This window comes from Pelophylax lessonae (genome assembly GCF_965119305.1).
Source record: "Pelophylax lessonae genome assembly, chromosome: 10".
In the NCBI taxonomy this organism is placed as follows: Eukaryota; Metazoa; Chordata; class Amphibia; order Anura; family Ranidae; genus Pelophylax; species Pelophylax lessonae.
Genome location: NC_138777.1, coordinates 98,604,725 through 98,748,903, shown reverse-complemented (window position 1 = coordinate 98,748,903; position 144,179 = coordinate 98,604,725). Strand labels below are relative to the sequence as shown.

The 144,179-nt window shown below is 44.3% G+C and overlaps 1 protein-coding gene across 2 annotated transcripts; it reads right to left on the bottom strand.

Annotated features, from left to right (window-relative positions):
- Positions 1-31,441: 31,441 nt before the first annotated feature.
- On the bottom strand, positions 31,442-138,650 carry LGALS12 (galectin 12). Of its 2 annotated transcripts, XM_082269577.1 has the most exons (9): positions 138,581-138,650; positions 115,454-115,542; positions 73,534-73,747; positions 73,152-73,271; positions 70,485-70,523; positions 60,869-60,895; positions 53,553-53,644; positions 48,872-49,034; positions 31,442-31,627 (listed from the first exon to the last, which is right to left on the bottom strand). In XM_082269577.1, the coding sequence occupies exons 1-9, from the start codon at positions 138,623-138,625 to the stop codon at positions 31,481-31,483; spliced, it is 936 nt and encodes a 311-aa protein (XP_082125703.1). In that variant the 5' UTR covers positions 138,626-138,650; the 3' UTR covers positions 31,442-31,480. The 2 variants fall into 2 exon arrangements, with proteins under 2 accessions (XP_082125703.1, XP_082125704.1); XM_082269578.1 differs by lacking the exon at positions 70,485-70,523.
- Between the last annotated feature and the right edge of the window lie 5,529 nt (positions 138,651-144,179).

Here is a 144,179-nt window from a genome sequence, read left to right as displayed (position 1 = left end):
GCGCTACACAGGTTACATATCGCCACACACGCCAGTGAAAGCAATAATTCTAGCACCAGACCTCCTTCGTAACACTAAACTGATGACCTATAGAGGGCTTTTAAAGAATCACACTTTTTCTTAGGGATGTGTTCACATGCTTTGCGGCTGTGGCAGGAAATATACCCTTGCTGCTTTTGGTGGGCATAGCACCTGCCAAGTGTGACCCATTCAAGCATTCACGGAGTTTAAAGGGTTAATGCAGGCAGTTAGATGGCGATACAATGATACAACGCCTCCTCACCAGCTGTCAAATGCTCTCTGAACAGCGATCTGAATGTGGATTGCTTTTCAGAGACCTAAGCTTATGTTAATGAACCCTAAAGATTTCTTTTTATTAAATTTTGTGTTTAATGACACCTTATCAAATGAGAAGGTGGCTACGTTTCTACATACAGTGGGACCATGGAGAATGAACGTACCCGCCCTCAGGAAGTCGGATGATGACAGCAGAAAAAAGACCTTTGGAGGAGGCTGAGAGCAATAGAAGGGACGTTTTTGAGTTAAGAATACATACTGGAATAGAACTGTTCTTTAAACCAGAGTTTGGTGACAGATCACATAAGGAATGCTAAATTGTGCTTACATAGACTCTGCCACATTGCACAATTAGAGAAAAGTGACCCTGTCTACTGACAGCCCACCTGTTCTGCCAGTAGGGGGCGTGGGGAGAGTTCACCACTGGAAGTGTGTTACTGGCAGGATCACCAGGTGAAAATAAAGGAATGATCCTAAAAAAAAAATGCATCTGAGGACTGGTAATCTGCAATATATTACGTTTTTGGGTTTAAATAAACTTTAAGTTGCCTGTTGGAACTCGATGAATCAGGATCAGTGAATGTTTAATAGATCCGACTGTGCCACCTACATGGATATCGCAGAAGTTTAAGAATAAAACTGTTTCTGGCAAATGCAAAGTGGCAAGTGAAAGTTATTATAAATTTCTATGAAATGTATCCATTTGTACCTTGGATAATGCATGACAGAGCCGTAGTCGTATTCCATGCCTTGATTCAATGTGTGGAACTTCTGAAAATTCTTCTCAGTCCCTGAAGGCGGCAAAATTTGCAGCTGCAATATTATATAGCATTTCACTTCAATTATATTAACCACCTAAGCCCCGGAAGATTTTACCCCCTTCCTGACCAGGGGGTTTTTTGCGATTTTTTTTTTTTTTTTTTTTTTACTGTGTGACTTTAACGGACAATTGCGCGGTCGTGCGACGCTGTACCTAAACGAATTTGACGTCCTTTTTTTCCCACAAACAGAGCTTTCTTTTGGTGGTATTTGATCACCTGTGCGATTTTTTGATCATGCGCTATAAACAAAAAAAGAGCGTAAATTTTGCAAAAATAACAATATTTTTCAAATTTTTTTATATGAAATTCACCAAAAAAAAATGTAAAAATCAAAATTTTTTAACATTTTCGGCCAATTTGTTTTATGCTACATATGTTTGGTAAATAAAAAAATCGCAAAAAGCGTATTTTGATTGGTTTGCACAAAAGTTATCGCGTTTACTAACAAAGGGAAAGATTTTTGTCATTTTTGGTGTTTTTTTTTTTTTTTTAACGAGTAAAAAAGGAGTACCTAAAAAAAAAAAAAAATTAAAAAATAATAATTTTTTAATGTCTGAAAATATCGACAGATAACGGCTGATACCGATATCTGATGACCAAAATATCGGTATCGGCATTAAAAAACGATATTGGTCGATCACTAGTAATGCACCCTTGGGACGAATGCCTAGAACGCAGACTGCTTGTATTCTAGGCATTCATCCCTAGGCACATACTGCCCTAAAATTGCATATTTCTAGGTGCAACATCCGGCAGCAGCAGCAGCTGTCCGATATTTGACAGGCTGCTGGCAGCCAGGCTGGATGACGCGCCTTTGCCCCCCCACCCATGACTAAATGCCCAGGGTGAATGAGTTCTTAAGGAAAGAGACAGCAAACTAGCATTAATCAAAGGAGTTATAAAATATCACTGAGCCACAGTTTTCTTTTTTTTTTTCTTCCTTGTACCAGTGGGGAAATTTCTACCATTTCCTGTGTAGTCACTGAGACAGGAGGAGAAGGGAAATCTCCCCAAACTTAGGCGAACATAGCTATAAAAACCCAACTGACATTCCAAACCTTCAACACTCCACCAAAAACATTGAGGCCTCATGCACACAGGGCGTCTGTGCAGCTCTTTTGAATGCTTTTTCTCCTGGCAAGAGCAAAGCAGCGTAAAAAACGCACCTAAAACCATATTTTGCAAATGTGATTAGAAGCCTTTAAGTGCATCCGGTGTTCGGGTGTTCATTTGTTCAATTGGCCAGAATATTAATAAATGAATGAACGCACCTGGTGCTTAGACGTGCTTGGGAGCGTTAGGCATTTTTCTGCTGAAACACTCTTCTTGTGAATGCACATGCATTAATGCACATATGCGTCTATTGTTAATGTGCATTCGCTGATTTTTCTGCTCTTCTGAACGTACAAGTGACGTTTTTTTTCTGCCTTTAACCACTTTACCATCAGAGGATTTTGCTGTCCAGGCCACTTTTTGCGATTCGGCGCTGTGCGACTTTAACTGACCATTCACACAGCACAGTGCAGCTCACGCATGCGCAGTGAGGGCCTAGCTTGGAAGCTGCAGGAAGTCACAGCTGGATTCCCACAGTAAACACGGCGGTGTCGGGGACCTAAAGACTGGTGAAGAGCGGGCCCAGGGGAGGACAGCGCTGGATCCCTGGACAGGTATCTCTTTATTAAAAGTCAGCAGCTACAGCATTTGACCTCATTTTATAAAAATTTACAGAAGATCCTCTTTAAATGACCCTCATTTATGAAAGTGACCTAAAAAGTACGACTTATGCTGCTCATAGTAGCCAAAAACATTACTTTTCACACACTAGATGTATGAAAGGGAGAATGTGTATTTTATGATCTAAAATATGTTCTAAGGGCTTGTTCACACCTGAACGTAGTGCGGGAAATCCACGTTCCACACGCGTTTCCCACACCGCCTTCAAAATGCACCGCTGTGGGTGCCAATATATTCCTAATGTAACCCCAAACACAAATTACGTTTGCTGCAGCATATCACTCACTACCATGCCATTTGGTGCAGTGCATTTTTGAAAAGTAGTGTGATATCAGCCCATTCAAATGAAAGGGCTGAAAATCGTACTGCACTGAGTCTGCGTTCCTGTGTGAATCAGGTGTGAACTGGCCCTAATTATATTTATATAATATACTCCGATTTATAAAAAAAAATTGCATCATTTATTCTCCATCAAAACTGCGTGTTAATCCTTTTATGCAACATTTAATGTTCTGAGGCTATATTCTCTGTAGACTGAATACATAAATGAGGAGAATACTGCATTATGGCCACTGGGTGGCACTGATGAGCATATTTATTTCTTATGTTAATCAGCGCCATCTTGTGGCTACAATGTAGTATTTTGCCCATTCACACAACTGATTTGCAGAGAATAAATTGCAGCCTGAGAACATTTAATTTACCTCATTATCACAGAATGAATTTACATGCAGTTTCTATGGATGAACAGCTATAAAACTGTAACAATACACCCCTTAGTGAAATGGGCGGCACAGCGGTGTAGTGGTTAGCACTTTCACCTAGCAGCAAGAGGGTCACTGGTTCGAATCCCAATCATGACACTACCTGCCTGGAGTTTGCATGTTCTCCCTGTGCCTGCGTGGGTTTCCTCCGGGTACTCCGGTTTCCTCCCACACTCCCATGACATGCTGGTAGGTTAATTGGATCCTGTATAAAATTGGCCTTACTATGTGTATGTATGAATGTGAGTTAGGGACCTTAGATTGTAAGCTCCTTGATGGCAGGGACTGATGTGAATGTGCAATGTATGTGTAAAGCTCTGCGTAAATTGACAGCGCTATACAAGTACCTGAAATAAATAAATGCTATCACCCAGTCGGATACCTGGTATGATGTTGCTGTATATGATATTGATGTAGTCATCGCAGTTGTTTCTACTCTGCTCATGGAAGAATCCCAGAGCGTGGTTCAGCTCGTGCTGGATAGAGCCGTGTACCATACAGCTGCTGAACTTTCTCCTTGCTTACCAACATAGGAGCAACATCTGTGGGGAACGAAAGGTAACCATTTTATTATGTCATCATAAAGGGTGATGTGCCAAGTACTGCATTCAGTAACCAATCACATTAAAGTGTAGTGAACCTGTTATATCAAGACTGCTGCAGCCATAATCCCCCATTTCATCTGTGACAATGAAGCTGGAAGCGACAAAGATTTTGTCACTTCTGGTTTCAAAACTGCCTTGGTCTGGCTGGTACAGCCAAGGAAGCATCTGATCAAACACAATCTGTGCCCAATCAGATGCTTTAAAAGGCAGCGGAGACATCAGGGGTCTAATAGGGCCCTGATATCTCCATAAAAAGTGCCTGTTACTGTCCAAAGCTATCGCAGGGTGCTTGTTCACCCCTGGTGATAGCAATTAAGGTTAAATGAAAAATAAATAAAAATGTGTAAAACAAATTTATATAAAATAAAGAAAAACTCCTGGATTAACTAATAACCTGTAAAGGCTGGTTCTTTGAAGGCTTTTTTTTTTTTTTTTTTTTTTAACCTTAAAGTATAACTAAAGGCAAAACTATTTGTTTTTTAGTATTGGATAGTGTGGAGAGGGATTAGAACATCTGTCAGTTTATATTGCTGTCTGTGCCCCTGTCTGGAAGATTCACCCTCTCTATTTGTTCTGTTTATCATTATCATTGAAAGTGAAATAAAATCCCAAATTTTGGGTTGTCCTCAGATAAGTAATAGAGGGGAAATCTTCAAATAGGGACACTAGTTTAGGTGACCTGGGGGTCCCCAAGGAATTCCCTTAATTTACAGGGATTTCCTCTCACTTCCTGTTTGGCTATCGGACAGGAAGTGAAGAAAAATCTCTGCAATGGGACACAGAAAAAAAAATCTGACAGAGGTTATAACCCTCCCTTGCTCTATCCAAAATGGAAAAAAAATAAAAACAGAGTTTTGCCTATAGTTTTACTTTAATGCATTTTACCTATGCAGGGAATATATACTGGGAGTGCAGCTCCCCCTCAGCCCCCCTTATATTTACCTGACCCCGTTCTTGATCCAGCGATGTGCACAAGAGCAATAGCTCTACCATGTCTCTCTTCCCTCATTGGTTCACACAGCAGCGGGAACCATTGGCTCTTGCTTCTGAGCCAAAAAAGGAGAGCGCGGGGGGCCACTTGGCACTTTGCAATGTCCTTTTACAGGAGTGCGACTCAGTAGCGAGCCTGCTCAAGCACCTCCATAGCAAGAGGAAGGAGGAGCCAGGACCGCCAGCAGGGGACCTAAAAAGAAATGGGGCTGCTCTGTGCAAAACCATTACACAGAGCTGGTAAGTATACCATGTTTATTATTTTAAAAAACAAAAAGATAACAAAAAAAAAAAAACGTAAGAATCCTTTTAAATCCTCACCTATGGACAATTTTAAGTGCCGTAGTTTGGCTGTGTTTGGGATATATTTACTTGGCGCAACATCACATTTTATATTTAACGAAAAAATGGGTATTATGTTGTGTTTGAGTACACTAAAATGCATTAAATGCATTTTTTAATGAAAATTTGATAAATGTGCAACTATCGTAACTATCAGGGTTGCACGGGTAGTTTTTTTTTTTATTGGCAAGTACGAGTACTGATACTTTCGGTCAAGTACTCACCAATGCCAAGTACCAATACTTTGCTGTGTGATTTGCATCAATAAAAAAAAAAAAAAACAATTGGTGCAAATCATACTGCAAAGAATAGTATGCGATTTTCCCCACTGCTCCTGTGTGTGTATAAATAGGGATTAAATCGCCATCTAGTGGGCAATTTAGAAAATGTTAGAACTCACAGTACATATCTGGCCACATGCAAAATAATCTACATACACTATATTACCAAAAGTATTGCGACGCCTGCCTTTACACCCACATGAACTTCAATGGCATCCCAGTCTTAGTCCGTAGGATTCAGTATTGAGTTGGCCCACCCTTTGCAGCTATAACAGCCTCAACTCTTCTGGGAAGGCTGTCCACAAGGTTTAGGAGTGTGTCTATGGGAATGTTTGACCAGAAGAGCATTTGTGAGGTAAGGCACTGATGTTGGAGAGAAGGCCTGGCTCGCAGTCTCTGCTCCAATTCCCAAAGGTGTTCATGGGGTGGAGGTCAGGACTCTGTGCAGACCAGTCAAGTTCCTCCACCCCAAACTCACTCATCCATGTGTTTATGGACCTGAGCTTTTTGAGCATCCAGGTGAGTACTGATACTTAAATACAAAAAATAACTGCGCTAAACACACTTAGAAAAAATATGTATGTGCTAAACCGTGAATAAAGTGAAATTATAACTAAAAAGTCAAAGCAGCAGCTGAAGTGGGAACACACCAATATAAAAGTAAGAGCTGCGCTAATATGAGACATAAAATATCAAAACGTGCTTAAACGAGGCAATCAAAATAATGCTGATAAATCAATTGATACATCTAAATGATAAAAAGTGTATTCAAAAAGTTGTGCTTAAATGAGGCAATCAAAATACTGCAGGTAAATCAATGGATGATATATTAAAAAGTATAGTCCAAAAGATTGTGCAAAGTGTAGAAACAAGAATTCCTCCACCGTGATAGATAACTCTTCAATCTGTGAAAACTTGAGGGCCACACTATGCGCTCACCGCAAATCTGATGTAAACAAGCCCAACCATATAAAGCAGCAAAGACAGAGATTCATCCACCGCAGTGCTATAACTTCCAATCCGTGATGAAATGAAGGTCACACTATGCGCATACCGCAAATTGGATGAATAAGAGCCCAACTCAATGTATGGATGGTAAGCTCCTTGACCAATCCAATGGAAATGGGATGATCCCTCCAGCTGGTGCAGCCTATCAGAAGCGCCAATCAAGTACAGTGCTGGGGCACGAACCGTCCAGATCAACCTCACTCTGGCATCAGTCACTTTTAATTTATAACCTCCTTTATGACCTCTAGCCATACTTGTACCGATACTTGCTGAAATGCTTGGTATAGGCAGCGATATGAGTATCGGCGCATCCCTAGGAACCATCACCATCGGTAATTTAATTTTTTGCGATTTTCAAATTTTTTTACTTTCCATATGCTTTCATTTTTGGGTTAACAACACATATACTTTCCCCCCTCCCCCTCTTTCTTTGGGGTATCACTGTCCCTTTTCTTGGGTCAATTCTTGCCAACTTTCTTGTGCAGTTAGGTTGCACTTGTTTTTGCTTTATTTTGCAAAACAGCTCTAGGTACGAGTCTATGGAATATTTTCTGTATTGTATTATACTTGTCCACTCTTCCTTGTAATATCTATCACTGTATTTGGCATGGCAGATGATGGCGCCATACACATACATTATTATTATGAAAAATAAATCAACTATGCACTAGGGGAGACAGTATGTTATTGCTAAGCCAAAGCTGCCACTGAACTAAGCAGTACAACTGGCTGAACTGCAGAGTACAAGACCCTGAAGAGAAGGAAAAGATGAGTGCATGTCTATTAGATTGTAAGCTCCCAGGAGCAGGGCCCTTCTAACCCTCTTATATTGAATTGTCACTATAGTAGGCACTATATAAATTCTGTATAATAATAATGTCGTTTGAGCTTCAGAGAGTCTTGTGACCACCTTCATTCAGTATACCACCCTTTTTGTCAGCTATTTTCCACTTGTTATTGCTTTTTTTTTTTTTTTTCTAAACAGCTCTATGTTCTAGTCTATGGAACATTTTCTGTATTATTTTTATACAGGAATTATATAGCGTCAACAGTTTACACAGCGCTTAACAATATAAAGGGAGACAATGCAGCAACATTACAATTTAATACAAGAGGGTTAGGAGGGCCCTGGGCAGCGCTTTACAACATGAGGGCAGACAGACCGTTTACAATACAATTCAATACAGGAGGAATCCGAGGGCCCTGCTCTTGTATTACCCCCCACCCTCCCTTGTAATATCTATCGCTTTGTAGTTTGGCATGGCAGATGATGGCGCTATACACATACTTTATTATTGTAACAATTACATCAACTATGGGAGACAGTATACCATTGCTAAGCCAAAGCTGCCACTGAACTAAGCAGTACAACTGGCTAAACTGCACCCTGAAGAGAAAGAGGATGACTCTGTACCTTGTGAGCTGTAGAGAGTCTTGTGACCATCCTCGGTAAAAGCTAAACCCCTTTCCTGCACACAGTTATCGTACAATAACCATAGGAACTTACAAAAAAAAAGGAAATAAATGAAAATAGACGTTTCATCCAGGTGTTGCCCCTTCTATTCTAGACGCCTGACCTACTGTCTTCTACAGGAGCCGCACACAAGCATAGAGAGTAGACAAAGCCTTCATTCTCATAGTGTCCTGCTGGGAAATGGCCCCTGGGGCCCAGTACTGCAGATTGATGTTTCATCATGGGAGGAGTCAGAATACTCACTGAAGGCGGAGGAGAGGGTGCGGGGCACGTTCATGAATCCAGTGTTGTTTTTGCTCCATCTGCAGGAGTTGTCATCACACTTTAACGCGTTGCGTCCGAGATCCACAGTGATGTCTCTTTCATGCAGCAGCGCTTTGCTCTCTACAAACACATAAGACATTTCTATTGCTAACTGGCAGATAAAAAAAGCTCAATTCTATTTTTCTGAAAGTCACAATAGGTTAGAAAACAGAAGTGACAGACAGGACTAAAGCCAACCCCAATTAAAGCTGAACTCCGGGATCAGCAAATATTGTCTAATGACAAGAGCCATGTGTATTCTTCCTTGTATCTCTGTGTGCTTTGTGTATTTCTTCCAGATCTGTGCAGTAATCCAGTGTGAGACTTCCTGTAATAAAGACCGCTCACTAAAGACATAAACTTTTCCTATACCCAATACAACACTCCATGTGTCCCCCATATACTCTCCTATACCCCATAACACACTCCATGTGTCCCCCATATACTCTCCTATACCCCATAACACACTCCATGCATCCCCATACACTCTCCTATACCCCATAACACACTCCATGCATCCCCATACACTCTCCTATACCCCACAACACACTCCATGCATCCCCATACACTCTCCTATATCCCTCAACACACTCCATACATCCCCATACACTCTCCTATATCCCACAGCACACTCCATGCATCCCCATACACTCTCCTATACCCCACAGCACACTCCATGCATCCCCATACACTCTCCTATATCCCACAACGCACTCCATGCATCCCCATACACTCTCCTATACCCCACAGCACACTCCATGCATCCCCATACACTCTCCTATATCCCACAGCACACTCCATGCATCCCCATACACTCTCCTATACCCCACAGCACACTCCATGCATCCCCATACACTCTCCTATAACCCTCAACACACTCCATGCATCCCCATACACTCTCCTATATCCCTCAACACACTCCATACATCCCCATACACTCTCCTATATCCCTCAACACACTCCATGCATCCCCATACACTCTCCTATATCCCTCAACACACTCCATACATCCCCATACACTCTCCTATATCCCTCAACACACTCCATACATTCCCATACACTCTCCTATATCCCTCAACACACTCCATGCATCCCCATACACTCTCCTCTATCCCTCAACACACTCCATACATCCCCATACACTCTCCTATATCCCTCAACACACTCCATACATCCCCATACACTCTCCTATATCCCTCAACACACTCCATGCATCCCCATACACTCTCCTATATCCCTCAACACACTCCATACATCCCCATACACTCTCCTATATCCCTCAACACACTCCATACATCCCCATACACTCTCCTATATCCCTCAACACACTCCATGCATCCCCATACACTCTCCTATATCCCTCAACACACTCCATACATCCCCATACACTCTCCTATACCCCACAGCATACTCCATGCATCCCCATACACTCTCCTATACAGTGTTGCTCATCTTAGTTTAAAAAAGTAATTAGTTACAGTTACAAATTACTTCTCCCAAAAAGTAATTGAGTTACTGACTCAGTTACCACATAGAAAAAGTAATTAGTTACTCAGCAAAGTAACTGACTTTTTTTTTTTAATATTCTATAATGCAATTACGTTCTATAACATCTTTAATAGCAAATATGTTTATATTAACTGATGGAAGAATAGAAACACTATATACAGTATTTTAGAACATTTGTGGTGACGTGGGCAGCACACTGGTGGTGGGCGGCTGCCTGGATGGTGGTGGCGTGGGCGCTTGGCACACTGGTGGTGACGTGGCACACTGGTGGTGGCGTGGCACACTGGTGGTGACGTGCGCTTGGCACACTGGTGGTGACGTGGCACACTGGTGGTGGCGTGGCACACTGGTGGTGACGTGGGTGTGGCACACTGGTGGTGACGTGGGCGTGGCACACTGGTGGTGGGTGGCTGCCTGGCTGGTGGTGGCGTGGGCGCTTGGCACACTAGTGGTGACGTGGCACACTGGTGGTGGCGTGGCACACTGGTGGTGACGTGGGTGTGGCACACTGGTGGTGACGTGGGCGTGGCACACTGGTGGTGGGTGGGTGGCTGCCTGGCTGGTGGTGGCGTGGCACACTGGTGGTGACGTGGGCGCTTGGCACACTGGGGTGACGTGGGCGGCACACTGGTGGTGGGCGGCTGCCTGGCTGGTGGTGGCGTGGGTGCTTGGCACACTGGTGGTGACGTGGGCGGCACACTGGTGGTGGGCGGCTGCCTGGCTGGTGGTGGCGTGGGCGCTTGGCACACTGGGGTGACGTGGGCGGCACACTGGTGGTGGGCGGCTGCCTGGCTGGTGGTGGCGTGGGCGCTTGGCACACTGGTGGTGACGTGGCACACTGGTGGTGACGTGGGTGTGGCACACTGGTGGTGACGTGGGTGTGGCACACTGGAGGGGGGCAGCTGCCTGGCTGGTGGTGGCGTGGCACACTGGTGGTGGCGTGGGTGCTTGGCACACTGGTGGTGACTTGGGCGGCACACTAGTGGTGATGTGGGTGTGGCACACTGGTGGTGGGTGGCTGCCTGGCTGGTGGTGGCGTGGGCGCTTGGCACACTGGTGGTGACGTGGCACACTGGTGGTGGTATGGTGGGTGGCTGGTGGGTGGTGGTGGGGGGTCTGAGTCCTGTCTGTGAGTTTTTTTTTTTTTTTTTGTTACCTGCTGTGCTGGGCTTGCTGGTGGTGGTGTGGCCTCTGGCCTGGCAGGCACACTGTTGTTCGGGTCCCTCTGGCTCCTTCCTCCTGCAGGCCTCCAGGCCTGCCTGTCTCTGTGCCTCTCTCCTCCTCTGGGCTGGCTGTGTGTGTTGGACTGGACTCGTTGGTGGTCTTCCTGCTGGCTGCTGCCCACTGCCCTGTGGTGGTGGCGGACTGGTGGTGGAGTCTCCTCTTGGCCTGGGGCTGGGCTATATCGTTAAACTGACTGCTGGTCTGTAACACTTTACTGCCCTGCTGCCACTGGTTGACTACTAGAGAGAGAGTGAGATATATTTTATTTGGCAGTGCACTGGGCTGGCAGACTGGCACTGTGGGTGGGCGGCAATGGGCCTGGCTGGGTAGGACTAGGATGATGGGATCGCCGCCGGACTCTATGTCCGCTCTCCCCTGTCCTCCTGCTGCTGTGCTGGCGCGCTGTTCTGCTGCTGCCGTGCCTGTGAGTGAGACAGCGCCGCCGTGATGTCACGTGACTCACTCGATGAGTCACCTGTTCCGTGAGAATTACCTACCCGTGAGAAAAACCTACCCCTCGTCACTTCCGGTTCACGGCACTGTATGGAATGCAGCGCTTACATTAAAACAGCGGGGCTGCAATACGAATCATCTCCGCTCGTGTGCCTGTCACTTCACTGATCTCGGCAACTAAATATAAAAGCGGCGGCGGGTGTATGTAAACATAAATCACGGAGACGCCAGCCGCTTTTATATTTACTTGCCGAGATCAGGGAAGTGACAGGCACACGAGCGGAGATGATTCGTATTGCAGCCCCGCTGTTTTAATTAACCGCCGCGTGGGTAGGTTTTTTCAACGGTACACTGTGCTATTTCTATACTAGTGCGCATGCGCACTAGTCTGCTCCTCTGTTGTCCCTTTAGGTATCCGGCCCTGTGAGCATGCGCACTGCTGCGCTGCTCAGCTGTTCCTGGCCGGAAGTGACGGGGGGTAGGTAATTCTCACGGGGTAGGTAATTCTCACGGAACATCACCTCCTCTTCTCTCTTCAGAACCGCGGACAGCGGTCATAGAGGACTCGGAGAGGGCCGGGGGAATACAATTACATCTACTGCCATCTAGTGGCGGTAGATGTAATTGCGGTAACGGCGTAACGCAGCCGGAAGTAGCGGCAGCGGAGTTACAGGGAGACAATGAGTAATCTGATAGATTACTCGTTACCCTGAAAAGTAACTGCGTTAAGTAACGCCGTTTACTTAAACGCAGTTACTTCCAACACTGCTCCTATACCCCATAGCACACTCCATGCATCTACATACACCCTGCTATACACCCTCCAGGATCCGCCCACTTACACCTGCTCTATCTGGCCAGTAGTAGTTCTTCCCTGACATGTGACACCCCGCCCCTTCTGCTGAACCAGCCACTTACAAACTTCTTGAAAGTGCATCTGTGATTGAATAAAGTTTTCCTGATACAAACTTTGGCATTCTGGGAATCGTAGTTCAAAGCTGCGCCAGCCACCCCCTACACAGAGGGGGATTTGAGTCCGCAGGACTACATCTCCCAGAGTGCAGTGGGGCGCCCCGTGTTCTGTATTGGGCGGAGAGATCGGGCGGGACAATGGCTGACGTCGCTGTGGTGGGATGGAGTTCCACCCTCTGCGGAGTCCTTTGCAGTGGAGCCTGTTCCGTGAGAATTACCTACCCCGTGAGAAATGCCTCCCTCGTCACTTCCTGTCAGGAACAGCTGAGCAGCGCAGCAGTGCGCATGCTCACAGCCCCGGATACGTAATGTAACAGCTGAGGATCTGACTAGTGCGCATGCATGGAGGGTATGAAATGATCACGGCAGTGTGTAAAGCGGCGTTGACATTAAAACAGCTGTGCTGCAATATGAGTCATCTCCGCTCCTGTCCCTGGCACTTCCCTGATCTTGACTAGTAAATATAAAAGCGGCTCTGGGCTCCGTGATTTATCTTTTCATACACCCGCCGCTGCTTTTATATTTACTAGCCGAGATCAGTGAAGTGCCAGGGATAGGAGCGGAGATGCCTCATATGTCAGCCGAGCTGTTTTAATGTAACCGCCGCGTTACACACACTGCCGTGATCATTTCATACCCTCCGTGCATGACGTAGGTGCACCGGAAGTGACGAGGGTAGGCTTTTCTCACGAAACACCTGTGTAACGTTAGAAAATCATACCCTGTGAGAAATCCATACCCACGTCACTTCCTGTCAGGAACAGCTGAGCAGCGTAGCAGTGCGCATGCCCACAGCTCCGGATACGCCATTGAACAGCTGAGGAGCTGTCTTGTGCGCATGTACGGAGGGTATGGATTTTTCACGGCAGTGTGTGTAACATTACAACGACTCAGCTGTTGCGGTGTTTACATTAAAAGAGCTCGGCTGCAATATGAGTAATCTCCGCTCCTACCCCTGTCACTTCCGTGATCTTGGCTAGTAAATATAAAAGCGGCGGCGGGTGTATGACATGTAAATCACGGAGATCTCGGCTCCGTGATTTATCTTTTCATACACCCGCCGCCGCTGTTATATTTAGTAGCCAAGATCAGGGAAGTGACAGGGACAGGAGCGGAGATGACTCATCTTGCTGCACAGCTGTTTTACTGTAAACGACGCAAGTGTAACGTCCATACACTGCCGTGAAAAATCCATACCCTCTGAGCATGCGCACAAGACAGCTCCTCAGCTGTTCAATGACGTAGGTGCACCGGAAGTGACGGGGGTATGGATTTTTTACGGGTATGGTTTTTTCACGGAACACCGGTGTTCCGTGAGAATAACCTACCCCGCGAGAAATGCCTACCCTCGTCACTTCCTGTCAGGAACAGCTGAGCAGCGTAGCAGTGCGCATGCTCACAGCCCCGGTGACGTAATTGAACAGCTGAGGAGCTGAGAAGTGCGCATGCACGGAGGGAATGACATTTTGACGGTAGTGTGTGTAACGTTAGACGGCATGAGCTGTTGGGGCGGTTACATTAAAACGGCTCGGCCGCAACATGAGTCACCTCCGCTCCTACCACTGTCACTTCCCTGATCTCGGCTAGTAAATGTAAAAGCGGCGGCGGGTGTATGTAATGTAAATCCCAGGAGTCAATGCGCCTGCACCGGCCCTGCTCGTCAGTTCCGGCGCAGGCGCGTCATTCCCTGCTAAATAGCTTCTGGGCATGCCCAGAAGCTGTGCAGGGATGACGCGCCTGCGCCGGAACTGACGAGTGGGGCCAGGGCACGGCCTTCTGGGACCGAAGAGGACGCCCTCAGGTGTGGGCAGCTGAAGCCAAATGGCAGGTAAGTATTTCTTCTAAAAGGTAAGTGCAACCTGGGACAGTTCAGAGGCTATCCATTCTGAAAGGCACTAGCCCTGACTGTCCCAGGGGTATTTTTATGTAAAAAAAATTTTTCAGGCCGGAACTCCGCTTTAATGACAATTTCTTTCTTTATCCTGGAAAAAACAGTGTAGCAAGTAGATAGAATATCAGGAGATTCTATCTGCTTGGTACCCTGTTTTTTTACAGTGAACTTTGAGTGCCTTAAACCTGGTATTTGTCTGGCCTGTATCAGTGGCTCTCGTTTCTATTGTGACCAGGGCCCGATACATTCTTCTGAAACATTTTGTGCTTCAACAGTGAAAAAAAAACATTTATACTCACACAATAAATGTATGGGGATACAAAATATGTATTCAAATTCTGGAAGGCTCTGATGGGGCCGGGTGTCACTATGGGGGGGAGGGTGAAGGGTTAGGAGACTCGGCAGACTTGGGGGCCCTGGAGGGAGCTGAGGGTGATGGGATATCTGGAGGGGGTTGAAGATCTCTCTGGAAGGCTGGGGGCTTTGCAGGAGCAATGTGGGGGACTGGAGGGGACCGTTGGGAGCACTATGGGGGGGCTGGAGGCTCTGTAGCATGCTAAATGCTTGGCTTGGGGGGGGGGCACTGTGGAAATTGAGTCCTCTTTAAGTGGCCTGGGGACCCCTGTACGAGGTTGAAGGCCACTGCAAGCCCCTTTTGGAGATTGGGTGGCACTATGGAAGGTGAGAGGTTCTGTGGGTGATTAAGGGATCTGCAGCTAGCTAGTCTAGTTCTTCTACAGCAGGGATCCTCAAACTACGGCCCTTCAGCTGTTGCTGGACTACACATCCCGTGAGGCATTGTAAAACTCTGACATTCACAGACATGACTAGGCATGATGGGAATTGTAGTTCCTGAACAACTGGAGGGCCATAGTTTGAGGACCCCTGTTCTACAGCATCATTGTAGCCTCCGGTTCCATGGCACTCTATTGAAGTAACTCTTGTTTCTCAAACAATCCTGGCAAATGCATCCTGTAATAGAGAAAAGAAGCTAAATACTTATCTCTCAAGCAGGCATCAGGTGAAATCTTCACTCTCTTGGAAAGCTAACCGATATTTGCCACCTACTGGGTGTGCCAGAGAGTGTGCCCACCGCCACTCAATGGCTGGTGGACCGTGGAAGGAACCACAGCAACCAGCTAGGGACACGCTATCTGATACTCCCAGGAGTTGCTGCTAACTCTTCAGTAGAGCGAATACTTCACTTGTCATTCACTGGAGATGTAATCTATGCTGTTATATGTTGCAGAGAAACAGGGTCACTGAAAACATGCTTCGTACATTGACTAAAGCGGTCTGCCATGGTTGACTTTTGCTGAAAATCCTAGTTGATTGGCTGTCCTGTGCTCTTACATCAGTTCTTTAAACCACTGACCTGGAATAAGGGACTAGATAAGTATTTATTTTTCTTTACTCCAACTTCACTGGTCTGAACACTTTTTCAGGATAGTAATTCGGAAGGTTTTAGGCTAGAGGGTGGCAAAACCAGGCAGTTGAGTCATGGGTGTTATTGCGCACACCCCCCCCCATCCACCCACAACCAGGGCATGCAGCTGCTTAAGACTGTACATGTGCCGTGGCTTTGGCAAGATTAAACAGCATGTTGAATTCAGTGGGTGTCACCAGTCCAAGTCTATGGGGCTGCACTGCAACCACCCTGCAGCTGTGTGCAATGCTTGCAGTTGAGCTTTGTGGTGTGGCATTTACAAGGTTAAATCAGGCGGTGGGCTGGCGACATATCTCTTCTCCACAGCCTGTCAAATTCCCTCTGCAAAGTGATCCATTGTTGACCGCATTTCAGAGGGGTGACAAGGGCTGCCGCACATAGGAAGGCACCCTTAGAGCCAATGTTATAGCATTACAGCCTGGCAGCAAACTAACCCTGTAAGACAATTTGCCTGACTTTTAGAAGCTACAGGTCCCCTTTTATTCTTAGAGAATTCCAGCTGCTCAGTTTATTTGAACCATGCAATATATTCATAGCCTTCTCTGGGGCTGGGAGACAGAGCTAAACAAGCTGGATGGACCTTTGGCAAGTGGTCATGAGGAAGGCAAGAGTGCTTGACTGTTGAGAAGCTCAGGCATACCAATTATCTGATCAATTAGATAAATGACCATAACCCTATTAATGACGCTTTAAGGGCTCTTTCACACAGTAAGTCCGTTGGACGGACTCCGTTTTTCTCAGCGGGGATCGATCCGCCGATCCCCCCGCTGAGCAGGAGAATGACAGCTGTTCTCCGCACTATGTGCGGAGAACAGCTATCAGAGCCCCATACATCTCTATGGGGGAATCGGATGGGAATGGACCGTCGGTCCCTTCTCATCCGATCCGCTGGACGGATGGAAAATAGGGTTTCCATCCATCCAGATTTGACAGATGGGATCGGGTGTCAGCGGACATGTCTCCGCTGACATCTGATGCCCCATAGAGATGCATGGGGGGACTGTTCAGATCCGCCAAAAAAATGGACAGGCGGATCTGAACGGTCCGCCTGTGTGAAAGGGGCCTAACTTCTTAGTTGGAATGGCAAGTCCACAGCTTTGACTCATATTGCACACTTGTTCTGACCATAACTTGCTGATAAATTGATGACCATAAAAAAAAATTGAGCACCCAACAAAACATGGTTTCAAGGCCTCCCCTAACCATAGGTCCACAACAGACATCCAGCTAACCTACTGTAGGGAACTGAGGGAATTAGGCAGATATTAATTCAGAAGAAGTCAGGTAATCAATGAAGCAATATATCAAGCAAAATTGGTGCAGCGCAAATCCTCTAACTAATTAATAATTATGAGAAGATCTAAAAGTCCCAAAAGATGGAAAATCAGTCCTTAAGTCCAATCTGTGTTAAAAGATGATGTAGAAAATAACGGCTCCACACAGTAAACTCCCTCCACCAGATAGCACACATATGCCCTCACCTCATATTTTGACCACTGTTTCACCAGAGGTCAAAAATCACAATGAATATCACATCAAACAATCGGCTTCAGGTTCACGAACATACATCTTAGGGTAAGGTGGAGTCGCATTCGATTGATGTCACCCGCTGCTGCTGTCATTGCCTCAAGCTTTTGTGGTGGCTTGTAGAGCCCACAACACCGAGATTTACTGATGTGCCTTTTATGTCTTCCTCAATGTAAGTGCATTTCTTCTATTAAAATCGTATAGCATTAGCAGTCTGCACTTAGAGGCTCCCGTTTCTTTTTTCATGTCCATATCCCTTGGAACACCTGTGAATATCATTACCTGGGGCATTTGTCCATGAGCGGTACCCGGTCCTGAATTACCCTAAGATGTATGTTCGTGAACCTGAAGCCGATTGTTTGATGTGATATTCATTGCAATTTTTGACCTCTGGTGAAACAGTGGTCAAAATATGAGGTGAGGGCATATGTGTGCCATCTGGTGGAGGGAGTTCACTGTGTGGAGCCGTTATTTTCAACATCATCTTTTAACACAGATTGGACTTAAGGACTGATTTTCCATCTTTTGGGGCTTTTAGATCTTCTCATCATTATTAATATTAGTTAGAGGATTTGCGCTGCACCAATTTTGCTTGATATATTTTTCTGGAATTTCTGCTGTGTGTCCTGGGTCGGTGTTCAGCTACCATTTCCATTCATATTGATTCACACTTACCTTTCTGCGCTGATTGTTTTTTGTTTATAAATCAATGAAGCAAAGCATCAGGCAGTGATTGGAGATGTCACTTCTGGTATTGATCGAGACCAGAAATTTGGTGAGCAGAATTGCTGTGCTTTATTTCTAATGCGTATTAACACTGCCTAAGTGATTTTTGTTTTATATGTGAGTGCAATTTTAAAGAATAAACAAATGGAGTTTTAATTTTAAAGGGCAAGTAAACGTCTATCTTTAAGTTTTACCCAAAGGTAAGCCTATTATAAGGTAGTGTAAATACCTTCTAAACGTCCACCGTTTAGGAGACATTTACTGTACATGCAGCCAGTGAAATCACTGGTGCATGTGCTCTGAAGGAATGGCCGTCTGAGCCATGTGCTGTGACCGACGGCTCCCGCTCGCATGCGCGGTAGTGACATCATTGCGGCTCTAGCCAGTCACAGAGCCGGAGTCCGTGAACCCCAAAGGAAGACCGGGTGAAGATGGGCGCCGTCTCAAACAATGACTTTGCATCGTTCGAATGCTTCATTATGAGTTAAGTTTCACATAATGTGCAGCGGGTTAGACGGGTATACTACTGGCGGTTCTTTATCTTTATTCAAGCACCATTTGCAGCTATTGAGATTGTGGTCGTTCTCCTAAAGGGGCCTGCACATGTGTGGATCTGGGTCCAGGAGCCTAACATATATGGGGAGATTACATTTCTCTTATGATAGAGAATTAAGCGCATGAGACCTAAATGTTATCAAGAGTCAACCATAGAGGTGAGCGTGCCATTTACACAGAGGTGGAGCTCTGACAAATTTTGAGAGTGGAGTGTGGTACAAAACTGGTATTGGCCAGGGGGCCATCAAATATGGAAGAGCACACCGACTATTGGATTGTATGAAGTGATACACATATTGATTCACTGAGGTATGGTAGTGAATGCACAGGAGCAACAACAGTATTTAAAATTACTACTCATGCCAGAGTAGACGCTGTATAGATTGATATACAGTATCTCACTAAAGTGAGTACACCCCTCACATTTTTGTAAATATTTTATTATATCTTTTCATGTGACAATACTGAAGAAATTACACTTTGCTACAAAGTAGTGAGAGTACAGCTTGTATACCAGTGTAAATTTGCTGTCCCCTCAAAATAACTCAACTCACAGCCATTAATGTCTAAGCTGCTGTTAACAAAAGTGAGAACACCCCTTAGTGAAAATGTCCAAAGTGTCAATATTTTGTGTGGCCACCATAATTTTCCAGCACTGCCTTAACCCTCTTGGGCATGGAGTTCACCAGAGCTTCACAGGTTGCCACTGGATTCCTCTTCCACTCCTCCATGAAGACATCATGGAGCTGGTGGATGTTAGAGACCTTACCCTCCTCCACCTTCCGTTTGAGGATGCCCCACAGATGCTCAATAGGGTTTAGCTCTGTAGACATGCTTGGCCAGTCCATCACCTTTACCTTCAGCTTCTTTAGCAAGGCAGTGGTCGTCTTGGAGGTGTATTCGGGGTCGTTATCATGTTGGGATAATGCCCTGCGGCCATGGGTGTACTGTGGGGTTGGCCAGAACGGCGCCCACCAGGGGCGCAGGCCGAGGGGGGGCGCAAAAACATTGGCACTGTAGCAGTGAATTACCGCTCCTCAGCCTGAGCCCACGGCGGGCGGCCGGCGCCCGGCGTCCAACCCCCCCTTCCTTTTTTTCACTTTGCCTTCCACCCATGCTCTGGGTTTGTTCTCGCTGGAAGGTGTCTCCGCCCACCTGGCTGCTCGCGGCTGCTGAGATGAGCGTCGGAGCGTGTTCCCGCGAGATGCTGCAGCATTGCTAAATGAAGGTGAGGGGGAGCGCGCCCAGTGACAGGATCACACACAGGGGGAGAGTGTGTGTCTGCGGGGATCCGGGCCGGGATGCGGTGATGGAGGTAGGATCATGTGGAGACTTCATTGCCGAGCAGTGCACCATCCATGATGGTACAAGGACCGGGGGTGGTGTATCGGGCCCTGTCAACCCCCCCTCACTCCCTGTCACCCCCCCACTACTACCTGTCAACCCCCCTCACTCCCTGTCACCCCCCACTACTCCCTGTCACCCCCCTCACTCCCTGTCACCCCCCCTCCACTACTCCCTGTCAACTCCTCTCTCCCTGTCACCCCCTCTCACTCCCCGTCACCCTCCCTCACTCCCCGTCACCCTTCCTCACTCCTTGTCACCCCCCCCCTCACTCCCTGTCACCCCCTCCCCTACTGTCACCCCCCTCTCACTCCCTGTCACCCCCCTCTCACTCCCTGTCAACTCCTGTCACCTCCCTCTCACTCCCTGTCACCCCCCTCACTCCCTGTCACCCCCTCTCTCTCCCTGCCACCCCCCTCTCCCTGTCACCCCCTCTCTTTCCCGGGCCCCCCCTCTTCATGTCACCCCCCTCTCTCTCTCTCTCCCTGTCACCTGCCCTCTCTCTCTCTCTCCCTGTCACCTGCCCTCTCTCACCACCCTCTTTCTTGGTCATCCCATCTCACTGTCACCCCCTCTCTCTGTAGCCCCCCCCCCCTCTCTGTCAAACTCTCTCTACTGGGGGGGGGGGGGGGGGGGGGCTGCCGATACAGTTCCTCGCCAAGGGCGCTGGAGACCCTAGGTACGCCTCTGCCTGCGGCCCAGTCTCCGAAGGAAGGATATCCTGCTCTGCTCCAGTATGTCACAGTAAATGTTTGCATTCATGGTTCCCTCAATGAACTGTAGCTCCCCAGTGGCGGCAGCACTCATGCAGCCCCAGACCATGACATTCCCACCATCATGCTTGACTGTAGGCAAGACGCACTTGTCTTTGTACTCCTCGCCTGTTTGCTGCCACATACGCTTGACACCATCTGAACCAAATAAGTTTATCTTGGTCTCATTAGACCACAGGACATGGTTCCAGGATTCCATGTCCTTAGTCTGCTTGTCTTCAGCAACCTGTTTGCGGGCTTTGTTGTGCATCATCTTTAGAAGAGGCTTCCTTCTGGGATGACAGCCATGCAGACCAATTTGATGCAGGGTGCGGTGTACGGTCTGAGCACCGACAGGCTGACTTCCCACCCCTTCAACCTCTGCAGCAATGCTGGCAGCACTCAAAGGTCTATTTCTTAAAGACAACCTCTGGATATGACTCTGAACACGTGCACTCAACTTTTTTGGTCGACCATGGCTTGGCCTGTTCTGAGTGGAACCTGTCCTGTTAAACTGCTGTATGGTCTTGGCCACGGTGCTGCAGCTCAGTTTCAGGGTCCTGGAAATCTTAGAGCCTAGGCCATCTTTATGTAGAGCAAATATTATTTTTTTACAGATCCTCAGAGTTCTTTGCTACGAGGTGCCATGTTGAATTTCTAGTGACCAGTAGTGAGAGCGATGACACCAAATTTAACACACCTGCTCCCCATTTACACTTGAGACCTTGTAACACTAACGAGTCACATGACACCAGGGAGGGAAAATGGCTAATTGGGCCAAAGTTGGAAATTTTCACTTAGGGGTGTACTCACTTTTGTTGCTAGCGTTTTAGACATTAATGGTTGTGTGTTGAGTTATTTTGAGGGTACAGCAAATGTACACTGTTATACAAGCTGTACACTCACTACTTTACATTGTAGCAAAGTGTCATTCTTCAGTGTTGTCACATGAAAATATATAATAAAATATTTACAAAAATGTGAGGGGTGTACTCACTTTTGCGAGATACTGTATATATGCATAAATTATGAGATCATTTACAGCCCTGGGATTGTGGATTCATTGTGTGGCCCTGGGATTGATAGAGTTGTGTGTGGCCGTGTCTAATGACAACGTTTACAAACAACAAATCTGATACCTATATCCCGATCAGAAATACATAGAAAAATTGGTGCGTGGTCCGTGAACTGCCCCACTCCCTACAGTCCCAAGAGGGGATGCCAAATAAGGTAGGCAGCTACAGAGACCACTGGGGGACTATTTGGACTTTTTATGGTACCATATCACATATTCTTAGAACAGTATAGGTAAAAAAAAGTTTATCTCAAAGTTTATTTAATAGACCGCCAAAATCTAAATGTTGTACTTTTAGTGGTGCTTGGTCTAATCAGACAGAGGTTTGCTAATAGATGTACTCAGCCTGATTAACTGGAAAAGGTAATGATAACATCACCCATTGTCAAAGCTCCAATTAGGACGAGCCACTCAGTATCCCTGCCAACCAACCAGCATGTCACATCCCTGTGGATGCCACTGCTCCTAGGCTCTGTCACATCTAAAGGAGCCCTGGGGATGCGCTGCTCCTAGACTATGTCACATCTAAAGAAGCCTAGGGATGTGCTGCTTCTAGACCCTGTCACATCTAAAGGGATGTCCCACTGAGTGGTTTTTATCACCATCTGACCCCCCCTCCCCCATGGATCCTCGGCCCTGTCATATCTAAAGGAGATCCAGGGATGTGTTGCTCCTAGACTATGTCATAACTAAAGGAGTCAGTCCTGGGGGTGTGCTGATCCTAGGCTCTGTCACATCTAAAGGAGCCCCGGAGATGCGCTGCTGTCTGTGTGTCCTCACCATCTGACCCCTCCCCCCCACAAATAAATCAGGTCCTTGGATCTGTCACATCCAAATGAGCCCCGGGGATGTGTCGCTCAGATTGCACAACGAAAACTCAATGACTCCCACAGCGCATGTGCGATCTCTGGCTGCAGCGCCATACAACGGGAGGAAAAGAAGCAGCTGTTTCAAAAGGCACCAGGGACAAATCCGGGAAGTCTGAACCGGTATGGAGGAAGTAAGTAGCCCCAGTAATCACAGAAGTGAGATATCAATTCTTCTATTGAACACTTTCCTCTGCTTGGCCATTACTAAATAATCCTTCACTGCTATTCTCCACATATACTTATTGTATTTATTCTTGGGGCAATCTATGGAGACCTGTGTGCCATCTAGTGGCCAAATAGAGGTGGTGAAAAGGTTTACAGCCTATGTACTATTGTTGCACCCTAATAGAAATAGGTGCTAAGTCTATTAGCCATTTAAAGCGGAGTTCCAGTCTTTTTTGTGTTTATAAAATTTAGCAGCTAGAAGAAGTGTATCTCACCTGTCCCAGGATCCAGCCATGTGGTCACCCGAACCACCGCTTGTTTCCCTCTCCCCTTCCCATCTGGCATTACAACTGTGGGCACCCGGCTGAGATAACTTGGAAGTGGGTACCTGTCAAAACTAGGTACCCGCTCCCCCCCAAAAAAAAAAGTTACATGCCAAATGTGGCACAGGAGGTGGAGAGGCATGCTTAGAGCGGAACTTCCTCTTTTGGGTGGAGCTCTGCTTTAAAGACCAGGCCTTTTTCTAACAAATCTTGTTTACAAGTAAAAATCTGTATTTTTTGCTAGAAAATATACTATAACATTTTTTTGATATAAAAAAAAAAAAAAAAAAAAAGATCTTAGAGAATAAAGAGGTGCTCATTGCAATTTTTTATGTCACACTGTATTTGTCTCACAGTCTTTCAAACGCAATTAAAAAAAAAAAAAAAATACACGTTAATGAATTAAAAACAATTACTATAATGACCCCAATTTTTTGTGTATATTAGGAAAGATGAAGTTACCCCGAGTAAATTGATACCCAACATGTCATGCTTTAAAATTGCGCGCGCTCATGGAATGGCGCCAAACTACAGTATAAAGTCATTTAAATACCCTTTATTCCCCATTCTGATGCTTGGTTTAAATTTCAGCAAGTCGTCTTCACCACATCTAGATGTCTAAATGCACTAAGTTGCTGCAATGTGATTGGCTGATTAGCAATTTATGTTACCAACCAATTGAACAGGTGTACCTAATAAAGTAGCCGGTGAGTGTATATCTAACCTTCTAGGAATGTTGGTGTATATAACACGTGTCGGGCCCCAGTATATCAAGGATCAAATGGCGTATGTTCTATTCCCCATTTAGTCCCCATTTTAAGATATATAATCAGAATTCATCCCCAAAGCATTACATGCTGTCAACGAATAAACCAGGTGATCCTTCCAAAGATCTATGCATTTATAGCAGCAGTCCCCAACCTTTTTGGCACCAGGGACTGGTTTCACAGCAGCCAATTTTCCCATAGACCGAGGAGGGGTTTGCGGGAGGGGCTATTCACTGAGTCTTTCGTCAGCCCCCTTTACATCACAGTCCCCCTTTATATCAGTGTCCTCAATTTTTTCTTTTACTAGTAATGGCAGCGATCTGCAATTTTTTTGCGTGACTGCGACATTGAGGACAGATCGGACCCCGGACTTACGCTTTTGACACTTTTGGGGGGACCAGTGACATTACTACAGTAATCAGTGCTAAAAATATGCACTGTTACTGTACTAATGACACTGGCAGGGAAGGGGTTAACACTGTGGGTGCTCAAGGGGTTAAATGTGTACTTATGGACGTGTTTCTAACTGTATGGGGGCGTGGTTTGTGATATGATCACCGAGACCTGTGATCCTATATAGAAGGATCACAGGCGCTCTGTGATCATTCCAGGGAGAAGAATGTATACATCATTTTGCCTGCAGTTTTGGCTGAAAGGACTGTGGGACATTTTAGTGATTTTATATTGAATATTTGTCACTGGAGTTCTTCACCTTTATTCCTGAACTATGATAATTTGAGATTGTCACAGTTTGCGCTACTATTATTTGTTATGATCACAATATTCTAATCTAGGTTTAGGCCAGTAAAACTAGAAAATGTTTAGTGTAAAAGGCAGAATATTGTCAGAGAGGTGTTCAGTGATAGAAATCAATGGTTGTAAGGGGTTATTCACACTTGACTAACGCTTAACAAATGCTCCTATAGTGTTAGTATGGGCGTTAGACTGGCGTTTATGCTAATGTGAACTTAGCCTTAAGCCTCGTACACACGCGTCGAAAATCGGCTGGGAATTTTCATCCGACGACCGATCTGCCGATTTTCGGCTTGTTAGTATGATGCTTCCGACAACTGACTCCGACTTTTCGGGCGAAAAAAATCTGGTGTGCAGGCTATAAAATTTTTGTCCGCCGTCAAAACACGGCCAATTTTCGTGCAGTCAGTACAGATTTCGACAGGGAAAAATCTGTTGAGCAAGACTGGGCATGCTCAGTGAAGAAAGAACACAAAGCAAACCAACACATGACATCACTTCTAGAATTTTGACATCACAAGTAGAATTTTGTTGAGCGAGAAAATTTGTATGCAGTCTAGGCACATTCCAACCAACAAAACACAGCATTGGACAAAAGACGGACGATCGGTCGGCCGATTATCGTTGCGTGTGTACAGGGCTTTAGACTACTGCATTAGGACTTAACCTGACCTTGGTGTGGTTGTCTGAAGAAAGATGGTGATGGTGTTCTGAAAAAAAATACAAAGGCATTTGATGTGGATCCCTGGAAGAAGCTGTGTGGGCACGCAGCGTAACGCGTAGGACGCCAAACCGGAAGTGACGTAGCGGCAATAAGAGTGTTATGCATTTGGAAAGACGGAGTATAATGTGAGTCTGTTATTTAAGTCTATTTTTAATAAATTACCAAACGGTACTTCACTATTGTGGCCCATTTATTTTGGAGATACAACGGCTCCACATATGCCCATTGGAATATCGATCTATAGAGGAGAATTTGGGGTATTAATAACCGGACCTTCACGCCATAGAGGAGGAGGAAATACCATACTTGAGCAAAATAACACAAGGCTTTTTGTAAAGGCAATTGAGGTGAGCGCTTAGGACACCTAGTGGCCACTGCATGGACGAGCACCTGCATGAGATTTTGGGAAAGAAGAGTCGTTTGAACACACACAGCTTTATTTATTTATTTATTGAACTTAATTTAAGGACACTTTGGCACTTTACCACTTTTTGAATGATATATTTATTGATGGTTTAAAAGCACATAACTTTATCACTGGCACTTTATTTATAATAACTTTTATATTAATTTTTTTGGATTGTATGAAGCACTAATTTTTACATCACTTATAAGAAATATTTATATATTGGAGAGATATTAATTTATTATCAGTTATTTATACACTGGAGAAATTTATATATTAGATAGAATTTTTTTTTTTTTTTTTAAGCACATAGGGATTTATATTATTAATATCTGAATAGCACTGAAAGCAAATGTATTTATATGAATAATATGCACTAAGCACTAGGCACTAAGCACCTTTAAAGCGCGGTACTCCCCCCCTGCTATAGATATCTGTATTGTGTAGGTTACCAATAACAGTACCTGCAGCATTAAAGGAGATAAGGATTTATATAGAGTGACAGCGCGAGAATTTCACCAACCCATTACATTGATGTGGATTTACTAAATGTAAATGTACTGTGCACTTCAAATGCATTAACTCTAGATCTGAGGGGAAGCTCTGCTGATTTCGATCATCTAATCATGTACAAGCAAAAATGCTATTTTTTTTATGAGTGAGAGAGAGAGAGATCATGTGACTGGCGCAATATATGACAGAAATAAGGTAGAAAGGAACATTTTTGAAAGTTTAGAAGTATACAGATCCATTTCTATTGCTCATTACATGTGAGTAATGAGTTTTAGGCTCTGTTCCCACTAGTGTGACTTGTCATACGACTTTGGACACAAAGTCGCATGAAAAGTCACAGCCCATTGATTTCAATAGCACCCGTTCCCATTTATGCGACTTTGAAAATCAGCGCCTTTAAAAAGGTGCCTGCACTACTTTGATGCAACTTTTGATGTGACTTTGATACAGAGAGTGTAAAGTTGGATCAAAGCTGCACTCAAAGTCGCACTCTAAATCACACAACTTAAGAGTCACACTAGAGGAAACGTAGCCATCAGAGTGACTTTGGAGTCAGTGGCGGCTGGTGAAGTTTTAACATGGGGGGGCACAAGACCCCACCCTTCCATTTTGACCCCTCCCATTTCTCAGAAGCCCCACCCCTTATAGACTCCACCCACTTTGTCCCCTGTATTTTGCTTGCGTGAACAAATTATCCCAATATATCACATATTAGGGGTCCATCAGTACTAGTATATCCCATAATAGGGAACAGGGGCCCTATTATGGGATATACTGTGAGAGACACCCTATTATGGGATACACTGACAGAGTGGCACAAACCCCACAGTACAGACCCCCCCCCACAGTACAGGCCCCCTAGCATAAACCCCACAGTACAGGCCCCCCTAGCGCTATTCCCACAGTACAGGCCCCCTAGCGCTAATCCAACAGTACAGGCCCCCTAGCACAAACCCCACAGTACAGGCCCCCTAGCACAAACCCTCCTAGCACAAAACCCACAGTACAGGCCCCCCTAGCACAAACCCCACAGTACAGACCCCCTAGCACAAACCCCACAGGACAGGCCCCCCTAGCACAAACCCCACAGTACAGGCCCCCTAGCACTAATCCCACAGTACAGACCCCCTAGCACAAACCCCAAAGTACAGGCCCCCTAGCACTAATCCCACATTACAGGCCCCCTAGCACAAACCCCACAGTACAGGCCCCCTAGCACAAACCCCACAGTACAGGCCCCCTTTCAATGTAGTGACCAGCGTACATGCCCCCTTTCAATGCAGTGACCAGCGTACATGCCCCCTTTTAATGCAGTGACCACATACATGCCCCCTTTCAATGTAGTGACCAGCATACATGCCCCTTTTAATGTAGTGACCAATATACATGCCCCCAATGTAGTGACCAGCATACGTGGTGCCCCCAATGCAGAGATCAGCGTGCGTGCCCCCAATGTAGTGACCAGCATACCTGGTGCCCCCAATGCAGAGATCAGCGTGCGTGCCCCCAATGTAGTAAACCCCCCCCCCCCCAAACCCACCACTATGTCCGGCTCCCCTAGTGGATTAAAAATGGAATTTCTTTTTTTTAATTTTTCTTTTCTTCTCTTTTTTTTTTGGGGGGGGGGGGGGGCGGAGCCCCTGCACCCCCTATGGACAGGCCGCCACTGTTTGGAGTGCAACTTTGATGTGACTGAGTGCAGCTTTGATCCAACTTTACAGTCTCTGGATTAAAGTCGCATGAAAAGTTACATCAAAGTAGTGCAGGTACCTTTTCAAATTCGCTGACTTTCAAAGTCACATAGATGGGAACAGGTGCCATTGAAATCAATGAGCGGTTACTTGTCATGCAAATGTGTGTGTCCAAAGTCGCATGACAAGTCACACTAGTGGAAACTGAGCTTTAAGGCCCGTACACACGTACCGATCGTCGGCATACAAACGTCGGTGGACGAAGGATCTGCCGATTGTACACGTGTTAGTATGGTGCCTCCGACAGATGTCTGCGCACAATCCGCGGACAAAAGTCTTTCGTGCAAACATGAAAATATTTGTATGCCGACACCAGAACGGACGATTGTTCGCCTGTCAGTACACAATTCGGCCGACAGACCGCAGATTTGCAAGACTGGGCATGCTCAGAAAATAGAAAACACAGGGAAAGTTAACCATTACATGACATCACTTCTGCAGTCGGCGGACAAAATTCTTGTGCTGTCCTTGTGCTGTCTTTGCACTTTTCAGCAGACACCGACATCCCGGGGAGAAAAGAGGAACATTTGTAAGCCGACCATCGGTACGTGTGTACGGGGCTTTAGTCTACGTTTCCACTATTGCGACCCCAAAGACGCGTGATTTAGAGTGCATCTTTGATTCAACTTTACACTCTCTGGATCAAAGTCACATCAAAGTAGTGCAGGTACCTTTTCAAAATCACTGATTTTCAAAGTCGCATAGATGGGAATGGGTGCCATTGAAATCAATGGGCTGTGACTGGGCATGAGACTTTGTTTGTCCAAAGTCACATGACAAGTTGCACTAGAGGAAACATAGACTTAGTGTGGTTGCCTGTACTATGATCATTGTAGACTGTGAGCTGAGACCCCAGAGCACTTCCAGCTACACCGACAGTCCCCCCCCCGTGTCCACCTTCCTTCTCCTATGGTAGTCTTTATTCAAAGCCAAGTACAGCTATACTGTATATGTGCCCTTCCCCCTGTTTACTACCGCATTATAGATATGTGCAGAATGGAAATATTTGTTTTGTCTAATTTCAAATAGATTCGGTATGTTACCAATTTAATTTCATTATGGAATTAGTTTGGTTTGGTTTCAGAATTTGTTTAGTTTCGTTTTATTAATTTTCAAACGAATTCCAATTTTCAGAAGGATTAGAATTCGGATCAGTCTAAAAACGATCGACCGATTTAAATTCTGTGTGAAGAAATAGCTGGTTGTTAAGCCGCCCTCCCCCGTCCTTAACAACTGTGAATCATCATCTGTCAGCGGGCTTCCCCACTGTTAGATGAATGTAGAGATAAAGAATGCTGTTAAAAAAAAAAAAAAAAATCAAGAATGCCAGCAAATTGCCCGGCCATAGACAAAGTAAGTAAAAAAAAAAAAAAAGGGGCGTGGGGTCCCCCCCCCAAATTCCATACCAGACCCTTATCTGAGCATGCAGCCTGGAAGGTCAGAAAAAAAGGGGGAGGGGGACCGAGTGCCCCCCCTCCAGAATCATACCAGGCCACATGCCCTCAACATGGGAGGGTGGGTGCTTTGGGGCAGGGTTGACTCTGCGCCCCCCACCCCAAAGCACTTTGTCCCCATGTTGATAGGGACAAGGGCCTCTGCCCAACAACCCTGGGCTGTGGTTGTCGGGGTCTGCGGGTATTTGGCTTATCGGAATCTGGAAGCCCCCCCTTTAACAAGGGGGCCCCCAGATCCTGCCCTCCCCCCCTATGTAAATGGGTATCAGGTACGTCGTATCCATTCTCCAAAAAAGTGTTAAAGTAAAAACCACAGGAAACAGTTTTTGACAAGTCCTTTACTAAAAAATAAAAAAAAAATAAAAATAGCGGCCATCACGGTGTCCGCCTACCAGAAAAAATTAAAAAAAACGCTTCGCCTCCTAAGAGGCTACCTGCCATATGCCCTCTATTGGGCTTTGACAGTTCTTTTATAAGCAAGAGGCATGGCCACCCAGTTACATCACCCGGTGGCACCACCCCACAAGACGTCAGAAGGGGCGGTGCCACCACATGACGCAACCGAGCAACCCTGCCCCTTGCTTATATAAGAACTTTTAAAGCTGCAAAACATTTTTTTGCAATTTTTCGGGTCAGCGGACAACGTGATGGACGATGGATTTACAGCGAGGGACCCTATTTTTTTTTTTTTTTTTTAATAAAGGACTTGTCAAAAACTGTTTCCTGTGGTTTTTACTTAACACTTTTTTGGTGAATGGGTAAGGGTACAATGTACCTGATACCCATTCACACAGGGGAGGGTGGGATCTGGGGGCCCTCTTGTTAAAGGGGGCTTCCAAATTTTGATAAGCCCCCTGCCCGCAGACCCTGACAACCCAGGATTGTCAGGAAGAAGCCCTTGTCCACAAGGTGGTTTGGGTTGGGGGGCACCCACCTCAGCATGTTGAGGGCATGTGGCCTGGTATGGTTCAGGAGGGGGGGGTGCTTGCTCATCCCCCCCCCCATTCCTGACCTGCCAGGCTGCATACTAAGTGTCTGGTATGGATTTTGGGGGGAACCACACACACTGTTTTTTTTTTTACATTTTGGCGTGGGGTTCCCCTTAAAACCCATGCCACACCCGAAGGGCCTGCTGTGGACTGGGGGAGGGGTGGACCCTACGTCTTTTTTTGTTTTAACAGTTTTCTATTGCCGTGCAATCGCCCGCTTTCTTTATTTTTATTTTTTTAAACAGCATTCTAATCCAAATTCTAATCGTTCTGAAAAGTTGGAATTCATTAGAAAAACGAATAAACAAAACAAATTTTAACGGATTTCAACAAAATTCATTACTATTTGATTGTATCCCACTCTCCGAATAACCAAAAATTTGGCCGAATTTGTATTCTGACCGAAATTAATTGCACGTGTCTACCGCTTTAATTTATTTTATCATTTGTCACTTCGGCACATATTTAGGATAGGTTTATAAATGGCACCCCTAGAGCAATGAAAAAAAAAAAAAGACTTGAGGGTTTTTTTTTTTTAGCTGCTTTCTTTAGACAATTTTGATGGCTGAAAAAGTTGAACATACATCAGTAATACATTATTGCAGTAGAAAAACTGTAATCTTCGTAGTGTTTAAGATGTAATGAGAAGTTCGGCCCACCAAGGGCCACTGGTCAGCATTGCACAAGGAAAAGCTCAGCACTGCCTGTTATCTGCAGTTCATCAATGGATTTCAAATCAAAAACAGGAGGGCGGAAGTCACTGACAGGAGTCCCATTAATGGAAAGCCTGAAAAGTCCAGCTTCAGGAAGGAGTAATATCTATAAAACAGGAAAGAAATTTGGTTTCTATTGAGTGACCAGAATTAAGTATACATATTACAAAAAGGAAAACTGTACCAAGATGAATTCAGAGGATACCATTGCTTATCTTCTGAAAATGCTAGCTTCCTGACAAGCCCTTGTTTCAATACCTTCTGAATCACTAACCCAGCTCAATGACTGAGAAAGTACCGAATCGTTGGACTACAGACTGGGAGTTGGCAATTGCGAGGTTTGCAGATTTTGCCTCTATATAGATCTCTCAGGGCTGATTTGCTTAAAGAGGAATTAAAGCCAGGGATTTTTTTTTTTTGTTCCTCTGAAAAGTAAAGACATAATGTGCTAGTATACAAAAATTGGTCACTGCCCCTACCTATAACTGGTCTTGACAGTAAGGAGCACTGGAAGGGCAAACAGGTCAAAAAATCCAAGGAATTCCCAGTGGGGAGCACATGTATTCTAATGGATAGATGGAGGACAGGTGACTGGAGGGAGCCCACTCCTCCTTAAATGCGTCTTTAAGGAGGAGTGGGCTCCCTCCAGTCACCTTTCCTCCATCTATCCATTAGAATACATGTGCTCCCACTGTGGAGACTCTTTATAAGGTAGAGTTAGGGTCTGCAGATATCAGGGTTCCTTTCCGTGGCCTGCAGCTTACGCACGTATTTGCAAATGTGTGCGCTCAAACCCGTTTTTAACGCATACTGTTAGACAGGTTTATTCTGTTGGTCACTGGCTGGTTGTGGTTGGAAGTAGTGACTGGAAATTCCTAAATGGTGCAAGGTTAGGAGAGATTTACAGTACCAATAGGTAAACCTTATTATAGGTTTACCTATAAGTACAATTTACAGAGGGTGGGGGGGGGGGGGGGGTTTACAACCACTTTAAGGGCCGATTCACACCTGTGCATTGCATAAACACGTGTTGTGTGAAGGCAAATTATCGATTTACAAAATGCACTGTGCCCTTGTTCCTGACACTCTGTACTTAAACACATGGCATGGCATTCTCTTGCATCACGGCACATTGCAATGCAGGTTCATTGTAGATGTGCATTGGGTTGCCATTCAAAATAAAATGGCACCATAGTGCACCAATGCGCACTTTTATTTTTATTGTACAGGATTTATACAGCACTAACAGTTTGCACAACGCTTTGCATGAGGGCACATAGTACAGTTACAATACAATTCAATACTCTACGTGCCTTAGGGCAGTGTTTGCAACCGTCAATTTTTTTTCTTTTTTTTACTGGCAGCCAGTAAAAATGGGGTGCTTTTCTCCTGCCAGTAAATGCCAGTGACAGGAAAAGGTTGCCATTAAAAATATGGGTGTGTTGGTTTGGAACTGTGCATGCGCAGATTCCAGTCCGGACCCGACGAGACCATCCGAGCGCCTGCTACAATGTGTTCAGGCAGCGCCAGCCGGGGGGGGGGGGGGGGGTCTTTTGGAGGCGGTGCCTGTGTCTGAGTGTGTTCTGTGATGTCATGGCACAAGGGAGCCAAATGGAGCCGCTGGAACCATGTGTGTGGGTCTGTGGGATGGAAGCAAGGCAAGCTGGGAGCGGGACAGTCAGTGCTGTTTGGACTGGAGTGGACTGAATGGACCACCTGGCGTGGAGAGAGACTGTCACTATGGCTCAGGTGCTGCATGCTGCTGTCACCGTGTGAGTCAGTTTCATCTGTATGCACCTGAACATTCTTAATTTCTTCCCCTCCTGAGTCCTGTCCCCGAGCGACTTACTACAAAAATAATATAAGAAATTTGTTTTTAATATTTACATTATATCACATTGCTGATTGTATATTGTACTTGTTTGTAGCCTAAATACTGAAATTTCCACCTAAAACTGTAACTTTTTAACTTTTGGAAATGCCAGTAAAAATTTGGCTGTGCTAGTAAAGTTTGGGTGTCATGTCAGTAAATTTAAATCTGGTAGGTTGGCAACGCTGCCTTGGAGTGGTTCTAAAGCCTTAAGGTTGTTTACCTTGATGCATTAAAGCGTTACTAAACCCAGAACCTGCATTCTCTATATCTGGTCTCCCAACAGTACACAGAACATGGAAATGCAATTATTAGAGTAAATAAGAACCGATAAATACCTTTTCTCATCAACAGTATATAGCAGCCTTGTGACTTGTATCAGTTCATCGTAAAGCTTGTAGGAGGAGTTTTCATTCTCCCCTGATCCTCTGTCTGGAGAGTGCTGATTGGCCCTGTGCTGATCACATGCACTCTCCCAAGAGAAAAAAATAATAATTCTCCAGCAATACACACCAAGCTAAGCATGTGCAGCCCGTCCCCTGGCTCTGTAAACATCAGGTTATTTTTTTTGAGACAGTGGAAAAACAGGAGGATCAGAGAGAGAGGTTTTATACACAATGCAAAGGATTAACCCATTAGGTTCCACAGCAAGTTAAACAAGCACGCTTAACTGCATATACACACTGATTTTACTGTTCTGGGTTTAGTAACACTTTAAGGTAAACCCCTCAGCCCCCCACCCCTTATACTTACCTGAGCCCTATCCAGCAGTGTGTCTCCCTCCTCACTGGGTGATAGCAGTGGGAGTCAATGTCAATCAAATACTGTGACAAGGAAGCGGGGGGTGGGGCCGAGTCGCCCGGTCTGTGTCAATAGATGCAGGCGCAGGGGCTTGGCAGTGAGCCCACACGGGTGCCCCCACAGAGCTTTCTATAGGGGCACTCGCTGAAGAGGAGGAGAAAAAATAGCCGGCAGGGGACCTGAGAAGAAGAGGATGGGGCTGCTCTGTGCAAAACCATTTCACAGAGCAGGTAAGTAGAACAGGTTTAATATTTTAATAACAATAATAAAAAAAAAGCTTTAGGCTCGGTTCACACCGTCATGACCTGAAAGTTGAGGGACTTACAGTGAGACTTTGCCAAGAGACTTTCTAGGTCACAAGTCTGATAGAAGTTGCCTTGAAGTAGTACACAAACCTTTTCTAAAGTCAGAGCGACTTCAGTAGTGCCAATTAAGACAGCTCTCATTGATTAACATGGGATTTCACATACTGTATGTCAACAGGAAAAGATCCATAAAGTCCAGTCAAGGTGGACTTTACCTCTCTAACTGAGGGGCACCTAAATGTAGTTTTTTTGGGTCACATAAGATTTCACATGTCACGCAACTTGGGGTCTCACAAGTCGGATCCCAAGTCGCTGCAGTGTGAACCGAGCCTAAGTGTTACTTTATTAAGTAATGCATGCACAGAATGTATAAGCATATCAAAGACATTAAGCTTCGCCCAAGCCTTCTAACATCATATTACAATACCCCACATACAGTAGTCCATGTTGTAGCAAACAGATCTCCCTAAACCATGTTCATAACCTGTTCCATTAATAATCTGATTATAAATGTGTAGGCTTACTTAAAGTGCACTTGAGCTTTGACTATGGACCAGTGTTAATTTCGTCAACGAAAACATTTTCGTCAGCAACCTTTTTACAGTGACGAAACCTAAACGAAAAAGTACACCACTTTTTCATCCACTGACGAAAACTATCGTAGCACTGCCCCCTTGGAAGCTGCTGAAATTTGATTCCGCTGGGTTACCCATAGCGACAGTCTTTAAAATCCTATCGCTTTAACACTTGGCTCAGACAATGAACAGTCCAGGGGATTTGTTTTTTTTTTTTGGGGTTTTATTTTAGAACTTGGATGGGAGAAGGGATGAGTGGGATACTCCAACTTGAACTATGCACAATGTAGAGCACATCTATCTGTAGAATATGCGGCAAGGCCGCTGCTTCACTCTGCCACTGAAGTGAAGATAGTGAAAATGATCCTGTTGTGTTGAACCTTCAGGGCCTCCATTCCTTCGATCCCGAACCCCATCGCTGACTATCTACTAAGTAGTCCCAAAAAGATGGGTGTCTGTAGTGTCCTCTCCACCACAGTGTCTAGCACCCATCATTCTTCCTTGAAGAAACTCGGTTGCCAAAGCCTGGACAACCTATCAGTCCTGCAAGGGTCAGTAGTAGTTTCTTCAGGGGCCCCTGGCACCAAAAACTCCAAGGGCACCGCCCACTTCTTCAGGCAGTCACCCATAAAGTTCCGCTGTCGGCCCATTGGCCCAAAGGTAATCCCATTGGAACTTAAGATAAATTTGTAATCCACAATCCTGGCTGATGGCCCAAAGGATCTCCGGAACAGCCATTGGCAGTCTTTAAGTTCTACTGAGAGGGTCGGCCCTCTAGTACAAGTCCACTAGCCAGTGGTATCTTGAGCTGTCCGCAAACCCCTTATGCAGGGATAGAAGGGGGAAGGGGTAATGGACATAGGGCATAAGCCTCAACAATAACTGGACTTAAATGTTCCTTTGCTATAGTATATTCCTTTCTTTCTCCAAACAGTAAGCATAGGCTAGCCAGCCTTGATTGAACTTTGTATATCTTCCTCAGCAGTAGAAATATGGATGGGGAATCCTCACAGTCTTCCCATCCTTTTCCTGAATGCGGATCAACCAGGCCTGGCCAGATCCATCTGGGCGGCGGACCTCCACCTGATCCAAGTAGATGGCCCGCCCGATGTTCCACTGCGCTTTTACTGACAAAAACCTTTTCCACAAGTCCATCCTGGACTGATTACGATGTGGCTTGGGGACAAAGAGGAAATCCCATACAGCTTCATCACACCAGGACTCTCTTTTGGCCTCTAGCATGACCTCCCATGGAGCATAGGGATAGTCATACCCATAATCTAAGGCCACCTTCCTCTGTATCCACCCCTGCATCCTGGAACATTCCTCTCCCAGCTGGAAAACATGGGGTCTCCTCTCTTTTGAAGAGGAAGTCATAGGCCTCATTCTCATCCCGAGCCCAGGCATAGTTCTTAGGTGGATTTAGGTCTGGGATCCGATTAACACAGTCCTCACAGAACCCCAGATTCCTGGCACACTCTCCTCGCACCACTGAACCCCTAGTCTCCTCATCAGGTGTATAAAGACTAGCTGGACTGCTCCGATCTTCGGACCCCCAGTCCCATTTAGTCTCTTCCTGAGACTTCCAAACATCCAATCCCTCCTCCAAGGATCCGAACAGATTCTGGAAGACCCCACATCAATGACCCCGGCCTCTTCCTTGCTGCTCACACTTACACTAGCAGCCCCGGTCACCGCTGGCCATGTTCTCCCCTCTGCCTGTGTGGGAGCAGACTGCTTTTGTGCCGCTGCAGTTTTCAATACACCAGGTGGCCACTCCCTGGCCTGCACTACCTGCATGCATCCTGGCTCGGACATTCGGGCCTTCTTCCATCTGCACTCTGGACCACTGACAGACTGCATGGTCTCCAACTGCATCATGAACCGCAGCATTCCTCTTCTACGGCCCAGGAGAGGCCCCCACTTCACAGCAAACAGGGCATGAGTGACCCCGGTCCCCCATGTCACGCTCAATTTTCTGGGCCGACCTTCACTCCTCTATGCCCGCAACAGCAGATTGTCGCAGTGCCTGCACTGGCCCCAAGCTTGCATCCGCATGGTAACACTTAAGACACCGACTACATATCAGGCCCAAGTGCTTTACGCCTCCTCCAATGCAAAACGCCAGTCTTCCGCACCCATGTATTCCACAGGGTGGATGTCTTTGGCTCTCCGGTGTGCTCCGCAGGTTCTCTGCCAACACGTGGGATAGCCTCTGTGCTCCGGCTCACTCTGGTATTCGCCATCTTGCTCCTCCACACATGTCGCCCTCTCAGCCGCACCTGGAGGCGGAAGTAATTTATGTACTCTCTTTCCAGCTCCAGATTGGCTGTAAGTGAGCTACGTTTCTGCCCACACCTCCAGATTCGCCTGAGGAAGGAGCACGCATGCTCCGAACGCGAGCACCCCCCTGCCACTATTGGATGTAAGCCTGGATACTGAACGCTGCCAGAACCACAGGAAGTGTCGGACTCCACCAGCACAGCCAGGACCACAGCCGCCACAGTGTACTCCCCAAACATCCCTGCAGTGTTGCAGATGAACCATCACCATTTGCTGATCAACGATTTCCTCTGTGTGAGTTACTACGTTGTTTTTATGTAATAAATAACCTTTTAATCTACACTGAGGTGGCGCTGCTTTTCTTCTCCTACCCCTTTTTGTCTGTTGCAGAGTCCCTCTAGCTCTGTATGAAGCCTGCAGCCACCTCCACCATCCATCTCCACTAACCCCAGGGATTGAACTATCCTGCATACCTCCTAAAAAGACTACCTACAGCCACAGTTGAAACTTTTTTCATTAGATCGAATGTACTTTACCCTTTCACTGGCGCAGGTCGAACGTTGTGTATATGTACCTGTCCAGATTGGCGGTGGCTCCTCCTGCTAGGCAGAACTTTCCAGCGCAGTACAGTAACCCTTCCGATGCGCTTCCGCTCAGCCTGCATGGAAGTTACTGTAAAACAGGCTGTGCCTCTCAGCTTGCACGCATCCACCATCCTTGCTTGTACCAGGGCTCCAGCTGCGCCGCCATCACTCTGAGCCAGCTGACTCTCTTTGCTAGTCTATAGAATTGTCTCGTTGTCAAATGCATGACCAAACATTTCTCTTCTTAGCACTTGTACAAACAAGACTCACCATACTGTAGTTGAAAAATGTCCCACTGTCATTAAATGCATGGTCAACAGATTTCTATACAGCATCCACTTTGCCGTTATTTTGGAAGAATGTCCTGCTGTCATTGGATGCACGGTCGACATTTTCCTGCATAGCTCTACAACACACGCGGCTCCCGACACACTGATCCACGTGCCCTGGGCCACCATTTTCTTCGTCCACACTTGCAACATTTACTGTGAAGCAGGCACAGTCCATTTTCAGTAAGTTGCATTTCTCCCGCTCTCCAGCACATCACTTGAACAAACAGTTTGCGATTCTGACAGGAATTCTTTATTTGCCACAGGTAACCATTATTGTGCATTTGATTCTTTATTCCACTCTCCCTATCTCCTTTAGAGCAGGCCTCACACTTCTCTTGAGCAATGAAACACAGTCCTTTAGAGAAAAATGACATTTTTGGAATTTTTCCGCAGCCGTTGCAGTTAACAAACCATTCTGATAACCCAGGGCGATATCCCGGATGAGCCACCAAATGTAGCACTGCCCCCTTGGGAGCTGCTGAAATTAGATTCCCCTGGGTTACCCATAGCAACAATCTGTAAAATCCTATCGCTTTAACACTTGGCTCAGACAATGAACAGTCCAGGGGATTTGTTTTTTTTTTGGGGGTTTTATTTTAGAACTTGGATGGGAGAAGGGATAAGTGGGATACTCCAACTTGAACTATGCACAATGTAGAGGACATCTATCTGTAGAGTATACGGCAAGGCCGCTGCTTCACTCTGCCACTGAAGTGAAGATGGTGAAAATGATCCCGTTGTGTTGAACCTTTAGGGACCTAAACTTGACACCTTCTTTCTCACTTGCTGTGTGTGCTAGCTCTTGTCCGCTGACCCTCACTGGAGTGGTCCCTTTCCTGGGTAGACCCCGGGCAAGCTCCCTGGTACTCACGGACACGGACACTGTGCATTACAGGCCTCCGGGCGAGAGTCCCACTCCCAACTCACGGCGACAACCGTCCAGAGCAGAGAGCACTGTGAGTGTGTAATTGCAATTACAGGCCTCCCTTCAGACTACAGTCTGTCCACAGCACTGTGTGTGCATTACAGGCCTCCTTTGACCACCGGCATCCAGAGCACTGTGCATTACAGGCCATCCCTCAGACCACTGGCATCCAGAGCACTGTGCATTACAGGCCTCCCTCAGACCACCATCCAGAGAACTTTGCAGCATTACAGGCCTCTCATACCACCGTCCAGAGCACTGTGCAGCATTACAGGCTCCTCAAACCATCCAGAGTGCTTAAATTTGTATCCGAGTTTGTTCAAACATTCATACCATAAATAATAACATATTTGATTTTTTTACTCCAGGAGTATATAATGAGTTTGGAAATTGTAGAGAAATGCTTAAATAATGCATTACAATTTAACTAAACCCATTCGATTTTAAATGACTAAAATGAGCTTTAGTCGACTAAATACTACTAAATGTACTGGAGATTTTAGTCGACTAAATACTACTAAAACAAAAACAATTGCAGATGACTAAAATGGGACTAAAACTAAAATGGCATTTTAGTCAAAAGACTAAAATTAAATTGAAATTTGCTGCCAAAATTTACACTGCAGTGGACAATACAATACTTCCATGTTCTCAAGCAGTAAAAGCTTCAAAATAAATCATCACTGATCTCTCCAGCTACCTGTATTGTGATGTAATTCATTCTCAAATATCACAACAAAGACTCTTAGGCCCGTCCATGTCAAATTCCATCATCTTCGGGCATTTGGGAGGTAGAGGTGCAGCATCTGTAGTGTCTGGACCAGTGCTGCATTATTGCCTAGGCTGACAAAGCCCAGGCCTAGGGCGGCACTTTGCAGGGGGGCACCAAAAAAATCCCCCCCACCTCCACCTGAGACTCTATTGGCCACTGGTTGCTAGAGCCGCCTGGCGTCTAGCAATCAGTGACATGCCTGGCCCTTGCCATAGTTCAAAGTAAAGGAGGATTTAACTTTCTCCTCCTCCATGCCTGGTGCTCGTGGGGCCCAAAGAGTCCTGCGGGTCCTAGTACGGCGGGTTGCAGAGAAAATCTGCCGTCAACAGCAGCCATTGCTGCTGAGCAACAGGGTCTTCACACAGCGAGCGGGCGGCCGTTCTGCCTGCCCTGGAACCTGGCTAGAACCAAGAGCCCGGGAGGGAGAAGAGCTCCACTACCACGGCGCCACCCTGTCCTGAGCATTAGCGGGCGCAGCATTCCTGGTGCCTCCCAGAGCCTGCACTCCTCAAACCTTCTCTCTGCTCCCAGCTGGGACATCAACAGGAAGACAGGCTGACCGAGGGCCCAGAGGACAAGGACGGGTGGGAGGTAGGTGCACCACACACACACCTACCTACAGATAGGGTGCACAGGAGGGACTGCAGGCAGGGCTAGGGAGTCTCCCACCCCCTCTCTCCCTCATCCCCTTCTCTCCCACCCCCTTCTCCCTCTCTCCCCCCCCACACCCCCCCTCTCCTCCTCCCCCATCCACCCCTTCTCTCTCCCTCCCCCTCATCCCCTTCTCACCCAGCCCCCCTCTCCTTCATCCCCTTCTCTCCCACCCCCCCTCTCCCTCATCCCCTTCTCTCCCACCCCCTCTCTCTCACCCTACACCCCTCTCTCACCCTTTCCCACCCCCTCTCTCTCACCCACCCCCTCTCTCCTCTCCCCCACACCCCCCTCTCTCCCCACCCCCTCTCTCTCATCCTCCTCTCTCCATCCTCCCACCCTCTCTCTCCCCCCCCTCTCTCTTTTTCATTCCCCCTTTCTCTCTCTCTCTCTCCCCTCTCTCGCCCTCACCCCACCCCTCTCACCCCCTCCCGTGAAATCTCAGGGGTTCATACTGGGACTTGTAGTCCTTAAATTTTGGGAATCGTATCCATTAAACAGGACGGGGTGGGGCAAAATTTACATAGGGGGGGCAATTTCAGTCTTGCCTAGGGCAGCACAAAACCAAAATACATCACTGGTCTGGACACCTTACCAAGTGGTACTAGCAGTTAGTATGTGTTCAGAGACATATACCCTAAATGCAGGATTCAGCCCCGGTTCACACTTGTGCGTGTGCGGGGTTCGCATGTAATGTCGGAGCGCACTGCTCCGACATTACATGCGATCAGCTGTGCGGTGCGAGTTTAGCCATACAAACTGTATGGCTAAATTCGCATCGCTCCCGCAGCAAACACGCACAGGAGGCATTTTTGCAGCCGCATCAGGATCGGATCGCACAGCGGTTCACACTTGTGCGATCCGATCCTGTGGGAGCTGCACGATCGCACTGCGATATGCGATCAAACTGGGGGTGTCGTTAAGATTACATTGACACCCCCAGCGTATCGCATATGGCAGTGTGAACTGCCGGGGGTGCGTGTGCGATGCGGGAACAGGCTGCGAATTCGCAGCCTTCCCGCATCGCATATATGTGAACCGAGCCTCATCCTGTCCTAGTTTTTGACAGGCTGCTGGTAGGGGGCTGGAGATTGCCGCCAAGCCTCTTAGGTGCCCACAAATGCCCAGATTTGATGCAAAACCACCCTTATATAGGAGGTCCTAAAAGTCAGGGTTTAAGTCAGCTTCTAACAGCTTAGCTGCAGTTGGGTAACATTAGAAAGCTCAAAATGTTGTTGTAATAGTAAAGGGGGGGGGGGGGGAGGTTAACTGGTTGACAGAATAGAGAACAGAGAGGAGGGGGGGGGGGGGGGAGTGTAGTGAAGACTTCTCATGTCCAGCTATCCCTTACATCAGTGTTTCTCAACTCCGGTCCTCAGGGCATACTAACAGGCCAGATTTTAAGTATTAGCTTGGGGAGATGCAGACTAGAATACTGCAGTCGCTGAGAAGCAAATGATATCAACTGTGATGTATTTCAGTTTTCTAGCAAACCTGGCCTGTTAAGTGTGCCCTGAGGACCGGAGGTGAGAAACACTGCCTTACATGAACACTGGACTCTACACATGCACTGTATTATTTCAGAAGAAGAGACATAGAAACATAGAATGTGTCGGCAGATAAGAACCATTTGGCCCATCTAGTCTGCCCAATACAGGGAGTGCAGAATTATTAGGCAAATTAGTATTTTGACCACATCATCCTCTTTATGCATGTTGTCTTACTCCAAGCTGTATAGGCTCGAAAGCCTACTACCAATTAAGCATATTAGGTGATGTGCATCTCTGTAAGGAGAAGGGGTGTGGTCTAATGACATCAACACCCTATATCCGGTGTGCATAATTATTAGGCAACTTCCTTTCCTTGGGCAAAATGGGTCAAAAAAAGGACTTGACAGGCTCAGAAAAGTCAAAAATAGTGAGATATCTTGCAGAGGGATGCAGCACTCTTAAAATTGCAAAGCTTCTGAAGCATGATCATCGAACAATCAAGCATTTCATTCAAAATAGTCAACAGGGTCGCAAGAAGCGTGTGGAAAAACCAAGGCGCAAAATAACAGCCCATGAACTGAGAAAAGTCAAGCGTGCAGCTGCCAAGATGCCACTTGCCACCACTTTGGCCATATTTCAGAGCTGCAACATCACTGGAGTGCCCAAAAGCACAAGGTGTGCAATACTCAGAGACATGGCCAAGGTAAGAAAGGCTGAAAGACGACCACCACTGAACAAGACACACAAGCTGAAACATCAAGACTGGGCCAAGAAATATCTCAAGACTGATTTTTCAAAGGTTTTATGGACTGATGAAATGAGAGTGAGTCTTGATGGGCCAGATGGATGGGCCCGTGGCTGGATTGGTAAAGGGCAGAGAGCTCCAGTCCGACTCAGACGCCAGCAAGGTGGAGGTGGAGTACTGGTTTGGGCTGGTATCATCAAAGATGAGCTTGTGGGGCCTTTTCGGGTTGAGGATGGAGTCAAGCTCAACTCCCAGTCCTACTGCCAGTTTCTGGAAGACACCTTCTTCAAGCAGTGGTACAGGAAGAAGTCTGCATCCTTCAAGAAAAACATGATTTTCATGCAGGACAATGCTCCATCACACGCGTCCAAGTACTCCACAGCATGGCTGGCAAGAAAGGGTATAAAAGAAGAAAAGCTAATGACATGGCCTCCTTGTTCACCTGATCTGAACCCCATTGAGAACCTGTGGTCCATCATCAAATGTGAGATTTACAAGGAGGGAAAACAGTACACCTCTCTGAACAGTGTCTGGGAGGCTGTGGTTGCTGCTGCACGCAATGTTGATGGTGAACATATCAAAACACTGACAGAATCCATGGATGGCAGGCTTTTGAGTGTCCTTGCAAAGAAAGGTGGCTATATTGGTCACTGATTTGTTTTTGTTTTGTTTTTGAATGTCAGAAATGTATATTTGTGAATGTTGAGATGTTATATAGGTTTCACTGGTAAAAATAAATAATTGAAATGGGTATACTGTATATTTGATTTTTGTTAAGTTGCCTAATAATTATGCACAGTAATAGTCACCTGCACACACAGATATCCCCCTAAAATAGCTAAAACTAAAAGCAAACTAAAAACTACTTCCAAAAATAGTCAGCTTTGATATTAATGAGTTTTTTGGGTTCATTGAGAACATGGTTGTTGTTCAATAATAAAATCCTCAAAAATACTCATTTGCCTAATAATTCTGCACTCCCTGTATATCTGAATCCTATGAATAGTCCCTGGCCCTATCTTATATGAAGGATAGCCTTATGCCTATCCCATGCATGCTTAAACTCCTTCACTGTATTTGCAGCTACCACTTCTGCAGGAAGGTTATTCCATGCATCCACTAATCTCTCAGTAAAGTAATACTTCCTCATATTACTTTTAAACCTTTGCCCCTCTAATTTAAAACTGTGTCCTCTTGTGGTAGTTTTTCTTCTTTTAAATATGCTCTCCTCCTTTACCGAGTTGATTCCCTTTATGTATTTAAAAGTTTCTATCATATCCCCTCTGTCTCTTCTTTCTTCCAAGCTATACATGTTAAGGTCCTTTAACCTTTCCTGGTAAGTTTTTTCCTGCAATCCATGTACTAGTTTAGTAGCTCTTCTCTGAACTCTCTCTAGAGTATCTATATCCTTCTGGAGATATGGCCTCCAGTACTGCGCACAATACTCCAAGTGAGGTCTCACCAGTGTTCTGTACAGCGGCATAAGCACTTCTCTCTTTCTACTGCTTATACCTCTCCCTATACATCCAAGCATTCTGCTGGCATTTCGTGCTGCTCTATTACATTGTCTTCCCACCTTTAAGTCTTCTGAAATAATTACTCCTAAATCCCTTTCCTCAGATACTGAGGTCAGGACTGTGTCAAATATTCTATATTCTGCCCTTGGGTTTTTACGCCCCAGGTGCATTATCTTGCACTTATCCACATTAAATTTCAGTTGCCAGAGTTCTGACCATTCTTCTAGTTTTCCTAAATCCTTTTCCATTTGGCGTTTCCCTCCAGGAACAACAACCCTGTTACATATCTTTGGGTCATCAGCAAAAAGACAAACCTTACCATCGAGGCCTTTTGCAATATCACTTATGAAGATATTAAAACAAAATTGGTCCCAGTACAGATCCCTGAGGTACCCCACTGGTAACATGACCTTGTTCTGAATGTTCTCCATTGACTACAACCCTCTGTTGTCTGTCACTCAGCCACTGCCTAATCCACTCAACAATATGGGAGTCCATGCTCAATGACTGCAGTTTATTGATAAGTCTTCTCTGTGGGACAGTGTCAAAAGCCTTACTAAAATCTAGATATGCAATGTCTACTGCACCTCCACCGTCTATTATTTTAGTCACCCAGTCAAAAAAATCTATAAGATTTGTTTGACATGATCTCCCTGAAGTAAACCCATGTTGTTTTTCATCTTGCAATCCATGGGATTTAAGATGTTCCACAATCCTATCCTTTAATAGGGTTTCCATTAATTTGCCTACTATTAATGTCAGACTCACTGGTCTATAGTTGCTCGATTCCTCCCTACTACCTTTCTTGTGAATGGGCACGTCATTTGCCAATTTCCAATCTTCCGGGACGACTCCTGTTACTAATGATTGGTTAAATAAATCTGTTAATGGTTTTGCCAGCTCACCACTAAGCTCTTTTAATAATTTTGGGTGTATCTCATCAGGACCCTGTGACTTATTTGTCTTCACTTTAGACAGCAATCTTAGAACGTCTTCCTCTGTAAAGACACATGCATCAAACGATTCATTAGTCATCCTTTCAAGTGGAGGTCCTTCTCCTTTTTCTTCTGTAAAAACTGAACAGAAGTATTCATTAAGGCAGTCGGCTAGCCCCTTCCGTCCTTTGTTTTTAATTTAGTTATTCCTTGTTTTAATTTCCTTTTTTCATTTATATATCTGAATAATGTCTTATCGCCCTTTTTCATAGACTGAGCTAGTTTTTCTTCTGCCTGCGCTTTAGAAGTTCTTATAACTTGCTTGGCCTCTTTCTGCCTAATCTTGTAGATTTCCTTAAAAATACCGTCTGTCCATTCTCATCCGATCCCATCCGATCCGCTGGATGGATGGAAAATAGGGTTTCCATCTGTCCGTCCGGATTTCACGGATAGGATTGGAAGCGGATAGCAGCGGGTGTCATCCGCTGCCCCTTAGGGATGCATGGAGCATCCAATCAGATCCACCTGAAAAACGTACAGGCGGATCTGATCAGATAATTCTTGTGAAAGGACCCTAATAGTGGGACTGTGATCGTGACACGGGCCTGACACTTTGTGGGAACTAACTGCCACATCACCAGTGACACTTATACAGTGATCAGTGATAATACTATACACTGTCACTGTACTAATGACACCGGCTAAGAAGGGGTTAACATCTAGGGGCAATTAAGGGGCTAATTGTGTTTCTAACAATGTGTAACGTGTGCTGCTTTTTACTACAGATCGATTTGTTTATTTTCTCTGCTTTGCAGGGAAAAGAAAGAAAAAGCGATCATTCCCTCTGTAAAGAGCCCTGTATTGATTGTCAACACAGAGCTCTGGGCTGTGATTTAAAACAGCCGATCAGCAGGTCTCGGCCGTGAATCATTGGCTGAGATCTGCTGACAGTCTCTTGCTGTGTCAAATCACAGGGGAGTAGGTGGGTGGGGGCATGTGCCAGAAACCTTGAAACAGGCAGGGACGTACGCCTGTAGCTGACACCCCATCACAATACATATCCTGCAACGGGTCAGCAAGTGGTTAATTGCCAATGAGATTTGTAATATGCAGCATGAGGAGGTAATTCATTTCCACTGGTCATTGATGCATTAGTGACCGACCAGTGGCAGTAAATTAACCCCTTTGTGCTGCATTAGTGGCACCAATGTTAGTGTTAACACTGACACTGGTGCCACTAATGCAGCAAATAGGGGTTAATTAACAGCCACTGGTCAGTCACTAATGCATCAATGACCAGTGGAAATGAATTACCTCCTCATGCTGCATATTACAAATATCATTGGCAATGAACCTCCCCACAGCCTCAGTCTCTCTCTCCCCAAGCCCCCCCCAATCCTAAGTATTGCTTACTTGTGCCTTACTAACTTGGTTCCTCCTCGCGCTCCTCTGGCAGCACACTCTTCTCCTCTGACTGAGTCCTCTCTCTCTCATCCCGCCGGCATCTCAGTGACGTCACGTCAGGGGGGAGTGTCTTTGCTGACAGGGAAGGGGAAGGGCTCTGCTGTTCTAGGCTTGTGCCGAGTGCAGGAGCGCACTCGGCACATCGTTGCAGGGCCAGCTTGCAGCTACATAGCGGATGGTGTGTAGTGTAGTCATCCACACACACACACACACACAGTGTACTCTGCGGACTGCGAGCACTTCAACTGCGCCCCCCCTCCTCTAGTAAATGGTACCGCCTGTGATTCCTCCGCTCCGCCTCCCTCCCACTGCCTACCAGCTCTCCATCCGCCTCCCTCCCGTCCTTCCGCAGCTCCCGTACGGCGATCCCCTGTGATTCCTCCGCTGCGGCGCTGTCATGCACCCACCCACCCAGGATTGGGGTGGCAACAGGGGTGGCAAGGACTTCTTCTGGGGTGTCAATTGCCACCCCAGCTAACCCTCTGGCTCCGCCCCTGGATGTCAATCACAGTGAGAAGAAGGAAGGGGCGTGGATCCACACTCTCATTGTCATGATGACACTTCAAGAAAGTCTGTAGACCCTCCCACAGTTAAATAACTTGATTTTAACAGAAACGGGGCACTTCTCAGAGGGCAGGAAAGGATGGTAGATGCTAGCAGCTCATGAGGATTAAGCAAAAAAAAAAAAAAAAAAAAAAAAGAAACCCATACTTATCTTGTAAAGGTGCTTTTACTGCTTGTTTAGAATTTTGAAATTTTTTTTTTTTGTCTGGGCATAGATCCATTTAACATTCTATTTCCTAATTATTTAGCTTTGCACACCCTTGGTGAGAGTCGATCCCCGCCCGCCCTCCTGAATTATACCAAGCCACATGCATGCCCTCAACAAGGGGAAGCTTTGGGGCTGGGGGGGGGGGGGGCTCTTTTCGTCGATGAAATTAACACTGGCTGTCTTTCTAGAAACAACCCAACATCCCAACATATGTTCTCTTATCCAAGTGAATATTCAGACAAATGTAAAAAATTTATAGACTTTAAAGGTAACATGAGACAACAATTTTTTCTCTTATGGTACTTTTAAAGTTTGTACATTTTGTTTGGATATTCACTAGTAACATGTTTATACCATTTTCTCTTATTTATCACAAAAACAAAGGGTTTTGGGGTTGATTTACTAAAACTGGAGATTGCAAAATCTGGTGCAGCTCTGCACACAAACCAATCAACTTTAAATTGTAACTCCACTTTCTTGGGGAAAAAAATAGCAAATAAAGAAAAAAATAAATATAGCGTATACAATTGCAACACAAGTCATAATGAAGGTTAATACAAATTACCTTTCCTTTTCAATCTGCAGCCGCTATAATTTTCTGATATTGCAATTTGGTTACCTGGAGTTGTTCTGTACCCCAGAAACAATTTCCTACTTGTGTGATTGGCTCACTAATTTTCCCAGAAGTTTGCCTAAAGGTACAAGTCAGATTTCAGGCATCCCCTGCAACAAAAATTTTATTTTTGGTGAGATACTCCCAAAAGGAACACGTCTAAAGGGATGCAGGCCCAGCAGATTTCCTCATTAGTGCTCTGCAGCTGCACAGCTAATAAACAGTGATTTCTTCAGAACAACAAAAGGCAGGAATCTGCAACAAAGGTTGTTATAATACTTGCAATGTACATAGATCACCCAGAGGGGAATGTTTTTTTTCCTCAACAAAAGTGGAGTTACGCTACAAGTTTTTTTTTTTTGTATAAGCTTAATTGAACAAGCTGAAGTTAGAAGCTGACTGGCTACCATGCACAACTGCACCAGATTTTGCAATCTCCAGTTTTAGTAAATCAAGCTCTTAGGCTGGCCATACACTATACAATTTTATTATTCAATTTCCTTTAGATTTACCTTAAACTATGTAGTGCAAGGGCCTGCCTGATTGCATACAAATTGAAAGTGTTTAGGTTTGACCCTACATTACATGGTTTTGGTAAATCTAAAGGAAAGTTGAACAAGAAAATTGTATAGTGTATGGCCAGCCTTAGTCTTCTTTTTCAGTTTTTCTACTGGATACTGAATCCTGGATCTCCCCCCCAACACATCAAAACTTACCTCAAAAAATCTCTCTTGGTAAAACAAAAAGAAAGGAGTCTGGACATTCTGCGGCTGACCCCATGACTGGCTGATGAAAGAATTATAACTCAGTGACTGATCTTCGAAATTTGCAGTCAATTTAAAAGGGATGGAGTCACTGGATTTCAACAGAAGAGTAAGCCTGTAAAAAGAATAAACATCCTCATTGGTGAATATTCAATCTGTTTATGATCATTTGCCAGATGAAACTTTTACCAGTACTTTAAAAAAAAAAAAAAAAAAAAAAAAGATTTCCTAGTCTGGCATGTTGTTTTTGTGCTTTAAACCTCAGACAATTCATTCATTTTTTTCTACATTCAACAGAGCTACAAGCAATGTTAACCTCTGAAAAACTAAAAAAGCTCCAGTAAAAGTGTTCTAGTCTCTAAGTGACCCCAAATTAAAGATACAAGTAAGCACTGTCCATAGAGTCTATGATGGAGTCTATAATTAGCCTAATGTAGGATTGAACCAGTCAAAGCCCCATAGTCTCTAAATGATGCCAACTTAGAAAAAGGCACTCTCCATGGGTTCTGTAATGAAGTCTATTATCCGCCAAATAAAGGGTTAAAACAAAACTAATGCACAGGGACATGCAGCTCCATCTGCCAGCAGGACACCAGAAGCTGTAGCGTTTTACTGAATAACTAAATGAAAATTAAAAACAAAATTGTACTCACAAAAGTAGTGTGAAGCTGACCATTCATACATGTAATCCTGGCCAGCATAAAAGAAGTGATCCTCCGGATGGTGGGAAAACAAAGGATGAGAAAAGTGGAGATCCAACATGCAGCAGCCGATAGGCTGCACACGAGTAACTAGTTCTAAACTGTAAGCCTGAGGACAACGCGTTTCAGAGGTAGTGGCCTCCTTCAGGTCAGCCCAGTGCTCTCCCAGAGGTCCTTTTATCTAATGTGGGTGGCGCCAGAATTTAACCCTAGCAGTGCCAACTAATCGACTGTCATAGGATACACATAGGCATAATTAAACGGCAACGAATATCTAAGAACGGTGTTTGTTACATTTTAACCTTTGTATTATTTCACGCTTTGGTGGCTGTCATGTCTCTCCCGAGTAGCACCCATCTAGAGGAGAATGCCCTTGGAGAGTAACAAACATGCAGCAACATAAAATCAACTTGGTTATAATTGGTACACCAGAATTGTTACAAACTCAATGTTGTTAATCCAAACCGTATAGGAGTTTAAAAAAGGATTTTTAATGCATAGATTTGCTTTATACTATTATGAATGAATTATATGTAAAAAAATGGGCGGATAGAGTAGACTTTTATAAAAAGAGATAACAAAAACAGGATTAAAGTCATAATCCAGAATAAATACCACGATCTACAAAGTACCATGTAAGTTTTAATTCACTTTAATATTGGTGTTATTATTGTAATATAGACCTTATGGACTCCACGTGCGGGATGAATTTACACATATGTAAAAGTCTTAAAAATTGTGTTTTTTGTTATTTAGGTTTTCAATAAATTTCTACCTTTTCACTAATGTACTTCTAATGTATTGACAATTCTTATAAGGAGGTGTTTTAGACATCATTAGGGAATAGATTTTACCCTTAAACTAAAAGGAATAACTTTAATTGTATAGACGTGTCCTATGTGTAGGGCCATCCCCACTTCATGTTCATGGGTGGCAATACATATGACACTTACCACCAATTTGCACTGTGTGTCTGGATCCGCTGTAGCATGTGAAAGTAAACTACCAGTCTAGAGTGGTGTATCTAGGGGTTGTGTGTTTCTATATATATATGAATATAAAACAGCAGATGAGAAAATGTATATAGAGAATCAGATGATGGTACAGCTCTCCAATTCTTCATTGAGCCCCCCTGGACTCATAGAATTTAAAGTAAATATCCAGAAAGTTTTTCTGTGACATAATTGGGGGAATCTTTCACCTTATGGTAGGCTCATAGAAATGACTTCTATGCCAAATAATTCTAAGCCTCTGTGTGCTAAAATGACATGGCACACTGTGTTTTGTTACACCCTTCTCAATGAACCTCCTGTTTTTTATTGAATCTGGTTCGAATAGTGCAAATGGTGCGGCCCACATAGTATAGACCACACAGGCACCTCAGTCCTTAGACCACATATTGGGTGCCACATGTGATGAATTGATTGATTTTGTAGGTTTTCCTGTTCCCATCTAGAAATTCTTTTTGGCCATGTCTTATGAACGCACAGGCTTTACAGTTGGATTTCTTACATTTAAAAAGGTACCGCGAACATCAAACAAGGAAGGGATATTGCTTATTTCGGGTTGAAGCCCTTTAATGTTACTAGGTACTTTGGGATTTTGAACATTTCTGGATCCTCTGTATATAGTATTGGGTCTGGTGGGTAGGATGTAACAGAGCCGGGTCCTGCAAAAAAATTGGCCAATATTTTTTGAGGGTATTCTTGATTCACCATTGTTATTATAGTTTGTAATGCATTTTGTTGAGAGGTCTCGGGATTTTTTATTATTTTGAGTACCCATAATATTGCAGTTCTTAGCGAGGTTCCTATCAGAGGCATCCTGGATATGTTCCTCTTTATATCCCTTTTCCAAGAATTTCTTCTTTAGTATGTTTCCTTGTTCCAGGTAGTTAGCAGTGTTGGTATAGTGCTTACATAATTTATGGTACTGACTATGGGGTATATTGCATTTCCAATTAAGTAAATTACAATTGCTATGGTGCAAATAGGAGTTGCCCGCAGTCTCTTTGAAATTAGTTTTGGAGGTTATGTTCCCATTGTCTTCCCCAGATAAAAAGAGGTCCAAGAATACCAACTTATTTGGATCAGCAACAAATGTACACTGGACGTTAAATGTATTACTGTTGCAATAGTCAACAAAACTCAGGATCACATCTGGAGAGCCTTCACAAATGATGATGATGTCATCAATAAAGCGACCATAGTATGCCAGATGTCTGCTAAAGGAATGGTTTTTCCAGATATACTTCTCTTCCCTAAATCCCATTAAGAGATTTGCATAACATGGTGCAAAATAGGCTCCCATAGCCATACCAGAATTCTGTAAGTATTGAGTACCTTTAAACTTATAACAATTGTGTTCCAGAGCAAAGGCTTTACAATCACTAATAAAATGGAGCTTGAAGGGGGTTTAGGTAGTCTGTTTTAGAGAGAAAATACTCAAGGGCTTTGATTCCAGCTTTGTGAGGGATGGAGGTGTACAGAGAGCACACATCCAAAGCCAACCATCTGAATTGTGAGGACCACCCTTATGGTTCCAAGAGTTCTAAAACAGGAGTGGAGTCCCTCATATAGGCTGGAAGAGATGTCACAATCGGTTGCAGAAATACATCTACATATTGTGAGACTATCCATTCTTACAATGATGGGACGTCCAGGTGGAGGAGTTGCATTTTTGTGTACTTTAGGTATATGGTAAAAGTACAGTGTTATATAATTTTCTCTACTCAAAAATGTTTCAGCTTTGTTAGTTTCCCACTTCTTGTATGCCTCTTCCACCATATAAGCGGTCCCCGGGTTACGAACAAGATAGGGACTGTAGGTTTGTTCTTAAGTCAAATTTGTTTGGATGTCAGAACAACACATTTTTAAGTGCAACTTTATCCTGTGCAGGGATGTGGGATGTTTCGGGTGTACATTTGTGTTAACTGGGGGTCTTGTGGCCATGCAGTACTGCAGTGTGGGATGTGTCCAACGGTGCAAGATTGCTGCTTGGCGGTATCCAGGACCAGCATGGAGCGTAAGCGGCCTGGATCAATGTCCATTTGCAAGTAGGCGTCGTTCGTAACGCGGATGTTCGTAACTTGGGGTATGTCTGTACTGTGTAATAGGGACCTATAAGTGGGTAATGGGTCCCTAATGAGTTTCTGGTAAGTATTGGTGTCTGATAGGAGACTAATGGCTTTACGTATATAATCCTCCCTATTCAGGATAACAACCCCCCACCCATCTTTATCTGCACTCCTAATGACAATTTTTTCATTATGTTTAAGGTTCTCCCAAGCTAGTCTCTCTGATGGACTGAGATTATAATGACATTTCACATGTTGATTTTGGTTGAGTTTTAAAAAATCTAAGTACACCATGGAGTAGAACGTTTTATGTATTTGCTTTTTGAATGGTGGGGATAGAAGAGGGACTTAGGTTTGAAGGATGTATGTATGATGAGATTGCTACAAGGGCTTTCCTTCATGTTAAACTTTAAACTGGGCAAAGTGAAAACTCCTCACTGAAAGCTAAAAAAGATTTTGCCACAGCAGCAAAACCTGCAAAGTGGCAAAACTGTTTTTTTTTTTTAGCATTTGTGTAATACAGGGGTCTTCAAACTTTGGCCCTCCAGTTCCGGAACTACAATTCCCATCATGCCTAGTCATGTCTGTGAATGTCAGAGTTTTACAATGCCTCATGGGATGTGTAGTCCCGTAAAAAAACAGCTGGAGGGCCATAGTTTGAGGATCCCTGGTGTAATAGATCAGCCATCACTGGGTCTTAATTTGTATAACTGCTGTTATTTCACAGTCTTATTTGCTTAGTACAGAAGTCAAAGTTAACAGAATAATCTGATCGGCTGCTATATAGATGCCCTGACAAAAACGAGGCTCCAATTCTACAATATTGCATAAAAAGTAACAAAAAAAGACTACTGACTCATCTGGGTTTACTGTCACTAAACCGCGGATAGTGATCGCATGACATTCAGAAAGACCCGTGGGAAAAGTCTTTGACAGCGGTGTTTTTTGCTGCAATAATAAAGAAAAAATGCGTTAGCCGAGTTAAAAAGAACTTTTTTTTTTTATAACATTTGTTAAACTGTTGGTATCCAAGTAGATTGATTGGATCAAGTTCTGACTTTACTTACTATATATTTTACCCAGGTCTGTGACAAAAATTCAATATAGTCATACATGACCAAAAAAAAAAAAAAAAACAGCAACTGAAAGTCAGCAATTGGAGCCTAAATATTTCTATCAGCATAAGCTTGCTTTAAGTGGTTGTAAAGGCAGAAGGTTTTTTATCCTAATGCATTCTATACATTAAGATAAAAAGCCTTCTGTGTGCAGCAGCCCCCCTAATACTTACTTGAGGTTCATCTAGATCCAGCAATGTTGCAGGAGTGTCTTGGCTGCCCGGGACTCCCCTCATTGGCTGAGAAAGCAGCGTGGCACCATTGGCTCCCGCTGCAGTAAGTTAAGGTCAGTCAGCCAATGAGGAGGGAAAAGGGGGGGGGGCCCCAAGTCATGGCTCCATGTCTGAATGGACACAGGGAGCTGTGGCTCAGCTCGGGTGCTCCCATAGCAAGCTGCTTGCTCTAGGGGAACTCAACAGGAGGGAGGGTACAGGAGCACATAAGAGGGAGCCGAGAAGGAGGAGGATCTGGGTGGCTTTGTGCAAAACCACTGCACAGAGGAGGTAAGTATAACATATTTGTTATTTTTAACTAAAAAGAAACAGGAATTTAATATCTTTTTCAGCCATATTGGGAGAACACCCACATTATATTTGTTACATGTCCCCATTCACATAGCATAATCTTAAAAAAAAGTATTTAGAAATTGCAGCTGATCTTTTTAGATGCTCTGTTCTGGACCCTCCAGAAGGGAGTTTGCCATAATTCCCCTGTCTGTATTGTGCAGGCAGATCTTCATTATCAATTGTAACTAGCTTTGAACACTGTCTATCCTGAGGGTTAAAGATTTAGAGGCTGGGCTCTTTCTATTGTATGTTAATGTGGAGAGGCTTGGGAATAGATTCACTAAGGCTGGCCATACACGTTGCAAATTTCTTTCCTGCAACCACAGGTTACGGGAAAGAGGTTCACAGGATTCCCCCACCAGCACAGACAATGCTGACTGGGCAATCCCTTCTGCCGAGCCATTTTGCTCCTAGCGGGTGGTCCTCACACATCCCCCCAGGAAAAAAACTGTAGCTACTGCCAATATTCGCAAGCTAAATATTAGACATGCTGGTTTTACCAAAAGTCTTACCAAGAGGTAACAAATATTTTATATATTTAATACCTTTTTTGTTTAGTGGGGTTTTCTCTAATTTGACTATAAAAGGCAAATAGGATTTAAGTCTGCTTTACCACCAAGGTGGCCAAAAAAAAAAAAAAAAAAAAGTTAGGGTTATCCCTACCATCATTATTTATTAGATTTTAGCTGTTTTCTGCACATGGGCTAGGACTTTTGGCTAAGTCCAGGGCAATTTTTGCCAGTTTTTCACTTGCCTGGACCAACACCCAGCGAGCTGCTGAGATCCTAAGCTGGCCGCATCCTGCCCCTTTACAGCCCGGCGCTCCAATGAGCGAGGAGGGGGCATAGCAGAGAGCTGCTTACAGTCAGCAGCTCTCTGCTCAGGGAGCTGTCCGAACCGAGCGATCGTTGGTGTTCGATCGCTCGAGTCTCAGTGTAGAAGCACCGGGGGACTTATGCATCATCCACATAGGCAAGTATAAATCAGGGAAAAAAAGCAAACCCCATACTTCTCGTTTAAAGCCAATTTAAAACTAAACATCCATCTTAAATCAACAGAGTGAAAACACTGCAGTGCGATTTCATTACAAAAGGAACAGGGCTGTCACCCTGTTAAAAGAATTAGAAAAAATAGCAGAACTAGTGGCAGGATTAACAGGCAATACAACTTTATTGTGGGGGAGTCACAAACATAAAATTGCTGTAGTAATGATAATCTAGGACAACATATTTAAAAGGGCACTGGAAAGTTCTGGACTTGCACGTGTAGCCAGATGAATTAAAGCTTCAAACAAGCTCAATAGCTCTATTGAGACAGCTCCCACACAGCAAGGATTCCCTTGATGGGATCCCAACAGTAGCTGAAACCATAGAAATACAGAAAGGAGTTCCATATCAAAACTGGACCAAAGAATCTATGATAGTTTTAACTGTAAGTAAAAAAAAAAAAAAAGTAAAAAGCATTTCAGGGGCAACACCACTTACCCCAAGGCTCAACAATAGGATAAACCTTAGATGGACCAGTATTTAACTCTCCTTGATGAAAGGGGAAGTGTTGTTGCTTCCGGAACAAGCTGTTTTTTACAACATTGTATATACAGCATGACATTTTTACTAACAATTAAATTATTTTGGATTCTTTACTTTGGGTTTGGTCTGGTATTCCTTTATGTATTTCTATGTACTAATGATCATGACAGACTGCATTATTTAAACAAGGGGCTAATTTTCAGGGTTTATCAGGAAAATGAGATATGAACTCCAGCCCATACTTACTAGTTCTTCATGGTATTTGCCAGGCCTGAAGGGCCCCTTGTTCAGGTTAAGGCTGGGTTCACACTGATGCGATGTTAGACATCGCATTTGATTTGCACCGCACTGCTGTACAGATCACATGCGATGTCTATGCAATGTGAACTCGCAGCGCAATCACACCAAAATGGTGCAGGGCCCTTGTTTGGTCTGCACTGGAATCAGTTTGCAAGGGTGTTCACACCCATGCGATCCGATTCCTGCACCATTTGTCAGTTCGCACTGCGATCCAATCTGGGGGTGTCTTAACTTTGCATTGACGCCCGCAGCGGTTTCCAGATGTCATTGTGAACCGCCGGCAGGTGACGTGATGAGGGAATCCACACTGGAATCGTGCTGGTTCCTACATCACATATATGTGAACTGGGACTTAAAGTGGTTGTAAAGCCTTAAGATTTTTAATCTTAATGCATTCTATGAATTTAGGTGAAAAATAGTCTCTGCTTCAGTGCCCTCCCCCAGACCCCTCTTTTTCTTACCTGTGCCCAATTCAATCCAGCGATGTGCACAAGTGCAGCAGCTTCAGTCGCTGTCTCTCTCCTCATTGGACAGATTGATAGCAGCAGGTGCCATTGGCTCCTGCTGCGGTCAATGAAATCCTGTGACATGGGGGCAGGGCGGAGTCCACTGACACAGACAGCGGGAGTGAGCCCACACAGGTGCCCCCATGGAAAGCGGCTGAAGAGGTGGAGTCTGGAGTGCTGTCAGGGGAACCCCAGAAGAAGAGGATCCGGGCTGCTCTTTGCAAAAACATTGCACAGAGCAGGTAAAGTATAGGCAGGTTTTGTTATTTTAATACAAAAAAAATAAAATAAAAAAGGGTTATACACCCACTTTAGGAATGGAAAATGCCATTTATTGTAGGATTCAGTAACACCAACACTGAATGTAGGATTACTGAAAATCAAAAAACCCTTTAAACTTCCATCTACGAAGACTTCATGACAGATTGAACCCAATTTTCCAAGCTCATACACACGGTCTTTGCCTTTAGGACATTCCGTCTTTGTGCACATCTATGTCATTTTCTTGGATAAGGTAATGCTTTGTTTTATCTGTCTGGTTTACTGCAAGGCTCTGACTTCAAGCTGAACTCTGAAAACTGCCTGTAGTCACATGTATAATATATGAATCCGATCTGTAAAATAGCAGAAATCAGATGCGGGTTTATCAACTTACATTGGCTCCATTTTTCTGGAAGCATTTGTAAAGAAGTTGTTACATCTGGGTATTTTATACAGTATCTGGAAAACAACTTTTCAAAAACAAATTTTTGCTTATTGTTCAGCCAATGAACAGGATGAATGCTAAGCCAATCATTCCCGTTTTAGGGCCATTTGTACATCTGCATTAGCATGCATTGCATTAAGCTAATGCAGGTGTATTGTGTTGTCTTTCAAAAGGAATGCATCTCACACCAATGGTGGCTACCATAAGGCAAAAGTGTAATTTCACCCTTGGCCAATAAAATAATAAAGATGGCCACAATTCACAGTTTATAATGCATAGACTTTTTGATGGTAACATTTTTTTCCGCTTTAGAAAGAAGTATGGCAAAAAAATCCTCATGTAGAAAGTGACCTATACAGCAACAGAAACCGTAAGCTCCTCGGTTTCGTATAAATAGAACACAGTGATTGGGATGCACTTAGCGCATCAGCCCTATCCATATGGTTTGTGATGGATGACAAATTAAATTGGAGGAGGAGAGTAAATAGTTAATCAGAACCCTAAATCTCTTAGATGACAATTCAGCTTAATGCAAGAACTACTTTGTATGAGATTCGGATTCCTCTTGGTTCCCAGAATCTCATTGGAAAGATTGTGAGATCACCCCGCCTAGGTGTAGTAAGTGGAAAATAGTTGTAGGATAAATATAACTTTTTCCTTACAATTAGTGTTTTTTATGGGGGGGGTCCCAGTATGAATATGAAAAACTAGTACATATCCTGTTTTAAAAAGGTTAATGCATAGGTGTGAATTACAGTAGACACATAGAAACAAATTGAATTACTACTTAAAATGTACTTTCATGCAGCTAACACACACAAGTGTACATGGGTCTAAAGATCACTGATATTGTAGCCATAAAGAGTGTAAAATTACAGACAGACAGACTTGTATGAAGAGACCAACCTTTCACATGAAAAACTTTAATCCGATCCCATTAATGAATAATAAAAGAAAAGAAAAAAAAAATAGGTTTGTGTTATTGCACTCTATAAGCACAGTTTTACTGCAGTGATAGTTTAGAATCTCATGTCTATTTTAACTGAAGTGTATGTCCAGGCCAAACATGTTTTATTGGGTTTTGGATTAGGTGGGGTAAAATTAGAACCCCTGTCGGGTTTTAGGCCTCATTCATATGGGCTTACCTATGCGAACACCTGTGCAAAGGGCTGTCTTTGCCCGCAGGGCATGCACAGGGGTTGTATGCATCTACATGCCATCAGTCCCAATCAGGTCTAGTGGGACGCACGGACACAGCCACTGGTTCCATTTATTAAATCCTTTCAGGTCCCTGAATTCACACCTTCTGCATTAGGGGACATGCACCCGCATGGATGTCATAATGCCAGGCCTCTGATGATGTCATTTCCGATGACGACACGCGTAAGGCGACTCTGGACGAACGATCAGCACGCTATGTATACCGCGGTTATCTGACTTTTGATATGCTCCTAAACTTTCGCAAGATTGTGAGTACATTTACTTTATTTCAATAAACGTTTACTTGTACAGTCTACACTATTGTCCTCCTTTGTTCTTTGAGGTTCTTTGGTGATATGTTGGAGATATTGTGAATAGTTCCTGTGGCATATCCTTTCTCTGGTTGAGCTGATTGGGAATTTACATCGCCTATTCATGATCACCATCTGGTAAGCAGTTTGTGTGCTCATCACGACTGGGTGTATATTCCATCTGATTTCACCATTGGTACTTGGGATCTTGCTCCTACTCTTCCTCCACCATATTATTGCATTGGACATTTTGGACTGCAAGTGGATGTTTTGTATTCATTTTTATCTAGTTTTATTTTTGGCGCTGCTTTTCTCTCTTTTTTTATGTCTACAAGTTTGTAATCCACTTTTTAGCTGGCTGCCTTAATCAAAAATTTGATGTACTTATTTATGCATGTATTTATATATTTATTTGTCTAAAGCGCAGATATCACCCCCCTTTTTTTACCCATAATAGGACCAGTGACTGTATCCGTGCACTCCCAGTAGAGATGAATGGGACTGACTACACGCTAGAGCTGCACGATTCTGGATAAAATGAGAATCAGGATTTTTTTGCCTAAAATAAAGACCACAATTCTCTCCCGATTCTCACAGTGTGACATCTTTCACATTATCCAAAAAATAGTTGGCTAACTTTACTGTTTAGTTTTTTTTTTTATTCATTAAAGTGTTTTTTTCCAAAAAAATTGTGTTTAAAAGACCGCTGCGCTAATACAGTGTCGCAGTCGCATAAAATATTGCAATGACCACCATTTTATTCTCTAGGGTCTCTGCTAAAAAAAAAAAAAATATTATATATATATATATATATATATATTTGGGGATTCTAAGTAATTTTCCTGCAAAAAATACTGATTTTAACCTGTAAGCAACAAGTGTCAGAAAAAGGCTTAGGCTCCTTTCACACGGGCGGTGCACCCGGCGTTGTCCGTTTTGCTAAGCGGGAATCAATCCACCAATCCCCGCTGAGCAGGCGGATGACACCGCCATCTCCACCCTGTGTGCAGACGGAGCCGTCAGATCCCAGCTATCCTCTATGGGAGATCGGATGAGAACGGACCGCCTGTGTTAGTTTTCATCCGATCTTATCCGATCCAATCCTCCAGACGGATGGAAAATAGAGTTTCCATCCATCCGGATTTCACAGACAGGATCGGATCGGATAGCAGCGGGCTCCATGGAGCATCCGATCAGGTCCGCCTGAAAAACTGACAGGCGGACTGGTATGGAAAGCCCGTGTGAAAGGAGCCTTAGTCTTAAGTGGTTAAACTGACCGAAGTTCATCCCTTTGATCTAAAATAACGAAATGATACAATGTTTCTCCTCATCTTTCAGCGCTAAGCAATGTTGTAATAAACTTTGCGGCTGTTTATTTCTTTGACAGCTGTCAGATATGAGCAGAGAACGGCTCTGCACTGAATCATGAAAATGTCGGATTAAGATCGTGAGGGGGGGTTGAATCAAGACCGTGATTTTTTTAACGAAAAATCATGCAGCTCTACTACACGCAGATGAACCTGTGTGAATGAGGCCTTACTCCTCTCTGGGGGATCTTTTACAAAGCTTCCCCTCACAGTGACAATGGTTTCCCAAACAGGTAGTAAATGAAAATTTGCAATGGCAACACAGACAATACTAAAAATAAATAAAATATTTAATAGAATAAGAGAAGGCTAGAACTTTTGTCAGGCTTTCCTTCCTGTCTGTCAGAAAGTGAGGGGAAAATCTCTCCAATGAAGACTTCTGACAGAGGTTCCGACCCTTCCTCACTCTATCCAAAACTTTGATCAAAAGTTTTGGATAGACAAACACCCCAAAACTGCGCTGATTTCACACCTCAGGTTATGCATACATTATAGCCATTTCAAAATTGAGCATATCAGACTGAATATCTATTAACACATGCAAATATATGCAGTTAACTCCATGTACCTACCAGATCTGCACTGCCAGATTTCAAGGGCTGGAAAAAAGAAAAAATGAAATTGTTTTTAATTTATCTAGTTTCAGCTAGCTTTTGAATACTTGGCAAAAAGCTTTATAATTTCAGCTGAGAACCAACAAACTCTAATGCCTTCCCACCAAGCCCCAGTATCCCTTTAACAGGGCCTTTACACCTGGGCAGTGGAAAGGACTGCCCAATCTTGCGACCACTGTAATGAGTTGTCACAGTATTCATATGATCAGGAGCTGGTTCTGCCAGTTCCCAATTATTACTAGAGACCAGTAAATGTCTGACATCTGATTCGCTGTGCTGTGAGCGTGCTCTTAGCACCAAAAACCTTGGCTGCCCATGGACGCGCACATGTGTTATGTGGGCGGCAAGAGGGTAAAAGAACTACAGATATATGTAAGCGATATAAACTATTTTGCAAGTTATAGATTGCTTTTGAATGTTTTGCTCGGCTGTCTTTTCCTGGTCCTTGGAGCTGAAGCTTGAATCTTCCTGTGCTCTGGGGGGGCCTCCTGGAAAATGCAATGTTGGTATCAAAGGAGGCGTTAGGTCATTCTTGCCGAGGTGCGAATGGAGGCAGAGGTAAGTTGACCATGAGTATAAAAAAAATGCTGATTTATGTTTTTCAGGGGGGTGGAATGGGATGGTGGATGTGTAATTATTGAGTGAAGGTCCACTTTAACTTTGTGAGCCGCTGTTTTGATGAGCTATAATAGGCACTAGAACACAGGTCACAGCTCTTCCAAATACCCTTACCTCTCTAGTTTATCATAATACCTTTAAAAAGGGATGATGCTCTTCTGAGGCAGAACCTGAATTTTAAGAGCTGGAAAATGTGACCTAGCCTGGTAATTCAAGCTCAAATTTACAGAATTATTACAGAACAAGGGGATCTGTGGCTGCCACTTAGGCTTCATGTACATGGAACGTTTGAAAACCTCTCCTTAACACTGAAACTTTACAGCTAGTAGCCGAAGGTTATAAAAGGTCCATTTTGCCTCATTTACATGCTGCATTTATGTGCCTTTAGCGGTGTTTACATTTAGAAGCATTTTCACATTGTAAAATGGTCAGAAATGTATCCTCATTGAAAACACCTATAAAGGAAACACTTCTAAAACGCGAATTACCGCATTTAGCCGCGTTTGCACATTGTTACAAGCATTTGGCGTTTTAAATGCCAATAAACTTCCGCCTGAATGCATTTTTTTTTGCTTTCAAGAAAATGCCACTAAACTCAACTGCCTCTAAAGGACTATAAACATCTCAGTGTACATGTGTACATGGACAGATAAGATAACAGAGGAGAGTTCAGGGGCTGCTGAAAAAAAAAAAACGCCCAACTGCTCCTAAACGTCAGTTAATCAGCAGCAGAATACATGAGAGCTTTAAGCGAATCTTCACTGCCTCTGAGCACCACAAACTAAAACCACTATATAATTCATTTTTTAAAAATTCAAAGCAAACTCCCCAATCCAGGACCGGCCCTACCATGGGTCCAGCTGGGTCCGTTGGACAAAGGTGGGACTCTAAGAGGGGAAGCAAATTGATGCCAAAGATTTTTTTCCAGCACTTTTGTTATCCATTTGCGGCACGTTACGGGCGGCATTTCCCCATCTCATACTGCTGCCCGTAGTGCAAACTGATGAGTATGGAGGAGGCAGGGAGTCTCCTCCAAGTAATGTCCCTCACGTGATTGTGGTGTGCGCAATGACGTCAGTCATCAGAGCACTCCCATCTCATGTAGGGCAGGCTGGGGCAGTTGCCGTGGCAGTCACAGGAGTGACAGGAAAAGGACTGAGGACAGACAGTGGGTGTTTGGTGGACCGGTCGAGGGGTAAGTTGTGGATAAAGATAACAGCATATATATTATTTTCTAAATTTTATAATCTGTGAACGGAAACGCATCGAACTCCAGACTTCAAACTGCAGCGGGACATGAAACGGATTGTTTTTTTTTTTTTTTTTGCAGAGATGCACCAGATTTTGCACTCTCCAATTTTAGTAAATCAACCCTAGTATATGCATTGTGGGGTGTTGTGATTTAGCCTCTTCTGTACAATGCATTCACAATTTATCACAACACACTGCAGCTAGCCCCATGCATTGCCTCATGCAGTTCTGACCAGACCCTGTAGTTTTTATCAGGGTTTTTTTCTTTTTATTTGTCTTTCTGTTGCAGAACACATGTCCCACTAAAGTTTGCAGTCTGGAGTTCCATGCGTTCCGTTCACAGATTCAGGTGCAAATTTTTCCCTGAATTTGCATCTGAACTGGAGCCAAAAAGGCACAGGACATTTTTCAAACCGCAGCCGCTCTGTACCGGCTCCACTGAAAGCCGCTCACATTCATTATTTTATGCAAATTTGATGCGGTCAAAAACAAATCCAAGGGCTGGTTGGGGAGCACCCCTACCGACCCAGCCCGGGTTTCCTTTGTGGATATTTGGACTATATCCTTGTCCACCTAACCTGTTTAAGTTTTTAATTCTTTATTTGCCTTGTTTTAATAAGCAAAATTTTTTTTTTTTGGCAATAGTTATATGCTTGGGCTGGGGGCTCCCGAGGTGGGACCGGATCAGGGGCCACTTGTCTAAACCACACCTGGTGGCCTAATGGGTTCTTCCCTTAGTGGCATATCCTGTCCCCATCAGGAACACTTACTACCTTACTAGCTCTGCGCTAGATTGTGTTCTTTTGCTGGATACCTTGTTTGCATTGCCTGTTTCTGCTGCGGACGCACTCCACTCCCTACCTTCTAAATTGCCCTTCAGGGTCTTAACTGTACGTAATACTCCCCAGCTTTCGGATTACTTTCTCCCAGGGCTGAGAGCATATCTGTAGGCTGTACCCTGATTGTGAGGTGGCACCTCACATAGCTGTACTATTGCCGTCATACGGCACCTTTTCGCTTCTGTGACCCTTCACAGGAACAAAATGTCTCTACTGTTTAGCTGGATCCAATCAAACGGGGTGCCTCTGCTGCAACTGTAAGACATTTAGACTTTACCTTGACATTGACTTCTTATTGGGTTATGCCTGCACTCAATGTTCATTTTACTGGGTGTCTTCATAGTATGTAGCGTGTTTTGTTTTTTTATCTGTGTACCATATCCGTGTTGGTGATCTTGTTCTATGTAGACTGTTGATCTTATCCACAAAAGACAACTGGGCTCATTACCCTGAGCACTTGGTAATCCCCTGATCAGCTGACTTTTCTGCCACTATACCCCAGCCGTACCAAGATGATTAATCTACACTTTGTATGGTGTATGAAATCCTCTGTGAGTTCCTAGGTAGTTTTGGGGTCCTGGTGGCTTCCACTATCCCTAGCGTTTTTTTGCCAAGTAGTATCACTACTATTGTGAGCATTCCCTGAAGATTTTCATTTTTTAAAGGGCTTGAGGGGCCCCCCGGGAACAGCGTCCTTTGAAGTGCCATACCTACACCCCCACTAGGCCCTTCCTGCCATCTCGGCAGTTGTCATTCTGCGTGGAGAAACTAGGATCCGTCTCCCCTCCAATTTTTCGATGTTCCCTTACTCCTTTCACTTTGACCTCTTAATTTCCTCGTACTTAACCTCACCCTACCCTCTTTCCTGCAGTCAAACCGGATAAGGATCCATTGCACTGTGCCAGGTATAGGCCTATATCACTACTTACCTGCAACCTCAAGTTATTCACCAAGATCCTGTCAGAGAGACTGGGCACTATCCTGCAGCATATTGTACCCCTCGACCAAGTAGGGTTCATCCAAACTAGAGAAGCCTGAGACAATACAATCAGGACCATAAATGTTATAGCCTAGGCTAAACGTTTCAACACTCTACTAATCCTCCTGTCTACCGATGCCGAAAAGGCCTTTGACAGGGTAAATTGGACCTTCCTACTTGAGATCTTACGACACTTTAGCATGCCTGACTCTATTCTGTCCTGGGTGTCTGCCCTATATTTGTCTCCCACCGCCACAGTCCGATTTAATGCCTTGGATTCCAAACCTTTTGTAATTGGCAATGGCACCAGGCAGGGTTTCACCCGGTCTTCACTCCTTTTAGTTTTATCTTTGGAACCCCTATTACAGCATGTCTAGAAACAAACATTTATCATCGTAAAGTAGCAGCATACGTGGATGACTTGCTTTTCTATATCTCTGACCCAATTACTTCATTACCGGTCTTCCTTTCGGAAATCTGTACCTACGGTAAATGTTCAAACTTCAAAGTAATCTGCGAAAATCAGAGGCACTTAATGTCAGCCTCACCTCATAGTCTCTCATTAACCTATCTCATAATTTTCCCATCCGTTGGGCCCCACAAGCCATTCAGTACCTGACACTAAAATTCCATCCAATCTTCAACACATTAAGTTAAACTTTCATTATTTCCAATCTAAATTAGCATTAGACCTAGAGAAATGGAAATCTCCTGGTTCGATAGGTGTAATAGTCTTAAAATGAACATCATGCCATGACTCCTGTATCTTCTAAAGGTTTCACTCATTAAAATACCACAAACATTTTTTGGAATATCTGTTCGACCTTCGTTAAATATGTATGGCAGGGGATATCATCTCGCCTCCAGAGGACTCTTTTACAGAGACCCAAACTAGCAGATTGAGTAGGCCTCCCAGATCCTGCCTACACCGTACTGCGGTACATATGTCTAGAGTGATTGACTGGTGGAGGCATTCCTCCCAAAACCTTTAGGTCTCCCTGGGACAACACTCGGTGACATTTCCCATGGATGGGTTTAGGGGGTGTGTGAAGTGATTGGCGCTGCCTATGTTATATCAATGAAGGTGTAGTATGTAAATAAAATGTCATCCAAATCCTGCTACCAACATATTAATCACAAGTAATTAAATAAATAGTATCACATGAACTATATATACAAAGTAAACATATATCACGTGCAAATAGTGCAATAAAGTGACAAGTGGTAATTTTAAACAGGTAGATGCTGATAATAAATATATCACAGTGGCTCAAATAAATAAAGTGCTGAGTGGTGGTGCAAAATTTGCTGGATAAGAGCCCATTCACACTAGTGCGACCTCTAAGTCGCCTCATAAAGGGGCGACTTCTAGCGTGACTTCGGCGCAACTTCAGCGCGACTTGTGAATTTTTTTACGCGACTTGTATGATAGACGACTTTGAACGACTTTGTATTTGGCCAATCAGAATATGAAAAAAGTGTCCCTGTGAAGTTTCATCTCTGTAGCATGTCCAGAACCAGAAAAAAAAAGCATTTTTCTTATAATTTTTATTAGAACAGGAATATGGCTCCTCTCCACCTGGCCGTTTTTCTTGCAGTCATTTAATCGGGCATTTTTGGAGGCAGGCATGATTTTTTTTGGATTTAGTGTCTGGGGGGTCCAAAAAGTGTCCCTGTGAAGTTTCATCTCTATAGCATGTCCAGAACCAGAAAAAAAAAGCATTTTTCTTATAATTATTAATACAGCAGTGTGGGTTCAGTGGGTTCAGTGTGGGTTCTGGACATGCTACAGAGCTGAAACTTCACAGGGACACTTTTTTGACACCCCAGACACTAAATCCAAAAAAGTCATGCCTGCCTCCAGAGACGCCAAAAAAATGCCCGATAAATGCCAGCAAGAAAAACGGCCAGGTGGAGAGGAGCCATATTCCTGTTCTAATAAAAATTATAAGAAAAAAACTTTTTTTTTCTGGTTCTGGACATGCTATAGAGATGAAACTTCACAGGGACACTTTTTGGACCCCCCAGACACTAAATCCAAAAAAAGTCATGCCTGCCTCCAAAAATGCCCGATAAATGCCTGCAAGAAAAACGGCCAGGTGTAGAGAAGCCATATTCATGTTCTTATAAAAATTATAAGAAAAATGCTTTTTTATTTTCTTGTTCAGGACCATTTTTATGGAAAGTCGGAACACAAGTCGCGTCAATTAAGATAAGGAGGCGACTCCCATTGAAGTATATGGGACAAGTCGGATCACAGGTCGCCTCAAAGTAGTACAGGACCCTTTTCTGAAGTCGGAGCGACTTCAGTAGTGCCAATTAAGACGGCACTCATTGATTAACATTGCTTTTGTTATGTCAAGCGACTTGGTGTGTGCCCTCACAAGTCGCGCTAGTGTGAATGGGCTCTAAGATTAAATGGATATTCTGATGGTAATATAGGTGGGTATTTAAAAAATATATAAATTAAATATAGACAAATAAAGTGCAAATGCTACAAAATTCTGGTGTTAAGGTGACAAGTATGAAAAATGGCAAAATCCACAAACTTGTTGTGCAACAATATAAAAAGGAACAAAATATTAAAGTGGCAGGTGTGACGATTCACTGTATCCACAAACTTGTGGCTCAGCAAGAAAATATCAAGGAAAAAATTGGACGGTGAAAATTGATGATAAATCAATATGTGATTAAATTAATATTTAAAATGTAAAAAGGTCCATAAGTAGTTGATAAGTGCAAAGTCCAAAAATATATATATATTATAAAGGTGCTTTCTTGAGGTGATCCGGAGTGGGTGTGCGGGTGAGGAATCTTGTGCTCCCCTCTCAATACAGCCCACACTTACCAGAGCTAAATACCCCTACAGGGGTGGCCAGCTTGTAGTTAATATTGGGGTTCACTCCCATATGGCAGGGGTCCTGGACCCTGATAACCTTAGCTGTGGTCCTTCTCTCAGATCATCGCTCAGGGGTGCAATTTAGGCTCATAAACATCAATGGACATCAGTATCCCAAGGGTAATAGAAGGTAATCTCAGGTCATATATAAAGGAAGAATGCTTGTGATACTATTTATTTAATTACTTGTGATTAATATGTTGGTAGCAGGATTTGGATGACATTTTATTTACACATACTACACCTTCATTGATATAACATAGGCAGCACCAATCACTTCACACACCCCTAAACCTATTTACTATATATCCCTATTAGGGCTATATTCTGAAGTGGGCCGCAGCCTGATCCTTAAATCTCTTTCCTTAGCGCGGATTCTCTCTCCTTTTTTATTTCCCATAGATGGCCTTCCTTGGACAGGTTCCCCCCTCTCACCTTCATCACCACCATCCCTTAATAGAACCAATGTTAATAGAACTTTAAAAGTTATTTCAGATTAGTGGACATAACCAGTTTTCCTTCACCAATGACGCCCATTATAGGCTACCCAAATTTTCCCCCGGATTACTCGGATTACAGGAACTTTTAAATCCAGACAGACTCCTGCATTGTCAGGGCATCTACATTCTCACCCCCATCAGGCCGGGCCCAACCTTCGGATCTCTTTGGTTGCCTCCCAATTTCCGCACTGGGCAGTTGAAAACGATTGCAATTGTATAGTTTTCTACGATACCTTCCAGATCCTGTGCACTTTAACAGGCGCCTCAACCCATTTGAAGACCTCTGCCTCAGTTAAGATTTCATTTGTAAATCCCTCTCTTCCTCATATCATATCCTGCTTGACTTATCTTCCCAACATGATCCTTCATACATAGGAAAAGGACCGGAATACTAAATTTACTGAAGATCAGAAGAACCATATTCTTTTCTTTGCCCACAAATCCTCCTTGTGAAGCACACATGAAGAGACATATACAATTCTGCCACAATGGTAACTCAACTTTTTTCATTATTCGCTATTTTGAGGTATAGATACATGGGAATTAAGGAGGTCTAACACCTTTTTTCCATGGTAGTTTTGATTTAGAAAACGTACCTTTTTAGTGCTAGGGACTCCTTTTTACTGCAGTGCAATTTTCTGTACTCTCTTTTATGTTTTTTTTTTTAAAACTGTGTTGATGACGCGTGTTCTTCATTGCCTATTTTTACCCATTCACATTGTTTTGCTGTATTTTTTCAATGCATACCAATAAATAATGAATTAAAAAAAAAAGAAAAAAGAAAAGCATCCAATTTGAATTTATGTGAACCCAGCCTTATTAGAACAAGTCGATTTGGCTACCATGCAGAGCTGCACCGGACTTGCATTTTCCATTTTCAGTAAATCAACTCCACTGTGTGCTGGGATGCACTGCACTGTAAAAAATAAGTCAAATGGGTTTTTTCAATTGTGTTGCATGGATAGTCTTGTTCATAATGAATGGGCTACCTAAAAAGAACACATGTTGTAGCGCTGCAGTGTGAATCTGTCTTTAACCTACTCACCCTCTACTAACAAAAATGTATTTGCCGCTGACTCTTCCCCTACTGGAGGAATTGCCCTTAATTTTCTGTCCTGGGGACATTCCATCACCAGGGCAAGAAGCAAGGGGAAATCTGCTCAGTAGGTACTACAACTGCAATAAAATCTGCTAAAGGAAGCAAAGAAACAAAGCAGGAGGTCCTGTGTAAATGTATTCTGAAAAGTGAGTTATAACATTAATGTCATCACAATGTGTTTAGACTAATTCTTTATCAACGGTTAATAGAAGTGTCAATTTTTGTCTGCGTTTTTTTTTTTTGCCAGAAATTTTTTTTTCAGTGTTTTGATAAGGGTGACAAATCACAAAAGACAGACAATCTGCACTACTTGAGTACCCCTAAGAGGTGCATTTATAATCTGTGAAATTGACATTCACCAAACATCAACCACAGATGAATCTTCTTTGTTCATGGGTTTTAAATAACCTAACAAAATCAATGATTCACTACAAGTTAATGTTAAGTGAAAATCACATTCCTTGCTTTAAAATGTGCCAATTCATGGTTTATAACTATAAATGAGATCTTATGGTTAATAATAATATTACATTATTATACTATTACAAGTTTAGGTACAATAGAAAATAAATATATTTTTTAAGACAATATGATGCTTTGCACATTCTAAAAATTATACCTGTATTTCTTTTCAATCATAAGTAATGACACATTTATTGCTAAATAAACAGGCTCATAGCTGAAATGTAAAAAATAGCTTTGGTCCATAAGGAGTATATTGGTACAGAAAAGATATAAATTGTAGTCAAACATAAGGGATTGGCTGAATTTGTATATAAAATATATATAAACAAATGGATAAATTTCAGTATAATAAGTCCCCTTTCTCAAGGGGCAGATCCACTTGGCGGACTCTGCTAGCTCAGTGGGGATCGCTCCGTTGATCTCTGCTGAGCAGGCGGATGACAGGTCCGTCTCTGCTCACTGTGTAGGGATGGGCCTGTCAGAGTCCCGCTCTCCTCTATGGGGAGATCAGATGAAAACAACCAACCCACTGGACGGATGGCGAACGTATCACCATCCGTCTGTTTTAAGCGGACACATCTCCGCTGACATCCGCCTCTCCATAGAGGAGAATGGGTGGCTCAATCAGGTCTACCTGAGAAACGGACAGGCAGACCTGATCGGTCCAATCGTGTGAAAGGGGCCTAATGCATTTATACTGGGCAGAATACCAGTAAAATTCTGCTAGGTTTTGTTGTTACACTGCACTATTATAGTAGCTTATTCATATTTTCCCAGAATAAGTTTGTGCAGCTCTTTTGACATACTAACATCACTAGAAAAGGTTAATTTTTCTGTAGTCTGGCTTCACCTTGTGCAAAAGTGCAAAACTGCAATCGATTCCCCTTTTTATTTTTTTTTCCTAAATACTGTTTTGTAATTTACCGGGCAAAAAGGATATGGAGTCAACTCGTCGTGAAAAGGCTGTAGGATGGATAAAAGTAGATATAGAGTTAATAGTTTAGTACCAAAAAAAAATAAAATAAATATATTACAAATATTATTTGGGGATGGAAAAGTTTAAAGCATAAGAAAAATGAGAGAACAAAGAAGGAACAGAGGAGAGGGAGTGAAAAAGGAAAAAAAAGACACTGGAGGAAAAAAAAATGTGAGACTATGGAGGAGAAATATGAATGCCTTAAGAAATTCATTGCTCATGGACATAAACATTCCAAGCACACAGGTACAAGGTGCACAGGTAACAGAAAAATAACTAATTGAAGTTTGCATTGTCCCTAATTTTACAGCAAGAATTCTGAAGTAGGGTTCAAAACCCAGAGACCCAATTTAACTATATAAATGCTATTTTTTTTTCCTTCAAAAGATTTTTATTGAAAAGGAATAAACATTACATGGTGAACATAAACTTTGGGTATAAAGGTTTTACAGATGTGTAAAGGCTATTTTTTGTATGTTTGGCATCATGCCTCACTCTATACAGTTTTGTTCCTTTGTGCATCTGTTTCAATGTTTCTTATGTAAAGATTCTGCCAGGAACAGCACTTTATGTTGCAGACTGACAACATTAAGCCACAACCTTGCAATTAGCAGTAGTGTCATTAGCCTGCCATGCACATGTCTTTAGTTGATCCATGGGCAGTTTAACATATAGGCAGGCCCAAGGGCCAACTGTCGGAGCGCTCATGGCTAAAAGGGATTCTCGGACATAGTTTTACACAAGCTTTTAATAGGTTGCGTTAGACTTTACTGTAATTATTATAAACAGAAAAACACATTTCCCTAACAGGGGATTTAAAAACTCAAGTTCTAGAAGGGCAGCATTATGTCCACTGAGCATTCATAATGCACTGCAACCTGTATCTTTAAAAATATTTGATCTTAAACTGCTGGCTTAGTGACTCCTTGGCAGTGGAGGTAACCAGCCACATCATCTGTCTAGGCTGCGGAGATGGGTTTGTTCTTAAATACTACATTTTAGGTTTGAATGCATTGCTACTCAAAAGCAGGCGTTTGTGTGCTTGGAATTGCGTTTCACTTTCTGGTCCCTGTGCTGATCCAGGGGCTTTGTCTGAACTACTTTTGCTTACAATACGTCAATGACTAAAAACGTCTCCCCCTGCGCCAAATAAATATTTTACACTTCAAAGACTGCTGCTGCCGATCACTCAGTGACTCAAAAATAAATACCAATAACACAGCGCAAAAAACAGTGCAACACACCCAATATACAACAAGTGCTATCACATATAACTGTTAAACACACCGTGCTTGAACAAAATGAGATAGGATGTGTTATAAACTAATAAATTCATTCTATGTTCCCATATGGCTATATGGGAAGAAATGCCAACAAAATAATCAAAAAATACAAAAATTTGAAAAACACATAAACAAGCAAGTGTCCGGTGAAGGTTCGTAAAAAGTGCTCTTATTCCAAAACGTCCATGTGACTTTTGTGCAAAGTGGCTGTGTTTCACACCCCCCCAAAGTGAATTCACTTACCAGACAATGTGGACCCCTGGGTAATACTGCATAGGGGTCATCGTCTGACAAGCTTTGGTTGGTAAGTATGGTGGATAGGGATCCTTGGATATCTCCTAATGTCCAATGCTCGGAATAGAAGGCAGAGAAAAGTCCAATAGTGTAATATGTTTAAGCTTTTAATTCAATAAAAACAAAGAAATTGCACTTACAATAGTTCAGAAGTAGAATTGCAGGTTGAAAATAATAGTACTGGAGCTCCTGAAGACTGGAAACTCTCTAATACTGTGGACACAGCGGCTTGCGTTCCACCACACTTCCGCATTGTGTTCCACTGCTCCGGCAGGGACGTTGCTAAAGGGCCAGAATCTACGTTGATGCGTTTCACCCTCCCAGTGGGCGTTCTCACAGACAGAGGCTAAGCTAAAGCTTGTTAGACCCCTATTCAGTATTGCCCAGGGGTCCACATGGTCTGGTAAGTGAATTCACTTTGGGGAGGGGTGTGAAACACAGCCACTTTGCACAAAAGTCACATGGACGTTTTGGAATATGAGCACTTTTTACGAATCTTCACTGGACACTGTGTTTTTCAAATTTTTGTATTTTTTGAATATTTGATTTTTTTTTTTTGTTTTTGGATTTCTTTCCATATAGCCATATGGGAACATGGACTCAATTTATTAGTTTTTAACACATCCCATCTCATTTTGTTCACACACGGAGTGTTTAACAGTTATATGTGATAGCACTTGTTAAATATTGGGTGTGTTGCACTGTTTTTTGCGCTGTGGTATTGTTATTTACTTTTGCTTACAATTAAGGAATTTTTGAAGCAGCAGGATTGGTTTTCAGCAAGGCCAAATATATCCAAACACAAATCAGGTAAAGTGTTGCCTCAATCATACTCCCTACACAATTAAAGTAAATTAAAATCTGCTTAATTGTAATTAAAGCAGATTTCAAACATACTGTAGGTTAAATGTAGAAAAAAAATCCCATATACATGAACCCTTGCTGCCATTATTCTTTTTTAGCTTCTAGATAAATAGCGTTTTTTGAGTGCACTGAATTTGCATTATGTACAAGGTGTCATATTAACTTATGACTTACATTACTGCTGAGAAAGGAGATTTCCTTTATAGTGACATCTCCATAAATTCCCACAGCATCCACATCTTTCAGGGGAAGTCGATAGGTAAAATCCAGAAAATGCTGTCCACCAATGCTCACCTGGTATACAGAATAAAGAATCAATCTGGGTTCAATTATAAGAAGAAAGCATCAGACGCCTAGTTACCTTGAAGGCTCCAGAGACAAGAAGTGTTGGGTAGATTTCTTTAATCCATGAAAACAGAAGGGTACAGTACAACTTTGGAATAACTATGCAGGGTACTAGGCCAGAGTATAGTAAGTAGCTATTGTGGAGTTTAAGCACCAATGGATTTTCAGCATGGGTCAGACCTACACACACACACACACTTTTTTTTCTTACCTTGACCTTGTCTGTAAGGAAGAGAAAGAGGAGCACAAATGAATCTCCTTTTTTTAGTGGGGCTCGTGAAAACTTTAATTCATCTAACCAATGGTCTTTGCGCAGGGTGTTGCAGATTATGTGTGCATCTGAAGAAGAAAAGCGAGGGTTGAAATGAAAAGCTACATCAGACCGTGGACGTGTGCTGCAACCGCACTGGAAATCAATCTGAAATCTGCAAAGAAAAATAACATACCAGATGATGCTGCAAGTTTATGTAATGAATACATATCAGTACCAACATTTCTTTTAATACGCAAATGTAAGTTAGTTTAACCTCTTAGGTATCTGGAATATAAAGATTAACTTTTTAATTGCACCATACCCAGGTTATTTTAATATACCTTCCTACTAGCAGCTGACTGTCCACATTTGCTACCTGTCAGACTGGGATGTCACTGACAGCTCCAGCCCCCATTAATGAATGGGAACCAATCAGTGAGGTTCCTGGTCATGAGATCATGTCACCTACAACATGGTGATCACATGGCTTCATTTGTAAACAGCTGTCATGGAATGTGACTTTTTTTCTTAAAGGATAAAAAAAAAAAAAAAAATTAAGTTCACGTTTTTGCCAACTCATCAGCCTAGAATATTAATAAATCTGAGCAAATTATTATTTTTTTTAAACTTTGTACCAAGTTAAAGCATTATATATGTCTTGAAAACATAAAAAAATAAGTAGAAGACTCAATGAAGCATTACCACTTCAACCGATTCATCCAGACAGCAGCTGTACTATTCAATACTGACCGTGACATTCACCATGGTCATCAGAAGTCATTATTAGGTGAATTACTGCATTGAAAATCAAAATGTGCATAGCATCACAGATTGGAACTAGTATTATTTAAAACAATAGAAAAATGTAGCTTCATGTTAAAATGTTGTGCCCCGTGCACAGAAATCTATAAATACATACAATAGCAGCACTCACAAATACCTTAATACCTCGGTGCACAGAGAATTTTATTCCTCCCATTAAGTGTGTTGTACTATTGCATACCAAATTTGAAAAACATAAAAAAGTCCCATATAACAATAATTCAAAAGTCCTTAAATAACTGTAGCACAATTCCCAGCCGTTTTGCTGGATATGGGTCCCCCTGGGTTACTGCTAACAACAACAGCACATTTAAAGCATGTTTCTCCAAGTGTGAGCACTGGGACAATGACCAGTCCAGTATCTTTGGGTTTTTGATTTATTTAGGAACTTGAATGAGAGAAGGGATGAGTGGGATACTCCTTTAACTCAACTATGCACAATTTGGCGGAGACACTTAAGAAGTACTGTTTGACGCTTGCTTGACGCTGGCTGAATGCCCGCCAACGCTGACTTGACCGTGGTTAATGCTGGCTGGATGCCGGTTAACGTTGAACTATTCTTGTAACTGAGCTTCAACTAAAGAAATCCTCTCTTAGCTGCCTTTGGTACTCCTTCCTGAGGTAGCTACTTGTACACTTTTGCTTAGGGATGCACCGAAATCGAAATTCTGGGCCGAAACCGAAAATGCAGGATGCCCTTGGCCGAAAAGCGAAACCGAAAAATGGATTTTTGTAAAATCTTACCGTAAAATCCTTTTCTCTTAGCTCATTGACAGACGTAGTCCTCGGTGATACAGCACCTTCGGGTTATGTTGCCTCCACAGGAGCAGGACTAGACAGGAAATTAAAAAGCTCTGGCCACACCCTAGGGGCAGTCCCAGAGGGTATATCCTCTCTCTCTCTGCCTCAGCAAATCAGTTATGTCAAAAAGCAGTCTTTAGAGATTTTAACCCAACCCAACTCAAAAAACAGAGGGGCGGGGACTACGTCTGTCAATGAGCTAAGAGAAAAGGATTTTACGGTAAGATTTTACAAAAATCCATTTTTCTCTATCGCTCATTGACAGACGTAGTCCTCGGTGATACAGCACCTTCGGGACGTCCCAGAGCAGTATCACAAATGAGGGGTGGGAAAATGAAAATCAAATCCCAATCTAGAAGGCCCAACCGGTGCCAACTAGAAGTTTACAATGCTCATCCTTAATGATGAGACTCAACAAAAAAGAGAAAATTTTTTTTTTTTTTTTTTCAAACAGAAAAAAACCCTCGAGGTAGACCACCGGTCTCCTCAAATTGCGGCCTTCAAAACCTTGCGGCCAAATGAGGCATCCGCCGATGCCGTCACATCAATTTTATAGAATTTTGTAAAAGGTATGTACCGACGACCAGGTGGCCGCCTTACATACCTGGACCACTGACGCCTGATGGCGAAAGGCCCAGGAAGTACTGAGCGCTCGAGTGGAGTGCGCCCTAACAGGGAACGGAGGACTCTGACCCTTAATAGAATAAGCCTGTACCACCGTCTAATCCATTTGGCAATGATCGCGGCAGATGCAGGCAAACCCTTTCTGGGGCCATCCGTGATCACAAAAAGTGAATCCGTCTTACGGAATGATTCCGTAGCTTTCAGGTATACCCTGATTGCCCGAACCACATCTAAGGAATGCAACGCATGTTCCCGATGATGCTTGGGCTGAGGACACAAGGAAGGTAGTACAATATCTTCATTCAGATGAAAATCTGAAACCACCTTAGGAAGAAAAGATGGCTTAGGATGAAGTACTACCTTATCCCTATGAATCACTAGGTATGGGGACTGGCATGATAATGCAGCCAGTTCTGACACCCTGCGAGCAGAAGTGATAGCCACCAAGAAGGCCACCTTCTGGCATAAAGTAAGCAAGGGAATCTCCCTGATGTTTTCAAAGGGAGGTTTCTGTAGAACCGACAAAACCAAATTAAGATCCCAGGGCGGTAAGGGCGCGCGGACTGGTGGAGCCAGGTACCGCACCCCCTGGATGAAATTCCGCACCAAGGACTTGGTAGCTAAAGGTTTCTGAAAGAAGATTGCTAATGCTGAAACTTGACCCTTGATGGTGCTCAAGGCTAGCTTCTTCTCAACCCCTTGTTGCAAAAAAGCCAATATTCGAGTCACCGAATAGGTACGTGGAAGAAATCCTAAAGATTCGCACCACGCAATATAAGTCTTCCATGTGCGATAATATACCTTGCTGGAAGTCGCTTTCCTTGCTTTAATAAGGGTAGGAATGACTGAAGTAGACAAACCTCTGTCCTTCAGTACTTGGGTCTCAATGGCCAGGCCATTAAAACCAGCAACTGTAAAGCACGATGGTAAATTGGTCCTTGAGACCACAGACACTCCCTGAGACGAAGTTCCCACGGAACGTCTGCGACTAGCATGTCCAAGTCAGCCAGGCCGGCTTGACGAGGCCAGCCTAGAATTTCTAGGACCACTGGCGCTGATTGGATCTGAACCAGGCGTCCCTAGAGGTATCTGGCCCCGACCATCCGAGAAAGTCTGGTCGTTTTCTGTTCCCACACATTTATCAGATACCTGATTGTTATCAGGAAGGGTGATCTTTTCTGGTTGAACCTCAGGGACTGAAGTCACCCGACTAGAGGCTTCTTGGCCTGTCTGGTCAACCAGATCCGATTCCTGTGAGGCATAGAGACTAATCTTAGGAAAAGGTAAAGGAAAAGATCTATTCAGGGAACGGCAACTACCGCTTCCTGTAGTACTTAAATGTTGGAAGGGAAGAATCGCACCGGTAGTAGTGGTTGATGCTCGATCTAATGTCCTGAATACCGGTGAAAACGTCCCCCCACCCTGAAACCGGGTGGGGGCGCACCTTCAGGCTGTGTACTCCTTTGCTTCGGGTTTGGCTGGGTTGGTCCTCTGTTTGTCCGACCAGCCCTTCTTGAACCCTCCTGGAGGAGTCTTGCCTTTCCCGCTTGTTCCAGCCGGGCGCCCTTTATGGGCGGTAAAGAAAGGTCCTCGCTTGTTGCGAGGTCCCTTAGCTTTAGCAGCCTGTGGCAAAAAAGTGCTCTTGCCCCCAGTGGCATCCTTAATGATTTCATCTAGGTTGGCCCCAAATAGACGATTCCCCTGAAAGGGGAGATTTGTCAAGGTCTTTTTGGAACCTAGGTCAGCTGACCAGCATTTTAACCACAGCACACGTCTGAGGATGACCGCTGACATAGATGCATGCCCTAATAGGGGAGTAGTGTCCAAGGCTGCGTCACAGATAAACTGTAGCCCTTGTATAATCTGTTCCATCAAATCAGATGTCTCCTGGGGAATATCTTTTCCCCTAAGGTCTTGGCGTACCATTCTCGCCCATTCCGTAAGAGTCTGGGAAACTAGACCAATAACAATTACTGGTCTAAATGCTGACCCTATCAGAGAGAAGATGGTGCGGGACTCTGCTTCCATCTTTCGATCCACCGGATCCTTAAAGGACGAAGTGTCCTCCACTGGGATAACCGTGGCTTTATTCAGCCTGGAAATAGGTGGATCCACCACTGGTGGTACCGTCCATTTCTTAATGATGGATTCCTCAAACGGATAGCGTCTAGCAATACGCTTGGAAATAGTAAAGGTACGTTTAGAATGCTCCCATTCTCCTTTAATCTTATTACCAAAACACTTGGGTACAGGAAAAACCTTCACCGTTTTGATGGGCTTGTTAGTACCAAAAGGAATCTCTGTTTCAGTTGCCTCTGCCGGTAAAACCTCAAGTTTTAAGGTTTCCTGCATTGCCACAACTAGTGCGTCCACCAATGCTTCTTCCTGAATTATAGCGGGAGAAGAAACGTCCTCCTCACTGTCTGAGGGAGCTTTACCTGAGGTAACAGCCCTTGCAGAGGGACCTGCAACTGCAGTGACCATCTCTGAATCTGAGTCAGAGGTGTCAGATAGTATAGGGGTAGGCGGGGGTCGCTTCCTTGACCCCCGTCCCTGACAGGCCGCCTCCACCCGAGCCACCATAGACTCCAAAATTGCTGTAAATGCCTCTACACTCTGTGCACCGGCGGGTCCCGTGGCCCCCTCGAGGGAAACAGGTGGGGGAATATGTGTGGCAGGGTCCATGATAATTCCAGTAACTTCCTGGATAATATAATTCAAAAATAAAAAACTTTTTTTTTTTTTTTTTTTTTTTTTTTAGACCCCCAGCGCCACAAAAGCCCCTTAGTGTTACCTGCTAGGGATCCCCATCGATCGAGAGAGAGAGAGATAGACCCCCAGGCTCACCACTTGATGCTCAGAGTTTAACTGCAACAGGTTACAGCGCTGTCTTGACAAACAGGAAGTCTTTTGGCTGGCTGCCCAGGAAGAAAGGAGGCGGCTCCGCCCCTCTGCACGCCTTCCGGCGCCTCCCCTAGCTCCACGAGGTGTTTGGATCACCTCAAACATGGCCGCCCCCATGCTGGAGACACGAGGCTACGCCAAAATGGCGGCTCGTGCGATCCAGCAAAAAAAAAAATGGCGGCGGCCTGTACTGAATAGCGATGTGCTGCAGGGCACACAACACTCTCTCTGCATGGGGATTTGGCGTGGTTGGCGGTACCGGCCCTGGCGGACCGCATGGCCGTTCGGGAGGCCTGCTTATAGCTGGAGATCTGATTTAGGAAGGCAGTCTACATGTCCGTGGCTTCTGACTGGTAGGTACCTTATTCTTATCACAGTAAGATTCCCAGAATGCCACTGATTACAATCTTTTAAACATGTATACAATTAAATTGTTAGCTCCCAAACCAAGCCTCCCGGCTTTTTGCACATAAAATCACACTCAAAGTAGGGGGATCTGTGTCATGTTATAGGATAGAGGGGGACTCTATCTTACCATACAGAGAGGGGCCCGCGTTCACCACAAGACCCGTCAGGGGAAAAGGGGGAACATACTACTCACCATACCGGAACCAGGCGGGCACCAACTCCTGACAGTACCCCTCTCCACCGGGGCGGGAGGGCTGTCGACCGATATGGACGCCGTGACTCATGGTCTTTGGCGTTTCAGCGAGACGTTTAACTCGCGGGGTCAGTCCCTTAATGGGACTTTGTCGCGGCTGACCCAGCGCGGAGCTATGGCCTGCACGCGCTCGTAGGCTGAACTGGGGTGACCACCGGATCTCAACATCCAGCCCGTCGCCCAGTTCAGCTTTCTTGCTTGAAGATCTCACAGGAACACTGGAGAAAAAAAGCTGTCTAAAAAATTTTTTAAGAAAAAAATCTTGCCAGGAACGAAGATCCCAGCAAGGTATCTAGGTCCTTACTCCTAACTAGACAGAAAATAACTGATTTGCTGAGGCAGAGAGAGAGAGGATATACCCTCTGGGACTGCCCCTAGGGTGTGGCCAGAGCTTTTTAATTTCCTGTCTAGTCCTGCTCCTGTGGAGGCAACATAACCCGAAGGTGCTGTATCACCGAGGACTACGTCTGTCAATGAGCGATAGAGAAAATGACTTTTTTCCCCCAAATAATTTTGAAATCGATAGAACAGGGGCATACACCAAAAACAGGCAGGCGACAGGTGTACACCTGTAGCTGCCACCCTGTCGCAGTATAGTGGTTAATTTAATTACCAATGCTATTTGTATTATGCAGCATGAGGGGGTAATTAACTGCCACTGCGGGTCACTGATGAATTAGTGACCGACCAGTGGCAGTTAATTGACCCCTTTGTGCTGCATTAGTGCAACCAGTATCAGTGTTAATTAACACTGGTTGCACTAATGCAGCACAAAAGGGGTTAAGGGGTTAATTAACTGCCACTGGTCAGTCACTAATTCATCAGTGACCAGCAGTGGCAATACATTAACCCCCTCATGCTGCATAATACTAATACCATTGGTAAGCTCGCCTCAGCATCCCCCCCCTGCCTCAGCGTCCCCCCCCCCCCGCCTCAGCGGCTCCTCCTGTGTCCTTCCTTTCAAAAGACCCGCCTCTGGCCGGCGGCCCGCCTCCTGGTGATGTCACTACTACTACTACTATGATGTGCATGAATGAACTAACACACCGGGTGGGTGGGCGAGCGGCCGCCAATAGCTATAACTATGTGAGCGCTTCACTTCCCTGTCAGAGGAGATACCCGCCTGAAGTGAAGCGCTCACATAGTTACAGCTATTAGCGGCTGCTCGCCCGCCTGGTGTGTTAGTTCATTCATGCACATCATAGTAGTAGTAGTGACATCACCGGGAGGCGAGCCGCCGGCCAGAGGCGGGTCTTTTGAAACCTGCGCTGCGCCGGCCATCTTTAACCCATTTTCGGCCGAAATGGAATAAGCCCATTTTTGCCCGAAAATTTTGGTTGCCGAAATTTCGGTGCACCACTACTTTTGCTGCACTGCTGAACGCTTCGGGGCCCACACTGGCGCCTCCTTTCAGTCCCTTAACTTCAGTGCTTAACACTTGGCACCCCCTTTCTATGCACAACTACCTGTTAGCTGGCTCCTGGATCCCTTTGACTTTCTGGAGTGGCCCCCTCTCCTGGGCAGAACCCCGGGCAGATTTTGAGTACTGACAACCCTGTTTTTCCTGGAAACTCCTCGGTCAGCAACACTCTAGATCCCTTTCTGCAGCCCAGTTCAACCTCCGGTCCTTCAGCTATAAACCCTGGTGCGCTATTGGCCAGGTTTCCTCCACTGTCCAACAAGAGCCCTCATTGGATACAGTGGGGAGACTCCCCAGACTCAACAGACTACATCTGGAAACACATGACAGCCTAACTAACTGATCAGGTCCCCCTGATAAGCAGATAGGGCCACACATATACTTTTCCTAGCACCTACCTAGGAGGGTGCTAAATAACGAATAGTGATAGTGCATATATCCACTCCCCATAAACTTCACATGCCTTCACCAACCATTGCCGTGAATACTTTCATCATCACAATGCGCATTATAGTGGGGCCATTAGCAGTGACGTCATCATGCCGGCAAGGTCCAGCGGCATCATGTTTAATAGGTTTTTAATGCTGTCATAATAGGGAGTATAATTATACTTGAATAATTAGATCCAATTTCACTACAAATATTGGGTTCCCTTTTCTCCTCTCTTTTGGCCAAGTGACATATGCGGAGTACTGGAGGCACAAAAAAGTTTGTTTCTTCATGGTAGCAGTCCTCGTTAGTATAAGAGTGGTGCCTTCCAAAAGCAGCAGGGTTCCTTGGGTCACCAGCATAGAGCATCTAAATGATTTGCGCGAGTCGACCTCTGTAATGCAGGGTCTTTTGCTCTGTAAAGCACATTGTGATGGTGGAGGTATTTACGGCAATGGATAGTGAAGGCATGTGAAGTTTTATGCACTACTGGATCTACTATTAACAAGTGGATATACAGTATGCACTATCACTATTCGTTATGCATGGACTTACGATTTATTTTTATATGGCATATATCATAGGTAAAAAGGCGCTGGTAATCTTAATATATCACGTGTTATAAAAATTAATAGGTGATTTAAAGTGTAATATATGTGATTAAAAATTGCTACAAATATATATATGATCTACTATTGGTGCAATTAGCAAAGAAAAGTGCATACCAGTGCAATTTCAATTCAGAAGTGTTTGTGCTTCTCAAAGTAAATTAATCCACAAAGGTGTGGATCAGTGAACCAATAAATAGATATATAAAGAATTCCATACAAAAATCACATAAGAATATATAAAAATATAAATATATAAATGTGCTCCAAGTAGTGTTTAAAAGTCCAGGCAATAGCATGCAATCAAAATTGTGCTTGGTGGATTCTTATTAATCCCTTCACAGTGCTCCAGGTGCTGGGATGTGACAACCGTCAATTAAGAAGTGCTTGTGCTTCTCAAAGTAAATTAATCCACAAAGGTGTGGATCAGTGAACCAATAAATAAATATATAAAGAATTCCATACAAAAATCACATAAGGATATATAAAAAAATCACATAAGAATATATAAAAAAGTATAAATATATAAATGTGCTCCAAGTAGTGTTTAAAAGTCCAAGCAATAGCATGCAATCAAAATTGTGCTTGGTGAATTCTTATTAATCCATTCACAGTGCTCCAGGTGCTGGGATGTGACAACCGTGGCCTCTTACCAGCTAGCAGCAGGTCACAAGGACCCCCAACGCCTGTGATCCCTTTATTGGGTGGATCAGACCTCTCCTCGATTGCTTGGATCTCTGGCTCCTATATTACTCGAGTTGGACCATGTAGTCCCCCCATACACATAAAGATATAGAAGAACAAATAGCCTCCAATAGTGAAATACTGTTTTATTCTCCAAAAAACATACACTATAAGGTGACAATTAGCCTCTTACTATTTGTTGTGCCCTCCTGGCACTGGGCAATTCGGCAGTACAAAATCGTTTTTTTGGGTCTTAGGAAGATATTCTCCGGGGATCTGCAGCACCCTGTATCTCCTTTCCCCCTTTCTTTGTATTGCAGCGGTGGATGTGTATCCCAGCCTCTGTTCCGAATGCCTCTGTGTGTTACTTCCGGGTTAGCATTGACCACAATGCATTTCGCTTAACGAGCGTCCTCAGGCAGTCTATGCTGGCCCTGTCAGTCACATCTTAAGTATCGCTATCTCTATTATGATTGGCCGGTGTTTAATTTTGCTTTTGTAGCGCCATTCATTTATTTTTATTGACATTAAGTGCCGATCTGTATATTTAACAAGATGGTATCGATTTATTACGTGACCCTTTTATTTTATGTGTATTTGACATTTGCTGCAAATCGCCCGGGTATATTCCTATTCCCCGCATTATACAAACAGCAATTCACATCCAATAATTCTTAAAAACACATAATGTATTTCCCACAATTATAAAACTATTTATATCTAGTATTAAATCTTTATTAATAAAACATTATAAATTAAAATTGAAATTAGACATTATAAAATAAAAAAATATATATCTTTAATTGACGCCATCTAGTGGTCATCTAATTTTTCCTACATTCTTTTTAGTGTAATTCGGGACTATAACTCCATCTAGTGGCCATATATAGGAACAATTATTTTTTATTTTATCATTCTTATGGACATAGATATTAATTTATAGGGACATATGCGTATTAAAAGGTACAGTGTACATTATAAATTTTTTTAAAATAATATTATCTATATAAAAATCCATAATTTGTATTAAAAAATATATATATAAAATGGATATATAAAATATAAATATGAGATATATTATCTAAAGGCAAGGGATATATTCAATTAAATTCCTAAAAATTATTTAAAAAGCAATTAAGGTCTATGTCTGCATTTAACCCCTAAATCTAACTTCGGAATAAATCAGTTTTTAATCCTAAATCCAGTACCTACCAATATATCCAAGTGTTCAGGAATATTGTTCAAAAAGAGGTACAGATGATGAAAAGGAAGCCAACTAAAAATACAAAGGAAGTTTGGGAAGCCATCAGAAGTTTGGAAGAAAAGAAGAATATCATTATTAGAGCAGCTGATAAAGGAGGGGGTCTAGTGATTCTCAAAAAAGAAGATTATATCAAGGAACTGGATCGTATTGTAAATGATGAAGATACATATGTTAAATTACCTGGAAATCCTACAAATAAATTGAAAGCCAAAATGATACAGTGGATTAATAAAGGGATGAAAAAGGGCCTCCTGAACAAAAAAGAAGGAAAATACCTGAATATTAAAGCCCCTCGTATGCCGGTGATATATCAAATCCCCAAGATTCATAAAAATCTACAGCAGCCACCGGGAAGACCCATAATCAGTGGCATAGAATCTTTATATGCTAGGATGGGTGAATATTTGGATACATTGTTTCAGCCTATAGCTGCTATTGGAAAATCCTTTTTAAAGGATACCAAGGAAACATTAACCTCACTAGTGGACATAAATATCACCGAAAACACAATATTGGCATCGATCGATGTGGAATCATTATATACGAACATCAGACAGAAGGATGCATCAAGGGCTATCAAATGGGCCTTAGAAAAATACACCAATTTAAAGGAACCACAAAGAGATTTCCTATTGGAAGGCCTGAATATGGCTATGTCAAATCATCATTTTTGGTATAAGAATGAGTACTATAACCAAATAAAGGGTGTAGCTATGGGAGCACGTTATGCTCCCAGCGTAGCAAATATATTTTTAGCCAAATGGGAAGAGGAGGATATCTACTCAAAACTTCCACAACAACTGAAGTATTACCGCCGATATCTTGATGATATCTTGGTTGTGTGGGAAGGATCGCAAGAATCCCTGGAACATTTCTTCAAGAAAATGAATAAAAACAAATATCAGATCAAATTTACAGGTAATATGGACAAAAATACAGTGCAATTTCTCGACTTGGAGATCTTTAAGCACAACGGCACTTTAAACACCAGAACCTTCTTTAAAAAGGTGGATACTAATGGCTACATCTCTAAGAGGAGTTGCCATCACCCGGCTTGGATACAAGCGATACCAAAAGGGCAATTCACCCGAATTAGAAGGAATTGTACAGATTTAAAAGACTACAATACACAGACAGATAAATTAATAGAAAGATTCAGAGAAAAGGGATACAAAGAGAAAGACCTGAGAATCACACAAAAGAAAATATCCGAATTGAAGAGAGAAGACCTCCTAAAGAATAAGAAGAAAAAGAAGAAAGAAAACCCAAACTTTGAACTAGCTTTTATTACGGGATTCAACACCCAATACAAAGAGGTTGAAAAATGCATAAAGAAAAATTGGCACATCCTATTAAGGGATGACACTTTAAAAACACTCCTCCCAAAGAATCCAAAATTTATTTATAAAAGAGCCCCGGGACTACGGAATATCCTATCAAAAAATGTTCCAGACCCACCAAAAAAACCACAAATGTTTTTTGCAAAAAATGGCTTCTATAGGTGCAGAAGATGTAAAGCATGCAGGACAAGCAGATTTAAGAAAAGGATTGAACACAAGTTCTTCTCCGCGGATAATCGGGAATTTGAGATTAAAAAATTCATCACCTGCGATACTAGATTTGTTACATACATGTGTACTTGCCCTTGCGGATTAAAATACATCGGACGCACGACCCGCACTTTAGCAATTAGGATAGGAGAACATGTCGATAACATAAAGAAAGGCTTCAAAAAGCACAGCCTGTCCAATCACTTCAGAATTTTCCACAACCAAGATCCCTCCCTCCTTTGGTTCTGTGGAATTGACAAAATATTCAGTCATTGGAGAGGCTCAGATATGCGAAAAATGATATCGCAGAACGAAACCGCATGGATCCATAGACTAAAAACATTAAAACCCATGGGGTTAAATGCAGACATAGACCTTAATTGCTTTTTAAATAATTTTTAGGAATTTAATTGAATATATCCCTTGCCTTTAGATAATATATCTCATATTTATATTTTATATATCCATTTTATATATATATTTTTTAATACAAATTATGGATTTTTATATAGATAATATTATTTTAAAAAAATGTATAATGTACACTGTACCTTTTAATACGCATATGTCCCTATAAATTAATATCTATGTCCATAAGAATGATAAAATAAAAAATAATTGTTCCTATATATGGCCACTAGATGGAGTTATAGTCCCGAATTACACTAAAAAGAATGTAGGAAAAATTAGATGACCACTAGATGGCGTCAATTAAAGATATATATTTTTTTATTTTATAATGTCTAATTTCAATTTTAATTTATAATGTTTTATTAATAAAGATTTAATACTAGATATAAATAGTTTTATAATTGTGGGAAATACATTATGTGTTTTTAAGAATTATTGGATGTGAATTGCTGTTTGTATAATGCGGGGAATAGGAATATACCCGGGCGATTTGCAGCAAATGTCAAATACACATAAAATAAAAGGGTCACGTAATAAATCGATACCATCTTGTTAAATATACAGATCGGCACTTAATGTCAATAAAAATAAATGAATGGCGCTACAAAAGCAAAATTAAACACCGGCCAATCATAATAGAGATAGCGATACTTAAGATGTGACTGACAGGGCCAGCATAGACTGCCTGAGGACGCTCGTTAAGCGAAATGCATTGTGGTCAATGCTAACCCGGAAGTAACACACAGAGGCATTCGGAACAGAGGCTGGGATACACATCCACCGCTGCAATACAAAGAAAGGGGGAAAGGAGATACAGGGTGCTGCAGATCCCCGGAGAATATCTTCCTAAGACCCAAAAAAACGATTTTGTACTGCCGAATTGCCCAGTGCCAGGAGGGCACAACAAATAGTAAGAGGCTAATTGTCACCTTATAGTGTATGTTTTTTGGAGAATAAAACAGTATTTCACTATTGGAGGCTATTTGTTCTTCTATATCTTTATGTGTATGGGGGGACTACATGGTCCAACTCGAGTAATATAGGAGCCAGAGATCCAAGCAATCGAGGAGAGGTCTGATCCACCCAATAAAGGGATCACAGGCGTTGGGGGTCCTTGTGACCTGCTGCTAGCTGGTAAGAGGCCACGGTTGTCACATCCCAGCACCTGGAGCACTGTGAATGGATTAATAAGAATTCACCAAGCACAATTTTGATTGCATGCTATTGCTTGGACTTTTAAACACTACTTGGAGCACATTTATATATTTATACTTTTTTATATATTCTTATGTGATTTTTTTATATATCCTTATGTGATTTTTGTATGGAATTCTTTATATATTTATTTATTGGTTCACTGATCCACACCTTTGTGGATTAATTTACTTTGAGAAGCACAAGCACTTCTTAATTGACGGTTGTCACATCCCAGCACCTGGAGCACTGTGAAGGGATTAATAAGAATCCACCAAGCACAATTTTGATTGCATGCTATTGCCTGGACTTTTAAACACTACTTGGAGCACATTTATATATTTATATTTTTATATATTCTTATGTGATTTTTGTATGGAATTCTTTATATATCTATTTATTGGTTCACTGATCCACACCTTTGTGGATTAATTTACTTTGAGAAGCACAAACACTTCTGAATTGAAATTGCACTGGTATGCACTTTTCTTTGCTAATTGCACCAATAGTAGATCATATATATATTTGTAGCAATTTTTAATCACATATATTACACTTTAAATCACCTATTAATTTTTATAACACGTGATATATTAAGATTACCAGCGCCTTTTTACCTATGATATATACCTATTTATTGTTTTATTACAATTAAAAGGGCAGCAGGTTCAACAATCTTTTATTTAAAGGGCCAGGCGCCTACTCTTTTCTTTTTATTTTTATATGGCACTTTATGTTTTTCAAATGGGTATGCAATAGGATAACTTAATAGGAGAGATATAACCATTTAAAACAATGCCTAATCTGTGTGTTTGCCAGTGTTAAAATAAATGGTAAGGCTGTTCAGGTCAGAAATCCAGAGCTTTTCTGTGTTTAGTACATATTTACAATTAGCCATTCCAAATCTGATCTTGGACTACAAAATAATTAGTGGCTATTGTGACTGAACTGTCCAGCACCCTGCTTTGGTATCAGTATACCTCTTCCTCCAGTCTGGAAATAGATACCCGATAGTATAGCCGCATATTGCATCCAAGAGCTAGGCAGAACTTGTTTTAGCTGCAAAACTGGAAATGTTCATTGAACAAGAATACAGGCTTTTTATACACTACACACTCAGGTGAGGCCGATGATCATATGCAAACGCAATTGTATGCAGAAATATAATTAACATTATAAACATTAAGTTAAACAACTAACCACCTGGACAAATCAGAGATCTTATTCCAGGTCAGACTTGCAGGCATCGAGTTTATAAAGTACAATACACATTATTACAAGTGTAAACACATCCCCTAGCAGACAATAGGCGAGTTAATTAGCACAATTACCAATACAAAGAGCCCATTTAAACTGAGGTGCTTGAAAACTGCCCATAAAACACTTTTGCAGTGCTTTTCAGGTGCTTTTCAGGCTGAAGCAGTGACTCAAAAACTGCTTCAAGAACCAATTTGAGGCCATTTCGAAGCACTTTTGAGGCGCTTTCTATTAATTTTAATGGAGAGGTGCTTTATTTGGTGCTCTAAACATGCTGTTTGCAGGACTTTTTTCACTGCCCCGCCAGCACACCGCCCCAGTGTGAAAGCATTCATTGATTTTAAAGGGAATAGGTTTTCATGAGCTTTTTGGAGGTGCTTTTTTTTTTTTTTTTTTTTTTTTTTCAAAAGCACTTGAAAAACACCTCCGTTTGAAAGGGCTCAAATAGTGTTCTCCCCCCTCTAGCAACTACTAACTGACAATGAGATATTTAACAAGCTAATTAACTCACCACTTAAACCAGCCTGGGTGACCAGACTGCCGGCAACAAGGTTTAAACAAAGTACATTACACATTATCCTAAGTATAAACAAAGAACACCTTCAGACAATAGCAGGAGATCCCAGTAGCAGACTGTCCGGCTCCTACCTACAAAGCTCATACAATGTTCCATCCCTCTGATATAGTGGAATTAATGTATCATAGATTTCTTAAGGGATATTGTTGATAAATATTACTGTCCCATTTGAAGTAATCCAAACCACATTCTCAGTGTCCATTAAGTAGTTGCCCATCATTTTCTTGTTCACCCTGTGCCCCTAATAGTTACAGGGTGACTTACACATTAGAAGGGTCTCGGGAGCTTCTTGACCTCGCTAAAGGTAAGCTGGGTTCCATGAGTCCCCCACCCAAAGTGACTACCATCACAACAATATTATGGAGAACAGGATTAGTGGGGGATTCAGTAGTTTAGCAAAAGACTACTGGGCAGGGCTGACACAAATTAGGCCACAAAAATGCAGTTTGTTGTCAGCACACAAAAGGGATTAGGAGCCGAGTACATTTGCAGCAGACTAACAAGTGTCTTTCTGTACTCTACAGGGGTAAAACATGGAGGATGTGCATGTATTGCAGAGATGTACTAGGTTTTATCCTGACATACAGTAAACTTTAACCAGCTGCGTACTTTGTACTGTATGCTAAAAAAAAACAAAACAAAAAAAAAAAAACAGCGGAGTACAAGAGTAGTAATTCGAGATACTAAGAAATATACACTGCTCAAAGGAACACTTTATCAGAGTATAGCATCAAGTCAATTAAATTTCAGGGATATTGATCTGGTCAGTTAAATAGCAGAGGGGGTGGTTAACCTCCCTGGCGGTATGATTCTTTTGGATTTTAGGTGCTGAAAGCGGGACCATTATTTTGCATGTAATTCTTAAGAGTGAGTAGCCCAAACCAACTATTAACATATGATTTTTTTTTTACTGTGCGTTCTTCTTTATAACATCTCGGGTATGATAAAGTTTGAAACACAAAAATCATAAATTATAATATAATAAAAAACTATAAATAAGTTAAAGTATGTATACATACACACACACACATATATATATATATATATATATATATATATATATAGTATAAGTACAGTAAAACTGCAGGAAAGGGCACTGGGGGGCAAACTAATGTGATTTTTTTTTATTTTGAATTGTATCAGTGTGTTTGGTGTGTTTTACATTTGAATTTGCCGCCGATTCCACCCCCCTGCGAACGTCACGTCGCAGGAGACGGAAGACGGGGCACGGAGAGGATCGGGAGGAAGAACCGCCACCAGACACCACCGGGATACATCGCTGGATCCCGGTGACAAGGTAAATAACCCTGCTTTCAGGATCCAGCGATGCTTCTGGCGGTACCCCGAGTGTGGCTCGGGGTTACCGCATTTGGCTCTGAAATTTAACCCCGAGCCACGCTCGGGAATACCGCTAAGTGGGTTAATCAGTTTCAGCTGCTTTGGAATTACTTATTCTATTCTAAAAACAGGTGCACTAGATGGGCAACAATGAGACAACCTCCAAAACAGGAATGGTTTTAAAGGTGGAGGCAAATTACATTTTTTTTCCCCTACTCTTCTTTTCTGACTGTTTTTCACTAGTTTTGCATTTGGCTAGGGGGAGTGTCACTACTGGAAGCATGAAGTGATACCTGGACCCTATAGAGGTTGCACAGGCAGTCCAACTCCTCCAGAATCGCATATCAATACGTGCCATTGACAGAAGGTTTGCCATGTTTCCCAGCACAGTCTCAATAGCATGGAGGAGATTCCAGGAGACAGGCAGTTACTCTAAGAGAGCTGGACAGGGCCGTAATGTCCTTAACCCATCAGCAGGACTGGTATCTGCTCCTTTGTACAAGGAGGAACAGGGTGAGCACTGCCAGAACCCTACAAAATGACCTCCAGCAGGCCACTGGTGTGAATATCTCTGATCAAACAATCAGAAACAGACCTCATGAGGGTGGCCTGATGTCCTCTAATGGGCCCTGTGCTCACTTCCCGGCACCATGGAGCTCAATTGGCATTTACCATTGAACACCAGAATTGGCAGGTCTGCCACTGGCGCACTGCTTTTCACAGATGAGAGCAGGTTCACCCTGACCACCTGTGACAGATGTGAAAATGTCTTGAGAAGCCATGGAGAATGTTATGCTGCCTGTAACATCGTTGAGCATGACCGGTTTGGTGGTGGGTCAGGGATGGTCTGGGGAGGCATATTCATGGGAGGGACGCACAGACCTCTACAATCTAGATGATAGCACCCTGACTGCCATTTGCTATCAGGATGAAATCCTTGGACCCAGTCAGATCCTACGCTGGTACAGTGGGTCCTGGGTTCCTCCAGGTGCAGGACAATTAATTACCTCTTTTGGCGAGAGAATGCAGCCAGTTTCTGGAGGATGAAGGAATTGATACCATTAAATGGCCCCCATGCTCGCCTGACCTAAATCCAGTAGAACACCTCTGGGACATTAGGTTTCGGTCCATCCGATGCCACCAGGTTGCTCAGGAGCTCAGTAAAGCCCTGGTTCAGATCTGGGAGGAAATACCCCAGGACACCATCTGTCTCATTAGGAGCATGACCCAATGTTGTCAGGCATGCATACAAGCACATGGGGGCAGGTATGCATACAAGCACATGGGGGCAGGCATGCATACAAGCACATGGGGGCCATACAAACTATCGAGTACCATTTTGAAATGCTGTAATGAAAATTCAGCAAAATGGACTAGCGTGCTGCATAATTTTTTCACTTTGATTTTTGGGGCGTCTTTGAATTCAGTCCTTTGTAAGTTGATTGTTTTTCATTTCCATCGAATGTCGTGGCATCTTTTCCTTCCTAACACATTACCCAGTCCATGTCAGTATAGATATTCAGTATGATATTTTTTCCCCATTGAGATCTAATGTGTTTTTAAAGTGTTTCTTTAACTACACTGCTCAAAAAAGTTATAGTAATATAGTTATTGTATAATCCAACCTCATCACAAGCCGTGTTAATTTCGTTGACGGAAACATTTGTCATAATTTTCGTCAGCGACATATTTCTAGTGGCAAAAACGAAACAAAAATGACCCCACATTTTTTGTCAATTGATGAAAACTATGACAAAAATCAAATTCATTTTCATCACTGAACAAAAACAGAACGGAAATGTGAGGGAGGGATGTTTATCCACATAAACTTCCGGTTTCCTTGGAGCTCCGCCTGTAAAGCTTGTAACGGTTTCCCCTCCCAGCAAGCAAGGTAGTGACTGTAGAGTGCACAGTGGTATGGCATGCTTCGCACTGTGCAGCAATACAGGTGTCCTCAGACCACCATCTCTAGGGCACTGTGTAGCATTACAGGCCTCCTCAGACCACCGTCTAGGGGCACTGTGTAGCATTACAGGCCTCCTCAGACCACCGTCTAGGGAACTGTGTAGCATTACAGGCCTCCTCAGACCACCGTCTAGGCCACTGTGTAGCATTACAGGCCTCCTCAGACCACCGTCTAGGGGCACTGTGTAGCATTACAGGCCTCTTCAGACCACCCAGAGCACTGTGTAGCATTACAGGCCTACTCAGATTACTCAAAGCACTGTGCAACATTACAGGCCTCCTCAGACGACCATCTAGAGCATTGTGTAGCATTACAGGCCTCCTCAAACCATCTAGAGCTACAGGGCTCCCGAGTCCCGACAGTCCCAAATGCCCAGAGCACTGTGTAGCATTACAGGCCTCCTCATACCGCCTAGAGAACCGTGTAGCATTACAGGCTTGCTCATACAACTGTCCAGAGCATTGTGTAGCATTACAGGCCCCCTGAGTCCCAATCGTACAGAGGCCCAGACCACTGTGTAGCATTACAGGCCTCCTCTGACCACCGTCCCAGATTTGGCATGTCTGCCCTGGGTCTGGGGAACCTTCAGTCCAGGACAATACAGTGTCCCAGAATTGCCCCCTAAAAAGGTCGCTGCATCACTGCTTTACTCAATGACACTTTTCCTGGTGGACTCCTGGCCAGCTGAGACCTGTTTTACCTTGTTCCAACTGAATCCCCCGGCCATTGGCTCACTGTTTGAACTGGTTGCTAGCCGTCTGCTGTCTAGCAACCAGTAATGTTACCAGAGAGAGGGAGGCTGAGGCCCCAGCTTTCAGCATAACTTCCTCCTCCTCCGGGCCTTGTGCTTAGCTCCATCCACTTCCTCCTCAATCTTCTCTGGTGGAATGCAGGTAGATGGATCATCATGAGGCACTGACTGCAGTGCAGAGAGGATGGCAGATGAGTAAGCTGGCAACAGAGGAGAGACAGATGACAGTGACAGACGACACGACACCCTCAGAGGAATGGGATGAGGGTGCATTCTTAGATATCAGGGGGTTCATGCTGGAATGTGACCTCCCGCAAAAGTGAAGGACTACAGGTGCCAGCATGAACCCCTCAGAGCTGAAGATGTGACACCCTCCTTAAACCTAGTGAAGAACTACAGGTCCCAGCATGAACCCTTAAAATCTATGGGGTCACACCCTTAGATCTCAGGGGTTCAAGTGACACTCCATCTGGTGGCAGGCTATGGGTAGCACGTGACATGGCGGGTGGAAAGGGACACACTGCATCTGGTGGCAGGTTATGGGTGGAAAGCGACACTGCATCTGGTGGTAGGCTGCGGATGGCAAGTGGCACACTGCATCTGGTGGCAAGTGACACTGCATCTGGTGGCAGGCTACAGCGGGAAAGTGGCACACTGCATCTGGCAGTAGGCGACAGTGGCAAGTGACACGCTGTATCTGGTGGCAAGTAACACACTGCATCTGGTGGCAGGCAAACGATGGCAAGTGACAATCTGCATCTGGTTGCAGGCGACAGTTGCAAGTGACAAGCTGCATCTGGTGGCAGGGGATGGTGGCAAGTGACACGCTGCATCTGGTGGCAGGCAACGGAGGCATGCTGCATCTAGCGGCAAGTGACAAGCTCAGGGTTCCCACTGCTTCTGCACTATGGTTAGCTGAACTCTTTCATTATATATTAAAATGTAGTAATAGAAATAATAAGATTTGATCATTCTGACACCATATCAAGCCAAACCAGCCATTTGCCTGACAAATCACCCGTCAACGAATTCCCCGTCTACCCCGAAACTACATTTCCCCCCTCTCCTCATCTTTCCCAGACTGCCTAGAGCACCGTGTAGCATTACAGGCCTCCTCAGACCACCCAAAGCACTGTGAAGCATAACAGGCCTCCTCAGACCACTGTCCAGGGCAATGTGCAGCATTACAGTCCTTCTCAGACCACCGTCCTAGAGCACTGTGTAGCAATACAGGCCCCCTCAGACCACCGTCCACCGTCCCAGAGCACTGTGCATCATTACAGGCCTCTTGAGACCACTGTTCAGAGTATCTGTGTAGTTTATGCAAACCTTAATACCATAAATAATAACAGATTAGATTTTTATTTATTTATTTTTAACTCCAGGAGTGTATAATGAGTTTGGTAATTGTAGAGAAATACTTAAAATAATGCTTTACAATTTAACTAAAACCAATTGCAGATGACCAAATTACGCCTAAAACTAAAATGGCATTTTAGCCAAAAGACTAAGTTTGCCCACTTACAAGGAAATGAAGGGTCTATAATTGTTTATGATAAGTGTATTTTAAATGATAGAGATAGAATACCAACCAAAAATTCAGAAAAAACACGATACAAATGTTATAAATGGAGTTGCAGTTCAGTGAGTAAAATAAGTATTTGATCCCCAAGAAAAACATGACTTAGTAGTTGGTGGAGAAATCTTTGCTGGCAAGTACAGAGGTAAGACATTTCTTGAAGTTGATTACCAGGTTTGCACACATCTCAGGAGGATTTTTGGTCCACTCTTCTTTACAGATCTTCTTGAACTTCTTAAGGTTTCTTGGCTGTAGCTTGGCAACTCAAAGTTTCAGCTCCCTCCATAAATTTTCTAAAGGATTAAAAGGTCTGAAGTCTGGCTAGGCCACTTCATGACCTTAAGGAGGGAAGAAGGTTCTCATCCAAGATTTTACAATACATGGCCCCATCCATTGGCCCCTTAATGCGGCAAAATCGGTCTGTACCTTTATCAGAGAAACAGCCCCAAAGGATAATGTTTCTACCTCAGTGCTTGACTGTAGGGATGGTGCGCCTAGGGTCATAGTCAGCATTTTTCTACCTCCAAACATGGCGAGTCCTCCTCCTTCTCAAGAAGCCACATGTACAGTTATGCCAATGAACAAAGTACTGTGGTCAGATGAGACCAAATTGAGTTCTTTGGCATTAACTTGCTGTGTTTGGAAGAAAAATGCGGACTAGGACCCTAAGAACACCATCCCTACAGTCAAGGACAGAGGTGGAAACATTATCCTTTAGGGCTGTTTCTCTTCTAAAGATACAGCCCTGACTTTGCCACATTGAGGGGCCAATGGACGGGGCCATGGATTGTAAAATCTTGGATGAGAACCTTCTTCACTCAGCCAGAAAACTGAAGATGGGTTGTAAATGGGTCTTCCACCATGACAATGACGCAAAACATACCACCAAGGCAACAAACGAGTGGCTCAAGAAGAAGCACATTAGGGTCATGAAGTGGACTAGCCAGCCTCCAGACCTCAATCTATAAAAAAAAAAATGTATGGATGAAGCTGAAACTTCGAGTTGCCAAGTGACAGCCAAGAAAGAAGTATTTCCAGCAAGGGTTTCTCCACCAAGTACTAAGTCAGGTTTTGTTTGGGGATCAAATACCTATTTTACTCACTGAACTGTAACTTAATTAATAACATTTGTATCAAGTTTTTTCTTTCTTTTTTTTTTTTGGTTGATATTCTGTTGCTATCATTTAACATACACCTATGATAAAAAAAATTATAGACACTTTGTTTCTTTGTAAGTGGGTAAACTTACAAAATCTGCAGTAGATCAAATCATTATTTTCCTCCTTCAGATGACTAGACACTGGCAAAAGTTTTGCTGAGACTGCCCCCCAGTGTATCCATAAAATGCCACCCACTCCATGAGGCTCCAGTTTGTTAGCACTGGAAGGAGATCACAGAGGATAGAGGGAAGGCACCGGTGTCCTGTACTGTACCCCAAGCTATGACATTTACAGGCAATCAATATCAATTTTATATAAAAAAAAACAACACATACAAAATAGCAGAACAGGGCCACGTGAAAAAATAAAAAGGTTCACTAGAACTGGACAAACAGTTACAGTTGTTGGGATTCGAACCTGTGACCAGCCACATCCCAGGCGGTAGCCCTGCTTACTAGGCTACCGTCCGCTCTGAACATTTCTCTCTGAACATTTCTCTCTGAACATTTCTCTCTGAACATTTCTCCCTGAACATTTCTCCCTGAACATTCTTCCCTGAAGCCTATTATTTCAACCTTATGCCCCATACACACGTGCAGATTATCTGCAGACTTTTGTCTGCAGACTTACCAAAACCATATAATATGAGGTCAAACCTAAACACTTTCAATTTGTATGCAATCCGGCAGGCCCTTGCACTACATAGAAAAGGTAAGTCTGCAGACAAAAGTCTGCAGATAATCTGCACGTGTGTATGGGGCATTAGTCTTGCCAAGCCTTGCTCATCACCCTTGATTCCCCACACCTGGTACTTCCCTATACAAGTCCAGCCCCTTGCACTCCAGTTTGCTGATTATTGAGCTCCTGAGCCTTGATCAAGCTACTCCTCACCTGCTGCTCTTATCTACTACCACAAATCCAACGCTGACCAGGAATTGACTACCGACTACTCTTCTGCTTTGTCCCTACCTACTGAACTGTTACCTCTGTTGCCGATCCGGATTGTCTGACCACGCTTACTGCTGCCCGCCCCGACCTTTGGCTCGTCTGACTTCTCTCTGGTTATCCCTTGTCTGCTCCTCTGCCTTCGGACCGAACCTACACTCTGCCTGGCTGGGTGATCCTGAGGACCGCATCCTGGTGTTAGCTTGCAGCGCAGTCTATCCCCACCATCTGGGGCTCTAGTGAAAACCAGCTAGCACTTAGTTTCCGCACCTCAGGTGAACCCGTGTCCTCATCAGAGTACTACGCAGTGTCCATCCGGTATCCAGCACCTACTAACTGCCTGCGGTCTTTGCCACTGGGCTCCACTCCTACCTCCGGCCAGCAGTCCTCTGACTCAGGTGAGCCTGTAGGATTGTTACAGAATAATCAGCCAAACTATGGAGTCCGCAATGACCACTCTGTGTAGACAGGTCACTGAACTTCAAGAATTTGGTACTACGTATCAGGAGAAATTTGCCCAGCTCCAAGAAGTAGTCAAAAGCCAACAGAAGGAGATTATTGAACTACAGAGGCAACTCCTAGACGTCCGCGGCGCGGCCGCAGACACCCGCATGCCACTCCCATCAAAATTCAGCGGTGACAGACGCCAGTATCGGGGATTTCTGAACCAATGCCGCATCTATTTTCAGATGAACCCGGCCCCGTTCACTACCGATAAAAAGAAGGTGCTATTCATGATCAATCTCTTGACGGATGAAGCATTAGCATGGGCATCGCCATACGTGGAGTCTAGCAATCTGCTCCTGGACAACCTAACCAACTTCATCACTGCCATGAGCCTAGTCTTCGATGACCCCAACCGCTGTGCGACGGCCGAGGCGCGACTACATAGTCTGCGACAAGGGAGACGCTCCGTCGCCGAATATACCGCCGAATTTCGCCGTTGGGTCACGGACACCACCTGTAACTCAGCAGCACAGAGGAGCCAATTCCGGCGAGGCCTGTCCGAAGCAATAAAAGACGAACTCGCCAGAGTTGAAGCCCCGGACGATCTGGATGACTTTATTCAAGTATGCATCCGGATAGATCAAAGACTCTCCGAGAGAAAGAGGGAAAGATTCTGGTCCTTGGACCACAGACCCACTTACTCCTTCTCCTCCAGCACCTGAACCTATGCAGGTCGACGCACTACGGAGGTCTCTATCCACAGCTGAGGAGAGACGGCTGGCCGAAAACCTCTGCCTCTACTGTGGAGAGCCGGGTCATTTTGCCATCAAATGTCCCAATAAGATTCGAAGAACTATTGCCGTCACGGAGCTAAAGGAGCAATCACAGACTCCAACCCCGCCAGCAGCCCCTGAAAATAACAACACGACGGCTCATGGATCCCACTTCATCATCCCCATCCTCATCGACATCGAGGGGCGACAACTCCCCTGTTCTGCGATGTTAGACTCCGGGGCGGGAGGCAACTTTATGGACCTAACCTTCGCCCGCGAAAAGAACATTCCACTGACAATCAAGGCAGCCCCTGTTGACCTGGAAACCGTCGACGGATCCCCACTCTCCTCGGGGCCGGCGACTCACGAGACCACCGAACTACAACTCCTTATAGAACCCGATCACCACGAGAAGATCCACTTCTCGCTGATCGCCTCCCCGATGTTCCCGGTGATCTTGGGCATCCCATGGTTGGCCACCCACAACCCCTCGGTGGACTGGGAAACCCACTGCATACGGTTCCCGTCCGAGTTCTGCTCGCTAAATTGCTCCCACAAACCCGTCCTTCCACCCGAAGACACCACCATCTCTGAACTTTCCGTCAAGGATCTGCTACCCCCTCAATACCGCGAGTTCCAGGATGTCTGCGACAAGAAAAACGCAGACAAGCTGCCACCACACAGACCCTACGACTGCCCTATAGAACTGTTGCCCGGGGCTGAAATACCCTTTGGCAGTATCTACCCCCTCTCGGAGCCTGAACTCAAGGCCTTGAAAGAGTACCTGGACGAGGACCAAAGGAAGGGGTTCATCCGGCCCTCTACCTCCCCTTACGGGAGCCCCCTTTTTCTTTGTATAGAAAAAAGACTCCTCCCTGCGTCCCTGCATTGACTACAGGAAGCTTAACGACATTACCGTAAAGAACCGGTATCCACTTCCACTGATTTCAGAACTCCTCGAGAGACTCCGGGCAGCAAAGATTTTCACCAAACTTGACCTTCGAGGGGCCTACAACCTCGTCCGAATCCGCCCTGGGGATGAATGGAAGACCGCCTTTCGGACACGTTATGGTCACTTCGAGTACCTAGTCATGCCTTTCGGACTCTGCAATGCTCCTGCCACCTTCCAGCACTTAATTAATGACGTCCTCAGGGTCATGCTCGATCTGTTTGTAGTCATTTACCTGGACGACATCTTGATCTTCTCCGAAGACCTCGAGCAGCACCGCGAACACGTCCGCAGGGTACTGCAGAGACTCCGACAGAACTCTCTCTATATCAAGCTAGAGAAATGTGAGTTTGAGCGAACCACCACTCAGTTCCTCGGATACATCATCTCCCCAGAGGGCCTAAGTATGGACCCGGGGAAGGTCCAAGCCGTGATGAACTGGCCCATTCCGAGAAACGAGAAGGAGATACAAAGATTCATTGGCTTCGCCAACTTCTATCGGAAGTTTATCCGGAACTTCTCCAAGATCATAGCACCAATTACCCAACTCACCAAGAAATCAGTCCCCTTCTCCTGGACACCAGAGGCACAGGAGGCCTTCACCAAGTTGAAACTCCTCTTCACTTCTGCTCCAATCCTAATCCACCCAAACCCCGAGCTGCCATTTACAGTCGAAGTGGATGCATCTGACTCTGCGGTGGGGGCTGTTCTGTCACAACGGACAGGGGAGAAGATGCTACTACACCCGTGCGCATATTTCTCCCGCCAGATGTCCCCCTCCGAGAAGAATTATGACATCGGGAACAAGGAACTACTGGCGATCAAGGATGCCTTCTCTGAGTGGAGACACCTGCTGGAGGGAGCCACCAACCCCATAATCGTACTAACTGACCACAAGAACCTCGAGTTCATCCGCAGTGCTAAGAGACTCTCAGCCAGACAGGCCAGATGGAGCCTATTCTTTTCCCGCTTTAACTTTCTCATCACCTATCGCCCCGGATCAAAGAATGGTAAGGCTGACTCCCTCTCCAGAATGTTTTCCGAGCCCTCGCAGAGTAACAAGGGCCAAAACAACATCCTACCCGAGAGAAGGGTCGTAGGGGTCACCTACTCTAAAGAACTCCTGGGCACAATCAAAGAAGGATACGAAAATGACCCCTTCCTTGCCCATCCCACAAGGAATGTCAGCCTTACGTTTAAGAACGGTCATTGGTTTCATCAGGACCTACAGTTATATGTACCAGAAATCGCACGGCTTGAAGTACTCAGACTCAACCATGACTCTAAGCTGGCCGGCCATCTAGGCACAAGAAAGACCCAGGAGCTTCTCTCCCGCTCCTTCTGGTGGCCAACATACAAGGAGGACATCAAGAGGTACATCTCCTCGTGCACGGTCTGTGCCCGCAATAAGACTCCTCGTTCCTCTCCCGTGGGTTTGTTACAACCTCTCCCGATTCCCTCCCGCCCCTGGGGCTCGATCTCCATGGACTTTGTGGTAGACCTTCCTCCTTCAAAAGGGATGAACACCATCCTGGTCGTAGTCGACCGCCTCACCAAGATGGCCCATTTCATCCCCTACAAAGGCCTACCCACCGCCAAACAGACGGCCGATCTTATTCTCAGAGGTCTTCAGGCTGCATGGGATCCCGGACGACGTGGTCTCCGACCGAGGCCTACAATTTGCCTCTAAGTTCTGGAAGAACTTTTGCCTGGCACTCGGGGTTAAAGTGAACCTGTCCTCCGCCTTCTACCCTCAGTCAAATGGGCAGACGGAGAGAACTAATCAGACCCTAGAGCAGTACCTACGCTGTTTTAGCTCCCACCTGCAGGATGACTGGCTTGACCATCTCTCCACGGCCGAGTTCGCTTACAACAATGCGGAGCACAGCTCAACCAAGCACAGCCCCTTCTTTGCTAACACAGGCTCGCACCCGGTATTCATTCCCCACCTACCCATTGCCTCCACCCTCCCAGCAGTGGCCGAACGCCTAACAACCCTAAAGGAGGCACAAAAGAACATTATAAACAACCTCCAGCTCGCCCAGAGCCGCTTTAAACAGGGAGCAGACAGACGCCGCAGACCCACCCCGGGCTTCCATGTGGGAGACAAGGTGTGGCTGTCCACCAGAAACCTCAGATTGAAGGTCCCCTCCAAAAAGTTGGCCCAAAAATACATGGGTCCATTCCGGATCTCTGCGCAAATTAACGAGGTCACGTTCCGGCTCGATCTTCCGGACTCCATTAGGGTGCACCCTGTTTTCCATTGCTCCCTCCTCAAGCCATACGCGGAGAACACCTTCACAGGCCGCCACTCGCCCCCTCCACCACCCGTGAGGGTACAGGGTGAAGAAGAATACGCTGTCGCAAAGATCCTCGACTCCAGGATCCACCGGGGAAGACTACAATACCTAATTGGGTGGGAGGGCTACCCTCCCGAGGATAACTCGTGGGAACCAGAAGAAAATGTCCATGCCCCCAGACTGGTAAAAGAGTTCCACCAACAGCACCCCGATAAGCCTGCCCCTGCGGTGCCCGGAGGTCACCTTGGAAGGGGGGGAGTACTGTTGGGATTCGAACCTGTGACCAGCCACATCCCAGGCGGTAGCCCTGCTTACTAGGCTACCGTCCGCTCTGAACATTTCTCCCTGAACATTTCTCCCTGAACATTTCTCCCTGAACATTCTTCCCTGAAGACTATTATTTCAACCTTAGTCTTGCCAAGCCTTGCTCATCACCCTTGATTCCCCACACCTGGTACTTCCCTATATAAGTCCAGCCCCTTGCACTCCAGTTTGCTGATTATTGAGCTCCTGAGCCTTGATCAAGCTACTCCTCACCTGCTGCTCTTATCTACTACCACAAATCCAACGCTGACCAGGAATTGACTACCGACTACTCTTCTGCTTTGTCCCTACCTACTGAACTGTTACCTCTGTTGCCGATCCGGATTGTCTGACCACGCTTACTGCTGCCCGCCCCGACCTTTGGCTCGTCTGACTTCTCTCTGGTTATCCCTTGTCTGCTCCTCTGCCTTCGGACCGAACCTACACTCTGCCTGGCTGGGTGATCCTGAGGACCGCGTCCTGGTGTTAGCTTGCAGCGCAGTCTATCCCCACCATCTGGGGCTCTAGTGAAAACCAGCTAGCACTTAGTTTCCGCACCTCAGGTGAACCCGTGTCCTCATCAGAGTACTACGCAGTGTCCATCCGGTATCCAGCACCTACTAACTGCCTGCGGTCTTTGCCACTGGGCTCCACTCCTACCTCCGGCCAGCAGTCCTCTGACTCAGGTGAGCCTGTAGGATTGTTACAACAGTAGAAACACCTTGTGGCCAAAGAACACATCAGCAGATGTCCAAATAGCCACCTGACATTGACACCTTACATGGTTTAGAAAATGTGAAGCAGATGATCAGTTAGTGGCCCCGTAGCCTGTGAAAAAAAAAAAAAAAAAAAAAAACAGATGCGCAATTCCAAAAAGGCCCAAGAACCCCTACCTCTCTGGGGGAATAGGCTCACCTAGGGAAATGGAGACTCATGATATAGCACATAAAACGCAATGGAACCGGTCGTCTCCAAGATAACCAGGGAACCCCTGTACTGGATGGCATGCTGGTGTCAGCAACTGTATGGTTGGGCTGACCCTTTTCGAGGGAGGACCCTCTTCCTCAGAGCCAAAACATGCTACTGCAGTAGCACGTTTTGGTTCTAAGGAAGAGGGTCCTCCCTCGAAACGCGTCAGCCCAGTCATACAGTTGCTGACACCAGCACGCCATCCAGTACAGGGGTTCCCTGGTTATTTGGGAGACGACCGGTTCCATTTGTGTTTTATGTGCTATATCATCACTCGTTTGTGAGTATAATACGTGTTGTCTTTGGATTGCAATAAACCTTTTTTAGTGGTAATGCACAAGGTCGGTGCTCCCTTCTTTTGTTGTCTTTCAGTGTATCTTGGATACCCTTGGTCCTGAGGGGGCAGCAAGACCTAGAGTGGTGCATACCAAGACCATACAAGACCACTTATTCCGCCATTACATACCACCCGAGCGCAGGAGAATTTTTGTTTGTTCTTTAAATAGAGAGACTCATACCTTGAGGGCACGAGGCCTAAGGCAAAAAAAATCCACCAAGATGGTAGAAGTGGGAGGAAAGCCATAGAGGAACTGCCTGGGAAAACATAAGAGGATATGATTCCCAAGGGCAGATTTGGCAGGTAGCCACAGATGACAGTAATGGCCCCACCCATTAGGCAAAGCAAAAAAATCGTGCAACGTGCCTTCAAGACAGGACATGGAGAGGAAGAGTGAAATTATTTTAAAAGGTGAGAGAAAAAGCACCAAGAAGGCAAGGAGGACAGGCTTCTGGGGAAAAAAAAGGGGGGGGGGGGGCTCCCAAGGAAAAAAGGTGAAGCCAAGGCAGTACTACAACTGCCAGTAGTGACTGTTAGAAGAACCTTTTAAAAAAGGTAGTAACACAAGGGGATGGATCTGCATGGGCAAGAGCACCTGAATAAGGCTTCAGGAGGATACAGAAGGACACAGTGGGCGACAAAGAAGAGTAACTATGTAACTTCTTGCATAAAGAGTGTGCAAGGAGTTCAAGAGCCAAGGGGTTGGGAAGCAGACATAAAAGGCCAAACCAATACCCTCCAGGGTACTAAGGGCTAGCTGCAGGGCGATGAATTTTTTTTAAGATGTTCCCTATCATCACACTAGATGAGAACTACTCCATATGATACATTTCGGAATATAAGGGAAACGATCTGCATGCCCCAAGGAAAGAGGGCCACCCAAACTATAGGTTAAGATGTGCCTTACTGGTGGATATTAGTGAACTAAAGGTTGCTGAGATATCTTTGGGCAACAGTTTGCAGAACAATCATGAGAGAGGCAGGCAAAAAAAAAAAAAAAGGGAGGAGAGGGGGCCAGGTTTCTCAGCCCATAAAAAAGGGTAATTTGGGTAATCTACCACACTGATATAGGAAGTAAAAGGATATGCACTATATTACCTAAAATATTGGGACGCCTACTTTTACACACACGAACTTTAATAATGGCATCCCAGTCTTAGTCTGTAGTTGAGTTAGCTCATCCTTTGCAACTTTAACAGCTTCAACTCTTCTGGGAAGGCTGTCCACAAGGTTTAGCAGTGTGTTTATGGTAATGTTTGACCATTCTTCCAGAAGCGCATTTGTGAGGTCAGGCACTGATGTGGACGAGAAGGCCTGCCTCACAGTTTCTGCCCCAATTCATCCCAAAGGTGCTCTATCGGATTGAGGTCTGGACCCAGAAGTTCCTCCACCCCAAACTCACTCATTCATGTCTTTATGGACCTTGTTTGTGCACTGGTCCAAATCATTTGGTGGAGGGGGGATTATAGTGCAGGGTGTTTTTTCAGGGGTTGGGCTTGGCTCCATAGTTCCAGTTATGGGAACTCTTAAGAGGTCAGCATACCAAGACATTTTGGACAATTTCACGCTCACAACTTTGTGGTAACAATTTGGGTATGGCCGCTTCCTGTTCCAACATGACTGCACACCAGTGCACAAAGCAAGGTCCATAAAAGACATACAATTATGTTGCATTTGCGATTAGGGTTGAGCGGACACCTAGATGTCCGTGTTCGACGGGTTCGGCCGAACTTTAAAAAAAAGTCCGGGTCCGTGTCCCGGACTTTTACCGAACTTTTCCCGGACACCGAACCCCATTGAAGTCAATGGGGACCCGAACTTTAAGGCACTAAAATGGCTCTAAAACACCAAAGGAAAGGGCTAGAGTGCTGCAAATGGCAGCAAAACGTAATTAAGAGCATGGCAAGTGCTCTGCAAACAAATGTGGATAGGGAAATAACTTAAAACAACAAAAAAAAACAGAAAAATAAAACAATGTTCTTCTTCATCTCTGAAGGACGAGGCCCATATGGAGTAGGAGGGAGGTTGAGGTGGTGGTGGATGTGGCGGTGACATAGGCGTGCGCACAGGGTGTGCTGGGTGTGCCTGGGCACACCCTAATCACCTAGGGCACATAGCATTGCCAGTGAGGAGATGGGAAAGATCTCCCTGGGACCTGCTCTGCTCTATTTCTCCTTGCCTACAGGTACATGGCCCCGATACATTACTCTCCCTGCTGGCAAACACATGCATGTGTATTTCAACTTTGGGGTGCACACCTTAATGCAATAGGCTGCGCACACCTATGGGCGGTGTAAGTGGAAGCGGCGGTGGAGGAGGACCAGGGCCGGATTAACAGCATCATGGGCTTGGTGCTGAGGATTTTGAAGGGCCTTAAGGGCCGTGCCTTGCCATGCACCCAGAGGAGGAAGGGTGCAGCCATGCATGCCTAATTCAACATGGGATGCTGTCTCTGAAGCCCATAAACACATCCATGCATCGCCAACTGTCCCTCCTTGTCCGGCCTTCACGCTGTGTGGGGAGGTTCTGAGGGTGCTGCCTGGGGAAGCGAGCATAGAAGCCAGACTTCTGTGTTTACAAGTGACAGAAGAGCGGTAACAGTGAATATGGCCAACCCGGGGCCTATATAAAAGGTAGGGGCCTGGAGCTGCAGCTCCAATAGCCCCTACATTAATCTGGCCCTGAGGAGGAGGACGAGGTAGCCAACACTGCTTCTTTTCAAAAATTTTAAATGAGGGTACACCCCAAAAGAGTGAGAAAGAGCAAAAATGGAACAATGGGTGGGTAAGGTCGGTATCCATTGCTATTCTGCATAAGGTACGGAAAAGTCCCGTGGGATCCATGCCTGGTTCATTTTAATGAACGTGAGCTTGTCCACATTGTCTCTGGACAGGCGGCTGCGCTTGTCTGTTATAACGCCCCCAGCCGTGCTAAATACCCGTTCAGATAATACACTGGCTGCAGGGCACGCCAGCACCTCCAAGGCGTAAAGGGCAAGCTCAGGCCATGTGCCCAATTTGGAGACCCAGAAGTTGAAGGGGGCAGACCCGTCATTCACTACATGTAGGCGTGTGCACACATACTGCTCCACCATGTTGGTAAAATGCTGCCTCCTGCTAAGACGTTCCATCTGAGCTGCTGGTGCTGCTGTTTGTTGTGGCGTGCTGACAAAGCTTTTCCACATTTCGGCCATGCTAACCCTGCCTTCTGAGGTGCTGGCGGTGCCCTGGTTGCGTTGGCGACCTCCTCCTCCTCCTCCTCTGCCTTGTGCTTCCACTGTGGCCCCGCTGTCAGATGGGAATGCCAGCAGCATGGCGTCTACCAGCGTGCGCTTGTACTCGCGCATCTTGCGATCGCGCTCCAGTGAGTGAATTAAGGACGGTACGTTGTCCTTGTAACGGGGATCCAGCAGCGTGGCCACCCAGTAATCAGCACAAGTTAGAATGTGGGCAACTCGGCGGTCGTTGTGGAGACACTGCAGCATGTAATCGCTCATGTGTGCCAGGCTGCCCAGAGGCAACGAAAGGCTGTCCTCTGTGGGAGGTGTATCGTCCGTGTCCTCTGTATCCCCCCAGCCACGCACCAGTGATGGCCATGAGCTGGCCTGGGTGCCACCCTGCTGTGAACATGGTTCCATCTCCTCCTCCAGCTCCTCCTCCTCCTCATCCTCCTCATCCTCCAGAACTGTGCCCCTGCTGGACAATTGCGTCCCTGGCGTTTGCGTGTGCAGGAACCCACCCTCGGAGCCCCTTGCGAATGACTGCCCTGAAAGCCTTGGAAATGTTACCTCTTCATCCTCCTCCTCCTCCTCATCCTGTGCCACATCCTCTTCCATCATCGCCCGAATTGTTTTTTCAAGGAGGCATAGAAGTGGGATAGTTAAGCTGAGAACGGCGTCATTGCCACTGGCCATGTTGGTGGAGTACTCAAAACAGCGCAACAAGGCACACAGGTCTCGCATGGAGGCCCAGTTAAATTAAATAGCGGAATAGAAAATATGATCCAAAAAAAGTGTATGTATATCACACGTACACAACCACACTGGGCCCCAATTACTATTGTTTGTACCCCTAAAAGGCTAGATGAGGAGTAGGGGGGGTATGGAACAGGCAGCACCCTCAAACCTTCAGAAGTATGAGATGAACCCCAACAACTTGGAAAGGTGGATCTCTCTCACACGTACCAACACAGACTATCCCCCAATTTAACTGATCCCCAAAGGTTTTTGATTAAATAGCGGAATAGAAAATATGATCCAAAAAAAGTGTATGTATATCACACGTACACAACCACACTGGGCCCCAATTACTATTGTTTGTACCCCTAAAAGGCTAGATGAGGAGTAGGGGGAGTATGGAACAGGCAGCACCCTCAAACCTTCAGAAGTATGAGATGAACCCCAACAACTTGGAAAGGTGGATCTCTCTCACACGTACCAACACAGACTATCCCCCAATTTAACTGATCCCCAAAGGTTTTTGATTAAATAGCGGAATAGAAAATATGATCCAAAAAAAAAAGTGTATGTATATCACACGTACACAACCACACTAGGCCCCAATTACTATTGTTTGTACCCCTAAAAGGCTAGATGAGGAGTAGGGGGGGTATGGAACAGGCAGCACCCTCAAACCTTCAGAAGTATGAGATGAACCCCAACAACTTGGAAAGGTGGATCTCTCTCACACGTACCAACACAGACTATCCCCCAATTTAACTGATCCCCAAAGGTTTTTGATTAAATAGCGGAATAGAAAATATGATCCAAAAAAAGTGTATGTATATCACACGTACACAACCACACTGGGCCCCAATTACTATTGTTTGTACCCCTAAAAGGCTAGATGAGGAGTAGGGGGAGTATGGAACAGGCAGCACCCTCAAACCTTCAGAAGTATGAGATGAACCCCAACAACTTGGAAAGGTGGATCTCTCTCACACGTACCAACACAGACTATCCCCCAATTTAACTGATCCCCAAAGGTTTTTGATTAAATAGCGGAATAGAAAATATGATCCAAAAAAAGTGTATGTATATCACACGTACACAACCACACTGGGCCCCAATTACTATTGTTTGTACCCCTAAAAGGCTAGATGAGGAGTAGGGGGAGTATGGAACAGGCAGCACCCTCAAACCTTCAGAAGTATGAGATGAACCCCAACAACTTGGAAAGGTGGATCTCTCTCACACGTACCAACACAGACTATCCCCCAATTTAACTGATCCCCAAAGGTTTTTGATTAAATAGCGGAATAGAAAATATGATCCAAAAAAAGTGTATGTATATCACACGTACACAACCACACTAGGCCCCAATTACTATTGTTTGTACCCCTAAAAGGCTAGGAGTAGGGGGAGTATGGAACAGGCAGCACCCTCAAACCTTCAGAAGTATGAGATGAACCCCAACAACTTGGAAAGGTGGATCTCTCTCACACGTACCAACACAGACTATCCCCCAATTTAACTGATCCCCAAAGGTTTTTGATTAAATAGCGGAATAGAAAATATGATCCAAAAAAAGTGTATGTATATCACACGTACACAACCACACTGGGCCCCAATTACTATTGTTTGTACCCCTAAAAGGCTAGATGAGGAGTAGGGGGAGTATGGAACAGGCAGCACCCTCAAACCTTCAGAAGTATGAGATGAACCCCAACAACTTGGAAAGGTGGATCTCTCTCACACGTACCAACACAGACTATCCCCCAATTTAACTGATCCCCAAAGGTTTTTGATTAAATAGCGGAATAGAAAATATGATCCAAAAAAAGTGTATGTATATCACACGTACACAACCACACTAGGCCCCAATTACTATTGTTTGTACCCCTAAAAGGCTAGATGAGGAGTAGGGGGGGTATGGAACAGGCAGCACCCTCAAACCTTCAGAAGTATGAGATGAACCCCAACAACTTGGAAAGGTGGATCTCTCTCACACGTACCAACACAGACTATCCCCCAATTTAACTGATCCCCAAAGGTTTTTGATTAAATAGCGGAATAGAAAATATGATCCAAAAAAAGTGTATGTATATCACACGTACACAACCACACTAGGCCCCAATTACTATTGTTTGTACCCCTAAAAGGCTAGATGAGGAGTAGGGGGGGTATGGAACAGGCAGCACCCTCAAACCTTCAGAAGTATGAGATGAACCCCAACAACTTGGAAAGGTGGATCTCTCTCACACGTACCAACACAGACTATCCCCCAATTTAACTGATCCCCAAAGGTTTTTGATTAAATAGCGGAATAGAAAATATGATCCAAAAAAAGTGTATGTATATCACACGTACACAACCACACTAGGCCCCAATTACTATTGTTTGTACCCCTAAAAGGCTAGATGAGGAGTAGGGGGGGTATGGAACAGGCAGCACCCTCAAACCTTCAGAAGTATGAGATGAACCCCAACAACTTGGAAAGGTGGATCTCTCTCACACGTACCAACACAGACTATCCCCCAATTTAACTGATCCCCAAAGGTTTTTGATTAAATAGCGGAATAGAAAATATGATCCAAAAAAAGTGTATGTATATCACACGTACACAACCACACTAGGCCCCAATTACTATTGTTTGTACCCCTAAAAGGCTAGATGAGGAGTAGGGGGAGTATGGAACAGGCAGCACCCTCAAATCTTCAGAAGTATGAGATTGTGTTCACTGTACCCCACAAAGATTGAGTTCACTGCACCCCACAATGATTGTGTTCACTGCACCCCACAAAGATTGTGTTCACTGCACCTCACAAAGATTGTGTTCACTGTACCCCCCAAAGATTGTGTTCACTGCACCCCACAAAGATTCTGTTCACTGTACCCCACAAAGATTCTGTTCACTGCACCCTAAAAGGATGTTGTTCACTGCACCCCACAAAGATTGTGTTCACTGCACCCTAAAAGGATGTTGTTCACTGCACCCCAAAAAGATTGTGTTCACTGTACCCCCCCAAAGATTGTGTTCACTGCACCCCACAAAGATTGTGTTCACTGCACCCCAAAAAGATTGTGTTCACTGTACCCCCCAAAGATTGTGTTCACTGCACCCCAAAAAGATTGTGTTCACTGTACCCCCCAAAGATTGTGTTCACTGCACCCCACAAAGATTCTGTTCACTGTACCCCACAAAGATTGTGTTCACTGCACCCCAAAAAGATTGTGTTCACTGTACCCCCCCAAAGATTGTGTTCACTGCACCCCACAAAGATTCTGTTCACTGCACCCCACAAAGGATTTTGTTCACTGCACCCCAAAAAGATTGTGTTCACTGCACCCCAAAAAGGATTTTGATCACTGCACCCCAAAAAGATTGTGTTCACTGCACCCCACAAAGATTGTGTTCACTGCACCCCAAAAAGATTGTGTTCACTGTACCCCCCAAAGATTGTGTTCACTGCACCCCACAAAGATTCTGTTCACTGTACCCCACAAAGATTGTGTTCACTGCACCCCAAAAAGATTGTGTTCACTGCACCCCAAAAAGGATGTTGTTCACTCCACCCCAAAAAGATTGTGTTCACTGCACCCCAAAAAGATTGTGTTCACTGCACCCCAAAAAGATTGTGTTCACTGCACCCCAAAAAGATTGTGTTCACTGCACCCCAAAAAGATTGTGTTCACTGCACCCCAAAAAGGATTTTGTTCACTGCACCCCAAAAAGATTGTGTTCACTGCACCCCACAAAGGATTTTGTTCACTGCACCCCACAAAGATTGTGTTCACTGCACACCAAAAAGGATTGTGTTCACTGCACCCCAAAAAGATTTTGTTCACTGCACCCCAAAAAGATTGTGTTCACTGCAGCCCAAAAAGATTGTGTTCACTGCAGCCCAAAAAGATTGTGTTCACTGCAGCTCACACACAGAAAAATGGATGTGGATCACTGACACCTGCCTATCTCCAATCCCACACCACACAGCAATATCGATTGTAGTTTGTAGAACACAGTTTCCCTAAAATTCAGCAGACTCTGTCCCTAACAGGATTGAGAAGAGATCGTAGATCAGGATTGAGTGCAGATTCACCCCACCCCCCACACAGCAATATCGATTGTAGTTTGTAGAAGACACTGACCCTATAATTCAGCAGACTCTATCCCTAAAATGCCTACAACTCGCCCTGCCTAAACACTCCGACCTGTCCCTCAATTCTATCCGGACACAAATGGTTTTTTCCTGCCTATCTTTCCCTAATCAGCAGCCAGCACATTGATGTGTGCTCTGTCCCTTAGCTAAGCAGCAGAATGACGCTGCTGCGGCGGCTGCCTCGAACTTATAAAGACTTGGTCACATGCTTCAGACGGCCAATCACAGCTACTAAGACATTTGCAGGCATGGCTGGGATGGCTTAAGGCACACCAGTTAAATGATTGTTGATTGGCTGTTGAAAGCCCGCCATGAAAAGAGCGCCAAAGCATGCAAAACCCGGAAATAAAACGACCGAACACGGATTTTTACCCGAACATACAGTAAAGTGTCCGTGTCCGTGTTCGGGTAAAAAAAATCCAATTATTCAGTACGAACACGAATAATACAGTCCGTGTTCGCTCAACACTATTTGCGATTAATGCTGAAAAAAAAAAAAAAAATCTCTCTCATATGGGAGACATAGTGGCAAAGTCTGCAGGAGACCAGGCAGAAGCCCAGCTACTGCAGTAATGAGGACAAATATTTGAAGGCCATAATGAGACATGTGTCCCATAGTCTAGGGTCACATCTATGTAGTTGATGCTTTTTTTAGGCACGTTTTGCATTTTTAAACCTGCGTTTTTGCATAAATTTTTCATGCACATTGTCCCATTAAAAACACTGTATATAGCTGGTTGCTAAGGAGCTGGCCAGGAAGCCAGCCGCCGCATCCTTAATAACCGATGAATCATCAGATATTAGTGGGGCTCCCTGCTAACAGCTAAAATGGAAAAAAAAAAAAAAGGAGAAGAAGAATTGTCGGAAAGATAATTATCAGGAAACAGCGTGGGGTCCCCCCCAAATCTATACCAGGCCCTTATCTGAGCATGCAGCCGGGGAAGGTCAGAAAAGAGAGGGGACGAGCGAGCGCCCCCTCCTGAACCAGACCAGGCCACTTGTCCCCAACATGGGGGGGGGGGGATCTGATGGGGAAAAGGGCCTCTTCTTCAAACCCCTGGGCTGTTGTTGTGGGGGTCTGTGGGTAGGGGGCTTATTGGAATCTGGAAGCTCCCTTTAACAAGGGGGCCCCCAGATCCTGCCCCCCTCCATAGTACCTATCCCCATTCACCAAAAAAAGTGTAAAAGTAAATAAGTACAAGAGTTTTTGACAATTCCTTTGTTAAAAAATAAAAAAAAAACAAACAATGTCCCCACAATGTAGATCCATTGTCAATCACAACACCGCTGGACCTAAAAAAACGAAGAAAAAACATTAAAAAACATATGTTTCTGGTGCGACTCCATTGAAGTCTATTACACGCAAAATGCAATCTGCTGTGAGAAAGACAAAATAGTCCCCGACCGTTTCCAAAAACGTACCATTTGAAAAACGCATAGCTGTGAACGTGTACCCTTAAGAAACCATGTTAAATGGACTGAATCGCGCTTCTGAAATGCAGAAACGCACAAAAAAAAAAAAGCACAAAGGTGTGAACGTAGGGTAAAATGGAAAAGGCGCCCTGTGCAGGCTTTGGAATGTCCTTGCATTTCTTCCATGGCGTCTATGCAGAACAGAGCAGAGGGCAAGAGCTGTAATCTTGCAGAACAGGATTATCCATACCAGGAGAAAGTTCACTGTTCAGTTCTCTAGTCCAGTCTGAATCCAAGTAACTGACAGAATGGCAATAGCCAGCTGCAGGGCTGGACCTGCCAGAACAAAGCAGGACTTCAAAAGAGACTCCAGTGCCTAACAACCGATTCCTTAAAGGAAGGAATGCCGTCAATAGGAACAGCATATTATTTATTTAGTGCAAGAATGTCTAGGTCCACACTGGAACCAATCTATGTCTTTATGAATTCCTCTTCCATAGGGTACAAGGCAACAAACATGCCAGGAGGAGTGAATAACCTCTCAGAGTTAAAGTAAAACTTTTTTTTTTTTAGTTATGGATAGGATGGAGAAGAAGGATTAGAACCCCTGTCAGTTTTTATTGCTGCCTGTGCCGTCCTCATTTGCCCTATTTTTCCTGTTTACCATGATCATTGAAAGTGAAAGAAAAAGCCAAATTTTGGGTCGTCCCACTTGTCTTCTGCACATGTAAAAAGAGCCAGGCAATTTAGGTTCCAATGCATTACCGGTAGGGATGGACCGAACACCCCCTTGTTCAGTTTGCAGAACTCCCGAACAGGGGAAAATGTTCTAACCCGAACGGCGAACCCCATTGAAGTCAAACAGGAAAAAAAAAAAAAAAAAAAAATCAGTGCCCATTTTGAAGGCTTAAATGCAAGCAATTGGCCATAAAAGGGGTATGGGAGTCCGAGTATTGCCCTGGGGGACATGCATAAATAAAACAAAGAAATAAAAACTAGGTTTTTTTTTTTTTTTTTTTTTTTTTTTTTTAGAAAAGAAGAGTCCAATCCCATTTAAAATTACTTGCGGTTACAATTGCCGCCACCTGGCCATAAAAAAAAAAAAAAAAAAAAAGGAAAAAAGGAGAGAAGAAAGAAGAGCATGGGGTTCCTCCTCCCCCCCCCCCCCCAGTTCCCACACCCTCTGTGGTTTGGATTTGGAGGGGAACCCCACGCCAAAAGAAAAAACAGAGAACAGAAAAAACAAAGCCTTGCAGGTCAAGAATAGGGGGGGGGGGGGGCGAGTGAGCGCCCCTCCTGGACCATACCAGGCCATATGCCCTCGACATGGGAGAAGGGCCTCTTCCCAACAACCCTGGGCTGTGGATGTCGGGCTTATTGGAATCTGGAAGGGGGTCCCCAGATCCCGGTCCCCCCCTATGTGAATGGGTATCAGAAACACTATTTATCATGCTGGATATCTATACTGATATGGACTGGGTAATGTGTTGGGAACGAAAGGATGCCACATCTTTTGATGGAAATTAAAATGATCAACCTACGGAGGGCTGAATTCAAAGACACCCCAAAAATCAAAGTGGAAAAATGATGCAGCAGGCTAGTCCATTTTGCTGAAATTTCATTGCAGCAACTCAAAATGGTACTCAGTTTGTACGGCCCCTATGTGCTTGTATGTGGGCATACACTTAATGAAACTATGGATGGTGTTCTGGTGTATTTCCTCCGAGATCTGGACCAGGGCATCACTGAGCTCCTGAACAGACTGAGGTGCAACCTGGCGGCATCGGATGGACCGAAACACAATGTCCCAGAGGTGTTCTACTGGATTTAGGTCAGGCAAGCGTAGTGGCCATTCAATGGTATCAATTCCTTCATCCTCCTGGAACTAGCTGGATACTCTCGCAACATGAGGCGGGGCATTGTCGTGCACCAGGAGGAATCCAGGACCCACTGCCCCAGTGTAGGGACAATGGGTACAAGGATTTCATTCTGATACTGAATGGCAGTCAGGGTGCCATCGTCTAGCCTGTAGATGTCTGTGCGTCCATCCATGGATATGCCTCCCCAGACCATCACTGACCCACCACCAAACTGGTCATGCTGAACGATGTTACAGGCAGCATAATGTTCTCCATGGCTTCTCTAGAACCTTTTATGTCTTGTCACATGTGCTCAAGGTGAACCTGCTCTCATCTGTTAAAAGTGCAGGGCGCCAGTGGCGGACCTGCCAATTCTGGTGTTCAATGGCAAATGCCAATAGAGCTCCATAGTTCCGGGGAGTGAGTACAGGGCCCAGTAGAGGACATCAGGCCACCCTTATGAACTCTGCTCTGACTGTTTGGTCAGAGATATTCACATCAGTGGCCTGCTGGAGGTCATTTTGTAGGGCTCTTGCAGTGCTTATCCTGTTCTTCCTTGCACAAATAAGCAGATACTGGTCTTGCTTATGGGTTAAGGACCTACTAAGGCCCTGTCCAGCTCTCCTAGAGTAACTGCCTGTCTCCTGAAATCTCCTCCATGGTCTTGAGACTTGCTGGGAGACACAGCAAACCTTCTGGCAATGGTATGTATTGATGTACCACCCTGGAGGAGTTGGAGTTGGAGTGCCTGTGCAACCTCTATAGGGTCCAGGTAACGCCGCATGCTACCAGTAGTGACACTGACCCTAGCCAAATGCAAAACTAGTGAAATCAGAAAAGATAAGTAGGGAAGAAAAGGTCCGTTGTAAAAACCACTCGTAAAACAATTCCTGTTTTGGAGGTTGTCTCATTGTTGCCCATCAAGTGCACCTGTTAATTTCATGAACACCAAAGCAGCTGAAACTGATTAACAACCCCCTTTGCTACCCAACTGACCAGATCAATATCCCAGCAGTTTGATTGACATGATGCTATACTCTGATTAAAAAGTGTTCCTTTAGGTACCCGCTGTACCTGGAGTAGTTGTCAAGGACAGCTGCTGTTGCATTATTCAAAAATAATACAAACTGACTTGATTTATATTTTGAACAGTGTAGAAAGATTTAGAAGAAGCCATGACAAGTCTTCCATGACTAGGAGCCAACAACAAAGTGGCTTTCATCTTGTATACAGTCCTCACATCTCCCCATACACACAATAAGGACAATGTGAAGACACTTCACAACTACTAGGGCTATTTCATCTTCAAAAACTGAAAAATTAGATTTTTAAATGTCACTGGTTAAAAGTAATTTAAGACAATTTTTATACTTTTAGTAGATTAAAGAATCAATTCCTCTCTTCCATTTAGTCACTGATGCGGATGTCAGTAGGAGATATGGAAGGGATGATAAAGGCAAACCTCTGAATGTAGAGCATCACATACCTTGATGCACTGGTCCCAGCGCTTCCTTGTATGAGGATCATACGTCCAGAACGGAGACCCCCAAATATGGTGCACGCATAGGGGATAATCTGTACAGGTGAACAATAAAAACCAAGCTGTTATATGCTACAAAAAACGTCAAGAATGAAACTGCACTTCTGCTGCGTGCCTGCTATGAAACCAAAAATTAAAGACATCAACAGGATTCCAAGGACTAAAATAAAAGGCTGAGGACATGGCATACCATCACAATCATGTGGGATTATTTTTGGACATCTCTCACCTCCTCTTGGTTACATTTTATCCCCCAGGTCTTGACCAAGACGTCCTTGTGTAACACGATTGTGCTTCCGATGGTTCAATTGATTTAATTTTTACTTTATTCATCTACCACTTGTTCTACTATGCAATATGTTGAGATTCATTTTACAGAACTTTCAAATTTTGTTACATTGAAGTATTAGCAAGTTAATATTGTGCTTCCTGTTCCGCTGAATGCTAGAGATGTGAGCATTCCCCTGACAATTTTGACCATACTTTCTGGACAGGTCACCCAGTCCTGGATTTCTGGTCGGCAGTTACAGACTGCATAGCGGAAGCCCTCACCATACCTATCCCCATATCTACTTGGTTTGGTGGAGGCTGTAGTCCCATCCAATGCCCATAGAACCTTGCTTACTGTTTTACGCATGGAAGAAACCTGCGGCCTTGACTGTGCCTTTTTGGAAGGGCCTGGTTAACTCAATGATCCCATTCTATAGTATAGGGCCACATACCTATCCCAGGGATGTGAAAAGAAATTCACCAAGGTTTGGTAGGCTTTAGATTCCTCCTCCACTATAGAAGAGTACACTCTAAAGTATGACCTTGAGGGGTTGGAGATTGTGTGCTATAGATAGTGGTTTAACTATGTACAACTCAGTCTAGCCAGTTGAACCTCTAGTCCCCTTTGGTTCTTATAAGTATGAGATGACTCAGGTCATCGTATCCTTTTCTGCCATGGTACCCATAGCTTTGGTTGGCGAGGGAGCTCGTCTTGCTCTTATGATACTGGAAAAGGTATACCTTCACTCATCCAGCCCTTGGGGCTACAAGTAGGAGAGGAGATGCAGAAGAGAACAGGGGGTGGGATGGGATGGGATGGATTACTTGTATTTTGTAGTTAGTAGGTCTCAGTTTTTTTAGACCAATTTTGGCTTGTTACTTTTGGGGACTTTGTTTTGTTGCAATAACCTCAATAAAAAAAGAATTTTCATAAAAGAAAAAAAAAAGTAAATATTGTGTTTACATTATTTTTCTTTCTTGCTGCTTAATGACTATATGATGGTCACATCAGGAATCAAGTTTATTTTCTATTGACCAACTGAGTTCATATTCTAAATGAACTTATCTTAAAGCAGGGTTGCTATTAAAATTTAGTCTGCTGGGCAGTAACTAGGTCGGCTGATATGAATACTGTAATAACTTCCTCTTAATCTGGGTTTGGTTGTGATTCTCCCTTCCGTCAGTAGGTGACACTGTTGCCTCTGACAATAGAGTGAGAAATACAGTTAAACAAGCTATTAAATATCTATGTCTCTCTTAGCCAATTACAGTGTGGCTGAGGCATGCTGGGAGAATCTATTTAACTGAGGGGAAGTCCAATGATCACTCTCTTGCCGCCCGGACCCCCCTTGGGGTGGGTGTGTGCTGCTATGCTGCTGCTGGCTAGGCCTGAAGCCTGGGGCCTAGCCACATGCCTGGGACTCTGCGGATGAGAGCCAGTGATCTGCATGGAAGTGAGCATCCACAGAGATCCAGCAACCTTGGTTTGAGTTACCTGCCTGTTTGATACAGAAGTAGACAGCTGTCCAGCCAGTACAGACCACTAAAAGAGATTGGATCTAGGGGAGAGGAGTTGCCTCCCAGAGCAATCTGAAGTTTCATGGATACTGAAGGAACCCCAAGGTCTGTTATCCTGTACCGCTGTCTAAGTACCTATTATTTTTGTGATCGGAGTCTGGCAATGTGACTGTTCTCTAAGTGTGTCCTGTGCCCTACCCCTCTCTCCCTCATCTTATTTTGTCCTGTTAAGAAGAAATAAAAAAACTCTTCTGTTATTTCAAGCATAAAAGTGACTGGTGCCCAACGTTTCTTCTACTTGTATTACCCACCATCCCTGACAATCCACACCCAAAGGAGGTATGTAGGCCCTCTCTACCCCTGAGTGTCATCATCAGGCCCTAGGGGGTTTCAGGGGTCCGCTACATATTTTATTTTTTATTTTTTTTATGAGTATTAGCTTAGGTTTTAGTCATACATTAATATTTTATTGCACAGACCTAAGGTCCTTTCATTTTTTAACACCAACGTTTACACTTTGTTACTCTACCTCGTATTGTATTAAATATAACAATATTGATTTTCACATCGTATTTTATAAAAATTGGATCATACCGGTATATGTTTGGAGGGTATATTAGTGTCCTTTACATTTGGGCGCATTAATTTTAAATGTAGCATCCTATAGGTAGGTGCTAGGTAAATGCATAGTGGGCCTTGTCTGCCTAACAGCAGGGCTGTGATTTATTTAGTTAGGGTGTCAGGGCTTCCAGATGTGCCTGCTGAGGGGAGAAGTATCCCCACTGGCTCCTGTGAGAGGCTTCTTATAGGGCAGTGTGGGAAGCCCAATCAGGGGACACATCCAAGCTTGTAACTTATGCTTCAAAGGATTCTGGGAGTGGGTATAAGTTTGGGGGAAGCGCGTGACAGGGTGTCTTTGACAGGAGCAGAGTCCCAGGAGGGAGAGTACGGCTATCTCTCCTCCTGTCTGAGGAAGAGGAGGTCTCGGGGTGTCGCCTGAGAATCCAGAGAGAGTGCTGAGCTGAGGGAATCCAGTGTGCCGAGAGCCTGCAGAGCGAGAGAGAGGTCCAGTCCCAGGAAAGCCTACACAGGTTGTGAGTACTGCGGATTGCCCCTGGGGGTCTGCCAGAGTCAGAGGGGACCACGTCAGAAGAGATTCTGGGATCCAGTGCTAGCTAGCTGAAAGGGGGTACTTAGGTTGAGAACCCTGAAGGTACAGAGGGGGGGGGTACATAGTCAGTGAACCCCCCCCCAAAGAATTCAAGGTTATAGGGGGCACCTGCGGTTGGGCCCTGAATTGCACAGAGTGTGTCAGTTAACAGTTGCAGCTTTACAGAACCCTACAACAAGCCAGTGCAAGGCAGGAGGGGAGTATTCAGTGACTTTGCAGTAAAGCAATGTCAGTAATTCTACAATTCATAGTCTTGGGTCTTCTGGACTTATTGTCGAGTATCCAGCACTTTTTATCAAGCTACATTGTGTTCTCAGAGTTAGTGAGCGTTGGCTGGCGTCAAGGAAGCGCCAACGGGCATTTTTCTAGGATTAAGTCCCAAGTGTAATTAGTTAAGCCTAAAGGAGTATCCCACTCATTCCCTTTTCCCCCCATCCCCTTTTCTACAATAAAAAAAAAAAAAAAAAAAAAAAAAATCACAAAACCAAGATGCCGGAGTCGTCCATTTCTCAGTTCTCACACCCAGGGTCGCAGCTCACATGGGCTGGAGAGGTAACCGGTAACAATGGCAGACCCACATCAGGCCACAGGCCTGGAAAACCTGCTACATAAATGGCCTGACCAGTTAGGAATCTAGTTCTGAGATTTCTGTATTGAGAAAATGAAAAGGCCAAGTTCAAAAAACAAATGCACATGTTTTGCAGGGGAAAAAAAAATAAATAAAAAATGTGCATTTGTTATGTAGTTATTTTTTTTTACAGGAGCCTGCAAAGCATTGCACCTGTGATTAGTGGATTGTGGGTGCAATTTCAGGCTCCTGCAGACTCTTCCTTTAGGTCTCAGTCTTTACCTCCATACAAGCTTTCAGTTGCAGTGCTGGGGGAAATATAAATGGACTAGGAGTACAGTGATTACCACCACTTGTATTCGGTTGAGAACTGGTTGAACATGGGACCTGTAATTCTGTTATTTCCAGATCTCTTTGAATGAATGAATGAATGAATGAAGCTGCTATGCGCGCAGTTCTATCAATTTTCAAAACGACAGCTGCTGCAATGAAGAACCCCTGCACATTGTTATGGGGTAGATGCTCTGGAGGAGAGGGAATGGTTTGGCAACATGTTGCTAAAGCTGGAATTAGCCTTTAATAAATTGTATTTTCAAACTTTTGTCTTTGGAATCTTGTTGGTATAAAATGTAATAATGTAGCATTAAGTCAAACCACAGGAGGCAGACCAGAGAACACAAACCCCAGAAAATCCAGTGTTTCGTAAAAATGAACTGATAGATAGGGCCAACAAACCTAGAACAAGCATGTAGCCAATGAAATCAGATTTAAAGACTTGCATACATGTTTTGTAACAGGATTTCTTTAATCAAAAAGGTAAAGCAACATGTTTGCCCAACTCAAGACAAAAAACTTATTAGGCAGATTAAATACTTTTAGGGCAGACCACTGAAAAATTGCAAAAAATAAATGCATGACCCTTTTTATTAAAATTGCGCTGCACCAAAATGCATGATACTTTGTTACCATACATTTTGTTGCGTATGAAAACGTGTGCATTATCAAGGTGCACTGAAATGCCATTAACATCTAATGACACTGCACTTTTTTTTTTTGCATATTCCTGCAATGTAAATCTAGCCTTGGACAGTGCTCACTGGAAAAGATGTCCCCAGTGGAAGATTTTTTTCTCACTTACTTTTCTGGTAACAACTGTAATGGTCCACACACACTGGGCTTAACTAACGCTGTTTCTACAGGAGTTGTGTGTTTTTTTTTTTTTTTTTTCCTGCCTGTAGAAGCACCTCAAGGTTATCCTAAATTTAGATTTCATATCGCTTTCTGTCTCAGAGACCATGGTGACAAAAACTAATAGAGAAGGCAAATCTCCCTTGTAAGGACAAGTACAGCAATACTTTGTTTTGGCTTTAGATAAGAATTAACTACTTCAACTCTTTCAGCATACTACATAGTAGCAACCATTAGCTTGAGTTTGCCTTGTTCAGCCAGCTCCTGGCTGTCACGTAAAAGTGATCTGGGTTGTTGTATAGCACAAGTTGTGTTCCCCCCCACAGCTACAGCCAGAAAAATCAGCTAATCTAGCACAATGTGTTTTTTATTTTCAATATGTTTATTGAATATTGTAATAAAAAAGGACATACAGATAACAAATTAGCCTTCAAGGCCCAAAAGGTGTAAATGAACAAGTACAATACAAATAATCAAAACCCTTTAGAGTGATTTGTGTAATTATATGGAGACAGAGAGAGTATAATTCAAACTAAACGTATGATCACAACAAGTAGCAAAAGCTTCTAAAGCCCCGTACACACGCACCGATTGTCGGCCGACCGTTCGGCCGTCTTTTGTCCGGTGCTGTCGTGTAGGTTGAAAAGTGCTAAAGACAGCACATGAATTTTGTCGGCCAACAACAACCGACTGCAGAAGTGATGTCATGTGATGGTTAACTTTCCGTGTGTTTTTTCTTCTCTGAGCATGCCCAGTCTTGCTCATCTGCTTTTTGTCGGCCGAAATCTGTACTGACTGACGAACAATCGGCCGTTCTTTGTCGGCCTACAAAAATTTTATAGTCTGCACACCAGATTTTGTTCGGCCGAAAAGTCGCAGTCGGTTGTCGGAAGCATCATACTAACAAGCCGACAATCGGCCATTGGCCGACAATCGGTACGTGTGTACGGGCCGTTACTCCCTCTAAGCCTCTTGTCAAAGAAGGCCCAAGAGATCCAGGGCTAGGGGAAGGGAGCATCGCCAGGGCTCCTCCAACCCGATGGGAGTCAGGCACACCACCGACATGGGATCAAACTGTGGACGTGGAGACCCCCATCAAGGGTGTCTGGAGACCCGGAAGGCTTCCCCCTCTCTGGCCCTCTTCTAAAGCCACAGGTCTAGCTAATGTCAAAGCCAGGGCCGCTTGTATGGTACAGAGTATTCAAAGAACCATTCTCGTGTCCTAAAAAAAAAAAAAAACCTTGCGTTTGGCTGTCAAAATATAAGAAAATGAGTGGGGGGAAAAAAAAAAAAAAAAAAAAGGAAGAAGATGTCCCCTTTGGAAACAAGTGTTCAACCTCCTGAGCACTCCATATGGTAGCAGGAGGAGCAGAAAAAGGATTTCACAATTGGAGGAAAGAGAATAGCTGAAGAGTGAAGAGAGAGATGAAAGGGGGAGGGGGTGAGGGAAGCCAAGTGGCTTTTAGAGAAAGAAAAAAGTCAAAGAGCAAGGGGAGGGGAATTAGGTCTGCCGGGAGGGTACTTTTGGGGGAATGGCATGCCCGGGTACAGGGGTACTCCAACATAAAACACCCAAGATTCCCGGACTGCTTCAAACTTCGCACTCTATCCTGAAGTTTAGCAACCAGTTGTTCCTGGGTCTGATTATGTTTAGGGGTTTATCCATCCTGTTGTTTAAGAGGGTTATAGTGAGATCCTGAGGAACAACAGCCCCAGTAATTTTCCGTATTAGGTGGAGATATTTGTCCCAATAGCCTCTAATACAGGGCCAAGACCAACATGTGTTAAAACATGGAGCCAACTAGAATACACCCTTTGAAGCACAGGTGAGAGGCATCTGGGTAGATCCTGGCTAATCTGACGGGGACATAACACCATCTAGTGAGTATTTTAACATTTGCTTCTATTAGAGATATGTTCAGGATACCTTTGTAGGAGTGTTGGAGTGACTGGAACCACTCGCCCAGGTCCCACTCTATATCCAAATCAGATTTCCAGGACTGAGCATAGGATAGTTTATCTGCCTTGTCAGTCAGGGCAGAATAGATGGTAGAGATGCCTCCCCTCTGATCCATAATTTTGGAACACTATTGTTCATAGGTTGCAAGTTTGGTGGGTCAGGTTTATTTAGCAAGATATAGTGTAGGAAGTGCGAAATCTGGGACAGTTTAAATTTCTCAATGGGAGGCATTTTGAGTTTACTTCTACAGTGTCCGAGAGAAATGGGACCCATGGAGTTAAATAAGTGTCCTATTCTGAAGAGTCCTTTGTTGAGCCACCAAGGAAAGGCTTGTATATTCAATAACCCTTCCTTTCCCCCGGCTTTGAACAGGTGGGAGAGTGGTTTGGTACTAGAGATTAAAAAAAGCTTGTTTATATAGAGCATCACACAATGCCAATGTCAGTCAGTAGAGGACATCTTTAGGGCAGCGGTAACCCTTCCTCCCCCAGACAAAGCAGAAGATTTTCAATTGAAATTTGAGAAGTAGTGGTTTCTTTATTGGGATGGGACCTGAAGAGGTATAGAAGACGTGGTAGAAGAGTCATTTTGATGCAGTTGATCCTTCCCAGCCAGGAAAGATCACATTTTGCCCATTATTTTAAATCCTCCTCTAGTTTATGGAACATGGGGGGATAATTAACAGGGAACAGTTTGTCAATGTTGTGGGGTAGATTAATTCCCAATTAGAATGGAGTCAGAGGACAAGGAGAAGTGGTACCTCAACTGGTCTACTAGCTGCATAGGAACCGAGATGTTCAGGGCTACAGCCTTGGAGACATTTACTTTTAAGCCCAAGACAGAACCAAAGTCTTGGAGCAGCTGAAATACATTAGGGGTGGAGATCAGGGGGGATGTGATAAAGATCAGTAGGTTCTCCCTGAACAACGTGCATTTATGTTCCTGGGGACCACACAAGATTCCCTTAATATCAGGGTGCGATCTAATGGCGATTGCTAAGGTTTCAATAGCTATTGCAAAAATTAGAGGAGATAAAAAGGGACAGCCTTGTCTGGTCCCTTTTTTTTATATGTCGAAACAGTTAGAATAATGACCCATAAAACTGACCTGTGCTTTCAGAGCAGAGTAAAGAGACTGAATGATTCCCAAGGATTTACAGCCGAAACCCCATATTCCTAGTATTTGAAAAAAGGTAGGGCCAAGAGACGGACTCAAAGACCTTCTGTAGGCTCTACTAAACTTGGTCTGGGCCCTGCCTCCCAGGGATGAATCCCAACTGTTCCTTGTGAATATATTTAGCTATAAAGCTCAACAGTCTCGATGCAAGAATTTTTGTCATAAGTTTGAAGTCGTTATTAATAAGTGATATCTGACGATATATACTAACATCACTTACATCTTTCCCAGGTCCGGGAATAACAGAGATATATGTGGAGTTTAAATCACTGTCCGAATGACCAACATATCGAATGGAAGTTAAAAAAAAAAAAAAAAAAAAAAAAAACGAGCCATTTAGGGGGGACAAGGAGGGGCCAAATTTCTTATAATAGGCGACTGAGTATGGTCTGAGAGATTTAATATCCTTCAATATCTCCGGTGTGAAAGGTTCATCGAGGAGTTCCCTGTAGGTTTGTGTGATTTTGGGTAGGGGGGATCCCTAAGCAAAGTCTCCAATTTATGTGGGGCAAGAGAAGATTGTGACTCATACAAATTAGAATAAAAAGTCTGAAAGGTTTCCATTATATGGATAGAGTTTTGGGTTAAGCCCCCTGATGAAGTGCAAATTTTGGGAAAAGGATAAAGGTTCCCAGTCTATGTTATAGTTTGTTTGCCAATTTAGAACCTATCTTGTCCTTCTGTGATTAGAATTTAGCACCAGTCCATCTAATAAGCTTTTCTGCTGCTGTAGTCAGAGCTAGATTTACTTTCACATTGGCAGAGTCGAGCTGAACCAGGGTGGAAAGGGTAGGGTTAACTTTGTGACATTTGCTCAAGGATCAAGGAATTCCTCATTCAGTTTCTGGATTTCAGCTCTGCGTTCACATTTCAGTTGGGAAGAAAACTTGAATGAGTTTCCCTCTCACCACTGCTTTGTGGGCTGTCCAAAGTGTTCCTGACGAAATGCTGTTATTGTCATTGTTTGTAAAATTGAGACCCCATTTGAATGGGCCTTCATCCTGTAAAGAGCGTCGGAGGGAAAGTGTCAGCATGGAGTGGTCTTATAGGGGTGTGTCTCGCATTTTGGAGGTTATGGCTAAGGGAATAGAGGAAGATCTAATGAAAATATGGTCTATCCTGGCGTATGTGTGATGTGAGGCCTAGAAGTGTCCCTGATTTAATTCCCTCCAGACATATATCATGCCAAGGGAGTGACAAACCTTCGCTATTTTTAGGCTTTGTCTGGGAGGGGGGGCCCTTTTGATTTCGGGATCCCCTTACTTTATCCAATGAGAGATCAAATGCTTTATTGGAGTCGCCTTCAAAAGTTATGGTGCCCTGTAAATAGGGCTTCAGTGTACGTGTCATAGTTTTGAAAAATCCAGCTTGGTCTTTATTTGGGGTGTAATAGGAAAAAACGTATAGATCTTTTCATCGATGGTACCCATCACTAACAGGTAGAGACTGGGAAAGGAGTTTCCTGTAAGAGAATAACATCTGCTTTTGGGGTATGATTTCTGCTGTTTTACCGGGGAATTAAGGCCCTGCATTTTATGGGATATAATCTACATGATCATATGAGAAGGTTTAGAATTAGCCATGGATCAGAGGTTTGGACAACTCAAAATAGAAAAAAAAAAAAATCTCACCCAGTGAAGACAGGTCGTCCTGTCGAGCAGTGCATCCACAGCCTTTCCAATGTCTCAATCCTGCAAATCGATGTGGGAGGGGTTCCAGGCAGACCATAGGAAAGAGAGGTTAGAGAAAAAAAAAAAAAAAAAAAAGGTAGAGATAGTGAAGCAAAAAAGAATACAAGACAACAATTAGAGAAACAAAGAAACCAAAAACCTAGTAACCCACCCGGGTGAGAAAGGGTCCAGCTACTTCCCACCAAAAAAACCTGAGAATGGTGATATCCCCGAAAAGTGGGAAACATCAATCTGCCTCTGAGAGTAAAATGAACGCATCAGCGGCAGATGGAGGTGCATTGTATCCACTTCACTCCACCCGCCTATAGATATAATAGAGAACTTCAAATAAACAGAGCACTGTTCCTTAAAACATGGAGGGAATAGGGCCTGAACAATTGTCGCCAAGCTGCTCCCTGTCAAGCAATTAGACAGCAAAAGGTTTTTTGTTACCTGCCTAGAGCATCAAAGTGGCAACTGCACAGAGTCAATCATAATATTGCATAGAGTAGAGCAATGTATCCAGTGAATATAGTGGGTCTCAAGAGTTCGCCCCACCAAAGGGGAGAACCCTAGGAGCCACCCTGGATGACATCCCAGCTGTATCTTAACAAATATACCCAAGTAAAACTAAAGGAAGGTATAAGAGAAACCTTGAAAACTTTATGTAGCAATATTTCCAGGCATTGGGCCTGATATGGTTCTGCCATTGTTACCGGTAACACTTCCAACACATTTAAGTTGAAAACCCAAGTGTGAGAATCAAGACAATGACCATTCCGGCATCTTTGGTTTGTTTTGTTTATTTTGAAATGGGGATGGGAGAAGGGATGAGTGGGATACTCCTCTGGCTCAACTAGGTTCAACTGGGACACTGTACAGAAAAATGCCCGATAGCGCTGTCTTGGCCCCAGCTGAATGCCAGCCAACGTTGGCGCTTGAAGATACTGTTCTGCTGAACTGTGCTGAAACTTCGACTTTAATACTCAGATTAATTCAGAACCGTAAGACATTTGACTCCTGACAAGGTTAGCTCAAAAGTCTGGTGAACAGCTCCCTCCAGCCCTTCACTGACTGGGGTAGCTCCTTGTAACTGCTTGTGCTGCTGCAACACTTAACTCTTCAGGGCCCAACCGCTGGCGCCCCCTCTACACTTCAGGGTCCTCTCGCTAGGCACCCCCTCTAACACTTCAGGGTCCTCTCACTAGGCACCCCCTTGACACTAGCTGGCTCCTGGATCCCTGGGACCTTCACCAGAGTGGTCCCCTCTTACACTTCAGGCAGACCCTCAGGGGCAATTCACAGAACTCATGAACTTGGCATGCTTTCCTGGAACTGAACCCCTCTATCTCCACTGGTCCTCGGCACACCGGATCCTCTCTGCAGCTCAGCTCAGCTCTCTCTCTGGACTCTCAGGCAGCCAACCGAGACACCAGTTCCTTCGGACAGGAGGAGAGACAGCCGTACCCTCCCTCCTGGGACTCTGCTTCCTGCCAAAGACGCTGTGTCATGCGCTCCCCTCAAACTTATACCCACACCCAGAATCCTCTGTGGCAGAATCTGCCTTCTGGGGTAGATACAGGCCTGAATGAACCACTGATTGGGTTTCCTTCACTGCCCAATGAGAATCCTCTCATGGAGCCAGTGGGGAGACTCCCCTCTCAGCAGCCACTCCTCGGAGACATGACAGCCCAGCTGAAAATCATGGCCCTGTTAGGCAGCCAAGGCCCACTATGCTTCTACCTAGCACCTACCTTGTAGGGTGCTACATCTACTTTAAAGACAAATTAAGACTTTGAACTCATCAAACATTGGGGATTAGAAATTCCAGGCCCCTCCCCCCATTTAGGAGGAGTTCCCCAGGAAACAAAGAGGCAAGTTCATGATAAAAGTTAGTACGAATCGCAGGAAGAGGAAAGCCGTCTGAAAGATTAGTTCCACAAAATGCAAAACAGGATACAGTGTTCCTTAATCTAAGGAGGTTGAGAGTCCCTTGACCTCTTTGGTTTTTGTTTCTGCCAAACCAGAGTAAGTTAACCAGGAGGAGAGGGCCTTTTGGCAGATGAGGGACCCCTGGCAGTGGAAGGAGGAGGGATCTCTTGGGTTATCAGCCCCAGGTGTAGGAGTAGGCATTCACCTTCAGAAAATGATGAGAAGCTGTGGGCCTTGTTCCAATATGAGAAGTTTAGGCGAAATGGAAAGAACCATCTGTATGTTATGTCCTTTTCAGCCAGAACTTGGAGGAGTTTCAGAGAGCGATGTATGGTAAAGGGGGAGAGGTCCTCAAAAGACCTGGCCTCGATGTCCCTGAATAGTGAGCCTATCTGAATACCTGGACAATTTCATCACCTTTTCCTTGACAAAGTAAAAGTTGGGTTTAACTATAATGTCTCTCGGTAGACCATCAGATCGCGTTGGTTGCAAGGCGCTCTTCACTCTTTCCAATTACAATCGGTGTTCAGGGAGGTCTGGGATTAAGTGCTTGATGAAAGAATGAATTGCATGGTTAACTTCTTTCACTGATTCATGGAATCCTCTGACTCTGAAGTTGTATAATTTTGAACGGATTTCATGGTCATCTATTTTGGACAATGCAGTTACCAACTGATCCTGGATATCCTGTATTCTGGAAGTGTTTTGGTTAATTCTGGCTACAGATTGATCAGCCTTCCTTTCCATGACTTCCGTGATCCCAAATCCTGCAGTTCAGCATGGATGGAGGAGGTGATCTGTGCAGCTGTTTGGGCCAGACCCCTGAACAGCATTGTGGAAAAAGCGGCCATCATGGAAGGGAACTCAGTAGGGGTGATATGGGGATTGCGGCAAGAAAGTCACTGATGGGTATCATGATAAGGACTTCACATGTCCTACCAATCAGCGATTCAGTAGATGTTGGGGAAGGAGCAGAATGGGGCTGATTACTCACTGTGATATGTACAAAGGTAGGTATTGCAGGGCTCGAGGCATCTTGGTCAGCTATGGATTCCTCTGTATCACAGTCTGTGCTTCCTGTGGTAGCAACCGCCATCCTGGATAGACCGGCCTGCCGGGGAATGTGTTCCAGCTGATTGGATAGGTTCCTCCTGGCAGAGCCTCCGGACATCAGATTATTCCCTGGGTGTTACCAGGTTTATCGCTAGTGGGACGGGACAGGAATGAGTGCTCTGAAGGCTGTTGTGGGGATCAGAAGACTGAAGCAGTGCGGAAAAAAGTTAAAAATAAAATAAAGTAACTCTGCCGCTCTACACACAACTGCAAAAGCTTATACAAGGTGCGCACATGTACGTAAACCACAACTGCACCACAGGCTACATATTCCTGTAAACGTTGGAGTGAGAATTTCTAGGGCCATCATTTCTTATAAAATCTAAGCTGATAAGCTGTAAAGGCATTTAAAGCGTGGCATATTGATAATATTGGGAACCATAGTTTTCCTCTATTTTGTGGGTGCATGCAGTTTAGACTGGGTTCAAACTAGCTGCGGCCGCGGCTTGCAGAAGGGGGTGCGTCCTTGTTCTTTGTTTCAGGTGCGAATCAGGCCAGAATTTTTGCCTGAATTCAGACCTGAAACAGAGCCAAAGACACACCGGACCCTTTCTCCAGTGTGGACTGTGGCTGCCCCCCAGCTGTGAAAACCGGTTCCATTGATAGCCGGTCACAATCTCCTGTAATTTGTATAAGTGTGAACTTAGCTTTAAAGAGAAGCTCCAAAATGTAAAAGTCTGCAGCTACAATTACTGTAGATACTGACTTAATATATAGACATTTAACATCCCTGGGATTCAGCACTGTCATCACCCAAGCTGTTTTTTTCCCTGGTGCCTCGATCATGTCAGTGGGAAGCCAGCTGTGACTTCCTGGCATTTGACAGCCTAGGCAAGCAGAGCAGAAGTGGAAGTAGGTACTTGTCAGAAATACACTATATTATCAAAAGTATTGGGACACCTGCCATGAACTTTAATGGTCCTAGTCATAGATACAGCATCTGTTCCATGCCTCCTACACCTCTTATGCGAGAGGAGTGAATATTTTACTTAGCAGGAGTGTACCTTGCTCGGTCCAGAAGGTGATCTCTGATCCAGGGGGGGTAGGCAATACGTTCTCCTGGTGTTGGATATGTATCAAACAACGATGGTAATTGCTATTCCACCACCCTTTTAGCTGCAATTACTATATGATTTAGTGGTAACATTGGCCCCTTACTCTTCTCCTGGCTGGCAATTTTATTGCTATCCTTGATGGCGAGCTGGATACCTCTAGCCTGCTACGAATGTCCTCCAAGGTTCTCCTATCCTAGGTATCTGCTGCTCAACTTACTGAGCTGTGGAAAAACCCAGATGTACGGAGTTCCTCATGTTTGTCCCAAACGCATAGAATGGCATCCAGAATTGATCTCGCCTTTGCCAATACCACATGTCCATAATTAGTACATGCAGCCTCCTATCTGGCATGTGGTTTGTCAGACTACGACCCTTTATTACTGCCCCCTAGCAGCCTGGACTGGAGGAAGTGCATGGCAATTATCGTCTGGTTGGTTACAAACAGAGAAGATGGTGCAGAAGGTAAAACTGCATAGGTCAAGCTTTTGGTGTGAAAATTCTTCCTCTGCTGCATATACGGTATTTTGGGACACATTTAATGTTGTAATATGTGGACAACACATTACACACACACACACACACACACACACACAGAGAGGGAGGCTTTGCAGACTGAGGAGCATAGGCTGGAGGGGGAATATGCAGCTGCCCCTGGTGATGCAACCTTAGAAGGAGCTTTTCTTATTTGACACTAACTTGGCACATACTACTTTGCTTCACAGAGCCGAGTCCCTTTTTGAGAAGGGTGACAAAAATGGCAATGCTTGAGGAGGATCAGAGAGCACCGGTTAGTGTTCCCTGTATTCATTCTCAGGCAGGGGAGTTGGTTAAGGATCCGGAGGCCATCATGAAAATTGATAGAAAACAATAGAGCCATTACTCCTAAGGAAATAAGAGGCGGCCATTCACTCATTCCTCCCCACACAAATCCCCGGGCCCTGATGGGTTCCCGGTAGAATGGTTTAGACAGTACTCTGATACACTTGCCCCTAGACTACAATCACAATCATGAAATGCTACCTCCTATGTTGGAGGCATATGTGGTTCTCCTTTCCAAACCAGGCCATGCGGCTCATCTTATACACCGATAGCGCACTTCAACGCTGATCTAAAAATTCTTAAAAAGGTCTTGGCCACTGAACTGTCCGTAGTGCTTCCGGCCCTGGTTGATATTGATCAAACGGGCTTTGTGCCAGGAAAGACCATGGATACAAATCTCCATCGTCTATTCACTCACCTGCAAATTTCTCATAAGACGACGGGCACCAGGGCAGTGGGTTCACTGGACATGGCCAAGACCTTTGATTCTGTGGATTGGGGGTATTTAAAGGCAGTGCTGAAGCGTACGGGTTTTGGTCCACATTATTGTAAGTGGGTATCTCTTATACAGTACACCCCAGATGGCATTAAAAATAGGTTCTTCAATTGCCTCCTTCTTAAACTTGACAGGGGAACCAGGCAGGGTTGCCCCTTGTCACTCTGTTTTCTCTAATGATTGAACCATTGGCTGTGACATTACACTCTTCTCCTGAGGTAGGTACACTGGAGGTTGTCTCTATGAGAGAATGCCTGGAACTCTATGCGGACGACATGTTGTTTTTAATGGATCCGGGTCCGTCTTTGCGAGCTGTTTTACATTTTGGATAAGTTAGCAAATTTTTCCAGTCTTAAAGAGGTTGTAAACCCACTTGTATAACTTTTACCTATAGGTGCTATAAATATCTCCCAAACTTGCACCGTTTAGGAGATATTTACAGTGCAAACTGCCGATGACGTCATCGGCGCAGGCGCTCTGAGGGAACGGCCAACCGTGCCATTCCTTCAGAGCTCAGTGCCGTGAACGGCGGCTCCCGCGCGCAGGCGCGGGAGTGATGTAATTGCGCCTCCGGCCAATCAGATGGCCGGAGGACGCGAACCCGGAAGCAGGACGGCAGGACATGTCACCGTCCTGTCGCTGAGGTGGCGGCACGGCGGGGGCTTCGTTTTAAGGCAAGTACTACATAATGAGCTAGTATGCAATGCATACTAGCTCATTATGCCTCTCTCTTTACAGGGCTTTTTTTTTCTCGTTTTTTTTTTTCGACTTTACTTCCTCTTTAAAGTGAATTGAGACAAATCGACCATTCTCCCTCTTGACCCGGGTACTAGGGCTGCGGCGAATGTAGCGCTACAGTTGCAGTGTGTCACTCAATTCACATATTTAGGGGTTTGCATATCTGCAAGGGTGGCGGATTACCCTTGCCTGAATCTGCTACCCCTGTTAGATCTCCTTAAAGGAAGGTTGAAGTATGCAGGGATCTCCCCTTATCCATGTTGGGATGTATCAACCTTTTTATAATTTCTATGTAATTCCCCTATTTGGGTCCTGTGTTCCTCTCTGTTGGGTGCATGGCCTTTTCGGTTCATTCATACGGGGGGGGGGGGGGGGGGAAACTCCCCTCCCAGTATAGGCCTTTAGGCTCTTCAGGAGCCTGGGGGCGGGGGGTGTCTAGCACTCCCTGACCTATACAAATATTTTTGGGCTGAATATTTTTGGGCTGGCCAGGTAGTTTATCCACGTAGGTAGCTCCTTGGGGGATTATGGAGATTCCGCCACAGTATTAGAGGCAGCAGTGCTAGGCTCATATGAGAATCTCCACCTCCTGGTGTAGAGAGGTCCTAGGGCCGAATTTCCCTTGACGGGGACAAAGCGAGCTACCAATAAGGCCTGGGATAATGCTCAGGAATTACGGACACCTGCTTCTGAATCCATATCACCAGCTCCGCCACTGTGGTTCAATCCCCGTTTTCCCCGATTTCTCTCTATACCTGATCCTATTATATGAGCATCAAAGGGGGTTAAAACTTTAGGTGACATTACAAATTTGTGGATCTGAAACGATGATTTAACCTGCCTAATCAGTATCTCTTCCATTACCTTCAATTGAGACATGCATTTGTAGCACCCCCCTAGGTAGGTGCTAGTGAGAAAGTATAGTTTTGAGCTCTGTCTGCTTACCAGAGGGGCTGCAGGTAAATCTATATCACAGGTGTCAAACACAAGGCCAGCGGGCCGAATCTGGCCCTCCAGGCCATTTTATGTGGCCCTCGCACCTCTCCTATAGCTGCAGGAGAGCTCCAGTCCTCCTCCAGACCTTATACTAACTGCTTTCCAGCAATGCCTCCAGCTTCTTCCCAGCAGCACCACAAGGTAAGGGAGGTGCACTGTGATGTGAGGGCGGGGGACTCAAACTTTTGATGGTGGAGAGGCTCTTGACGTCTTATGTAAGGGTAGGGGATGCTCTTGACATCTAGTCTTACAGATACAACCGGCCCTTTTGAGGGCAATCATAATGCTGATGTGGCCCGCGATTAAATTGAGTTTGACACCCTTGATCTATATTGTTCTCTGCCTACCAGAGAGCAGGATCTGTTAGTGAGGTCTGCTCATTGTGCTCAGGATGCAATTTGTTCTGTCTGGAGAGTGTTTCACACTGGTCCAATAGGGAGGCATGTTGGACAGTGGGAGGAAACCTGACAAATGGGTGCACAGGCTTTTGATACAGCCCTGGTGATTTGGCAGAAGAAAAGTGCCTCAGTGAATGCTGGAATACTGTAAAAAAAGCCAGGATCACATGTGCTTGAGGTCTTTCATCTGGATAGCAGAATCCTGGAGGGAGGGGGGGCGGCTGCCTCCTCCTCTGTAGAGGTGCCATCCTGAGGGGCTGGAGAGTAGCAGTGAAGAACTGAACCTGGAGGTCCAGAGGAGAGACACTGGAGGATTTGTCTCTGCAGTACAGAATCTCATGTCTATGGACCTGACCTGAGGGGGGTCACCCCCTGCTCCTAGGATAGTCAGTGGACAGGTGTCGGTTGAAAGGGGATGCTAGTGAGAGTGTCCTGAAGATAAGTTATCATCCACTAAGTCATCTTGCTAGGAAGAGCAAGAGACTTAACCCTTTCTACATTTGTAGCAGTGTGGATTAAGCAGCCTAGCTGTTTCCAATCAACCTAGAAGGCTTGAAGATAGAAGTCCTCAACTAATGTGAATAGTTCAACTGGAGTGTCCCGCTGTTCCCTTCTAGCCCAGTTCCAAATAAAGACCAAAAAAACAAAAACCCTAGACTGTTTGTGCGATGAGCCATCAGGAGCAAGGAAGGGATCCACGAGCTGTATTTTAAGGTAACTGTGTGCTGGTAATTAGGGGAGCCCGTTAATTCATTATTCAGCAAGCCCTGCGGGGACAGTGCTACACATTTATCTCCACCAGGGTGGTAGTTGAGTCCTCCACCTTGGAGAATGCCATACTGGATAATCCATGAAAAAAACCATTGTCAGAATTATACAAGGAATTCTTCTCAGTTTCTCCTCCCTCGGTAACCAGGTGTAGGGAACAAATATGTCATTTACTGGCCTCTTTCTTTCCTGAACACAATGAGTGATCGGTACCAATTACTCCTGTGTCCATTCATCTCTGAAGCATAATAAACTGTGTTTACTATGCTTTAGCTTGTTGTGAATGGGAGAGCTTCCTATTCATTAATCTGTGCAGCTGAGGCTGCAGAGAAATGGACTGATAAATTTATGTTCTCAGTTATTTACGGCAAGGGGTGGGGGGCCCTGTCTGTTAGGCCTTATGGGGCCCCGTGACTTCTAACAGCAGCTCTGCTCTGAGACATAATGATTGACTCCTGCGGAATGCACAGGAACAACATCATCGTGGCCCAGCCATTGAAGCAGCCAAACAGAGTGAACCCAGAAGGAATATTAGGCAAAGACAGAAGCACCCGGAAACCAGCTAGAATGCGGACACTGTAGCGCAGGAGGGTTTTGTTTAAGCCCCAGTTCACACTTCTACATGGATCAAATGCAAACCAAAAAGTATAGATTCACAGGTCATGTAAAAAGAAAGCATTATTTCCAATGACAGCTGTTCACATATATGCGGCACGAATTTGATCCGGTTCAAAAAAAGGTCCGGGGCTAGTTAATGTGATGCGAATTTCTGCTCCATAGACTCCTATGGGACTGGACTGAAATCGCAGTCCAGTGTTCACATCATTGTAAATGGTTTTGTTTTTTTGCCTAGATTTTATATAAAAAAAAAAAAAAAAAATAAAAAAAAAAAAAAAAATCGCAGATCGATCCCCTCACAAATTTGCAATAAATTGTCATTGAAATGCATAATTTGTATAAAAAAAAAAAAAAAAAAAAAAAAAAAAAAAAAAAAAAAACACACAAACACAATGCCAATTCGCACTGTGTTTCACTTTAAATTTGCACCGCATCAGTGTGAGTCAGGGCTGACAGGCAAGTCTGTCATTGCCAAAAAAATGGTTAATGGTAAATTTACCATTCCAGGTTTTGTTATCTACTGCTTAAGAAATGCACACAACTTACAGTGGTAGTAAACTCCAAAGCAGACTATTGCAGTTTTCCATAGATGTAATGGCTGCATTAGTTGTATTCTTAGTTATTAGCGATCCAGCCATAAGTTTGTTGTTTTTCAAAAGAACAAGCTGCCTTGCAGATGTCACAGTTAGAGGGTTGAGACAAACCATTTACCACTGACAATGGTGCTTAAAGCCGAGCTCCAACCAAAAAGGGGAAGTCCCACTTTAAGTCCACCCCCCATAATACCACATTTGGCATATCATCGCTGGACCATGGGACAGGTGACTGTGTGTTTATTCAAAGTCAGCAGTTACACTTTTTGTAGCTCCTGACTTATTAAAAACCAAAATTAATGGAATTCTGCTTTAACAATGATCAGTTTTTATTTAGGTGAAGCCTTTATCCCAAAAGGAAAATAAACATTTGCTGTAACTGCTTATAAAGTATTAGCTCAGCTTCAATTTGTAAGTGTATCTAAAGCCTCGTACACACGCAACGATTATCGGCCGACCGATCGGCCGACTTTTGTCCAGTGTTGGTTGGAATGTGCTCTAGACTGCACACAAATTTTCTCGGCCAACAACAAAAATCAACTTCAGAAGTGATGTCATGTTCTGGTTTACTTTCCGTGTGTTTTTCCTTCTCTGAGCATGCCCAGTCTTGCTCATCAGATTTTTGTCTGCCGAAATCTGTACTGACTGACCGTTCTGTTGACGGCCAACAAAAATTTTGTAGCCTGCACACCAGATTTTGTTCGGCCGAAAAGTCGGAGTCGGTTGTCGGAAGCATCATTCTAACAAGCCGACAATCGGCCGATCGGACGTTGGCCGAAAATTCACGGCCAACAATCGTTGCGTGTGTACGAGGCATAAATCTGCCAGTACAAACACTACTCTCCCCTCACACTGACAATGCTGCTGTACAAAAAGGTGCCTCATGTGCTCCTTCATCCAGAGTGGAGGCACTCCAATACAGGGGGTGAGTTACTGCCCAGATCACCAGGTGAAAACAGAGGGGAAATAATGGCCTAAAAAAAGAAAACAAATGCAGCCACCACATATAATGATTAGTAAGCTACAATATTTTACATTTTTTTTTTTTTCCTTCTTTTTCAAAGATTTAATTCAGAGTTTTTCAAATGAAGACTATACAAATAATGATTTTTTTTCCAAATAGCATAGCAAGGGTACAATATCCAATAGTCTATACAAATATATTTTAATACAGAGAGAAAAGTACCCTGAGGCCCCTTTCACACAGGCGGACTGTTCAGATCTGCCTGTCAGTTTTTTTGGCGGATCTGAACGTTCACCCCATGCATCCCTATGGGGCATCCATCGGATGTCAGCGGAGACATGTCCGCTGACATCTGATCCTATCCGTCAAATCTGGACGGATGGAAACCCTATTTTCCATCCGTCCAGCGGATCGGATGGGAGCAGATGAGAACGGACAGACGGTCCGTTCCCAACCGATTCCCCCATAGAGATGCATGGGGCTCTGACAGCTGTGTCTCCGCACACAGCGCGGAGAACAGCTGTCATCCTCCTGCTCAGCGGGGGATCGCTGGGCGGCCGCTAATAACTAGAACAATGTGAGAGCTTCACTTCCCTGTCAGGCACGTATCTCCTCTGACAGGGAAGTGAAGCTCTCACATAGTTCTAGTTATTAGCGGCCGCTCGCCCCGCCCCCCCCGGTATCAGGTCAGTTCTCATTCACACACAGTCCCGCTGACAGGGATGGATCACATAGTTATATTAGCGGCCACTCGCCCTGCCCCCCCCCCCCCGCCCGGAGTGTCAGTTAAGTCATGTACATCATGCCGCTGACAGGGAATTGAAGAGAAGTGAAAGGCTCACATAGTGACAGCTATTAGCGGCCGCTCGCCCTCCCGGTGTGTCACTTCATTCATGTACAGATCGTAGTAGTAGTGACATCACAGGGAGGCGGGCGGCCGGGACTTTTGAATAATGGACACCGTGACCGGAGGAGCTGAGTGAGTAGGAGAGGGACGCTGATGCTGATGCGGGGGGGGGGGGGTGATAGCTGAGGCAGCTTACCATTGGTATTAGTATTAATTATGCAGCATGAGGGGGTTAATGTATTGTCACTGCTGCATTAGTGACTGACCAGTGGCAGTTAATTAACCCCTTTGTGCTGCATTAGTGCAACCAGTATCAGTGTTAATTAACACTGATACTGGTTGCACTAATGCAGCACAAAGGGGTTAATTAACTGCCACTGGTCGGTCACTAATGCAGCAGTGACAATACATTAACCCCCTCATGCTGCATAATACAAATACCATTGGTAATTAAATTAACCACTTGCCAACCCGTCACAGTACATATACTGTGACAGGGTGGCAGCGACAGGTGTACGTCGCTGCCTGTTTTTGGTGTATGCTCCTGTTCCATCTATTTTAAAATTATTTGGGGGAATAAGTCATTTTCGGTTTTTGGCCAAGGGCATCCTGCATTTTCGGTTTCGGCCCAAAATTTTCATTTCGGTGCATCCCTACTTTTGTGCAAACCAATCAAAATACGCTGAACCTGTGATCTCTGTCTCGGTCACAGAACCCCCCATCCCCCCCCCCCCCCCCCCACACACACACACACACACACATCAGTAAGCATGAGGCATACATTTAACCCATTGATCACCCATAGGGTTAACCCCTTCCCTACCAGTGTCATTATTACAGTAGCAGTGCATTAGCACTGATTACTGTAGTAATGTCACTGGTCCCCCCAAAAGTGTCAAAAATGTCAGTTAGGGGTCCGGTCTGCCGCAATGTCGCAGTCCCGCAAAAAAAAAAAATTTTTATTTTTTTTTTACCAAAAATATGTAGCAGAAAACAAATTGGCCTAAAATGTTTAAAAAAAATTTAGATTTTTAGATTTTTTTGATGTTGTATAGCAGAATATGAAAAATATTGTTTTTTTTTTTTTTTTTTTTTTTTCAAAATGGTCGCTCTTTTTTTGTTTATAGTGCAAAAATTTAAAAATCGCACAGGTGATCAAATACCACCACAAGAAAGCTCTATTTGTGGGGGAAAAAAAAAGGACGTACATTTTGTTTGGGTACAGCGTCGCACGACCGCGCAATTGTCCGTTAAATTAACGCAGTGCCGTATCGAAAAATAGGGCCTGGTCAGAAAGGGGGTAAAATCTTCCGGGGCTGAAGTGGTTACAAAAAGTGAGGAAGGCAGTGGCAGGAAAGGGTGGAAGCATACAATATGAACTGTAATGGTAAATTTGAAAGCTGTGGTGTGGTTTTAAAGGCCAGTATTGAAAATCATGCATTCCTTAATTAAAGGCATTATAAGCCTTTATAATATATATATATATATATATATATATATATATATATATATATATATATATATATATATATATATATATATATATATATATATATATATATATATATATATATATGATTATAAGGCTATTAAGTAGTGGTTACATATGGATTATTTTTGAAAAATAAGGATATTGTTTAGCCCCTGTTCACATTGACTGCAGCTTTGAAATTGCACAATTTCAAAGCTGCATCTGGGAATGCGGCTTCATTGCACCCATGTCTGTTCAAGTCGCACCCAAAAGTAGGGCATGCACTACTATTTCAAATCAGCGCTGCACCGATTTGAACAGTGCCATTGCCGGCAATAGGATGCAACCTGTCAAATCACACGACAAGTTGCTTCAATGTGACCGGGGCTCAGTGTCACTTTAAATGTACTGTAACAACTCTGCAGTGGCTGATAAAAAAAAAAAAAAGGAAGAACTTACAGCAAACGCAACAGTCATCCTGAAAAACTCCAACAATTTCATTTGTAAATTTTATGTTTGAAGTCATGCGGAAAACAACTTGCATTTCCTCGCTAAAATTATCCATAGCCATGTATAGAAGCTTTGGAAGCGTGCCACTAAACTATTTTCAATGTAGGTAAACCTTCCCACATACATACACCCTGCCATGTGGCTGCTTCTCACTCTCCTGCAGCCACATGTGACTGTATGACCCTTGCATGTAACAATCATCCCCCCCCTTTATATTGCCAGTACTATACACACCGGGTAGAAGACAGGCGGCTGTAACAAGAAGCAAAGGGGGTCCATGTCTGCCTGTGATGAACAGCTGATGAGTCACAAGCTTTTCAGGGAAGGTCTGCTGAGAAAACCACTCCTCTACCACTTAACCCATTTCTTGCTGCATGTCTGTATGGAACCCCTCTCATCACAGGGCCTTTAGCACAAAAATAGTTTAAAGCTAACCCAGATTCCTGTCACTGATCACTTGTCTGTCATACAGCAACAATCATATGACTCGCCTCTAAAGACCGATGTGTTTTCATGGTGTGATTACCATGTAGACACGCTCAACACATATAACGTGTGAAATTTTTTAAAATACCCCATTAAATTGGAGCAGTGAGCTGCAGAAAATGTGAAAGAGCAGAATGAATACAAGTGTAATTAACCCCCTTTAGATTTTGAAGCTCTTTAACCCTTTTATGGACCACTGATTAGCTAAAGAACCATTCATTTAGTGTTTTGTTATAACTAAAGCAAGGCATATATATGTGGTCTTTTTTTTGTTTTGTTTTTAGTTCGACCTGTGACAAAAAAAATGAATTGTGTTACTATACATATATACTTGTTTTTCTACAATCTAATCTTTTTGGTAAAAAGCCTGATAAAATAATAAAGGTAAATCAAGGCCTTTTTTATTTTTTTCTATACTGTATATTACTACAAAAAACAAACAAAATACAATAAAACATGAGAAATATTTGCTTTTGAATGGCAAACAAAGTTTTAGTGCCGGTTCACATTGGTGCGATGCGGGAATATATATATATATATATATATATCAATGTATGGTCTATACTGAACTGACCGATAGATACTGAATGGCCCAATATCAGATCAATGTATGGTCTATACTGAACTGACCGATAGATACTGAATGGCCTAATATCTACACAAGTGCCCTATATATAGCAAGTGCCCTATATATATAGATATCAATGTATGGTCTATACTGAACTGACCGATAGATACTGAATGGCCTAATATGTATGGAAGTGCCCTGTATATACATATATATATATATATATATATATATATATATATAGAGAGAGAGAGATCAATGTATGGTCTATACGGAGCTGGCCGATAGATACAGCCTAATATCTACGCAAGTGCCCTATATTTATAGAAAGATCAATGTATGGTCTATACTGAACTGACGATAGATACTGAATGGCCCTAATGTCTACACCAATGTCCTGTATATATATATATATATATATATATATATATATATATACACACAGTATATATATAGAGAGAGAGAGATCAATGTTTGGTCTATACTGAACCTGACTGATAGATAATGAATAGTCTAATATTTACGCAAGTGCCCTATATATATAGAGAGAGAGATCGATGTATGGTCTATACTAAACTGACCGATAGATACTGAATGGCCTAAGATCTACGAAAGTGTCCTCTATATATATAGAGATCAATGTATGGTCTATACTGAACTGACCAATAGATACTGAATGGCATAATATCTACACAAATGCCCTATATACCGTGGTGTATTTAGGTTTTGTGCTGCCCTAGGCCGGACTAAACTCGTGCACCCCCTAATTTACCTACGACCCACCCCTTCCTGTCAATGCCACACCCCTTCCTGTTTCAGACCCGCCCTATCATCTGTAAACCACACCCCTTCCTCTTTCCTCTTTAGGCTCCACCTCCTCCTCTCTGTACATTAAAAGTGAGTACAAAGTGCCTACTTGTATATTTCGTTGTTTTGTATAGGTACGTTGGCTCGTGGGAGCGCTCCTGGGGGCCCCCACTAGGCATGCCAATCCACGGGGCCAGCGGCCGCAATTACCGCCGGGCACCTGCGATCGCTCCCCACTGAGAGAGAACGACGGCCTGCTGTTGTAAATACAGCTGACCGTTGTCCTCCCTGAAATGATCACAGAGCGCCTGTGATCCCTCTATATAGGAACACAGGTCTCTATGGTCATTTCACAGGCCCCTCCCCCATACAGTTAGAAAACACCACCTAGGCTCACACTTAACCCTTTGATCACCCCGGGGTTAACCCCCTTCCCTCCCAGTGTCATTATTACAGTAACAGGGCATATGTTTAGCACTGATTACTGTAGTAATGTCACTGGTCCCCCCAAAAGTGTAAAAAATGTCAGTTAGGGGTCCGATCTGCTAAAAATCGCAGATTGACGCTATTACTAGTAAAAAAATAAATAAATAAAAATGACATAAATCTTTCCCCTCGTTTGTAGACACAATAACTTTTGCACAAACCAATCAATATACACTTATTTGGATTTTTTTTTACCAAAAATATGTAGCAGAATACAAATTTGCCTAAAAGGATGACAAAATTAGATTTTTAAATTTTTATGGGGGAATGTTATATAGCAGAATGTAAAAAACAATATTTTTTTTTCCGAATTGTCGCTCTTTTTTTTGTTTATAACGCAATAAATAAAAATCACACAGGTGATCATATACCACCAAAAGAAAGTTCTATTTGTGGGAAAGAAAGGGCATTCATTTTTATAGGGTACAGTTTTGCACGAGCGTGCAATTGTCCTTTAAAGTAATGCAGTCCTGAATCACACAAAATGGCCTGGTCATTAAGGGGGAAAATCTTCCAGGGCTGCGGGCATAGTGCAGGGGCTGCAGACATGGTACAGGAGATGCAGGGTTTGCTGGCATGATGCAGGGGCTGCGGACATGGTACAGGAGATGCAGTAGTTGCTGGCATGGTGCAGGGGCTGCGGACATCGTACAGGAGATGCAAGGGTGGCTTGCATGGTGCAGGGGCTGCGGACATGGTACATGAGATGCAGGGGTTGCTGGCATAGTGCAGGGGCTGCGGACATGGTACAGGAGATGCAGTAGTTGCGGGCATAGTGCAGGGGCTGCAGACATGGAGATGCAGTGCTGCGGGCATGGTACAGGCATGGTACAGGAGATGCAGGGCTGTGGGCACTGGGCAGCATGGTACAGGAGATGCAGGGCTGTGAGCACTGGGCAGCATGGTACAGGAGATGCAGGGTTGTGGGCACTGGGCACTGGCAGCATGGTACAGGAGATGCAGCAGGGCTGTGGGCACTGGGCACTGGCAGCATGGTACAGGAGATGCAGCAGGGCTGTGGGCACTGGGCACTGGCAGCATGGTACAGGACATGCAGCAGGGCTGTGGGCACTGTGACTGAGCAGCATAATACAAAAGATGCAGGGCTGTGGGCAGCATAGTACAGCCGATGCAGGTGCTGCGGGCATGATACAGGAGAATCTCCTGTACCATGCCCGCAGCACCGGCATCTGCTGCGGAGGATTCCGAGTCTCACTTACCTTGAGGCGCCTTCCATTTGAAAATGGTGCCACCCGGCGCCATTACTTCACCGCGCATGCGCCGCCTGCCGGGAATAGCCGAATATGTTCGGGCTTTCCCGAGCGGCGGCAGCACATGCGCAGCGCGCATGTCGGGCCGGCCGCAACCATTTTTTTCGTCTTTCAGGTTTTTTCATGCAGGGGGGCGGCAAAAAGTGCCGCCCTAGGCCTAGGCCTTGTCGACCTAGGCCTAAATACAGCAGTGCCTATATATATATATATATGTATATATATATATATTTAGAGAGAGAGAGATCAATGTATGATCTATACTGAACTGACCGATAGATACTGAATCGCAGCAATATTATTTTCTTTAAGTTTTCACAGGTGTTTTTGTGTTTGGCACTGATTGTTTGCAGCCTTGTGCACAAGAAGTTTGAGTGATTCTTTTGTTTTTTGTTTAATTTGGGCCTGCGCTGATTATTTTTGATTCACATATGATTCAGATAGATACTGAATGGCCTAATATCTACGCAAGTGCCCTATATATATATATATAGATAGATAGATATCAATGTATGGTTTATACTGACCTGACCAATAGATATTGAATGGCCTGATAGATATACTCAAGTGGCCTATCTAGTAATTTATGGTATATACTGCCCTGCTGCTATATACGGAACTGAGCAATAGATACTGAATTGCCTGATATAAACAAACTGAAGTGCCCATATATATATATATATATATATATATATATATATATATATATATACAGTGGGTACGGAAAGTATTCAGACCCCCTTAAATTTTTCACTCTTTGTTATATTGCAGCCATTTGCTAAAATCATTTAAGTTCATTCTTCTTCCTCATGAATGTACACATAGCACCCCATACTGACAGAAAAACACAGAATTGTTGACATTGTTGCAGATTTATTAAAAATGAAAAACTGAAATATCACATGGTCCTAAGTATTCAGACCCTTTGCTCAGTATTTAGTAGAAGCCCCCTTTTGATCTAATACAGCCAGGAGTCTTTTTGGGAAAGATGCAACAAGTCTTTCACACCTGGATTTGGGGATCCTCTGCCATTCCTCCTTGCAGATCCTCTCCAGTTCTGTCAGGTTGGATGGTAAACGTTGGTGGACAGCCATTTTTAGGTCTCTCCAGAGATGCTCAATTGGGTTTAAGTCAGGGCTCTGGCTGGGCCATTCAAGAACAGTCACGGAGTTGTTGTGAAGCCACTCCTTCGTTATTTTAGCTGTGTGCTTAGGGTCATTGTCTTGTTGGAAGGTAAACCTTCGGCCCAGTCTGAGGTCCAGAGCACTCTGGAGAAGGTTTTTGTCCAGGATATCCCTGTACTTGGCCGCATTCATCTTTCCCTTGATTGCAACCAGCCGTCCTGTCCCTGCAGCTGAAAAACACCCCCACAGCATGATGCTGCCACCACCATGCTTCACTGTTGGGACTGTATTGGACAGGTGATGAGCAGTGCCTGGTTTTCTCCACACATACCGCTTAGAATTAAGGCCAAAAAGTTCTATTTTGGTCTCATCAGACCAGAGAATCTTATTTCTCACCATCTTGGAGTCCATCGGGTGTTTTTTAGCAAACTCCATGCGGGCTTTCATGTGTCTTACACTGAGGAGAGGCTTCCGTGGGGCCACTCTGCCATAAAGCCCCGACTGGTGGAGGGCTGCAGTGATGGTTGACTTTCTACAACTTTCTCCCATCTCCTGACTGCATCTCTGGAGCTCAGCCACAGTGATCTTTGGGTTCTTCTTTACCTCTCTCACCAAGGCTCTTCTCCCCCGATAGCTCAGTTTGGCCGGACGGCCAGCTCTAGGAAGGGTTCTGGTCGTCCCAAACGTCTTCCATTTGAGGATTATGGAGGCCACTGTGCTCTTAGGAACCTTAAGTGCAGCAGAAATCTTTTTGTAACCTTGGCCAGATCTGTGCCTTGCCACAATTCTGTCTCTGAGCTCTTCAGGCAGTTCCTTTGACCTCATGATTCTCATTTGCTCTGACATGCATTGTGATCTGGAAGGTCTTATATAGACAGGTGTGTGGCTTTCCTAATCAAGTCCAATCAGTATAATCAAACACAGCTGGAGTCAAATGAAGGTGTAGAACCATCTCAAGGATGATCAGAAGAAATGGAAAGCACCTGAGTTAAATATGTGAGTGTCACAGCAAAGGGTCTGAATACTTAGGACCATGTGATATTTCAGTTTTTCTTTTTTAATAAATCTGCAACAATGTCAACAATTCTGTGTTT

Coding starts and splice junctions, on each gene's coding strand:
- LGALS12 (XM_082269577.1), bottom strand. CDS start 138,625: ATGGACCCCCTTTGCTTCTTGTTACAGCCGCCTGTCTTCTACCCG. Junction 115,543..138,580: donor AGCCGCCTGTCTTCTACCCG/GTGTGTATAGTA, acceptor TCACCTGTACAG/ATTATCCCCTATGCGTGCAC. Junction 31,628..48,871: donor ACCAAGAGAGATTTTTTGAG/GTAAGTTTTGAT, acceptor CCTGTTTTATAG/ATATTACTCCTTCCTGAAGC.